Source organism: Rattus norvegicus, chromosome 2 (genome assembly GCF_036323735.1).
Source record: "Rattus norvegicus strain BN/NHsdMcwi chromosome 2, GRCr8, whole genome shotgun sequence".
In the NCBI taxonomy this organism is placed as follows: domain Eukaryota; kingdom Metazoa; phylum Chordata; class Mammalia; order Rodentia; family Muridae; genus Rattus; species Rattus norvegicus.
In genome coordinates this window covers 186,675,658-186,799,875 of record NC_086020.1, presented here as the reverse complement: position 1 = coordinate 186,799,875, position 124,218 = coordinate 186,675,658, and the positions used below count along the sequence as shown (strand labels likewise).

Here is a 124,218-nt window from a genome sequence, read left to right as displayed (position 1 = left end):
TCTTAAAGGCCTCGTTTAAATGTAGTAGCAAGTGTTGGGCTAGAAGCCCGGCTGAGAAAACGGAGATGGGAACAGGAATAGAAACGAACATTCCAGAGTTATTGAGCAATTTGTGATGATTGATGTGTTTCCTTTTCTAGCTCTCGGAGGTGAGGGGAGGGTGGGGCCAGGAGATTTGTCCCTGGGGTTTCCCACAGTTATTCGGCCAGCCAGTGACTGTAGCTAGGGAGGGAACAGCAGAACACAAAGATCCTGAACGCTCTTTTTTTTTCTTTCTGTTGTCGTTTCCCACTATTTCCCTTTCACACACTGTGGAGGAGAGACACCATCCTAACCCTCCTCACTTAAATCCACGTCTATGCTGAAAGACACTGCCACTGGCTACCTCCTCCGGAATGTCATTTTTTTTTTATTACACTTCATTTATTTGACCAGGGGTATACAAAATAGCTTGTGCGGGGAGCCCAAAGTTCAGTTTGCAGGAGTCAGTACTCTCCTGCTGCCGTATGAGTCTGGGGTCTCATGTTCAAGTTATCAGGCTTGGAGGCAGGTACAGTCTAAGCCATCACACATCCCTGAGAACTACTTAATGGGGACAAAGGTCCCTACTGAAGGTGATTAAGAAGGGCAGGAAACTAATCCCTCAGGGTCTGTCCACACTCTGTCTCTTCACCTCCCTTTTCCCATGGCACAGGAGAAAGGAGGACAAAGGTTGGAATGACCACTTGGGATCAGTCATTCTATCTCAAAGACAAAGTGTCATAAACATCAGGCCATTCTTGGACTCTGCTCTGCCTAGACTTCTGCCTTCCCTGGCAGGTGACCTGGTTGGACAAAGCCAGAGACACGAGACCCAGCAGCGAGCGTCCCCAGAGTCCTAAGTGTTTCCAGGCATGAGCTAAACTATCTCCACTGACCTTTCCCCAACTTCCCACAAGCACTACCAAACAGGCAGAGGCTGGAGCCTAGGTCCAGCAGACAGGGGCAAAGGAGAGGCAGGCAGCGTAACAGTTGAGGCCTTACCTACAAATTTACATCAGACCCAGGCAGTGTTTGCCAGTCAGGTACATACTACCCATTAGGGCATTTTATTGTCTAAATTGCTCCCACGCCTGGGCTACAGACTAGGCTTTACAGCAGGAAAACCACTCTCCCTGACCCATGCTCCACACCTACCCTCCCCGGCCTTGCCTACTTGGGCAGGACGTGTGGAATGGGGAGCCTGTGAACAGGTGCAAGGACTCTGGTTTGAGGACCAAATAGAGATCTGGGTTGCAATATGCAGTTAGGTTGAGAGTGGAGGACAAAAGAAACTGGAAGGCCAGAAGGCAGGTGGACGGGACCCGTGGTTTGGTAAGGAAAGGGTATTTGGTTTCTGCAACTATTTTTATGGTTGCTTGAACTTTGAATGTAAAGAAGGGTGTAGGCTGGTCAAGAATGAACAGGGTGTGGAGAATTGGGGGTGACGCTCAGAAGATAGAGCACTTGCCTGGCATACACAAAGTCCTATACCTAACACCATATGACTGAACATAAAGGCATATATATACCTATGGCCCTTGGCTGTATGGAAAATTTGAGGCCAAGTTGGGGCACAGGAGACACTGTCTCAAAAGAAATAAAAGGAAAAAAATCAAGATGCTAAGTCAAGGGGACCAGTTGTCATCTCAGATAGGCAAAGCATTGTCTCATGGCTTTGGTTTCCTTACTTGTATCTTTGGAAAGTTGTGTCAAGACTCCATGCTCAGTTTCTTCCTGTCTGATACACAAAGTTGGACGAGACCCCTACTCCACAGTCAGGTTGGTGTAGACCCACTTGTAAAGGTACGAATGGTACTGGGACTCCAGGCATTGGCTTAGCCCAACAAGGTCACCTGCCGGTAAAAGCAGGAGTCCAGGCAGGGCAGGGTTCAAATATGACTTGATTTGTATGACATTTTGTCTTTGAGGTAGTACAACTGATCCCAATTGGTCACTTCAACCTTTGTCCTCCAAATGGAGGGACATGTCCCTATTTTGCCAAGCTGTTGATTCAGTCCCCTTGATCCTTACCACCTTATTTTAGGCTGGGCAAGCTAAAGTTACCTCAGGCACTTTGCCAGTTGTTTCCAAGAACCTCTGCAGCCAGGGCAGCTGGGGACCAGAGATTCCTGCAACTGGTAAGAAAACAGAGAAGCTTTGTCACCAAGAGTTCAAGGTTACAACCTGCAAGTCAGGAGTCACATCAAGGACCCCATAGAGATTTCTGACCAAAGAGTCGGCCACAGATACAGGTCCTCCTATCTGTCCTAAAACACGTCTGGCCAGAAGGTGAGGAGATAAATGGGCTAGACAGGAATAGTACGGTTGGGTAATCTGACCAGGCTGCCACAACCTTTTCTCCACTGACCTTTCCCCTACTGAGACCCATATTCCCCCAAGGAAATCACAAACATAGAAAACATAGAAATTTGAAATCCCAAAGCAGAATTCTAGTTTCTAGAATTCACGGAGAACACTTTGCCTAATCCAAAAGGATTTAATGTCTCTTCTGTCAGCTGCCTAACTATAGCTACCCCAGTGGGAGTTAGTAGGCACACCCTGGCCTCACCCCAGCTATGGGACCAGAGGGGTTAAGGTTTCCATGACCACAGAGTCTGTGACTCTTCTATTCAGACCGCCTGTATCCCAGGATTTTCAGCAATGAACTGTGCTCCTTACAGCTCAGCTGGCTTCCCTCCTTATGTGGACACACAGTCCTATGGTTCTATTTCTCTGGATTTATGGTAAAGAGAGAAAACAAATTTAGCCTGTCCCCAGCACCCAGCGTTATCAGTGCCTGCCAGGAGGGGCTCAGTTAAACCCATGTTTGCGTTTGGCTTTGTTCATTCCTGATAGGGTCTTGGGTAACTCAGGCTGGCCTTAAACTTAATCATAAAACACTTGAATTCCTAATCCTTCTGCCTCCACCTCCCAAGTGCTGAGATTCCAGGCACACACCATTATTTCCAGTTTGCTTTTGTGTTATTTTATTTAAGCCTGGGATTCACTGTGGAGTGCAGGCTAATCTCAGACCCAGAATAATCCTTCTGCCTCAACTTCCAAAGTGCTGGGATAGCCAGGCACAGTAGCTGATGCCTTTAATCCCAGTACTTGGAAGGCAGAGGCAGGTGGATCTCTGAGTGAGTTCAGGGTCAGTTTGGTCTACAGAGTGGGTTCCAGGACCACTAGAGCTACGTAGTGAGACCCTTTGTTGAAAAAAACAAACAAAAACAACCAAGCCTCCCCAAAACAACCCCCCCATCAAAGTGCTGTGATTATAGGTGTGTGTCACCACACTTGATGTAAGTTTTCCATTTGTTCCCGTTCATATGTGTGTGCTCGTGCACGTCTGTAAATAGGATGTAGAAAGCAGCCTAAAGTGCTGTTCTTCGTTTATGGTCCTACCTTATATGTGTTTGAAGTCGGCTAGGATGGCTGGAATTGGCCACAGCAACCCACCGTGTCCATGTCCCCAGTGCTCACATTACAGGGAGTAGACACCACTTAGGTCTTCAAATGTGCACAACAAGCACCTTCCTGACCTCACCAACCCCCAAGCAAGCACCTTCCTGACTGAACCACCTCCCAGCCTTCTTCATGACTCTTTTGAGACAGGATCTCTAGTTGGTCTCAAACTTGAGGGCCTTCTGGCTCCTGGGTGCTGGAGTTAGGATTACGTGTTTGTGCTACCACACCCAGCAACTAAAGCCTGTCCTCGTCTTAACAGGGCAGGGAATTGTGAGGTAGAGACAGGGCAAGGGACAAGGAGTTCAAGATCTCTTAGCTACTTCGTGAGTTTGAGGCCAGTCTGGGCTATAAGAGACCCTGTCTCAAAACACAGAAACCAAAACCAAACAAACAAAAGAAGGAGAGAAGAAGGCTGTCTAAATCAGACGTCTTTCTTATCGTGGAGATGCCTCCCACAGTCCCCTCTGGACAGGAAAGAGGCCTGTTGTTCTTTTTCCTTTTGCCCTGCTGTGGCCTCAGACGCAACCATTTTGAGAGGAAACTCTCCTCGAGTGAATGCTTCTGCCAGGCAGGGTGGTGAAAGGAAGTAAGCGAAGATGGGCGCTCTGTGGGAGAAAGAAACAGCCCTTTGCTAAGTTCATTTCCTTCCCCCAGGCCTCTCTCCTGGCACCCAGATAACCTTTTCCTGCCTGACCATACTTGGATCTGGCTGCTCTCAGCTCCTCACCTCTCCCTTACTTGGCCTGGATTCTGTTTTGAGTCTTGCTTTTCCAGCCCAAGCCACCACTCTCACACCTACCCAGGGTGTCAGTGGTGTCTACAAACCTCCCAGGAGATGTTGGGGGCCTGGTCAGGAGAGGCAGCTGTACAAAGAGATCTTTAGACTTATCCCTGAAGTCTTCAGGGTGTGTCACATAATTTTCCTCTTGTATGTATGAACACATATGTATGTATTATGCATGCAGCATGTATGTGTATGTAATATGTATGTATGTGACAGACAAGGTCTTTTTTTATTATTATTCATTTATTATATATAAGTACACTGTAGCTGTCTTCAGACACACCAGAAGAGGGCATCAGATCTCTTTACAGATGGTTGTGAGCCACCATGTGGTTGCTGGGAATTGAACTCATGACCTCTGGAAGAGCAGTCGGTGCTCTTAACCTCTGAGCCAACTCTCCAGCCCAACAGACAAGGTCTTATGTAACCCAGGCTGACCTGGAACTTGCTATACAGCTGAGAATAGCTTTGAACTCCTGGTCCTCCTGCCTCAGCTTCCCTAGTGCTGGAATTTTCCCCCCTTGGATTTTGAGGTGTAGTGTAAATGCTGGCACATGTGTGCTATAGTGTACATGTGGAGCTCAGAGGACAACTGTACACTCTGGTGACTCCTCCCATCTTTACATGGATTCCTGGTATTGAACTCAGGTCATCAGACTCAGGTGGCAAGTGTCTTTACTTCTAAATTGTCTCAACTCTCTCTCTCTCTCTCTCTCTCTCTCTCTCTCTCTCTCCTTTTTTTCCTTTCTTCCTCCCTCCCTTCCTCTCTTTCAACATTGTCTCGGAGCAGCCTGTTATATTTCCAGTTGTGGCCTGTAACTATTAATCATCAAGCTTCCGAATGCTGGGATTTCAGGAATGCAATGCCACACCAGGCCCCTAAAATGTAGTAATGTAGTTTCTTAATGTTCACAACCAATTCAAACTCTGAGGAAGAAATTGAATGGGCTCCTAAATATCTGCAGGCTGCTTTGGCTAATGTCCTGCCTCTGGCTTAGCGTTTCCTTTGTGGTGCCCCGTTCTGTCAACCTCAGCTAAAATGAACAGACAGGAAAAGAAACACGAATCACAGCCTGTTTGAGCTGGATTCTATGGCAAACTAAAGTTCATCTTCCTGCAGGCTTCCCAGCAACTCCAGTACCGGTGTTAAGGATTCCTTCCTTTACCACGAAACAGGATATAAAGTATCAGAAGAGATGCTGAGACCCAGAAAGAGATAAAGGGAGAGGAGGACCAAGTCTTTGGGGATGGCAGGGTGGGGGATTTAAAAAGAAGACCAAGATGCGGGGTAGTGGTGGCGCATGCCTATAATCACAGTACTCAGAAGGCAAAGACAGGTGAGAGGTGTGTCCATGAGTTCGAGGCCAGCCTTGTCTATAGAGTGAGTTTCAGGACAGCCAGGTCTACGCAGGAGAAACCCTGTCTCAACACACACACACACACAGACACACACACACACAGACACACACACACACAGACACACACACACAAACACACAGACACATACACACACACACACAGACACACACACAGACACACACGCACACAAGACCAAAAGAAAATGAAGCCCATTTGAGAATTCCCATAATTTTTCTTTTCCCTGCTCACCTCCATGCCTGTTTCCAGGACCCCTCCTCCCATAGTCAACAGGCTTTCCTAAGCATTCTGTTGATTCACTGCTCCCCCAGCCCCTCCCCTCTCTCCAATGACCTAGCTTTCTAGGCAGCCATGTCTATATGCCACCATTTTCAATCTCTGATCTCCACAAGCAAACAGCTCTTCTATGTTCCCAAGATGTACAAAGCCCAAACTTGGGTTTCTGAGTCTTAGATTCTGAGTCTCAGGATAGGGACAGTAGAGTTCATGAGGTTTTGGGAGAATTTGTGACCCTCTTACAGACCAATCAGGAAGGCAGCATGCTACTGGCAGGGCCACATCTTTCTCCCTGAGGAGAAAAGGACACGTCCACTGATCTATGGAGGTTTGCAAGGGGAAATTCTGAGTGTGGAACAGGAAGCTAAGCTTCTGCCCTGGAAGGTGAGGCAAGTATGAAAGACCATGGGTGCAGACCGAAGGAGCAGGACACCGATCCTTGGCCGTGAGTCTGTGCAGCAGCAAGAGGAGGATTTCGGCAGTTTTCATCCATAGAGCGGTATAAAGGGAGCCCCTTTGTCTGCCCTCCTATCCCAGCAACTGGAACCCTTCCTCTCTCCATCTATCCAGGAGGTTAAAAATACCCCTGACAATCACCCAGTCAGACTTTTCCAAGAACCTGTTTACCGACTGCTTGGTTGACTGGAAGATGTCTACTCAGCAGTTCCATCACGCAAAGAAAGGCAGAGAATGGACCTCACTTGACATCCTGAGATGCAGGTCACATGGGATTCACAATGCCGTCCCCACGTTCTGTCCCTCTCCTTCCGTCACACCGTTGCCTGGAGATGACCGAGCAGCGGGGAACACAGAAACACCCCAGGGCACTGAGTTCGCTCATTCTTTTCTCTTTATGTAACAGGCTAAGGAAAGAATAGAAAGCCAACAAGCTCCATGAACCGTCAGGTCAGGACAAGAACAATCCGGGTCAACTGACCTGAGCCTCATAGGGTGGCTCAGACCTATGTCCCTTACTCTCCCCAGCTAGGCTGTCTCTGGGAAAAGAGCAAAATACCTTAGGAGGGAATTCTAAGACTGGAGTGAGGGCTCACAGGGAGAGCGTCTGAATTAGACGGAGGACCAGGTTCTGGTCTCAGCACTCATAAGGTGACTCACAGCCATCTGTAACTCCAGTTCCAGGCCCTTTTTGACCCCTGCAGGTACCAGTCATACAAGTAGTACACATACATACATATATACATACATACAGACAAACTCTTTTTTTTTTTTTTTTTTTTTGGTTCTTTTTTTTCGGAGCTGGGGACCGAACCCAGGGCCTTGCGCTTCCTAGGCAAGCGCTCTACCACTGAGCTAAATCCCCAACCCACAGGCAAACTCTTATATACAAAAGAATTCGAAAGAAATGGAAAGAAACAAAGAAACAAAGAAACAAAGAGAAAGAAGAGACTTCTTTATTACGTTGTATGTCTGTGTTCTCAGGCCCTCGGTTTACCACACTAAATGGTAGAAAGTTTTCCCATAATTGTGTAAACCAAAGAATTTAGAAGATTCCATTACAGTACACGTGCAGAGGTAAAAAGAAGAGTCTGTGGGCGGAGGCTCTCCTCCGGACAGAGCTGTGCGCTTGCCCAGCCTGCTCTTACTTTGAATAGCAAGCATGCTCTTGTGCTAACAGCACCCAGATGCATTCTTCCCTTACTACACTTTATCTTTTTAAAAAGTCTGTTCCTTTTTTTCTTTTAGTTTATGGGTCTGTGTCTGTGAATACCTCATGTTTATGGGTGGGTGCTCAAGGAAACCAGAAGAGGGCTTCAGATCTCTCGGAGCTGGAGTTTATGAGCTGCCTGGTGTGTGTGCTGGGAACTAAACCTGGTCCTCTGAAAAGCAGCAAGTATTCTTAGCCACTGAGCCATTTCTCCAGCCCCTACATCAATGTGTGTGCGAATGCGCACTTATGTACATGTGAGTGCATATGTGCGTGTGAGCGCACGTGCCTGCGTGTATAGGCACTGTGGTATGCCCGTAGAAGTCAGAGGGCACCTTCTGGGGAGTTGGCTCTCTCCTTCCCTGTAAGTCGTGGGGAGAGGTTTGGTGGTCGATATCCTTTCCCACTCCCCACTATGTATTTCTAATCTTTCCAACAGCTGTGGGGCAGTTCTACCATTGGCTTTCACTTCACAAGTGAACAGTCAGAACTATGGGTGGCAGTGTGTCTGTCTACAAACCCAACACTTGAGAGGCAAGAAGATTGTGAGTTTTAGGTCCGTGTGGGTTATCTCGAGACTCGTTCTCCTAATAAAACACACACATACACACACAACCTGGAAATGTGGTTCGCACCTGTGATTCCAGTGCTCAGGAACCTGAGACAAGAGGATTGAGATAAGTGTGAAGCCAGCCTGGTTTACATCATGACATCCTGACTCAAAGATATAGAAACAAATAAGTAAGTAAGTCAAGGGGGTTGGTAAAGCGCTTGCCATTCAAACACATAAAAAGACAGATGGGCCGGTGTCTGACTGCACTTCCTCTGCAGGGAGGTTGACAGGGGATCCCCAAGGCTTGCTGGCCAGTCAGTGTCGCCAATCTGTGAGCTCCAGGCTTTCAGTGAAAGGCTGTGTCCCAAAAACTAAGATGGGAATTGTCAGAGGAAGACATCTGACTGACTTTGTCCTCTGTGCATATACAAGCTTCTCTGAACTTTTTGTGTTTGAGCGCATGTCCGCATGCACACGCATGTGTGTTTGTATGTGCACACGCGCTCATGTGTCTAGGAAGTCAGAGATTCATATTGGTGGTTTTCCTGATTTGCTCTCCGCCTTATTTAGAAAGATAAACGGTGAGGCAGCAGTTGAAAGCACTTAACCCAGCTTGGACCCAGTACCAGTGTGAGCTCACAACCATTTATAGCTCCCGTTCCAGGAGATCCAGTGCTCCCCTCTAGCTCCCCAAGGCACCAGGAAGGCACTCAGAGCACAGACATACATGCAGACCAAGACATATACACACAATAAAATACATAGAACTTTACAACACAGCAGTATTGAATCAACAGCCTATAGTGTGGAGAGTTTAAACAAGCTGCCCAGCATACATGCTGGCAGGTGTCACAGGAGGTGTAGAAGTTAGTTTGGTTTCAGGATCTGCATTCTTAATAACTAGTTCTCCTAAGTACCCGTGGGGGCTAGTGTTTTGTTAACTTAACCCCCAACTAAAGTCATCTGGGAGGAGAGAGCCTTAACTGAGGAGATGGCTCCATCACATTGGTCTGTGGGGGCATTTTGATTAATGATTGATGTGGGAGGGCCCAGCCCTCGGTGGGTGGTGCCATCTCTGGGCAGGTGTTCCTGAGCTGTTTATGAAAGCAGGCTGAACAAACTATGGGGAGCAAACCAGTAAGCAGCACCCCTCCATGGCTTCTGCACCAGCTCCTGCCTCCAGGTTCCTGCCCTTGGCTTCCCTCACTGATGGACGGTGGTCTGGACATGTAAGCAGAATAAAACCTTTTCTCCCTGAGTTGCTTTTGGTCACGGTGCTTATCATAGCAATAAAGAGAAACCAAGGCAGAACTATACCTGCAGGCTAATCATTGAACTTTTCCCAGGTTCTAAAGCCATCACCCACTGGGCCAAGACCTGCCACCCTGGATCTATGGCTCTCTGGAAGGTTGTTTCAACCTCAAAAGTACTGTGGATAGAAGGCCTTCTTCTTCTCAGGGTGCTTAGAACAGGAGGGCCAGTTAAATATATTCTTTATCTCCCTTCTGTGTTCACCTAGAGGTGATTCAAGAAAAAAAAAACAAAAAAAACAAAAAACAAAACAAAAAAAAAAAAAAAAAAAAACTCTAGCAGGACTCGGTGGTTCGCTCGAAAAATTAGTCAGAGGTAGGCTGGGAGCTGTAACATGTTTGCCACACAAGAAAGAGGGTCTAAGTAGAAACCAAACCTATGCGGAACTCAGCAACTAATATTTATAATCCCAGTGGTGGAGAAGTACAGACAAGGGGGCCCCTGGGGTTGCCTGGCTGGCCAGGGTAGTGTGATTAGGGAACTTCAAACTTGTGAGACATCCTATCTCAAAACAAACAAAAATGTGGACAAGGTCAGAGCAATGACACCCAAAGTTGTGCTCTGGCTTCTGTGCTCAAGAGCACACACACACACACACACACACACACACACACACACAGAGAGAGAGAGAGAGAGAGAGAGAGAGAGAGAGAGAGAGAGACAGAGACAGACAGAGACAGAGAGACAGAGACATAGAGACAGGGAGAGAGAATCAAAGGTCTTCCTTCCAGTGTGATTATTTCTTACTGGCCATATGCTTAGTTTCACTCTTTCTCCGCAGTTTTCTCTCTCAATGCCTCAACTCTAGTCGGATCCTTGCATTTTCTTTATGTTCAGAGAAGGGCCTTGTTTCCTTGTTTGTTGGTTTTTGTCTGTCTGTTTTTAAGTGATTTCCTGTAGCTGTTGTTTGGAGCCCAGCCTGGCTTCAACGTCTCTGCTGCGTAGCTGAGGGTGGCCTGGATTGCCTGATCTCCTGTCTGTTTTTTTGAAACAGGTCTCATATGTCCCAGGCTGGTCTCAGACTCACTATATAGATGTATATGGCATGAACGTGTGAACCTCCGTGATCTTCCTGCCTCTGCCTCCCAAGTTCGGGGATGACTGGTGCTTACCACCAGGCATTTCTTTCCTGTGCTGCTGAAGATCTAATTCAAGGCTTTGGCCTTGCATTTTCAGACAAGCACTCCACCAACTGTGCTGTGTCTTCTTTGTTTTGTTTTTGTTTGTTTGTGTAGCCCTGGCTGTCCTAGAACTCACTCAGTAGACCAGCCTGACCTCTAACTCACAGAGATTCTCCTGCCTCTGCCTCTGCCTCTGCCTCTGCCTCTGCCTCTGGAGCACTGGATTAAAGGCCTGTGCCACCACTGCCCAGCTGCATCACTAGTTTTAAAAACAAAAGCTTGCTGTGCACCCCAAGCTAGCTTGAGCTCTTGGGCCGTTTGCCTTAGTCTCCCATGTGATGGGTGACAGGCCACCAGGCCCTTCTATTAATTTATTTTCTTCAGGGTGTTTCCCCCACTTCTCTCTTTTTCTTTTTGACTTTTCTCAGATCTTCCAGTACTAGACTGGACCTAGTAAGTAAATAAATAAATACTCAGAACTAGATCTCTACTAATGGCGGTACCTTGAGGTTCTAGCTCTTTAAATATTGAAAGCCACTTGAGAAGATCATGGGAAAATGAGACCCAGTGTTAAGTGGGGAAACAGCTGCAGGGCCATGGGGAAGTGGCAGAAAATGAGCCTTCAGGCAGAAAATGTCCCAGGGTGAGGCAGAAATTGTGTAGAGAACGCAAAAGGAAGTGGAGTGCAGCCTACTGTGCTCTCAGGAGGGATGAGTTTCCTCTCGGGGAGCAGATCTGGCGACTTCCTTCCTCAGAGTTAGCTGTGCCCTTGATAGGGCAATGACTTGCGACACAAGGCTATTTAAGTCTAAATTAATTAAACAGAATTAAAAATGCCACCTTTTCAGTCCCAGTTTGATGGCTCCACAGCACCCGGTGCAGACAGCATGTCCACTGTCACAGAACACTCCTTAGGTCCGGGCTACACCTACAAGCTCAGAGCGTGAGGCAGTAGGATTGCCAGCCTGTGCATAGTGAGTCCCAGGCTAGCTTGGGTGACAGACAGAGATCGATCTCAGAAAGAAAAATAAAATCTTGTAGACAATGCTAGATGTGGTGGGAGTGGGGCTGGGGTATCAGGAGAGGGGGCACTCGTTCTGCCTTTTGCAGGATCAAATCTCTTGAGTGGCCTTGGGTGTAGTTATCTGTCCTCTCCTGGCCACTCAGTTCTCATAACAAGTCTTTGTACACAAATACAGAGACCTTCCTGGTCTCTCCATCCGTTAGCCTGGCCCTCTTTCTCATTCTTGTCCCTGCTCCAACCCTCAAGTCCCTGGAAACCAAGCTGCATAAAAAAACTTTTCCATCAACTTTGACCTAGTTTCCTGATCACAAAATTAAAGGGGAGGAGCCACTGAATGTTTGAACAGGTGAGAAGTGGGGGAGGAGTTCAGGTGAGAGTCTTTACAGCAATGGGGAGAACTAGATACCAGCACACTGTAAATACTCAAAAGGAGCAGGAAGAATCTGTGATGCACATCAGTTGGCAAAGTATTTGCCCGGCAGGCGTAGATGGAGCCCGATTTCAGTCTCCAGCAGTAGATAAAGTGAGCATGGAAACACACACACGTGCCTAGGACCCCAGTACTAGGAAGGTGAAGCAAGAGGATCAGAAATTCAAGGTCACCCTGAAGACACAGCCAGTATCAAAAGAAGGAAAATATGTTTTCTGGCTTGGATAAAGGCACTTGCTGTGTGAGCTTGTTGACCTGTGTTTGATGGGTCCCTGGGATCATATAGAGATGGAAGGGTCCATGGTTATCCTCTGACCTCCCTATGCACTGTGGCCCACACCCATGCTACCCATCTACATTCACACATGGTCGTTCCCTTTTACGTGAGGCAGGAAAGTAAGCGGATGTGCTATAGTGAATGAATGATAAAGATCACTAGTGCAGGGAAAGATTTCTTTTTCTTTTTTTTTTTTCAATTTCAATTTCTGTTCAATTCTGTGTTCACATGCTCTTTGTGGTTTTGTGGTTTGTTTTGGGGGATACGAGTCCTTGCTTTGTAGCCCTGGCAGACCTGGTGGTACTTGTGGCCAAGGCGGTCTTGAATTCTTGGCAATCTTTCTACCTCTGCCTCGGCCTCCGCCCCTCCGCCCCGAGGCCTCGGACTCCGCGCCTCCTCCTCCGCCTCTGCCCACAGCAAGCTCCCCCTTGGTTTCTAATACAGTGCTTGGTAAAGTGGACTGGTGTAGAAAGAGTTATAGAAAACCCATTTTTGAAGAAAACATTTAGATGAACCAAACCCCAGGAAGAACTGTACGATGTATTCTGCCTCTCCGTTTCTCACGTGTGTAGCTTTTTCCTGAACAGAATAACTTGTTAGCGGTGAAATGGTTTATCAGTCATCAATACCCTTGTAAGAAATAGAAGATTCCAAAACAGGTCCCGAGGAATAAGGGTAGACATTGAATTCTAATTATATGCTAAGAACTGAAAAGAGCCAGGCAGCGGTGGTATACTCTAATCCCAGCATTCGGGGACAGAGGACGGTGGATCTGAGTTTGAAGTCAGCCTGGTCTGTAGACCAGGACTACACAGAGAAATCCTGTCTCAAAAAGTAACTATAAAGATAGAAAACTGCTTCTAAAACATCTAATCTCTGTAACTAAAGCTCTTAAGTCTGAAATAGTTCCTCTTTTCAGTATATAAACCAGGTTTATATTGAGGGAAATTCTCAATAAAAACCAAGTGATGAATGAGACCGTGGTATTCTGACCCCAGTGCCCAGGAGGCTGAGATGATTGCTTCTGAATCAGGGAACTTGTATCAAACAAAACAAAACCCAAAACTCCATCCCCATCAGCCATCCTGACCTTGGGCTAGGGTGGACTGACCATTCTCACTCTGGACAGCCTGCTGAGCTTTAGGGACACCAGGAGATCACAGGAGCACACCAAGCTTCCTGCTTCCCAGCTGAACACACACTTGTTTAATTTCCCTCTCACATCCCTTCTCCCCAGATCCTCCCTGCCTTTGTATATACAAAAGCTGCCCATTGGGATTAAAAAATAAAAAGGAATCTCACCCTGTCCCTTCCAAATCCCCTCAAACAGCTATTTTTAAAGAATTCATAAAACTGAGTGCAGAGAACCCTCGAGATGGCTCAGGGTGTAAAGATGATTTCTGCCTCAGGGTCCCACAAAGTGGAACTCGCTCTTCCATGGTGGGTCCTAAGCACCACACTCCCACCTGCATTCACACACAAACTAAAAAACAACCCCAAACCCTGAGCATGGTATTTATTACCTACTCTTAATCCCCACACCCCAGGCAGAGCCAACATGACCAAAGTTCAAGGTTATCCTTAGCTACAAGAGCAAGCCTGATCCCTGAAGACTTTGGGGACTACAGATGTGGTTACTTAGCTTCTATCACCAGACCCCATTCATTCTTCAGTCTGAATGGAGACCAAACCAGTCATTCTATCACTCAGGGTTGAGCGACTGCTCTCCATGGGTTTTCAGCATTGTGAGGCAGAGGAAAACTGAAGATACCTACTTTCTAGTAACTTCTCTAGTAACTAATGTATGTCATAGACAGGAAAAGAACATTTATTTTTGCCATTAAAAAACTTTATTTTGATTTTTTTTTTTTTTTACAAAGGATAGCCCCACTTTGGGGTGAAAATATATTTGGTTAAGTACAAAATATAGTTTTTAATCATACAAAAAGATACACAAAATACAAAAACAACAAAGACGACACCTCCATCAGCTCACACTTTCTGGCTGCACAGTTCTCGGGTGGAGTGCTTAGAGTGGAGCTTGGAGCTCTGACACAGGACACGGAACAAAGTGCTAAGGCGGAGTAAGTTTTGGAGTGCTAGAGGCCACGGCGAGAGCAGAACTTTCTCCTAACACTGGACAGGAAATGGGTCTGGGAGCTTCCATGGAAACCTGCAGTTCTCACTGTGCCTCCATCAGTGTTAGGGCATCTCAATGTAAGAGTGTCACCAGGGTCCAGCTGTCAGCAGCAACCCTTCATAGGAGTAGTGTCAGAATCACAGAAGTCTGTGTGTTGGGGGAAAGCCTCCAAAAGTAATAACCAAGCTGGGCCTTTAATCTCAGCAGTTAGGAAGGAGAGGCAGGTGGATCTTTGAGGCCAGCCTGGTCTATGGAGTTCTGGGATAGAGGCCCTACCCCCACCCTCCCAAAGTAATAACTCCTTTTCCCTGTCACTGGGCTTAACCCTTAAGAGCCTCCATCTATAACCCAGACTAAAAATTGACAAGCTAAAGTGCCAAGAACATCACCTTAGAATCAATTCTAAGGAGTCACACGGAAATAACGGGTTCTCCCATCCGATTGCAAGAGAACGCAGTGCACCTGGCTGCTGGTGTGTGCGGCCACTACCGCTCCCACGGTTAGTCAACTTGGAGCAGCTGCCCGTACTTCACAGGCTGCACGGTCACCAGCCGTGGAAGGTCTTTTTTCTTTGTAAAGATATAAAAAGGGAACACTGATTTTAAAAAACAAAAACACTCCTCGCTTTCAAAATATTGGCCATGATTTCTCTTTTTCTAGTATGTGACATTGGCTCTGTTGCCCCATGGCACAGAAGTTCATGGTCTGTTCTTTTAATTCCCTTCAAAACAAAACACCTTGGAAAGACCATGCCTGAAGGTCACTTAGACCCCGACTCAAAAAAATAACAACTTCTTCATTTCCAACATCTGGGAAAGTGGGCCAGGTCTGAATGTTTTGAGCGTTCCGACATTCACCCAGCAAACACTCCTATATCACGGTGCGGGCACTGGTCTGCACCCCTTGAGGCTGGAGACTTGCCTACTGATTGCCACCCATCTGTGGAGTCAGAGGCGGGGGTGTACCCACTCCCCACTGGAGAGACTGAGTCTCTGAAACATTGGAGTTCAAGCAGAGAGGCAGAAAGCGTTGAGTAGTACAGATGAGTCGTCCCTGAAGGCTCACTGCACGTTGTTGTTGTTGTTGTTAAGGACGCAGGGATCCACCTAGGGGGAAGAGCGAGGAGACTTTCAGATTTTTTAGGTAAGTAGAAAACCCACACGAATCCCTTCCCTCAGAAGGCCTAGGACAAAATCTTGACCCTTAAAAAAAAGTAGTGACTCTCACCTCAGTGTAAGTGGGCGGAGGCATGAACTGGAACTCGGGGGCGTACATAAAGATAGGGCTGTCTTGAGAATCATCCACATCATCTAGCAGGGGGGTGGTGGGGCTCTCCAGTCTGTGATCTTCAGGAATCACGTCCATATAGCAAGGTGGAGCTGAAAAAGAGAAAACGGGGTCAGAAGTCCAGCTAAGAAACTCCCAGGCCACCCCAACTCCACAAGCCCAAGCAGGTCAAAACGAAGAGTTTATTAGCTGAAGCTTACCTTCTGGGGTGTCTGGGATGTTTAGGTCTATCCAGCTCATTTCAGAGCTTGTCCGGCTAGCCATGCTGGATGTCCGGCTGCTTAGGCCCGACCTGCTGCCAATCACTAGGGGCAGATCGAGGATGACTTTCTTGGAGCCAGGGACACTAACATAGATCTAGGAAGGAAGGTGGGAGTTTGTTAGATGGGTTGTGTTAGAGGAGGCACTGACTTTGCACCCAAGCAACTATTTCTCTTCCCTCCTCACTCACCAGCAAGGAGTATTCAACTCTGAGGATGTTGCAGCCCAGAATGGACGGTCTGATCTTCTGCACTCGGAGACTCTTGCCACGCCATGATGCGCAAGTCCCTGAGATAATGTGATTGCCTCTGACTGAGGACAGCTTCTGAGTGAGCACTTTGGTCTGGCCATTGGCAAGGTAAGTGTGCCGGGCCACAATAGCTGCTTTGGGGACCACGATTCGGGAACATGTGTTCTCAAAGTCAGCGTGGATGGAAATGTCATCACCTAGAGTTGAAGAGGAGGAAGGAAGAATATCCATTAAATTTAACAGCATTTCCTCCGCCTTTATCCCACAACCCCCTCCAAACCCCACAGCTGTGGCTATCCTATCTGGTATTATAAGCACTGGGCTTTTACCTTCACAGAATCCTTTTCTGTCGATTCGAGCGGAGACTGACACGCGTCCATCAGGAATGAACATGCAGGAAACTTTCTTCTCCTTTTTGGCAGACACTGGTGCCTGTGAAGAAGGAAATAATGTTTTGAGCTATTTCAATGCCTCATGCATCTAATTCATTATCTCTGACCAAGGAGAATAAAACCTTAAAGAAAATAAAAGAAAAAAGCCTCACCATTAAGTCAGGAGTATTGACGTCCACTAGATCCATCACTTCAAAGTTTTTCTTTGCCTCTTGAGTTGGCTGGCTGGGACGATCGAGAAAAGCCTTCACCCAGTAGTCTACACAGCCATATTTCCCTTTGAAGGATGTTCCCAGGGGCCTGTGTCAAAACAATGAACAAAAATTAATGCTAAGAAATGTGAAATATCAATGGAGGGGGAAGACTTAGAAATAAAGAGTCCATGGTGCGGTCGGTGATGCCTACCCTTGAGGAAGCTCAAAGCCGAACTTGTACTCATATTTGTTTCCTGGTCTCATGATCACCATCTCGTTCTCACCTGCGGGGAAACAAAGGCAAGGGGCCATTAGACTTCTTGTTACATTCCAAATGCAGCATCAGTGAGGAGTGCCTGGGCAGCAGACTGTCTTACTTCCACACTTTCATCTCTCACACTAAGGAATAAGATTCCCCGGGACAGAAAGTTGCACAACCCACGAATACATTAATCTTTACGTAGCTAAGGCAACACCTTCAGGAAACAGCACCCCAGAAACTGTTCCAATTACTATGGGGGGTGGAGGAGGGTAGCGGAATAACTTGCAAATTAAAAGGTAAAAATATAGGGGCCAACAGCTCAAACCATTCAAACGATCGACTCGAAACATTTAGTGGAGGCCCCACCCCCAGCCCCATAAGTCACTATCCGTCCTGCCAAGAGCTGTACCTGTAGGCTGGTCTTCTAGGAGAAGGGTGTCTTCATAGCGCAAGTAGTCCAAGGTCTGTTTGCACTGCTGAGACCCTTGCATCCACAGGACCTTGGCCACACCGCAAGCCAGGATCCTGACGGCTTTGACTCGGGTAACTTCACACACTTCCACTGTCACCCGGCCGGCCACCTTCTCCCCGCTGCCATACACCTTCTCAGGGTCGTTGAAGACCACCTCAAAAGACTTGATCTTCTTGAACATCACCATGATTGAGCCGAGTGGGTTCAAGAAAAACGGAAGCCGGAGAGGAAAAACTCTTCAGAATCCTTCTCAGCAAACTAAGAACTTAAGTCTCTCCGTGAGGCAGAGAGGGCTTAAAAACCCAAAGAAAGCCTCAAACAAAACCTTAACAACTTCTCTAAAAGGTGCCTGAAAGTTTCAACCAGCTGGTTGTGCCAAAAGCTTTCAGGAGAAAAATAACAGCTGTTTTCTCGCAACTGGAGGAACTCTGGATATCCAAAGACCAGAAGAGGAGAGTGTCAAGCGGGAGCCGGAAACGGCATTATATAGCCGCCTGGCTTGACGCTCCACGCGAGTGCTGGCCCGGAGGCTCGTGCATCCCTCGTGCACAGTTCTCCCATTGGCTACTTGGTCCTTGTTTACCAGGCCTCTAACCAATCAGCGAGGCCGCAGAGGCGCGTGGACACAGTGTGCTCTTAGCGGGGAAAATGGTTGTTGTTCGGGTGCGCAGCCTTGCCAGGGAGGAGGGGCGGGGCCTGGGGCAGCGGGTGGCTCCCTCGGGAGTCTGGGACCCCGAGACCCTGAACCTCATCCAGGGTACTCCTCTCGGGAGCTGGGTTGTTTGGGTGTGTGCTTTGTTGGTTTTTTTCCCCTTCTTTTTTTAGGTAAAAGAAAAATGTGCTTAGGAGAGGATTTCATGCCTGTCTTAGCCAGCGCAATTCATTTCGACGTGACCATTTATTCCTGGCTCACAAGTTCGCAAGTCTGTGAAAAACAATCCCCAAGGATACTTCAGGATGGAGCGGAGGGCGAGAGTGCAGTTGTGTTAGTGAGAAAGAGCCTACCCGATGTGCTCCCATTACACTTCTATTGAATAAAACGCTTCCATCTCCCGGGGGCGGGGGACTTGTCAGATATTTTAAGTCTGGCTTAAAGTCCTTATTGGTACATGGTCTGGTGTGTACCCCTTCGTTCCATGCCCTATGTGCTGCTATTGTTCCTCGCCCATTACGTTCTATTCTGTTCTGTTCTCTGGAACGGAAGCAGTAAGGGAGTGTCCACATCCTGTTGCTTATCCCCTCATCTCTTCAGTGTACCTGTGAGGTTGGGGAACATTTTGTATATGTTCCCTTATTTACCTCACTGTAGCTTTAGTGAGGTGTGTACCTTTACACTGATCTCTCCCTTCGTCCCTGCTCCTCCAGGAAACAAGGGGTGGGTACAAACAAACAAACAGGGGGGAAGAAAAAGGAAGAAAACGATCTGTCACTCCTTACTTTGTTCCCGAGTTCCTGTCACTCTTTTTTTTTTTCCCCATTTGTCCTCTCATCAAAATCACTAAATGAAATGCATACCCCTCAGCCTGTTTCAGTCTCCCCAGGGCTGAAGCTGTATTGGTTTCACTTGGCTATTTGGCAAACCTTGCTGAGAAATGCTTCAGGAGCTGACTAGAGAAATAACTTGAGTGCAAAGAAACTCTTGTATGTTGAAGGACTACCCACCACTCCCTGACACCCCAGGGCCCCTACCCTATTCCTCACCCACCTCCTCCCACCTCCACCCCGCCAGAGCCTTGTCATTGAGTCCTAGCCTCCTTCCATATTTGGGCAGAATTATTAGGCGTTTATCTATCGCCTTTTTCCTTGCCCTGGAATATAAAGACAGTAGCCCCGAGATTAAGATGGAGAAGCAAAGGGTTGGGGATTTAGCTCAGTGGTAGAGCGCTTGCCTAGGAAGCGCAAGGCCCTGGGTTCAGTCCCCAGCTCTGAAAAAAAGAACCAAAAAAAAAAAAAAAAAAAAAAGATGGAGAAGCAAAAAGCTTTTGCATGCAGTTAGAATCCTGTTCACTGCTGTTTGGAAACAACCCTCCCTCCCCTTGCTCACATGCCTTAACTGAGTTGAATCCCTAAGGCTAACAAAGTTACAACTCAACCTTAATCTTAAGCAAGCTCAGAGACGAACAGCATCACATGGTTGAAAAACATACACAACACCAAAGCCTAGGAACACCTTGATCCCTTGCCTAGGGTGTGCGTGTTTGTTCCAGAAAGTGAACTAACTGGGCTCGAGGTGTTTTCCGATGATAAACAGTATTTATCAAGGACAAGGGAGGTAGGACTCTCACTAACTTTAGTTTCTCAGTGCCTGTAGCAGGCATCTGAGAAAATCCTAGCTTGATGGTATGAAATATCAAAATATTTACCGAAAGTGCATATATTCATATTGTTAAATAGTGTGGTATGTAGCAACATAAGATTTAAAATTTTGTATGTATAGGGTTGGGTTTTTTTTTTCGTTGTCGTTTTTGCCACACGTGTGCCTGCTGCAGGTAGAGGCCAGAAGAGGGTGTCAGATGCCTTAGAACTGGAGTCAAGAGTTGTAAGCTGCCATTTTGGTTCTCGGACTGAAACTCGTTCCTCTGATACTAACCACCAAGCCATCTCTTCAGCCCCAGCTACATAAGATTTGAGGAGAACCAGAGATGGTGCCAGGCCTGACAACCTGAGTTCAATAGCAGAACCCACACAGTAGAAAAAGAACCAGTTCGGACCTCCCCTGTGCCCCCAGTACTCACTCCAGAGACACCCGAAATAACCTCTTTAGATGTAAAAAGTTACTATTGTTTTTAAATCTTGAGATCTGAAAGGAAGAGAGGAGGCCGCTAAGGGTCAGAGGGTGTTGACTTGGGATGTCTCAGAGGAGGCAATGCTGATATTTATTTGGGGTTGTCTATGGAGTAATTGAATTTTTAATTAAGAAAAGCCCCGTGGACAGTTCTGTGTCTTGTTCCCTGCACAGCTATTGTTTCTTTTTAATTTGCAGCGCTCAGCTCAGACCACTTGTTTGTTCTGTGTTAGGCCAAAAATCTGTTTAACTTTGGCAGTGGCAGCTGCTTCCTGGGCCTATAGCCAAGGCGTATTCTGAATTGGCTGCCTCCTGGAGAGGGTTGTTTATAACCTTTCACCTGGTATTCTGATAACAATCTGTCCCTCTTCACACACACACACACACACACACACACACACACACACACACACACACACACGCTTACACTCACACACGCATGTCCCCGTCTCAGTTCTTGGATGGAAGAAAGAAAAAAAGTCTTATAAACTCCCGCCCTACAAAACCAGCACAAAGGCTGTGGGTACAGAGAGACAAGGACAGAAGTGCCCAGGAGGAGCGTAGGTTTGCAAGTTAAGTCACAGCACCTGTAGGAAACCAATGGGGTTTGCCCTGTGTTTATTTTACTCTAAGACAACCAGGTAGTCAAAGCCTTCAGCCTTGTGGACAGGAAGTAAAGCCAGGGCTGTATTTCATTATTCTGTCACCTCTGGCCTTGCAGAGATTTCGAGCTGGGAATGCAAAACAGTTTGTTTTCGTAAGTCACTGTAAAATTTGTCTTTTCCTCCATCCCTCCACTTCTTTCTTGTTTTTCCCCCAAGAAAGTTAGCTCAGGGGTGGGGGCGTGTGAAACGAGTCTGTGGGATTTGAGACTGCCCAGTTGGATACATGACTCCAAGTCCTAGATAGCTAAGTACAGCTAAATAATATATCTTTTTTTTCTTTTTTTTTTTCTTTTTTTCGGAGCTGGGGACCGAACCCAGGGCCTTGCACTTGCTATGCAAGCGCTCTACCACTGAGCTAAATCCCCAACCCCTAAATAATATATCTTAAGAATTCAAAGAGACTTTTTTTTTGACAAGGTTGTGTGTATGCCAGGCTGGTATGCAGCCAAGGATGACCTTAGATCTTTTTTTTTTTTAAAGACAGGACTTCACAGAACGATGTCTGGCAGGCTTCAAGCTCACAGAGATCCACCTGTCTCTGCCTCCCTAGTGCTGGAACTAAATGAGAGTCCCGGCCCTCTCCCAGCTGAAATTCATCAGCACATGTATGTCGATGCTTTATTTGTAAAGTCCTCTACCTTCTCGTTTTAAACAGGATCTAAAGTTGGATTGTTTCATTTGATTCCCACAGTAACCCAGTGGCTCACAGAAAGGAGCAACAGTGATTCGCCCGAGGTCACAGTTTTTGTAAGTCCATCCAGAATTTCAACCTGGGACTATCTGTTCTGTGCAGGCAGCTGACTCACTCGTGTAACCCCAGTCCTGGGAGAGTAAGGCAGAAGAGGGATTGCCACTGCTCTAAGACTAGCCTGGGCTACATAGTAAGACATTTAATATTATTTACAAAAGAACGATATTCAGATGGACAGAACGAAAAGCAACCAAAGAAGAGGCTCAATGGGTTGGAGAGTCGGCTCAGTGATGAGGAGAAATTGCTGTTGCCAAGGACCCAGGTTTGGTTTCCCAGCACCCACACGGAGTGCCATACGTCCGCAGGCACCAGGCACAGGGGTGAGACCATGCCTCTTGGTGCTTTGACACGTTCCTTGCTTGATCTTTGTAATGGCATTGTACAGGACACAGGGCAAGCAAGACTCTCAGAGTTTTAGACTTAAAGGGGACTCTAAACAGTTCCCTTATTTTGGTTCCCAGACACGCCCTCAGATAACCAGCTAATATCTGGTTGGAGCCATTCCTGAACTCGCTCTGATGATTGTGGTGCCTGTTTTCAAGGTTTCATCACAGGCACCTAGAACAAAGGCCGATAAGAAGGGACTCCTGTGTAAAATACTCCTCTGGAACCCCATGGTTCCCGCTGATGAGGGGCCGAAGTCCCAGAGCTCAGCTGATCTTCCTGCCTCTGCCTCTTGTGTGCCAGGATGGCCACTGCACCAGGCTGGCTTGAGACTTGAGAAAGATTCTCGTAAGTCAGCTTTATCGGTTTGGCTTCACTCTCCGTCCTTTCCTGAGAAGGCGGTGGTTCTCAGCCTTCCTAATGCTTGACCCTTTAATACAATCCCTCATTCCGTTATCTCGTTGCTACTTCCTAACTGTAATTTTGCTATTGTTGTGAATTGTAAATATCCGATATGGGTTGGGGATTTAGCTCAGTGGTAGAGCGCTTGCCTAGCAAGTGCAAGGCCCTGGGTTCGGTCCCCAGCTCCGAAAAAAAAAAGAAAAAGAAAAAGTAAATATCTGATATATAGGCTATCGATGTAGGACCCTGGGGTGGGGGGAGGCCCACAAGTTGAGAAACACTGCTCTGGTCGGTTTTCTTCAATGTTTCTAGAAGACATCAAAGTGAGGTTTCTTTAACAGCTATGTACATTAAAACCATCATTTAGAGAACTGGACATTCGTCTGGACTTTTGGTCTTTATTCTTTTCTTCTTTGCTAGCAATTCTGTCTTGTTTCTTTTCTTTTCTCTCGGAGCTTTTCCCAAGGATGTTTGCCTTGGTGATCTCCCTGTCTCTCTTTAATTTTTAGGCTTGTTTTTAGTGTTTTGTGTGTGTGAGTGTTTTGCCTGCATGTACGTCTGTGCACTACATTCGTGCCTGGTGCTGGGAAAGTGTCAAACCTCCATCAGGGTGCTGGAAAACCAAACCTGGGTCCTTTGCAGCAACAACAACAATTTCCCCCAACCACTGAGCCGACTCTCCAACCCACCCGGCCTCTTCTGTGTTTGCTTTTCATTCTCATCTGTATATTAATCTTTTGTAAATAATATTAAACCAGTGGGTGACAGAGAGATGGCTTCGTGGTTAAGAGTCCGTATTGCTTTTCCAGAGGACCTAGTAGAAGAGACCAGGCTCCATTCCTAGCACCCACATGGTACCTCACAACCTCTGTAACTCCAGGTCCAGAGGATCGGCACACACATAGTACACAGGCATACATACAGGCGAAGCAACACGTACACATAAAATAAAAATAATAAATCTAAAAACAAACAAAACAACAACAACAACAACAAAAACCTCCACAAAACCCACAAAACCAGGACCCGGGGCTGTAATTCCAGCCTAGCATGCATGAAGCCCTAGGCTTGATCAGCATTCAAGAGGCATAGAAAGAAGAATCACACCAGGTGGTGGTGGTGGTGGCTGCTGTGGCAAGCTGATTTCTGAGTGCAAGGCTAGCCTGGTCTACAGAGTGAGTTCCAGGACAGTCAGGGCTACACAGAGAAACTATCTCCAAAAACAAACAAACAAACAAACAAACAAACAAACAAACAAACCAAACAAAACTCAGAAGTTCAAAGTGAGTTTGAGTCCAAAAAGTGTTATACTGTGTAACTAGCCTATCTCCAGCATTCTAGTCGCATCTCAAATTCAACTTATCAAGTAATAGTATGTGTCTGCCCCCACAACCCCTATACACTAGCATGTTTCCTTTTTTTTAAAAAGTGGGGGAGATAGAAGGATATAGGGCCTTTAGCTCTGATCTTTTGATCTTCCTGTGTACATGTTCCAATATATTCACACCCACCTTAGACTTCTTAACAGTTTTTTAAAGCTAATCTCCCCACTGTAATCTATAGATTACAGCTAGATTAATACAACATCCCCCTGCCCCCGCCAGCCCCTGTGATTATCCAAAGTCCTGTGCTTACTGAATGTCATCCAAATGTCCATCCTGCATTTAAAAGTCTTTACAATGTGGTCTCAGCTAAACGTGCCTGCTTCATTTCCTACTGCTTCCTGATCTACGTTTCCTGCTCTTCAGCCAAGCCTGGTACTCAGTGTTCTCCTACTATCCCCTTCTTCCTTTGTGAAGTCCTTGCTTACGCTTCTCTCTCTACCTGGAACTCCCTCCCTCCTCAGCCCCAGCATTTGAAACCCCAGGCCCCACCCTCCCAGTAGATAGTCAAATGGTATTCCTTTCTGAAATCTGGGTGCCAAGTGTTCTCAGGTTTTTATTTTTTTTTTATATCCTCCCCAACATGTTGTTCATGCTTCCCAGGTCAGTTGTTCCCCCCCCCCCAAGGATAACAAATTTCTAGAGAGCAGGACTATGTCCTTTTCTTAGCTTTGCATTCTTCCTAGCCCCTGTTGGAACACAGCTCCAAGTGTAAGTAGAGAGGGAGCTGGTGGGTTGGAGGACCTGTGAAGGAGAATAGGCTAACACTTAGACCACTGTTTCACGACCATGCAGACTTGTGGTCTTTCTTCCTTTTGTGGTTAATGTCAAGTTTTACACTTTAATTCCAGTTCTTCCCTCCTCAGAATCTAGGACGGATCAGTTGTATATCAGTGGACGGGGTGAAGGCGGTGAGGGAGGATGGTGTAGTTTTCAACAAGGCTGTGTTGACGTAATCGCTCCTGGGAGATGGGACAGTTCGTCCTTAGCCTTTTCCGAAAACTTGTCCTTTTCCAAGAAATTCTTTCTTCAATAATTCAGGAACCCAGTTGGCTCAGCCCTGCCACCCAGTGGTTTAGTTAAATACATTAACAAGATCCTCCATCGAAGAATTACCACAAACACAGGAGCCTTTGTGGTGACCTGACTCCTGACCTAGAACACTCCGACAAATGGCAAAGATGAGTCTTGTTTTTAAAGATTTATTTATTATATATAAGTACACTGCAGCTGTCTTCAGACACACCAGAAGAGGGCATCAGATCTCATTGTTGATGGTTGTGAGCCACTGCATGGTGGGATTTGAACTCAGGACCTCTGAAGAACAGTCAGTGCTCTTAATCACTGAGCCTGATTGTGAGAAAAAGAAACTAAATATACAGCAGTCTCCGTCTCTTGCCTGGTTGGCAATGAGCAGTATTTCCTATCTTAGCTTGTGTTTGAAAGGAAGAAAGAGAGAGAGAGAGAGAGAGAGAGAGAGAGAGAGAGAGAGAGAGAGAGAGAGAGAGATTGATTGACAGCTCACGGGTTAAAAGCACTGACTGCTCTTCTGGAGAAACCGTTTAATTTCCAGCTTCCACATGGCAGCTCACAACGGTCTATAGCCCAGCTCCAAGTGACCTGACACCTCACACAGACACACACACAGGCAAAACAACAATGCGCATAGAAGAAAAATTCTTTTTAAAAAGTTGCAAGCTGGGGATCGGGGCACAGGACTTTAATTCCAATACTCTAAAGGCAGAGGGAGGTGGGTGTCTGTAAGCTCTAGGCCAGCCTGGTCTACATAACGAGACTGTCTTAAGACAAAAATTTCAAGACAGCTGATTCTTATCAGAGGCCGGCAGATGATGCGTCTGAGAAAGAACACAGTAATCGGCAGGATGTAACTGTGGTCACTCACAGCTTGCCCCCACACCATCTGACATATGCCTTATGTATCTGTCCACAGTGCCCCTCTGGTCCTTCAGACACTATACCACATCCTTTGCACTTTTCTATGATTCCTCCAAACAGACTCAACTGGAACCTTGGTGTCATAGTGGCATGCTAAGCACCTCCAATGCATATGAATTTTTTTTTTTTTTTTTACCAACTCGGTAGTGCCTGTCTCTTGTCCCTAAACAGAGCTCCTCCAAGGTGTGAACCATATTATCACATGATCCAACAGTTTAGGGAATTCAGAAATCTTAAAGAATGAGTATGATCCCTGTCCTGGGAGGCTGAGGCAGGAGAATTGCTAGAAGTTCCAGGCCAGTTTGGGACAGGGCAAATCCCTGTTTTAAAACAGGAAACCAAAAGAAGGCTCACAGACAGAGAGGCAGCATCTCAGTTTGTACAGCACTGCCTAGCATGCACAAAGTCCTGATCTCCAGCACCAAAGTGGGCCTGTTGGCACGGGTCTGTAATCCTGGGTAGGGAGATGGGAAGCCAAGAATCAGAAGCTCAAGGGCATCCTCTGAGTTCTAGGGCAGCCTGGACTACAAAAGATCCCATCTCAAAAAAAAAAAAAAAAAGGGTGGGGTAGGATTAAAATAAAATACATCCACATTTTAGTTTCTAGATTCTAGCCTAGTCAACCAATGTCACCTAGGTTGGCTTTGAGAAAGTAGTAATTCCACCTGCCTCTACCTCCCGGCCACCTCAGTAACAAATATAAGGCACTTTTTATTGGATCTTTTTATTTATATTTCAAACATTATCCCCTTTCCCGGTTTCCCATCCATAAACCCCCACATTTTTTTTTTTTAAATATGGCAGTGGTTCTCAACCTTCCTAATGCTGCAACCCTTTAATACAGTTCCTCATGTTGTGGTGAACCCCAACCATAATATTATTTTTGTTGCTACTTCATATCTGTAATTTTGCTACTGTTACGAGTTATAACGTAAATGTCTGTGTTTTCGTGGTCTTAGGCGACCCCTGTGACAGGGTCATTCAATACCCAAAGGGTCGGGACTCACAGGTTGAGAACCACTGGTCTGTAGCCCACTGTGCACCCTGCTGATTGTCTGTAGAGTTGGCTGTCACAGAAGTAGGGCTATGCGTTTGCTCACGAAGAAAAACCAAACCCCTGACACAGCCTCTTTCTGTTTCAGGTGATTTAATTTTAGCACAGGGCGTTCAGATCTCATCTAGAGTGGGGTGAAGCGGAAGAGAGAACGGAGACTGATTAACTTAATTTTTTAAAAAATATACAGAATTGTCTTCATTTCAATGTGTATGAATACTTTTGCCTGCATGTATGCAATGTACCATGTGCACGATTGGTGCCTAAAGAGACCTTATTGTTTGTCTGCTACTAAAAGTTATACACAACAACAAAAGAAATGGACTGGCTGTGGCGTGAATTGGATCACCTTTAGTCCCAGCACTCAGGAGGCAGAGGCAGGTGGATCTCTGTGAGCTTGAGGTCCAGGACAGCCAGGGCCACGCAGAGGGACCCTGTCTCAAAGGAACAAGTCTGTGATGGTGGCCTTTACATGCAGTCACAGAGGTCGGGAGGTGGAGGCACAAGATCAACACTTGTCGGCAGCTCACCTGAGCTAAACTTCAGAGTCAGCTCCAGGCTGCTCCGGGCTGCAGTGTAAGACCTTGTTTAGAACGAACAGACCAATATGTACAAATGACTTAGGTAAATGCTTGAAGGCAGGAGATGCACTATATAAAAGACAAGTGCATGAAACTCTTGGTCTTAAAAACACTGGTTCTATGAGCTAATCACAGAAAAATGTCCTGAAGGCAGCCTCGATGTGCGTCAACAATGGCATATTGAGGCCGATTTAATTAATATCGGATTGAGGCTGGCTTTAATTATCTACCCTTCCTCTGTTTTCTTGCTTTCTCAGAGCCTATCCTCCATACACACACACACACACACACACACACACACACACACACACACACACACACGTGTGTCTGCCTGCCTGCTGTTTGGTTTTGCTTGTTTGTTTGAAAAAAAAGAAAAAAGGTCTCTTCCTCCACAGGTTCCCCTTCACTTGCTGCATAGTAGAGGCTGGCCTTGAACTCCTGACCCTTCTGCCTCCTAAGCATTAGGATATTAGGAACGTAAGTGTTCTCCATCACACTGATCTGGTTGTTCATTTGCTTGCTTATTCTGTTTTTTCTTTTTTTAAGATTTATTCATTTATTATATGTAAGTACACTCTCGCTGTCTTCAGACACACCAGAAGAGGGCATTGGATCCCATTACAGATGGTTGTGAGCCACCATGTGGTTGCTGGGATTTGAACTCAGGACCTCTGGAAGAGCAGTCAGTGGTCTTAACCGCTGAGCCATCTCTCCAGCACCGCTTGTTTATTCTGAGTGGCGTATAAACAGTAGGTTTCATGATGGCATTGGTATAACAAGCTCTAACACATATCTTGTATCCCCACTACTCTTCCCTGTCTTGGCTCCTCTTTTTCTTCCACACAGGCCCTTCTGCTTTCATCTCACTCACACACATGCATACACACACGCACGCACACACATGTACATATTTACATTGAGATTGAGTGAGAAAATATGTGATTATTTTTCTCTTTCCCCTTCCTTTCCATAATATAGTTCCTCCAATTTCTCTCTCTCTCTTTCTCTCTCTTTCTCTCTCTCTCTCTCTCTCTCTCTCTCTCTCTCTCTCTCTCTCACACACACACACACACACACACACACACACACACACACACACTGTACATGCAAGAGACCATACACGAGTTTCAGCGCCATGTGATGTTCATGAATATTTTGTCCTGAAAATGGGCAGGAACTGAGCAGTCTTGCCTTCCAAAGCTCCGCCTCCTCCCTCTTTAATGTTGCTGCTGGGTTGGACACTGATTTTGAGAACAGCTGTGGATATGATCTTTTCTCCTTGAAATGGAGGAGGAAACCTGCTAAATTGAATGGATGGGTGGAGTCGGGAGGGAGATGTTGCAGGTTGATCTGTGAAGCAATTAAAGCCTCAAGTTTCAAGGGTCGAGTGTGTGTGTGTGTGGGGGGGGTTGCACATTTTTTTTTTTTTTTTTGGTTCTTTTTTTCGGAGCTGGGGACTGAACCCAGGGCCTTGTGCTGCCTAGGTAAGCGCTGTACCACTGAGCTAAATCCCCAGCCCCGGGTTTGCACATTTTTAATCCCAGCACTCAGGAGGCAGAGGTAGGAGAAGCTGTGAGTTCTAGGCCAGCCTTGGCCGCAGTGTAAGCACCTGTCTTTAGAACAGATGTGGCGGTGACTGGGGAGGACTGGGGATGCGTTCGGCTCTACAGAACTGCAGGGGATACCCAGCTGTCTGAAGCTAAGGCCCTGGTTCATCCCAGCACCGCTGAAGATGGGAAGTATGTGTTCAAGCCAAGGTAGAAATGTCTCACTCCAAAATGAAATGTAATGAAGTTAAGAATTACGTTACACGGTGTTGGAGAGGTGGTTCGGGGATTAAGAGCGCAGATTGCTGCTCAGGCAGAAGATTGGAGCTGAGTACCCAGACTGCAGGCAACTGTATTGTTCCAGCATCCAACCAGTGCCCTCTGCTGGCCGCCAACTGAATTACATTCACACCCATAAACACACTCAAGACGTCCACAAAATTTAAAAAAGATAATTTAAAATTCTTTTTAAAATGAATATAAATATAAAAATGCTTAAAATAAAAATATTTTTAAAATTACTCTGTTACGTGCGTTCAGAAAGCAGCCTTCCTCAGGCCCCTCTCCTGAATGGCTCTTAGCTCTTGATGCTTTCATCCGGTGTTCTAGTGGGCTTTCTGTTGCTGGGATAAGCACCTTGACCAAAAGCAACTTGGGAAGGAAAGGGTTTATTTCAGTTTACATTTATAGTCCATCACTGAGGGAGCTCAGGGCAGGGAAGGACTCAAACGAAGCCATGGAGGAGCAGTGCTGACTGGCTTGCTCAGTGTGTTTGCTTTTTTTTTTTAAGTGTACTTATTTTTTTTATTGGACATTTTCTTTATTTACATTTCAAATGTTATCCCCTTTCCAGGTTTCCCCTCTGGAACCCCCCATTCCATCTCCCCTCTCCCTGCTTCTATAAGGGTGCTCCCCAACCACCCACCCACTCCCTCCTGCCTCTCGACCCTGGCATTCCCCTACACTGGGGCATCGAGCCTTCTCAGGTCCAAGGGCCTCTCCTTCCATTGATGCCCGACAAGGCCATTCTCTGCCACATATGCGGCTGGAGTCATGGGTCCCTCCATGTGTTTTCTCTTTTGTTGGTGGTTTAGTTCCTGGGAGCTCTGGGGGATGTGGTTGGTTGATATTGTTGTTCTTCCTATGGGGTTGCAAACCCCTTCAGTCACTCCATTGGGGACCCTGTTCTCAGCCCAATGGTTGGCTGGGAGCATACACCTCTGTATTTGTCAGGCTCTGGCAAAGCCTCTCAGGAGACAACTATACCAGGCTCCTGTCAGCCTGCCTTCTTATACCACCCAAGGCCACATGCCCAGGGCTGGCACCACCCACAGTGGGCCAAGCCCTCCCACATAAATTATTAACCAAGAAAATGTCCCACTGACTTGCATACAGGCCAATTCCATGGAGACGTTTTCTCAATTGAGGTTCATCCTTCCCTTTTGACTCTGAATTATGTCAAGTTGACAAGAACTGACTACCATGTCTGTTTGCTTTGGTTTTTTTTATTTTTTATTTTTTCTTTGCTGATGCTAGGAATGGACTGAAATATCTCTGTCCATCTCTTGATATTTCCCATTTAATGAGTTTTGTTTGTTTGTTTGAGATAGGGTCTCACTATGTGGCCCAGGCTAGCCTGAAACTTTAAATTCTGACTTCCGAAGAAGAAATGGAACTATATATGCACATACACAAAATAAAACACATTAATTCAGGACCCTGTGTCACCACACAGGGCCTTTAATCCCAGGAGGAGGCAGAAGCTCTCTGTGCAGCCCTGGCTGTCCTGGAACTCACTCTGTAGACCAGGCTGTCCTTGAACTCACAGAGATTCATCTGCCTCTGCCTCTCTGGGGCTGGGATCAAAGACACACAGTTTGCTCCTTTTCAATGAGGTCATTTCTAAGTGTCAGGGGGAACTCATTTATGGGTTGATGTGGTCATGAGTTCTAAAAGGGGGTGCTTTACTCAGCTGGATGTGTTCAGTGATTGGAGAATCTACAGGTAACCCTTAAGGTGAGCATTATTTTCTGCATTTTTAAGTATCTGCAGCACAAATTTAGCAATGGTTCCAGCTACCGACTGAGCAGGCCTCAAGTCCAACCAGAAAACAGTGGCAACCCCCTAAATGGCCACTGTGCTATTGTAGTAGTGGCTGCATCTCACTTAGGTCAGTGCCGTAGACTCGGGGTCCAGCACGAGACCTTTGATGTCTCTCCTTCCACAGCGGCCTGCCTAGTACCTTCTGGCACTATTGAAGATAGAAAAGTTTCCTGCTCAGTCCTAGCTTGATTTCTCCATGCTCTGCAACCCAAATGTACGATGTCTTCAGTACGCTGTGTGACCAAGAGCAACGACAGCGGCTGATTACTGCGGTGGGTGGAGGCCCAGACCCTCTTTAGAAATTGATTTTTCTCACCAGGTGGTGGTGGTGCACACTTAGTCCCAGCACTTGGGAGGTAGAGGCAGGTGGATCTCCGAGTTCCAGCCTGGTCTACACAGTGAATTCCATAGCAGCCACAAAAGCTGTCAGAAAGGAAAGAAGGAAGGAAGAGATTGATTTTCCTCTTTGGGCAGAGTTGCCCGGCTTCTTTGAATAACTTTTTAGTCATTAGCGCCACCTGCTGGCAATTTGTCAAAGTGGAAAGTCACAGAAAAAAAAATATTTGTTTTAAAAAACCGTAGACCCTTTTACTGGATATGACTTTGAAAATGACGCTCTGGAGAAAAGAAAATGGACCTTGTGGTAACAGTAAAGTAGCAAATATATCCAGGCAGTGGTGATGCACACCTTCAAACGCAGCACGCAGGAGGCAAAGGCAGGCTGAGTTCAAGGCCAGCCCGGTCTAGAGAGTGAGTTCCAGGACAGCCAGGGCTACAGAGAGAAACCATGTCTTGAAAAAGCCACATAAAATAATATGAAATAACAGGATATTCTATTTTCTTTCCCTGCCATTCTTTGATTTTCTTGTTTGCTTGAATGCCCCATTTTTTTTCCTCTTGAATTCATGAAAGGAAGAGTAAAACACGGACCACCATTCTGTTTGTTTTTGTTTTTGTTTTTGTTTTTGTTTTTGTTTTGTGTCAGGATTCCTCTGTGTAGCCCAGGCTGTCCTGGAACTCAGCCTCTAGACCAAACTGACCTGTTTCTCAAAGAGATCCGTCTTCCTCTGCCTCCTGAGTGCTGGGATCAAATGTGTGGGCCACCATGCTGGGGTTTCCCCACCTCCTTTAAATTGCAAGTTTATTTAGGTGTACGTGATTTACAATGAGTTGAATACATTGATAGGGTATAACTTCATGAGTTTTAATATATATGTCCATCAACCAGGCATGGTCTCTGAGTTCAAGGCTAGGCTGCCTTACAGAGTAAGTTCTAGAACAAGCCAGAGCTACATAGTGAGACCCTGCCTCCAAAAAAACAACAAAAATGTATATATGTGCACATACATGTCTATGAATTGATTGGCCCAACAGGGTAATTCGTATGCTGCCACTCCCAAATGTCTCTCACCTTCACCTCTCTCTGGCCATCTCCAAGGATTCAATTGATCATTTCTAACTATATGTCACTTTGCATCTTCTCCTTTTATATAAATGGAAGAAAATAGTAATAGGGTAGTAATACCCCTCCCCATGTCTCTATGTTAATCAACCAGCTACTAACGGATGTATGATCCTCCCAGATGCTGCAATTCTAGACCTTAGGCAGCTTGACAGGTCCTCCTTAATTAATTAACTTATTTATTCAGTTTAAGTTTCCAATGTTGACCTTGAACTTTTTTGAGAGCCTCCTGCTTCAGCCCCAACTATCTGCCCTGGTTTGGGTGCAATCTGTCCCTTGGGTGAAGGTCCTTATGGTGTTGGTCTTGAAGTGGTGGGACTTGTAAGGGACAGACCATAGTGGATAGACAGCTTTCGGTCAGTGAGGAGCTCTGCTCTTAGGAGAGATTGAGGTAGTATCCAGGGACCACAGGGTAGTTTTCACTAGAGTGACTTGCTGTAAGAGAGATCCCACCCTAGAATTTGAACTTTTCTAGCCTCCTGTCCCTCCATGTCTCTCTCTCACACACTGTAGTAGTTCCATCTACCATGGCTTCCTCACCAGAGCCAAGTCATTGCTGGTGCTCAGATAAGTAAACCTCTTTTCTTCGTGGCATTACCCAGTCTCAGGCACTTCGTTATAGCAGCAGAAAGCAAGGCTGTTGCAGGTTTCCTTCACTTTGCACCATCACACTGAGATGTCGCCACGTGGTCCCAGAGTTTATCATCTCACGCTACTGCCAAGCCATCATCTGGTCCTGCATAGTAAGCACAGACGGTCTGCCCCTTACTTGTTGGTGGCTGTGTGTAAGCAATTTCCTCCTAACGGAAACATTCCCTTCTGGAGGAGGTGGGAGGCTCTAGAAACTAATGAAAGGTATGGGGTTTCAGTTCAGAAGTTTCCAGATGCACAGGGCCCCCTCCTGAGTATTGACAGTTGCTAGGGAGGGAGGCTTGCAGAAGTGCCTGCAGGTTGTTCCGTAAGATCCAGGTGTGAGGTTTTCACAAGTCATCACCCATTTAGGGCATGGCTTTCCAGGGATGTGACAACATTTGAGTCACCCATGCTCCTGTCTGTGACCCCATTAAATTCACCATTTCATCCATTAGGTTCACTCCGTCACGGGTGTCCTATCTGGAGAGAACAGACATTTGTTTACCCAAGAAGTCACACGTCACAAGCATTTGGCAGTCACAAAGACAACTTTTCTGCAAGTTTTGGGTGGATATATCATTTCTTTTGAATCAGTTCCTGGAGTGGAATGTCTAGATTTGTGGCAAATGTATACTATTACTGTTCCTCCATTTAAAGAAATTATTTAATTTCATGAGCATAAGTGTTTTATCTACATGTACATGTGTACTGCACAAGTACAAGGTACCCACAGAGGTCAGAAGAGGTGTCGGACCTCCTGGAACTGGAGTTACTGACAGTTGTATGCTGTCATTTGGGTGCTAGGATCCAACCCAGGTACTTTGGGTAAGCAGCCAGTCCTCAGTGAGCCCTCTCTCCAGCCCTGTCTTCATTTCTTTTGTAACAGGATCTCACTTAGCCCAGGCTGGCCCCCTGCCTATGTAGCTGAGGATAACTTTGAACTTCTGATCCTTCTGCCTCCAGCTCTTGAGTGGTGGGCTTAGTGGATCTCATCACCATGGCCTTTTATACAGTGCTAGGAATGGAACTTAGGACTTCCTGCGTGCTAACAGGCATTCCACCAAGTGACCTACATCCCCCAACTCCCATGTCTGTCTGTCTGTCTGCGTCTGTCTGTCTGTATGTCTGTGCCTATCTTTCTTTCCGTCTCTATCTCTATCTTTTCCTCCCTCTCCCTTACCCTCTTCCTTCTCTTTTAAGATTCTTACTATATATACCCTTGGCTGGTCCACGAATATCTATGTGGATAGACTAGTCAGTCCTGGAGCCTCATGCCTCTCCTGCCTAAGAATTGTAGTCAGATTCCATGATGCCAAGAGTGTCTACATGACTTTTAAAATACCTGCCAAGGTGCTGAGAGCTTAGCTGATAAAATGCTGTGTGAGCAGGAGCTCCTCAATTTTGATTCCCCCAAATCTTCATTTAAAAAGCTGGGCATAGGGGTTGGGGATTTAGCTCAGTGGTAGAGCGTTTGCCTAGCAAGTGTAAGGCCCTGGGTTCAGTCCCCAGCTCCGAAAAAAAGAAAAAGAAAGAAAAGAAAAAAAAAGCTGGGCTTAGAGTTAAAGAGCACTTGCTATTCCTATTTTCTTCTTCCTTTCTTTCTTTTTTTAAGATTTTTATTTTTGGATGTATGTAAGTGCACCGTTGCTGTTTTCAGACACACCAGAAGAGGTCATCGGATCCCATTCCAGATGGCTGTGAGCCCCCAAGTGGTTTGATTTCTAGCATCCACAAGGCAGCGTTGTGGGTTGCCCTGGTACTGTTTATATTTTGATATTAATTCTGCTTCCTCTAGAGAAGTACTCAAGGTGATCTCACTGAACCTTCTCCCCATTCTGACTGGGCAAATGAAGGCTAGAGCTGATGATTGGGCAGTGGAAGGGAAAGGTGGGAAGGGTGGTCTCAGAGATGGGGAGGAGAGAGACTAATGGAGAAGAGGAGGTAGAAGGAAGATGGAACAGAACCACAGGGCCTGGAGAAGCTGCAAATCGCAAGGGGTCTTATAGCTGGGGGATAAATTAGTACAGTGATAGATCTGCCGAATCCAGATATGTAGCTTATAAATATAATAACTAGTTGTGTGTTTTATAGGGCTTATTGGAGTAAGAAATTATGCAACATTTGGCACGCCAATGTATCGCTTAGAACCCAACTAAGTTGAGATAAAAGTTCACACCATCACCACTACTACCTGCCCCAATATACGGCTGGGGCTGAGATCTAGGGCTGCAGCAGTGTATGGACTGAAAGCTGAGTGGGTCTGAGGGGCCTACAGAGAGCGGCTGAGAAGCTCACTCCTCAAGCCCCAGGCAGACCGCAACTGCCAGGGGCAGCACCGCAGTCCGAGCTGGGACTTGGGCAACCCAGGTGTCTAATATGTTTAGGGGTTCCCGGTGCCTAAAAGAAGGGCCAAGGGAGGACTCTGGGGTGCAATTGCCTAGGGAAAGGACTTCACAACCAAGATTAGACAGTTGGGGAAAAAAAAACGGTAAATAACCTTCTAAAGCTTTCTCACAGGCAAAGCGGGCTGATCTGCCCAGGGAGACTTCTCGTGCTCGCTTACCCCTGTATTCCCCAAGTCTAAACAGGACGCAGACCAGGCCGCCGGGCTCTATACCAACTGAGACTGAGGTTAGCGGGCTATCGCCACAGGCTCCTAAACAAAAGCAGGACAGTCCAGAAGTGAACTGCAGTGTCCCGATGAGAACAGCAGAGGGAGACAAAGGTACAACACGCTCCCGATCAGGTAACAAGATAAGGTTTAGATAAAGATGAGAAACACAGTAAATACTTTTGGATTTTATGGGATGGTATTTTGGACGGTGTGACAGGGTTGGATTTAAAGGAAATTGATGCCTTGTCAGTTATAATTATTACAATACTGAGTAGCTTGATTTACTATGTCTTCTCAAGAGACAGGGCCCTAGATAAAGAATTAGGAGCCTTAGAAAAAGGGTTGGAGGAAACACTGGAAAAGATGCAGATTTTCAAAGATCAGACTGAGCAGCAAAGGGGTAGCAATAAAGTTTGGAAGCAGAGTCTAGAGGATAATTTACTAAAACTAGGAAGTCAAAATAAGACAGAGGCTACAATATCAGAATTCCAACAAAAAGAGAAGCTAAAGTCATGGAAGCAGGGCCTAGCACAGAAGATACAGGAATACACAGAGCAACATGAACAGCAGAGAGAGACATTTAAGACTCGGCAACGTGGCCTAGAGGGAACATTGGAACTGAAGATACAGGGATTTATAGGTCAAGATAAGTGACAGAGAGAAGAAAACAAAGGCTGCAGACAGAAGCTGGAAAAGATACTAGAACAAAAGATGCTCACGGAACAGACTCAGCGGCAGAGAGAAAATAATGAGCCCCTAGCAAAATTATAATTATGAAGTAGCAATGAAATAATTTTATGGTTGGAGAGGGGTCACCATACCATGAGGAACTGTATTAAAGGGTCACAGCATTAGGAAGGTTGAGAACCACAGGGCTATAGTGTATAGAGACTGGGGAAGACTTGGGAAGACTGCACGTTAACCTCATAAGTTATCTGTGCTCTGTAAGGAAGTCCAACAGATTCACTGGCTCCCCAGAGCGAACTTCTGCAGAACCAGGCCTTGGTTTGTTTGTCAGTGGAACCTTAGGAGAAAGGGGTAACCTGCACTTAATCTCCCCTTTAAGGAATTTTAGAAGCACAGGCTTTCCCATCACATTTATAGGGGCCATTGGACATCTCACTGGCCCTCCACCTTATTTTTTAAGACTGGGTGCCTCGGGGCTGGGGATTTAGCTCAGTGGTAGAGCGCTTGCCTAGCAAGCACAAGGCCCTGGGTTCAGTCCCCAGCTCCGAAAACAAGAAAAAAGGAAAAAAAAAAAAAAAAAAAAAGACTGGGTGCCTCACTGAGCCTGTAAGTTACCATTTCTGCGACATTGGTTGACCAGGGATCTGCCTGCCTCAGTCCGCCAGACTGAAGGAAGTTTCAGATATGCATCGCTGTGTACAACTTTTAGTTGGGTGCTGGGGACCTGAGCTCGGATCCTCGTGTGACAAACACTTTACCCACTGAGCATCTCCCAGCCTTTCTCATCACAGTTTTAGTTTGAATTGCATCTCATTATTTTTCTTTTAAACATTTATTTATTTCTCCAGCTGGTTCAGAGCTTAAGAGTACTGACTGCTCTTCTAGATGTCCTGAGTTCAAATCCCAGCAACCACATAGTGGCTCACAATCATCTGTGATGGGACCTGATGCCCTTTTCTGGTGTCTAATAAATAAATAAAAAAATAAAATAAATAAATAAATAAATAAATAAATCTTTAAAAAAAATAATGCTGGCTGCCTTTTCTTGTGTTCATCTGAGCTACTCATTTTTAAATATCCCATAGGGGAAAGGGTTGAGCCCTGAGTCTCGGCAAAGGAAGAGTTCTATGACTGTTACCATAAAACAAGGCCATCAGCCGGCTAGTTCTGAAGTTCTCCTTTGAAAGTCCCATGTCTGAGAAATAAAGCTGCTCTTTAGATGCGGCTTGATTGACACTGTGCTTGTGTAGAACGTGTGAAGCCTGCAGTTCAGTCCCTAGTGCTGGATAAATTGCACAGTGGTGCAGGCCAATCCCAAAACTTGGAAAATGGAAGCAGAAGCATCAGCCTTTTTTTACAGTAGCAAGTTCAGGCCCAGCTCAGCCTACATAGACCCTGTAAAAACCAAAACTGAACAAATGCCAGTAAAGTGCCCATAGTGTCCATAAGTTAAGGTAGAGCAGAGGATACAGTACACACACAGACACACAGACACAGATACACACCCACACACACATACACAGACACACACACAGATACGAAGACACACACAGACACACACACACACAGACACACACACAGACACACAGACACACACAGACACACATACACATACAGATACACACACACAGACACACATACACATAACAGATACACACACACACAGATACACAGACACAGATACACACACACATACACACACACACACACGAGACACACACAGACAGACACACACACATACACACAGACACAGACACAGATACACACCCACACACACATACACATACACATACACACAAACAGACACACACACAGATACGCAGACACACACAGACACACACACAGACAAACAGACACACACAGACACACATACACATACAGATACACACACACAGACACACATACACATACAGATACACACACACAGACACACATACACATACAGATACACACACACAGACACACACACACATACAGATACACACACACAGACACACATACACATACAGATACACACACACAGACACACAGACACAGATACACACACACATACACATACACACACACACACGAGACACACACAGACAGACACACATACACATACACAGACACAGATACACACACAGACACAGATACACACACATACACACAGACACACACACATACATACACATATACACACACACACACACAGACACACACACACTTTCCCATTGGAATGGATTCCTAGATGAGCCAAAGGTTGCTTCAGAATGGTCAGAGTTGCTAGAAAGGCGTCAAAGAAGAGCTGAGAACTGCAGGGGAGCAGGCCTGGGTGCCTGCAGGAGAGGCTGAGACACTCCGTGTGGAACCATCCTCCTTGCCGTTTGGTTCGGAGCTGTGCTTATGTAGAACACCCCACATAGCACACCCCTGACCTTAGTCTTTTCCTCTGCACACTGGCTTGCTTTGGGCTTGTTCCCTTTCCCAACACTTGCTCTCTGGCTTCACATGAGAAGAGGAGAGCTTTCAGAGTGCCATCCATCGTCTCAATCCCTCTCCTCTGCAGCTCCATAATCACAATCCCTGTCGCTCTCTCTCCTCAGGGGTATGCCGGCTGGAAAGAGTTACATTCTCAGATCCAAACGTGTCCGTTCAGTCTCTGACTCTGCTGCTTACGAGCTGTATGATGGTGGGAAAGTTGCCCAATTTCCTTGTAGTAGAAATAGAGGTATACGCTAAGGTACAGACAGCACACACAGGCCCAGGTGCATTCCCAACGCACAGAACACCCCCAACGCCACCAACATAAAGATAAGGGGTGTGTGTGGACAGACACACAGACATAAATGATAGGTACAATTAAGAGAAGACGACCCTTCTTAGAAAGTTTATGAATAATTATCATTACTTAGTTTAGTTTGAAGAAGAAAGATTGAAACAGAATTTCATGTAGCCCAGGCTAGCCTATATATATAGCTAAAGATGATCTTGAACTCCTGATCCTTTTGTTTCTACTTTCTGAGTGCTAGGATTACCGTAGTGTGTCACCACACCAAGCTAAAAGAATTATTAGCATAATTGTCATTATTATTATTATTATTATTATTATTATTATTAAATTGCAGTACTGTTGATCAAACTCAGGGTCCCTGTATATGCTGGGCCAATGCTCTGTCACTGAGCTACATGGCTAACTCTTTTTTTTTTCTTTTCTTTTTTTTGGAGCTGGGGACCGAACTCAGGGCCTTGCGCTTGCCCAAGCGCTCTACCACTGAGTTAAATCCCCAACCCCTATGGCTAACTCTTAATGCATGCATACACATATATTATTTTTAAATTTAAAAATATATATAAATATATATTAAAATTTTATGTGTATGTGTGTTCAGTGTTGGAGATTGGTTCTAATGCTGTGATTCAACTGGGAATCTCTGTGTCCAAATGCTAAAGGTTCTTGTCCCCAATTGTTTTTCTGATCGATCAATAAAGATACTAACAGCCGAGGGCTGGACACAGGGCAGGACCCTTAGTTGTTCTGGTGAGGACACAGAGAGGGAGTACCACCATGACTTAGGGAAGACCGATGGTATGCAGGTAGTGGCAGAAGATAAAGCCAACCGACCATGTGAGATTTAGGGTAAGTGCCCACGGGCCAAGTCCCCAACTGGGCCTGGGGTACCAGGGGAAGGTTTAGCCTTTGAGGTAGCCAAAGCATCTTAAAAATAAGCTTGTGTGTGTGTGTGTGTGTGTGTGTGTGTGTGTGTGTCTGTGTGTCTGTGTGTGTGTGTGTTCTGCATGAATTTATGTGCAGTATGTGCCAGAGGAGACCCGAAGCTATGTCAGATTCCCTAGAACTAGAATTGCAGGCCATTGTTAGCGCTGGGAACCGAACCTGAGTACTCTGGAAGAGCAGTCAGTGCTCTTAACTGCTGAGCCATCTCTCCAGCTCCGTGCATTTTCAATGTGTTTAGAACATTACATATTTTAAGCTTTGGTAACACTGTCTGGCAGATTTTAAGCACTAAGTAAGTGTTCGTGATGAGATCTGAACTCCTTAGTCCCACCTCAAGGCGCTGTGTAATTCCTTCGGCCTATCTGTCTCACAACTCCTTGTTACATAGAGAGTCCCTCTGGTTCCCTCACTAACCATGACTGCGGATAACTCCCGATGGTCTTCACTTCCTAGAAAGCCCTGAACTCTTCCCATCCTGCCATCTGCAGTGTCATCTCTGTGTCTTCTATTACTTCTCATTACTCTGGTTCTCAACCCTCATCTTCCCACAGGAATTCAAACGCCATAGAATCCAGTGAAGAATTACACATTCCCCCACCCACCTCCACTCCAGGGCTTGAGGAGTAGACACAGTTGGACCAGCAATGCAAGGCCACCTGGGGCCACATGAGGCTCCACCGAAAATAAAAATCAAATGTAATAATAACACTCATGACTCCTTCCCGTGAACTGGTGTTTTTTCTCTGCAACAGCCTGTAGACTCCAAGAGGGACAAGACAATAACTGATAACTCTCAGGCCTTTCAGTGGAGTGAACACAGAGCCTCTACTCCATGCCACAGATCTGTAAAGCAATTCAACACAGGCAAGAGAGGACAGGATGGGGAATTCGTCACTTTAATAACAGAGTAGGAAGGGTGGAGATGTTGGTGCCAGTCTCCAAAAGCTGACTTCCTCTGCCAGACAATGCCCACTTCATTTCTGAACCAAAAAGCTTGCCTTAATTAGTTTTTTCTCTTTTGATTTTTTTTTTCTTTTTTAGGAGCTGGGGACCGAACCCAGGGCCTTGCGCTTGCTAGGCAAGTGCTCTACCACTGAGCTAAATTCCCAAACCCCTCTTTTGATTTTCTTATAGATAATCATGGTTTCCCCTTTTCTAGTTTCTGCCTTTAAGATATCTCAGCCCTTTAATGTTTTGCTGGCCCTTAGCGCTCTCACAATCTCTAGCCTTGCAGGAGTGATATCAGGTGTACAGAGAGTAGAATTTCACTACAAGTGGGAAATCACTAATGGGGAAATTCATGGGGAGCCCATACCAAGGTCTGGAGTGCAAAACCCTGTCTCAGAATCTTTATTCTAGGGTCATTTCAGCCCTGGACTGCAACCTCGTGTGATTGAGTAAGGTCGTTGTCTCCTGTCCCCACTGTTTCCTTTGGCACATCTTTGTGTTTTCTCACATCAACCTCTCTCCTCAAACCGTTTCCAAACTAGTCACGGGTTGCTGGCCTACTTACTGAATGCAAAACCACAGAACAAAGAGGACCGAAAGAAGCCGGACTAGGCAGGTGGCTGGAGAGAGGGGAGGCCCCGCATCTACTGGGAAAAGGTGCAAGTTCTCCAAATCGGTCAAGAAGACTCGGGCATCGTCCAGAGCTGACTGAGCTGCCACAGTAAAGTTGGGGTCACCGGAGACTGAAACATCAAAGACGCAGGATTGGAAGTAGGCATCTTCAACCGGAAGCCCTTCCTTACACAACCTTCTGGCAGTATCTATGGCTATCGCCCCACGGCGATTGCGCTCTGAGCGAGAGAGTCGCTGGCTCGGAGGGCATCCCCCAACACACAGCTGTAGATCCTGCTCAGCAGAGAAGGCCCGTGCCACATCCTCCGCTACCCTGATGGAGAAGGAGAGCTGTCCAGCTGTCTGACGAACGATTATAGTTGTTCCAATGTAGGCAGCTCGAATCTCCACGTGGCTCCCAAGGTTAGCAGTTTGAATGGACAAACTCGAGCCCCCAGGTCGGTCGCCCCCATTGACAGAACCATCTTCAAAGGCTGCAGGAAGATTGTCTACCTCAGCCTGGTAGACTTTCTGGTCAATGCATTCCTGCATGTTTTTAAATATGATAGTGATCTGAGGACAAGAGAGAAAATTAGTTAATTAGGGCTCAAAGCATCCGCACACCAATCAAGCTGCACAGAGAGTCAGGGATCTGATCCCAGCAGAGATGCAGAGATTCTTCCTGGTCCTCGGTCCTTGATCCTATTGTGTCCTGACCCCTGCTCAACCTCCTAATCTCAATCTGTCTCTGTGTCTGTCTGTCTCTATCTATATATCTCAGCAACTTCCAAAAGAAATGAAGTGCGCGCGCTCTCTCGCTCTCTCTCTCTGCCCCAGCTCTGCCAGTCCCAGTTCTCAGCCTCCTCTTTAGTGTTACCTGCATTTGAATGAAATTCCCATCAAGAGGAATCACATTTACAAGAGCAAACGTTTGATGGAAGGAAGCCATTCAAGATGGAAGGGAATGTTTGGGAAAGACAAGGAACAGGGAGCTGGGTGGCTGAGGACTAGTGGGAAAAAGGAGTGGTATGGCGGATGGAGCTTGAGAAGACTCAAGAAGGTAGGTTGGAAATTGAATCTCTGACCTTCCGGATGGTGGTAGCGTTGGCTCCCGATGCTACCGGGGAGCTGGTGGCTTGGACAAAGAGGAAGTCGTTATCTAGTAGGGGCCAAGCTCCTTGGACGCGGCATGTGTGAAAGTGATTGTGGAAGCTGCGCACATGGGGGTCTCCAAAGGAAGCACAATGCAAGAAACCCGGGGTTCGACCGTGCAGCCTGGAAAACCGGGCTTCATAGTCACAGGGATCTGGGGTCAGGGGCGCTGGGCCGGCCCCGGGCAGGGCAGGACCCCGGGCCGGGGGCGAGGCCGTGGGACCCTGGCGTGAGCAGTTGTGCTGGATCATCAGGTCCTCTATGCCATGCACCGCGGAGTGGAAAGCGAGGTCCCCGCGGCAGGTGCGGGCGGTGCGCCGCGTGCAGAGAGCGTAGGAGCGCAGGGCGCGACACAAGCCACCTGAGGCCGGCCCACCACGGCCGCCTCCATGTGGCGTGTCCGGTGAGCCCCCTCCCCGAAGGCTCAGAGTGGACGAGACGTACTCGGCATTGCAGCGGAGGATCTTGCACTGGGAGTGAGCTGGGGATGGAAGGGAGAGGACAGTGAAGTGAGACTCAGGTTCTATCCAAGTCCAGTACTCGCCTAACTGCCAAAAGGCATCCGCCATCCCACCGTTCCTCCCACTCAGCGTGGGCACTTTCCCAACCCCAACCTTCAGCCTCCTTATTCTCCTATTTCTCGCCTCCTTCCTTCCTCTCCTCTACTAAAAACATGTAAAGCAGTCAGACTTCTTTTCCCTGGGGACGCCATCTGTGTCCTTCCTCAAGTTAAATGGGAAACAAGACAGGCCTCTTTCAGAGTTGGCAGGTGACTGGGACATAGCACCCATCCCTCTGTGCTCACTCCTACCTAACCTCTAGACATGCCCAACCCGCCCCTGGCCCTTCCTTACCCTGTCCACAGAGGAGCAGCAGGAGAGTGAGGGTGCTTAGAGTTGGAGGACTGCCATGGGGGGACCGGAGACTAGGGGACCGGCCTCGATCCCCCATACCTATCCAGCCAGGTCCCCCCAGGCACCGGTTCTTCCCAGATGAGGAGCCTCCTACCTAGTGAATTTCGCCGAGTACTACTTCTGCGATCGGAAGAAGAAATTTGGCTGCGTGTGGGGAAAGAGAAGGGTTGAAGATTAGTCAAGATGGTGGGTAGAGAATCTGAGGAGATGAAGACAAAAAGTAAGCAGACTGGATCTTGGAAAGAAGGAGGCTTCCAGCCGGTGAGCGGTGAGTGTGGCTGGTGAGCCTTTGTGCCCTGCTCCTGTGGCCACCTTAGGATCCCTTGTGCAATATGCCTACGGGGGCGGGGTGGTGGTGGTGGAGGGAAGGTTGAGTGACCTCAGTGGACAGAGTCCACTTTATTGCCCCATCCTGAAATAGCAGATGGGTCAAAAAATGGAAGCTCCCTGGGGAAAGTGGGTCCTAATTAGACCAGTGGGTCCCAGTAATGCTGGGACCTGATCATGCTTAAGACCGCACTTCTTATTCGTCCCTCCCATCCAGAAGCCACCCACCATTTTGTTTTCTTCACTGTGATAGAAGGGCACAAAGGGTAGCATGGTAGGCAGATGCCCGTCTAGGATGGCATCTTCCCAGTGAAAAGGGAGCCAGGCGATCTCTCAGCCTCTCCAGAGGGCTGACGTGATCCCGCTCTCACAGGATGGGGTACAAATCAAGCTTTCAAATTAATATTTGCTTCTGCCTAGTCAACGGTTCGTCTGTTTTTCCAGACCCAACTGAAAAACACAATCCAGATGCTCCTGGTCTTTTGAGGGGAACAGATATTGGGAGGGGTCTGTCTCCCTTTCTCCTGTCAAAACCCTTCTTTGGAATAAGTGTATGAGCAGGCGGTCCAAAAGTGAAGATTGGGGTATCTGGTAAGGAGAGATCTTAGTTTTCAGAACAGATGTCTGTAACTTTATGAAATTCTAGCCTCGACCCAAAAGCTTATCAAAGCAACCGCCATTTCATCTAGACTTACTGTTTCCCGAGGTCAAGCATTACTCTGATACCCGGTTCTCCAGCCATAGTTGCCTATTCTGTTGGTCTGCTCCAGCCAGGGGGTCCTCCATCTCCTTCTCCATGTCTGTCCCCGATCCCCCGGACTGGCTGCAATCTCACCGAGGTCAGAGAGCCAGAGGAGCTTTGGTGTGGGGGGAGGGGGCAGGGAGAGTATATGGTTGGCCCAAGCACTGGACAGCTGAGAGGAGGAGGGAGGTGCCTCCTGAGTTGACAGTTTTAAAAATAGCTAGGTCCAAAATTCCAGGAACGTTGGTGGCAGTAGGGTGTGGGAGCTAAGGCAGCAGGAATGATGAGCAAAATAAAGAGGGAATATGGGAATGCTGGGTACCAAGTGAGGGACTGCCTAAAGAGAGAACGATGGCCAAGTCCCATGTCCAACTGCAGCTTGTATGACCTGCCACTCAGGTCCTTTAGCGTTCTCAGTAATGAGCTCCCGGCCTGTAAGACGGCTGGTGGTGATTTGTGTGACGCCTGTCACTCACCGTTCTCATCCTCTCTTTACTGAGGATGCCACTGAGTTTCCACACATGGTACGTAGAGGTAGCTGGCTTTGAAGATGGATGGCAGGCGTAGTTCAGAGACCCTCCCCCATCTCCGCCAACTATTTCAGAAGCCGAAAGGCCAGCTGTCTGGAGAAGAAACCCGAGAGCAGAATTGTTTCGGAGGAGGGTTTATTCTGTCTGTCCGGATCAGATCTCTGCAGCTGTCTATTCTATCTCCACCTTTTCCATTACGCTAGTGTGTGCAACAATCCCTCCTCCTCGTCAATACAAACACAAAAAACAGAAGCTTCCGGGTTTCGGGGGTGGTGGGGGCAGTGGGAAGCTGAACTGGTTTTGAAGATGACCGATCCACAGAGAAGTGGGGCCAGATAGGTGAATGGGGAAAGAAGAGATTCGGGACTATGCTTTCATAGAAAGACTGTTCAAGACTCTATTATAACCAAGGATTTAGCCATGTCCCGTCTTTTCACCTGGCGGCACTTCTGGGACAAGGGAAAGCAGCATAGGACCGATTACAAAGTGTGTCACCAAAGCTTCCAGCCCTGTCAGCTCGACATCCAGCTCACAGCCTACAGGTCCACATGGTCCTCACACACACACACACACACACACACACACACACACACACACAAACACACACACACACTCTCGTGCACGCACACATGCACACACACAGTCCACAAAAGAGAAGAGTGGGAACATGCAGGGTTTTTTTTTTATATGAATTTAGTTTTTTCTGAACTATACATGACCATATTACAATAATATTCTTTTATATTAAGTTACTTAGAGTATGTCTGTCTCTCTGTGTGTCTGTGTGTACCACTGTGGATGTCAAAAATTTTACAGAGTCCGCTCTCTCCTCCCACCATGTGGGTGCTAGGGACCAAATGTCACAATTGGTAGCTAGTGAGTGCCTCTACCTGCTCAGCCATTTCACCAGCCACATCCCAAGAACTTTTATTCCGTAAAATTCCCCCAGCTAAACTAATCAAGTGACTTTAAGACATACTAAGTTGTCTATAATATACAAAGTGGCATATACTCTGAAACCAAAAATATGTGCGAAAAAAATAATTTCTTGAGGCTGGAGGGATAGTTTAGTGGTTAAAGCACGTGCTGCTCTGACAGAGGATTCCGGTTCCATAACCCACATGGCAGCTCATTTCTAACTGTAACTCCACTCCAGGGGCCCCAATGCCCTCAGCTGACCTCTGATGGCCTCTGCACACATGTGTTGCACATACATACATACACTCAGGCATACACACATGCACATAAAATTTTTAAAAAATAAGTATTTTTAAGGAAGTTGTTGTTTTGAAACAGGGTGTTGTATGTGTAGTCCCAACTGGTCTAGAACTCGTTATGATTGAGACAGTTGTCCTGATGGTGACAGGTGACATGCAGGGGCCACTGTGCCCAACTAGTACACAGTATTTTACAGTCCTCATTATCATTGACAGTGGTGTTGGTATTATCCTGGAACTATTGTGAGTATGTTGTGGGCTTTAAAAAAATTAGCGAAGGCTGGAGGGATAAAGTCACAGTTGAGAGCATGTATTGGTTTTATAAGGGACCTGTCTTAGTCAGGGTTTCTATTCCTGCACAAACATCAGGACCAAGAAGCAAGTTGGGGAGGAAGGGGTTTATTCAGCTTACACTTCCACATTGCTGTTCATCACCAAAGGAAGTCAGGACTGGAACTCAAGCAGGTCAGGAAGCAGGAGCTGATGCAGAGGCCATGGAGGGATGTTTCTTACTGGCTTGCTTCCCCTGGCTTGCTGAGCTTGCTCTCTTGTAGAACCCAAGACCACCAACCCGGGAACTGCACCACCCACAATGGGCTGGGCCATTCCCTTGATCACTAATTGAGAAAATGCCTTACAGCTGGGTCGCATGGAGGCATTTCCTCAACTGAGGCTCCTTTCTCTGTGATAACTCCAGCTTGTGTCAAGTTGACACACAAAACCAGTCAGTACAGGACTTGAGTTTGGTTTCTAGCATCCACATGAGGGGGCTCCAGGGGAGTCAGTGCTCTCTTCTGGTCTCTTTGGGAACCACTCAACCCACACACAGATACACATTCAAAAAAAAAATCTTGTTTTTAAGTTAAGTAATAATGGTGGGTTTTTGGTTTGGTTTGGTTTGGTTTGAAACAAAGTCTCACCATATAGCCTAGGCTGGCCTGAAACTTGCAATCCTCCTGCCTCAACTTCCTGAGTGCTATAATTACAGGTGGCTAATACTGGGTTTTTTGAGAACCATGATCTTTGATGTGGGATAGAAATGCTGACTCATGTTGATGAAGTTAAGTAAAAACTCTGTAATTCTAAACCACTCCAAGGGACCTGGAGCCCCCTTCTGGTCTCCTTGGGCATTGCATGAAGATGCACAGAGACATACATGCAGGTAAAACAAACACCCTTACACATTAAAAAAAATAAATTTAAATGCAAAGATGACTGTGTGTTCATTACATTTTGCCTTTAAGTGTTCCTAATTTATTATGAAAATACCTAAAAGCAGGGAGCACGTGTTAGCGAACACTCCTAGTGTCCAGGTTGTGGAACACGAGTATGATTTCCCACTCCAAGAAACCAGAAAAATAACTTATTCCCATTTGGAGCCAGGAATTATCCAAAATAAACAAGGAAGCTTTAAAATGCTGTATCAGGCTGGGCATTTATTCTCAGCACTTAGGAGGCAGAGAAAGATGGACCTCCATGAGTTTCAGGCTAACCTGGCCTACATAAGGAGTTCCAGGCTAGCCAAGGCTACATAGTGAGTGAGGTCCTGTCTCAAACCAAGCAAGCAAACTAAAAGAAAATAGTTGCCCCTTGCCAAAGACAGGACAAATTAGTTATCAAAATAGAAACTGAATATATTGGATTGACACACCAAACATTTTAAGCCTAAGTTCACAATTATACTTAAAAGTTAAACGTGACTGGCTATTATTGGAGAAAGCACGTCCGTTTTGAGAACCGCTGGCAAATGGAAAAAACCAAATAGTTAACTGTTTTTGATTTGTTTTAAAATTTTCCTTCCTTTTATTTATGTACTTGTGGGTGGAGGGAGTAGGTGTGTGTGTCACAGCATAGGTGTGGAAGTCACAGGACAATTTGCAGGACCTGGTTCTCCTTCCACTGTGTGGGTCCAGGGGATTCAACAAAGGTTGTCAGGCCTAGTGGCACTATGCCCACCCAACCATCTCACCAGCCCCCTTTGTTTTCTGCATCTTCGAAGACAAAGTTTCAAAGGTTAGCTTCTGCAATGGCCATTCCCAGTAGTCAACGTGACTATATCTGGAATGAACTACAATTGGAAGGCTCACCTGTGATCCTGATCTTGAGGCTGGGAGACACAAGTTTTTGACCTGGATCTTGGCATGGAGATCTTGAGGCAAAGTGGCTATGAATCCCAGGAGACTAAGGCAAAGAGATCTCTGAGGTCAAGGTCATCTGGGACAAAGCAAGCCCCAGATCCAGGCTTGGTGGTCCACACCTTTAATCTGGGCCACACCTTCTGCTGGAGACCTACATAAGGACACTGGAAGAAGGAAGATTCACTCTTCTTCACCTGCCTGCCTTGCGGGACTGGGCAACTACTAGATCCTTGGACTTCCATTCGAAGCTGCCATTGTTAGGGAGTTGGACTACAGACTGTAAGTTATCATAACAAATTCCCTTACTATAGAGACACCCATCAGTTCTGTGACTCTAGAGACCCTAATAGAGCTTCCAATCCAAAATGTAGCCTAGGATGATCCCCCTGCCTCCACCTCCCACACGCTTGAGTTCCAGGTGTGAGCCACCATTCCTAGCTTTATTCTGACTTCTTTATGAAAACTATCCTAAAATGATGGGAAAATTCTAGAAATATTCAGTAAATAAATGAAGATATTGCACTGCATGGAGAGGTCCCATACTTGGGAGGCTGGAGAGGTCCACGCAGGCCTAGGCTACTAGGACACTAGACACAGAAACAGATTTCGGCAAATCTAAGTATTTACTGTTAAAATATTATTTTGAGACCATATCTCAAAAATAAATAAAGGAAACATGACAATCATAATGCTGGCATTTTATAACTCCTAGTGAGTTAATGTATCTAGGCAAAAAATAATTCATCGCTAAAGAGAAAAAAAAATATGTTCTTCTAATTGTAGTTAGGTATACAAGGCTACTTTGCCTTCCAAAAAAACCAATGAAAGCTGGGTTCACGGTGGTATATAACGTGATGATCAGCAAGAGACAAGAGGGTCAGAAGTTCAAGGTCAGCCTGGGCTTCAGAGGAAAAACCCTGTTACAAACAAAAAGCAAACAATAAAACACTTCAATCCTAGTCGGCTGTGGTGGTGCACACCGCACACTGCTAACTTAATTCCACCCCTCCAGAGACAGAGGTAGATGGATCTCTGAGTTCCAGAACAGCCAAGACTATACTGAGAAACCCTGTCTTAAACAACAAACCACAAACATTGCTTGTGGTGGTGATTAGGGTGATACTTGACCCCATAGGCTCATATATGTGGGTGTGTAATCGCCAGTTGGTAGTCTGTTTGGGAAGGATTAGGAGGTGTGGCATAGTTGTGGTTTTGTTGGAAGAAGCCCATCTCTGGGGTTTTGAGGTTTTAAATGCCTATGCCAGGGTCCGTGTCTGTCTCTGCTGCCTGCGGCTTAAGATGTAGCAGTCTCAGTTACTTCTTCGGCACCAAGCCTGCCGGCCTGACAGAGAAGGACTCCTCCTCTAAACTGTAAGCCCCCAATTAGACGCTTTCTTGTATGAGTGGCCTTGGTCATGGTGTCTCTTCACAGCAATAGAACAGCGAGTAAGACATTGTTTAAGAAGAATAGACCCAGAGTCTGGTAGCACACACCTTCAATTCCAGCACTTGAGAGACAGAGGCAGAAAGATCTTTGAGTTCAAGGCCTGCCTGATCTACTGAGCAAGTTCCAGGGTCAGCCAGGACTATAAAGAGAAACCTTATCTTGAAAAGCTAAAGAAGCAGTCAAAATTGTTTAGTTTTGTGCTTTGTTTGGGTTTGAGACAGGGTCTGTCTATGTAGCCATGGCTGGCTTCGGACTTAGAGAGTCAGCCTGTCTCTGCCTCTTGATGGCTGGAATTAAAGGCATGTTCCATCATGCCTGGTTTATTGTTATATTATTCTTTTCCCATACAGGGCTTCTCTGTGTAGCCCAGGCTGTCCTCCTTTGTAGACCAGGCTGGTCTCAGACTCAGAGACCTGCCTATCTCTGACCTCCCAAGTGCTGGAATTAAAGGTGTGTACAGCCACTGCCTGCATTTTAATGATTGTTTATGTGCATATTATAAGCACATCCATTAAAATAATAGGAAAACATAATTTTTAATTAAAAGAAGAGTATAGAAAGTAAAACAAAAAAATTTAATTTAATATAAAAGACTGGGGGAGGCATATGATCAAAATACAAAATATAAATTCACAAAAAAAATTAAAATACCAGAAAGCAGAATGACAGAAAAGTGACAACTAAAATTCAAAGTATTATCATGGTCTAAATCTTAAAAATGAGGTTTTGAAGAGGAGAAAGAAAATTGCACTGGCTGTGGCCAGGAAAATGATGTCATCAGGAGACAGATTTTAGAGGTAAATGCTATAGGACTTACTATGTGTCTTAGGGTTTTTTTTTTGTTTGTTTGTTTTGTTTTGTTTTGTTTTGTTTTTGTTTTCTTTTCTTTTTTTCAGAGCTGGGGACCAAACCCAGGGCCTTGTGCTTGCTAGGCAAGCGCTCTACCACTGAGCTAAATTCCCAACCCCTGTCTTAGGGTTTTACTGCTTTGAACAGACACCATGACCAATGCAAGTCTTATAAAAGACAATATTTAATTGGGGCTGGCTTACAGGTTCAGAGGTTCAGTCCATTATCATCAAGGTGGGAACATGGCAGCATCCAGGCAGGCCTGGTGCAGGAGGAGCTGAGTTCTATCTTCATCTGAAGGCTGCTGGCAGAACACTTGCTTCCAGGCAGCTAGGAAGAGGGTCTTAAAGTCCAAGCCCACAGTGACACACCCAGTCCAACAAGGCCACACCTCCTAATAGTGCCACTCCCTGGGTCAAGCATATACAAACCATCACACCATGCTTAGACATTGTTTGAAGATAATTTTTACTACTTATTTAAAAAGGCAATAAAGAAGCTTCAGCTAGGAAAGACTACAAAATAATCATAGTGCCTGAGTTTAACCTGGAGAGTTTTTAGTGGGATAGAATACTCTGTGGGTGTTAGGGTAAGGCCACATTTGAAAGCACAGAAAGGCTCAGACAAGGTTAACTGAACACTTGTTTAGAAGATACATTGACTGTCAGTACAGAAAGAAATCCTGATGGCCCAGGGAGGCAGTCCTGAGACACCCAGAGCAGACTACCCCAAGAGTAGGCATAAAATAGAGGCTTCTGTTTGTAGACACCAGTGTCAGAGCCATGCTGAGTGTTCAGAATGAGTGTCTTCAAACCTTAAGCTCTAAGGTAGCTCACAGTCTTTGCTTCAGAGGAGCTCAGACTTGGGAGGCTTCATTGTAACTTTGTTATAAATATGAGTAGTGGCACACCCTATTCAAATCCAGATTTAGCTGGCCTAGAAGTCAACACTTTGTATCACTGTGGCTACAGTAGATTCTCCAGGGGCTGTGTTTAGGTAGAAATAAACAGGAAAGATACACAAGACTTAGACTCTGAGGCGGAGAGAACAGAGGAGGCAATCTCTGGATTACAGTACTGGCTAAGTAGCAGAGAGACAGACACACACACACACACACAGAGACAGAGACAGAGACAGAGACAGAGAGACAGAGACAGAGACGAGGTCTTTAGCCTCCAGAATGTGTTTAGCCAGGAAGCTAAACAGAGTTCTGAGACCTGCCTACACTTTACATTCCTGAACCTTTCACTTCTTGCACAAGCAGAAGAGAACCCATCTGATACTTTATTTTGTGTCAAATGATTTTTAAAAAATACCAGCACTTAAGAGGCTGAAGGTAGGATGATCACTATGAGTTGGTAACCAGTTTGGGCAATGAAGTGACATACTGTCTCTAAATAATTATTTTTTAAAAAACCAAAACTTTTTTTTAGGGGATGGGAGAGATGGCTCAGTGGTTAAGAGCACTGGCCACTCTTCCAGAGGTCCTGCTTTCAATTCCCAGCATCCACATGGTGGCTCACAACCATTTGTAATGGAGTCTGACACTCTCTTCTGGCACACAGGTGTACATGCAGATAGAGCACTCATGGATAAAAATTTTTAAATGTTAAAAATTTTAAAGAAAAAGTGACATGGGAAAAATATACTTCTTTAAAGTTCATTTTGGGTCTGGAGAGACGGCTCAGCATTTAAGAGCACTGGCTGATCTTCCAGAAGACTTGGGTTCAATTCCCAGCACCCGCATGGTAGCTCACAACTGTGTGTGATTCCAGTTTCAGGGGATCTGACACCTTCACATAGACATACAAGCAGGTGAAACATCAAAGCACATAAAATAAAAATAAATATTAGACAACAACAGGTCCCACTGCGTAGCCTTGGCTGGCCCAGAACACACACCCATTCATTCAATCATTCCTACCCTCTCCCCTCCACTCCTCTCCCCTCCCCTCCTCTCCCCTCTCCTCCCCTTCCCTCCTTCCCTCTCCCTCATGTTTTTTGAGACAGGGTTTCTCTGTGTTAGCCCTGGCTGTCCTGAAACGTGCTCTGTATACCAGGCTTGGCCTCCTGAGTGCTGGGATCAAAAGTATGTTACACCCAACCTAATTTTTTTTAATCAATTACTTATTCTTTTAGCCTCTGTGTGTGTGTGTGTGTGTGTGTGTGTGTGTGTGTGTGTGTATGGAGGGACTGAAGGAGGGAGGGAGGGAGGGAGGGAGGGAGAGAGAGAGAGAGAGAGAGAGAGAGAGAGAGAGAGAGCTCATGAGCAAGCAAACATATTTTAGAGGTCGGTTCCCTCCTTGAACTATGTGGGGCCAGAGGATCAGACTCAAGCTATCGGTCCAGCTTACCCTGACCTGAAAGAACCTACATTCAGCCGGGCCATTCCACCGGCCCATGACACAGTGTTACAATGCTGTATATAAAATAACCAAGTCAGACTGACAGAATTTACCACAAGAAACTGATGCCCTTGGGTTGATAACTCAAGTCTTGGGTGGTGTTGTTTCTTGTCCCCAAGCACTTACTGCAAATCATGTAATGACTTTTTTTTTGGGGGGGGGGGCTAGGTTTCTGCTTCAGCCACTGCTCTTACTTAGAGTCTTGTATTCTCATTAAATGTTAGACCAAATGGCTGCCATGACGGAGCTTGCCTTTAATCCCAGAACTCAGGACACTGGCAGGGAGACTTCTGTGAGTTCGAGTTCGAGGCCAGCCTGATCTAGAGAGCACGTTCCAGGCTTTACAGAGAAACTGTCTCAAAAACCAAACAAAACAAAAACAAGACAAAAGCCAAAAACAACACCCACAAAACAACAACAAAAAACAAACAAACAAAAAAACCCCCCACACATTCACACAGAACCTTGTTTCACCTCAGCTTTGAATTGCGTTAATTATCCTAAATTAAACTCGAATCTCAGCACAACACAGGAACTTGTTCAGCTCATTGGCCTGGATGAAGTCTTCAAATACTGGCCAAGCACATGAAAGAAGCTGGAAATACGTAGCCGTTAAGGCCCTCTAGGCTAGCGTGCTCTTGCCCATGTATGAGTTTCAGCGGAATGTAAGGTAGCAGTACAGTATCCCGGGGACACACGCCCTCTGGTCCTGAAATAGCAGCAGCCGGAAAGCCTGAGTGAGCACAGCAGCCAGCTGGGGAGCTTTGCAGGTGTGATCGATCGATCCTCAGACCACACCCAAACCCCACACCCCACCCAGCATCTCTGGGGAGGACTCAGATTTGAGCATTAAAAGCCATCCCAGTGGCTGAGTCACTGGCCCAGAGGATTGTACATGAACAACAACTGTCCTTCTCTCAGGCAGCACCAGTCCCATCAGAACCACGTCTACCTACCATGCTCCCTAGTTCTGGTCCCGGCCTGCTCTGTGGAGTGCTGCAGCCTTCGAGGGTTGGGGCCATCTCTCCCACTCTCATGAGCCCAGGATCCAGCCTTTAAAAAGCAAACAAAACAAAACAAAACAAAAAAAAAAAAAAAAAAAAAAAAAAAACCAGACAGATGGACGAACAAAAACCCTTTTCTACTTTGCCAGGTATGGCTCATGACATTAATCCAAGCACTTGGGAGGCAGGTCAAATAGATCTCTGTGAGTTCAAGGCCAGCCTTGTGTACAAAGTGAGTTCCAGGACAACCTAGGGCTACATGGAGAAGCCCGGTCTTGAAAAGTAAAAAAGAAAGAAACCATTTTTTAAACAAGTTCTTGAGCACTAGCATCTCTGTGTAGTTCAGGCTGGCCTCAAACACAAGATCTTGAGTCAACCACAGTGGCTCATGCCTGTAATCCCAGCTCCTGGAGGTGGAGGCAGGAGGACCAGGAGCTAACGGTGATGACCTGGCCACATTGTCAGGTTATGGCCAGTCTGGGCCACAAGAAACTCTGTCTCAAGCACAAAAAACAAACAAAACAAACACGAAAGCGAAACCAAACGAGCTAGCACATAAAACCAGCGTATTTGATACAGTGCAGATACCGTGCAGCCGTCCCCATGTCTAGCTCGATATTTTCACTACCCAAAAGGAAAGGAAACCCTGAACCCATTGACCAGTCATTCCACAACCTCAGACAACTACCAGTTTCTGTCTCTACAAACTTATCTACTCTGTACATGTGAACTACAGGAAGTCATCCAGTATGTGACTTTGCAGTCCCGCTTCTAGGTGGCCTTGGTTTGGTGAGATTTCTTTGTTTTGCTTGTAGTGTAGCTAGAGCCTAGGACCTATCTAGACCAAGGACTATGTGGAGCAGGCTGGCCTTGAACTCATAGACCTCTGCTGCCTCTGCTTTAAGTGTTAGGATTACAGGTAGCTGGTTTGAGGATTTTTGAACCGGAGTGTCAAGTAGCCCCGGCTGCCCTTGAACTCCTGATGCCTTTCCTTTATTACTCAGTGCTGGGATTTCAGGCATAAACCACCAAGTCCAGCATAAGAGCAAGGCTTTTGAGTTTCATCCAATTTGTAGCATGATTCAGTATTTCGTTCCTTTTTATGGGCAAGTGGTGGTTTCGTGTATCAGTAGACTGAAAGGTTACGTTCTGAACTAGAATACGTACAGTTCTCTCTCGCTTGAAAAGAGGGTTTTCTGTTTTCAATGTTAAAGACTGAATCCATGACTTCCATATGCTGGGCAATCCCTCTGCCGCTCATCTACAGCCGCATACCCTCTCAGGTTCCATTTGATCTCTTCATTTGCTGAAGAGCATCTGTGAACTGTTTCTACATTTATGGAGATCTAAAGGTAGGCATGTCCAACAGTGTCCCAGTGAGCATGCATAAACAAGTATTTATTTACTTGTTTATAGCTCTTTGAGGTTTATTCCCAGGCATGGAATTGCTGAGTCAGCACGTTCTATATTTGCCTCATGGAGGAGCTGCCAAACTTTCCCACAGCAGCTGCACATCAAACACTCCCTATCTGGAGGCTCCAATGGTCCGGTTGCTTATCCTCAGTGGTGCTCTTCCCTTTCTGTTTAATTTATAGCCATCTAAGCCATCTACATGGTGGTTTGAACGAAAATGGCCCCCATAGGCTCATAGAGAGTAGAGTGGCACTATTTCAAATGATTAGGACACGTGACCTTGTTGCAGTAGGTGTGGCCTTGTTAGAGGAAGTGTGTCACTGGAGGTGGGCTTTGAGGTTTCAGACACTCAAACTAGGCCCAGCGGCTCGTTCTCTCTTCCTGCTGCCTGCCAATCCGGATGTAGAGTTCCTGGCTCCTTCTCCAGCATCGTGTTTGCCTGTGTACTACCCTGTTTCCCACCATGATGATCATGGACTAAACCTCTGAAACTGTAAGCCGGCCCCAATCAAATGTCCTTTAAGAGTTGCCATGGTCATGTTGTCTCTTCACAGCAATGAAACCCAAAGATACCGTTCATGTTTTTGTTTTGTGTGTAGGCCAGGCTGGTCTGGTACTTAGTATGAAGTGGGCCCTGGCCTGCTCCTCCTGTCTCTACATCCTGAGGGCTGGGATTACAGGTGTTTGCCACCACATCAAGATTTATGAAGCAGCAGGGATTGGAGTGTGTGCAAAGCAAGCACTCTACCATGAACAACTACATCTCTAGCACTTGTTGAAGTCATTTTATTTGTGTTTTGTTTTGCTCTGAGACAGGGTCTCTCTACATAGCTTTGGCCATTCTATAGACCAGGTTGGCCCTGAATTCAGAGGTCTGACTGTATCTGCTTTCCCAAGTACTGGGATCAAAGGCGTACACCACCACTTATAGGCTTGGTTTTTGTTTGTTTCAATTTATTTTAAAAGTTACAGTACACTGTAGCTGACTTCAAAGACACCAGAAGAGGGCACTGGATCCTATTACTGATGGCTGTGAGGACAATGGTTGCTGGGAATTGAACTCTGGACAATTAGTGGTCTCAACCACTGAGCCATCTCTCCACCCCCTTTGGTTTGTCTTTTGGTGTTTTGTTTCCTCCCTCTCTCTCTCTCTCTCTCTCTCTCTCTCTCTCTCTCTCTGAAACAGAATAGTTCACTATGCAGTCCTAACTGACCTAGAACTCACTATGGAGACCAGGGTAGCATTAAACTCCTAGAGATTCCCCCGTCTCCCAAGTTAGTGTGACTATCTTAATATATTAGAGTCCGGCACACCAGTGTGTACCTGGAGTTCCGGCTACTTTGGAGGCTGGGGTAGGGGAATCATAACCCTAGGAATCTGAAACAGTCTAGGCAGCCAAGTCAGAGTCTGTCTTAAGAGCAGGTAGGGCCAGGGAGATGGTTCAGGAATACAGGAATACAGCGTTTGCCTGGCATGTACAAACCCTGTTGAATCTTTAGCATTTCAAAGCAACAACAGTGCCTCAGACTCATGATTGTGCCATCTAGATGTTGCCTAAGGTATGATAAATGGTTTTTGGTTGAAACTTACACATTCGGAGGAATTATGCTTTAAGACTTTGAATCTTAAACTTCTTAACTTTCTGTTTCTGTTGGTGAAGAGAGAAGAGGGAGAGAAAGAGAAAGGGAGAGAGGAAGAGGGAAAGAGAGGGGGGGGAAGGGAGAGAGAGAGAGAGAGAGAGAGAGAGAGAGAGAGAGAACACCTGCCCTGTCACACAGCCAGACAAACACAGGAGTCTAGGTCCCCTGTAGGCCTTTGTGAACAGCAATGATCTAAAAACCTGAGAAGATCTGAGAGGATCAGGGTTCAAAAGCTCAGTAACATCTTCAGTCGGCTTCCCGCCGACTTCCTTGCAGCTCCTAACAGATCCACACACCAACCTCGCTGCTATTTACAACTTTGAGACTTCAGGGGAACAGATCTGCAGATGGAATCTTCACCTCAAAGTTCCCTTTTCTACTTGACAAAAGTTTCAAGCCACCCGGTGCCTTGGCACACAGTCCCCAATCCCTCAGAGAGACTGACATCTTCATTGTTCTAATTAAAGGGCTACCTACCTATCTACCTACCTACCTGGTTTTTCAAGACACAGTCTCTTCTGTATGGTTCTGGCCACCCTGTAACTAACTATGTAGTTCATGGTGGCCTTAAACTCAGAGATCCTCCTATATCTGTCTCCCGAGTCCTGGGGTTAAAGGTAAGCACCACAGCACCACCAATGCCTGCAACTGGCCTGAACCCATTTCCAGTAGCAGCTCCTTATCTCTCCCAGATGGCCCATGGTGACCTGGGACACGAGTTGCTTTGTTATCACTGAATTTTGGTGAAACTCAAACGCTTTAAGTTTTCTCTGGTGCTATCCAGTCGGGATGACCATCTTTTCTGAGGCCAGTTGAGGGCAGAAGTCTGGTCACCCACTGCAGCCTTTGAGTAAACCAGAGCTTTCTCCTGTGCTGTTGGGACACAGCCATTATTATCTGACGCTTTGTCTTATGAGGTTGCCTCTCTCCTGGTCCTTTGGTTGGACACAATAGGCTTTTGTTCAATTCATATATTCATTCATATATAATTTACACATAAACCTGTGTAATCTAGGCTGGCCTTGAACTTCTGGCCTACTTCCCCAGATCTAGGATTTAGGGGTATGTGGTGCCACATGCTGTTTAGGGATTCCCCCCCCCCCCCCCCCCCGGAGCTGGGGACCGAACCCAGGGCCTTGCAAGAGCGCTCTACCACTGAGCTAAATCCCCAGCCCTGTTTAGGGATTTTTAATGCTTATTTATGTTTTGTTTTTGAAGACAGGGTCTTATGTGGTCAGGCTGGTTTTAAACTCCCTTTGAAATGACTTTGACCTAATACTCCTGCCTCCAAGCCTTTTTAGGCTCCAAATCTGCACTATGTGGGTGCCTAGGGAGCCCAGAAAAGTCCCCACTTCTGTCTGGGTTGCTTCCTTCTCCTCACCATTCAGTCTCCTCTTTATACATAATGTCCAGGGATTTTACTCATATTAGGAGGAGTTAGAGAAATGCCTGGCTTAATCTTACTTTGTGTACTTGTGTACACTCAGATGTAGTAATGTTTTTTTCTTTCACCAGGTGGGGGCAGTTTAAATAAATTTCTTTTTATCGCTGCTCTGTATTCAGGCCTATTTGTACATGTTTGACAAAACAAAAATGAAACCTCTTATCCTATCCACTCTTAGATTGGTGGAGGAGGAGTCAGAACCCTGCTCTGGTGCTTTAATGTTGAGACAGATGGTTGGAAAATGTGAAGAAAATGAAGGGCCTTTTCTACCAAAGAGAGAAATAAGGCAACACTTCCTAAAAACAATCAAAAAACATGAGGAAATGGTTTGACAGAAATTCGAGTTCCTCCAGGGCCAGCACTTGTTGAAACAAAAATATGCGCTCTAGGTTGTACCTGTTGCTCTGTTTATCAACTGCACTTTAAATTAGCCAATGGGCTAAGTTGGAGAGGCACAGGAATCCCTTTGTGTTAGGGAAAAAACCTAGGAGGATCCTCGCTGCCAGTGTTTGCCTGCTTGATTTGTTTGTCGTTGGTCCGCTCCTTCTACGAAAGGAAAACTATTTGCCTTGACGATACTTTGAACTGTGTGGTCATTTTCATGGGACCCCAGAGCCATTTTCTAACAAGTGGCAGGTTCCCATCCCAGAGCACAAACGCTTTCCTAGGTTCTCCTGTGTTGTCCTAAATCTCCAGCAGGTGGCAGAATAATCGACGAAAAGGCACTGACGACCAAAAGGAGGCAGGCTGAACTCATTCCCCTTCATTTTTGAAGAGCTGCATATGCTGTTTTTTTATTTTAAAAATTTTCATATAGTTCGATCATCTTTACCCTCCAAATGCTTATGTTTCTTTTGAATTTATGATTTCTTGCGTTGTTTGACTTTTCTTGAGGGTACTGAACGTTCGTCTGTTCACTTCGGATAAGGATGGGGGATAAACCAGAGAAGTAATTCCACCCAAGACTATTTTGCTGCCCCAGAGTTTGAGTTACTTACAGGAACTCGGGTTTCTTGGCATAACTGAAAAGTCTTAGCCTGGGTGATTTAGCCACTGGAGTCCCCTTTACAATTTGCAGGCAGTGCCACAAAGTGTCTTCTCCCTGGTTATTGTTTACTAAGTATATAACCGCTGGAAGTGATCTTTTGAGTTTTTTGAGCCTCTCCCTTTCTCTTTAGCAGGAAATGTTGCAATCCAAAGAAAATAGCTGCAAGTCCGGAGAAATAGGTTTGCTTCCTTTCACCTATTCCAAGATATTGCCCTGAGGGTTTTGATACTGTCACAGATATCAGTTCAGTGAAAACATCTGGAGTTAAAGAGCTAGAGAGCTAGAAGGTTACTACTTAACATTTTAGCATACTCTTCAAAAACAAATCAAAGCAACCAGAAAGATACCCGGTCTCTAAACATCCCCATATCCTCCTACCTTTCCCCCCTTAGTCCCTGTTGTTATACACACAACGTTAATGACTCCGTTTTTTAATTGCTTCTTTATAATTCATTATCAAAAGTGCAGTTTATTCACTGTAGGTAGGGGTTTGACGACAAGCCAAAGAATAATTCCATCCAAGTATAGGTAGGTACTTTCTATTCTATTAGAACTGATCTGTGCATTTAATCTCTTCATGGTTAGTTCACACGCATGCCCTCCTCCCCCAACAACAAACAAGGACCAATAGCGGCTCTTGATTGCTTAAATTTTGTTTTAAACAATTTCAAACCTACAGCAAAAATGAACAAAGGGTATAGCAAACGTTCTGTCCGTTGCCTTGTTGCCAACATTTTGCTATGTTTGTTTTCTCTCTGTGTCTGTCTCTGTCTTCCTCACGTTCAGCGCTATACCTTGATTGGGGGTTGGAGGGGCAGGAATAGGACTTTACAAGGTTCCTTTATATGGGAATCCACACCAATTTTCTTTCTTCAAACTCTTTCGTACTTCCCCCACCCCACCCCCACCCCCACCCCCCTTTTTTTTAAAGCTGGGAGACGCCCTAGGGAGTTAAACTGAGGTTCAACCAGTCTCGCGCAACCTGTTTGTGGCAGGAGTTTCAGCTAGCGCTGCTCTACCCAGTGGCTACCACGGGCCTAGGTCAGTTTAGCGTTCCTTCCGCGATGCTTATTATATCCTCTAAGAAAAATGCTTGGGTCTTTTGCCAAAGCCCCTGTTAGTTCCGGCGATTTGACTTTCTATAGATGAGTTGTCTGCAGAGGTTTGTCTCTGGTCTTGAGAGTGTGATCCTGTATATGGAATTCTTTCCAGGGCTTAAGGGCTAGGCTTGAGAACTCTATCGCTTGTTTTTTATTTAAAAGAGGCCTGTTGGAAAAGTAGTTTCGATACAAAGAAAGTCTTACGTATAATTTTAAACTTCAACAGACGAAAGAGGAAATGGAATCGCACACTTGGAGTCATATGAGCTTAATGGGAGGTAGCAACCAGCTTCCCTGGTGGTCTAGTGGTTAGGATTCGGCGCTCTCACCGCCGCGGCCCGGGTTCGATTCCCGGTCAGGGAAATACTGTTTTTGTCTCAACCTTCTAGAGAAATAAAAAAAATAATCATTTGAAATATGGAAATGGAGAGTGCGATCGTTTCTACATTTGTGGTAAAGGACGTCAGGGAAAAAAAGAAAAAAAGGAAACCTATATCAGAATTTTCTTTAAACTCGGCAATCAATACAGGACGAATCTTAGATTGTCAACTCTCTTCTAAGTTTTTTCCCTCTCTTCTGTTCTGATTTTTCTTCAATATGAACAAGTTTGCAAGATAAAAAGAAAAATCAAAACAAAACTTCTTGTTGAGCCTTCATAAGAAAACCAAGCAAGTGGCTTGTTAGCCTGCGTTGGTGGTATAGTGGTGAGCATAGCTGCCTTCCAAGCAGTTGACCCGGGTTCGATTCCCGGCCAACGCATAGGGTTGCCTTTTTGTGTACTTGGTTCAGATCCGAAGATCCCTGACCCCTGTGATCAAACCCTGCCGTACTTCCTCTCAAGCGTTTGGATCTGCTTGGTACAACGAATGGCGTCACAGACGTATACGACTATCCTTTTGGAATTGTTTAGGGAAGTATCTAAAATGGAGGGTGATTCTCCTCTGGGACTGCCTTCGGGTCGGGAGGTATCGCTTTGTGAGTGGAGCCAGGAAACACCGCTCTGGAGAAAGGCTCTTTCATCAGCTCTGCTCCCTTTTCTGGTTGCACCATTCTGGTAACAAAACCTTTGATTCCAGAACAGAGGGTGGAGACGTAAATGGTAATGTCGTTTGGGAATGTCTAAAGAATGGCTTGTTTCTTTGGAGAGAAACTACATAGGTGGGCCGGTGCGGCGGGCGGCCGTTTCTCATCCCAAGTCAGGGAAATCCGGGAAGCGAGGAATTGATGCTCGCGATAGTATCGCGGAAGCATCAGGGGGTTACAGAGCCAGAGTTGACATTGCGGCCATATAAATTACACTAAATCAACGCTAGAAAGCTAGTCTCATTCAAAGGCCAATAAATTGAGGCCGCAACCCGCTGCTTGCCCGGTGGCTCGCCGTGATCGTATAGTGGTTAGTACTCTGCGTTGTGGCCGCAGCAACCTCGGTTCGAATCCGAGTCACGGCATTTGGTAGTACCGTCCCACTGCAGCTGTTTTTATTAAGTGAAGCAAAATTCTGATTTTTGTCTTTGCGGTAAAACCGAGTCACCTAAATAATTCCACGCGACTTCTCCAAGGCGAGGATCCTAAACTCTTGGCAAGAGCCAGATCTGCAAAGGAGGCTCTTCTTGCCTCCCCTATTGCAAGGGGGAGGGGGTAGCCCGGCACCTCCCTATCGATCGGACGAGAACCAAACACTTGGAGCCTGTCTCTGCAGCAAATGCTATACCTGAGTGTGTCTGTCGATTCCTCAACAGATGGCCTTGTTACTCGGGCGTCACAAACTTGGTTTTAAAAACAAATTTCTGCCGAAGAAGAGTATCTATTTTCCCAGTAAGGGTCCCTCACACCCTGTGCCATCATCACTGAGGTCTAGATCGAAAAAGACACCAAGGTAGAAGAACCAACTTCCAGGAATACAAGTCTCCGCGCATCCGTTCCGCACTATCCGGTTGCCACAAGGACTGTCCTCCACGTCCGCGCGCTAGGTCGGCTGCTCCTCAGTGCCATGCGCCCTAGAAACCCAGCTCTCGGGGTAATTCTATTCAGAAAGAGCCGGAGGAAGCAGAGACCCACCTGTCTTTGTGCATGAAGAGTTATCTGACAAAGGGCACTAAATCATAGATTCTGGAACGTTGCTAATACCGAATAAAAACAAATGGAACGCTTACGCCATTATACACACATACTATAAACACCTAGGAAGAGCCAGACCTACAGAGCCCGGCTAGCTCAGTCGGTAGAGCATGAGACTCTTAATCTCAGGGTCGTGGGTTCGAGCCCCACGTTGGGCGCTTCCCTTTTACTATTTTTTTTTTTTTTTTAAAAACCCTACCCTTTGTAGTTTTGATTCTCTCAGTTGGGAACAGAATCATGAGCATCTAAATTTTTATTTACACCACTGTTGTTTTAAATTTCAGTAAACTGGTCTTAGGAGGTGAAGGCACAAGGTAATCAGCCTGGGTTAAATGAATCCTTGACTGAAAAAAAATAACAAAATAAAAATCCCTCCAACAATACAATAACAATTAATAATGATAACAATGAAAAAACAAACCTGCAAATGACTCCAAAACTTTACCCCATTTATGCCAAACTCTGGATTTACAAATAATCCAGCCAGGGGTTTCAGAGTCGTGGGAGACCTGGGTCCCTGTTCCATGCCAACCCATCCCTTCACATCATCCAGAACTCTGCTGTAAGAAGGCCTTTAGCTGGACACAACTTGTTCTTTGATGCTTGGGAAATTAAATTATTCATTCATACATATAAAATTAAGTGAAACTTTCAAGAACGAGGACTACTTAAAATAGGCAATTATTTCTATCAAAAGATTGATGACTTTTGTAAGAAAACACATCTTAGTACATACACAAGCACATTAGGAATGATATCCAAGCAATTCAAATTCTTACAACGAAAGGGCCCACTGCAGGCTCTGAGTAATAGGTAAAACTAAGAAATTTAACTTCAAAAGAGTAGGGGCAAACAAGAGTGTGTGGACTTCTGTGAAGGGAGATGAGTGAACAAATAATGAAGGATCGGAACAGCATCTGTCTTTCCATGATGTTGACACATTTAGCCTGTAACCAAGTCTGCCCTCAGGCCGTGTTGGTTTCTGGGTTCACTGGAACCAAATAGCATCCTTAGAAAAACCGCAGCAATTTCTACCCAGGCCAGCACGTTATTAATGGAGTTATTTTGTGCACTGGAGATCAAATCCAGGACTTTTGAGTTCATTATGTAAACTGCTCTCTCATTCAGCTAAGTCCTCAACCCCACCAAACCCTTTTTACTTTTTATTGGAGACAAAAGTCCCACCTATTTGCCCAGGCTGGACCGGAACTCATTTTGCAGCCCAGTCTAGCCCTAGAGATACGGTGCTTCTGTGTCAGCCTCCTATGTTGGAAATCTTTATTTTCTATCTAGAGGGTGAGAGGAATGAGCAAAGCTAAAAAAACATAATAGGTTAAGAAGTTAAAATCGCTATTAGAATTAACAGTGGTGGTGTTTGTCACACTTGTGACTAGGACTAGGACGGTGCTCTATTTCTGCTCAGATGTGTGTGTGTGTGTGTGTGTGTGTGTGTGTGTGTGGCTCTATTTCTGCTCAGATGTGTGTGTGTGTGTGTGTGTGTGTGTGTGTGTGAGAGAGAGAGAGAGAGATAGAGAGAGAGAGAGAGAGAGAGAGAGAGAGAGAGGAGAGACAGACAGACAGACAGACAGACAGACAGAGACAGAGACAGAGACAGAGAGACAGAGATGTTGGGACCTACTTTGGTGTTTCCCTTCTCCCTCGCTGAGCCTTTTAGCCTGCTATAGCAATAAGTTTTTTACACCCTTGGGAGCTGCTCTTAGCCCCTGATTTGGGGCTGGGATTTTCCATGGCACCCTTCCTCCCCCCCTAGCCTGTTTAAGAAGTTGTTTATGCCCCTGATTGGGCTCGGGACTTTCTACCACACAGACCTTTCTTGTTTTCCTGGTTGGGGATTTTCACCTGCCTTGTTTTCCACGGCTTTTGCCTCAGGTATATAAGGAGATCTCAGTAAAGCCTTGGTGGTACTCGCTGGAAACGGGTGACCCGTGTACGTGTTTTTCTTTTTAATACACAGGCCCTCGCCGACTCGGGGTAACAGGTTAGCTATGCAGGCGTAGCTGACACAGAGAGAGAGACAGAGAGACAGAGACAGAACTATGCACATGCATATGTGCATTCTTAGAGAGGGTCTTGATACGTCTCCCTAAGGTCCTCTGATCTCAGCCTCCCAACTACAGATTTTTCACCTCTCTTCCCCTTGGAGACAAGGTCTCTCTCTGTAGAGCAGGCTGCCCTTGAACTCACAGAGACCTGCCCGCCTCTGCCTTCTGAGTGCTGGGATTACAGGGATGCGATACTATGCCCAGCAAATTTCTTGATTTGAAGGGGATAGCTCAGCCTGAGGTGTTTTAATCAGATCACCTCTACCCTGGCAGCAGTCAATGACACTCTGCTGTTTTATTTTCAAAAACTAGGGAGAAATGTAACATGCCAGAAGGTTGTCAGGCCTGGTAGTGCAGGTTTATAATCCCAGCTACCTCCAGAAGCAGAGGTGCAAGGGCCACAAGTCAAGGTCTTACACATTTAGAATGGCAGGCTTGGCCATTCACAAAACTCCGTCTCAAAACTGAGAGTGGACAATACCCCCACCACCACCACCACCCCAAAAAAAAGAAAAGGAAAGAAAGAGTCTAAAGTAGGTGAATAAATTTAATCCCACCTCTCCTCCTTTAAAAGAGAGGGGAAAGGGAATGAAGCTGAGATATGCATCCTGCAACTGAAAAGAACTACTATTGTAGCTAATATTTAATCAACATTCATGTACTCCAATGTTTCAGAGCGTTTTTCATCAAATGTGGGGTGACATTTGCAAAGGAAGTTTTCCTACTAACCTTTTTTCTACAGTTGGGAAATTGGGTAATTTCTTCAAAGTCATATTCTGAGGGAAGTGGGAGAGGGCTGGATGGGGGACCAGCATGCAATAACGTCATTACATGTGTGAAGCAGAGAAATAGATATTTCGAGGTTCTGGAGTACATTCTGAGACCCCAAACATGGACTATAGAAAAGCTTTTATAGTAGCAGGTTAGAAGCTTTCGTGGAGTGTGTGTCTTCCGGGTATTATTTAAGGACGCTTAATGGCCAGAGAAGAGAATTTTAACTAGGCAAAAGGCACCGTCCCTGGGTGGGCTCGAACCACCAACCTTTCGGTTAACAGCCGAACGCGCTAACCGATTGCGCCACAGAGACATGCAGGGTAAGGGCTGTAAATCCTTTTGCTAGTCTTAGAATATATTTTTGACTTCCGGTCTTTTTAACTATTTCCCGCTTTTGTGGCTTGTCCAACTCGCACTATTCTAGAAACTGAATCCCGACACTGAGAACAGTAGCGGTCTTCAGCAAATTTGCATATTAATCCTGTGGAACTCGGCTCGTGCCCCAGACCTCCTCCCAACACGGAGTTCCAGTTTCTCAGTCTCAACAGTCGCCTGCCCTCTACTGGTCACCACCGCCGCTCACTTGCCCACTCAGGTCGCGTCCCCGCCGCTTGCCCTGCAGCTTCACCTTTCCCAGAGCACGCGGAGCACCTAGGGACACAGCCGCACATGCACACGGAGAGAAAGATTCCACCATATGGCTTCAAAAGAAAAAAATGTCCTAGAGGCCTTTTAGTCCTACGAGGACTACAGAATGAGAAAAAGCAAACCTGTTTTTTGGAGGAGTTTTCTACCTTTCTGAGTTGTTAGAATCTGGCAAGGGTCCTCACTTGGGAACTCCATGTGCACTAAAACCAAACCCATTTCCCCGCCTCTCAAGGTCAAGTGGCCTAGTCCTTGGGTCTCCTCCAGTGGCTTGTGTGAACTATGGGGTGTTGAAAACAAAAAGCCTCGCCTATTATCCAGGCTTATAATCCACAGACTCTGGTGGGCTGAGGCAAGAGGGTCACAAACGCAAGTCCAGCCTGGACTACATTCACCTTGTGCAATTTAGTAACAACTCACCACAAAAATCAAAGGTTAAAAAGGATTGCAGACAGCTCAATGGAAGAGCGCCCACAACCTAATCAAGGACGCAATTAAACCTCGGAACTGGGCCACTCCAAGGGAGTAAGCACGGTTAACTGGTCAGTTTTAAAGTTCTGGGCAGAGATAACGGAAAGGTGGAGAAGCCTTGTCAGTTTTAAGGGGAGCAGATACTGCAGGGGAGAGAAGTGTGCAAGTCAAACCAGCCTGGAACTGGATGTTACAGGTGTGTGGTAATGGGGACATAGGAGCCTGGGAAGTGTGGGGACTTCGATGAGGGTTTATATACGGAACTAAATGCCCGGCTGTTGGAGGTGTTGGTTGTAAGTACAGATAAGGGGAGTTTTTTGTTTTGTTTTGTTTTGTTTTGCTTGTTTGGTTTAGGTGTTTGACACAGGCCTGCAGATAAGGAATGTCCTTACAGACACCGGTAGTATAGATTCTATCGAAAGTACTGAGAGAAATAATAGTAGAAAGATGGCAGAATTGGGCTATCTCTGGAAAATACGATGCTTAGTATAGGACGTTGGTGAACATCGATGCCAGGAAGAAGAGGGATGTGAGAACACTGGGGACAGAGGCAGCCACATCTGACATGAAATTTCAACCTCGAGATTTGAAACTAGGGTAGCATGGCTCCTAAAAAACATCCTCAAAACCTCCTTGCCGCTTTACCACTGCAAAGAAAGTCCACTGTGTATTTGTTTAAAACCAGAGGAGAGATCATGTAACAGGCATAAGACCGGCCCGAATGCCCTCATGATCTGCTGGCCACCCCATAATGTTGTCTTACATCTGCCTCCAAATAGCCCTCTTGGAGCAAAGCGGATCACAAGGGTGGCGACCCATGCCTTGAATCTCAGCACAGAGGCAGGTGGCTCTCTGTGAGTTTGAGGCTGTCCTGGTCTACAAATCCAGGTCAAGGCCAGTCAGGGCTATTGCCTAGAGAAACCCTGTCTCAAAAATCAAAACCCCAAAGCCAAAGACAACAATAACAAAAACGAAAACAAACAATGAATCACCCAAAATGACCAGAACAAAACCCTTCTGAGCTTCAATCCCAGTCCTGGGGTGCAGAGGCAGGTGGATGGACCACAGAGGGTTCTAGGCCATCTTGAACTACTTTGTGTGCAACAAAAAACTAAACAATAAAACCGTTTTTTATCACATTTGCCTCTATCTTCAGTGCATATACCTGCAAATATCCACCTTCACCAACACTGTTTTCTAAACCTGGGATTTTCTTCCTCTCATACATTGCTTTCACCCCACATCACTTCAACAGCCTGTTCTTAAAAGATAGGTCATAAACAGATTGAATTTAAAAACTCAGTATGAACCAGAGATGGTTACCTGGTTAAGAAGTAACACCTGTAAGATCCGCTCTGAGGATCTCACCAGACTACTGATCTCCGAGAACACCCAAACCTCCTACACAGAGACACAACAGAATTAAAAATATCTTTAAAACATTAAAAAACTTAACAGAAAATATAAAAGAGACCTTAAGGAACCGTCCATACTGCCATCACTTGAAAGTACGTTATAGATTATAATGTGTTAAAATAACCGTCATCTTTTGCAGTTGACGCCAATCAGGAAAGGCATAAACGTGGCAAGGTTTTTCTCTGTAGCGCCTCACGTTGAGAAATGGCTTTTCTTAGCAGGTGGCCATTGTCGCGGTCATTTTTGATTGGTATCTCCACAGAGAGAGAAGGAAGAACGCAAGGCAAGTTCAGTTGGTTTGTGGAGAAAGAAGCCGAGGAGGCCAGTCACCCTCCAGGATGAGCGTTATTTGGAGGGAGAATCCCGAGCCCACGGGTGCCGTGAGCCTTGATCCGGGAGAGCAATCGTTCGGGGCGTTAGGAGAGAACCAGCTTCAAGTGAGGGAGCTGGAGAGGGACAAAGGGAAGGCGACTCGTGTGTGTATATGTGTGTGTGTGTGTGTGTGTGTGAACGGTATTCCCTGCCCCAGCCCCCAAGATCTGTGCTCCGAGTAGGAGGAGCTACCAGTTCACTTGTCTCAGGGGACAAAGAAACTACAGGTTGAGGGGCCCAGGCCTGACTTCTGGCAAAAGCAAAGTCGCGGCCGAGCTTTCAAGTTAAGAAAGACTGGTGTGGGTGGGCTTTGCTTGGCCTCAGTCCTCACAGCCAACAGGCCCAACTAACACAGAGAAAGATCCAGAGGCCAGCTTCAGGATTCACAGTTTAAAGCTAGAGAAGAAGGTAGCAGGAGAGGGTGCAACAGCATGAAGGGATAAGATACAGGAAATAAAAAGAGTGCGGGTTAGTTCTTTCTTTTATACCAGAAATGCCAGGGGAGAGCGCGAACGCAGTCCCCCACTACCACAAATTATGCAGTCGAGTTTCCCGCATTTGGGGAAATCGCAGGGGTCAGCACATCCGGAGTGCAATGGATAAGCCTCGCCCTGGGAAAACCACCTTCGTGATCATGGTATCTCCCCTGCCAGGTAAGTATGCTTTCCCACCGCACAGCCCCGACTCACGGACGCCGCCACTCCACTCTTAACGCACGGTCACTTCGCGCCGCCCGATCGCGGCCTCCCCCCGGGCGTATAAGTCTTCCTGGCGCTCCGCTCGCACCTGGGGACCCGCCCTCCCTCCCACGCCGCGCGCGAAATCCCTCGCTTTCCGCGGCGGGTGCGGACCCGACAGCCCCTGCGCGACCCTTATCTGCATAGACCACGCCCACACACTGACATCAAGGATGACGTCCCAGTCATTCCGGCTTCCCTTCTGGACCAGGCGAGGTCACCCTGTCCTGCTCTATTCTGCGCCTCACCTGTGTAGAATTATTTTATTAGTACACCGGCGTTGTTCTTTTCTAATAGTTGTTACCCAAGACACCTGTCCATTTTGCAGATTTATATTTTTTCTTCTAAGAGTGCAGGGCATGCTAATAGCAACCATGACATAATCGTTGTGACCCAGAGCCTAACCTAGCCCTAAAAGCTGCTTCTAAGTCGGGGTTGTCTCCTTTTATTATAGAAATGGAGGGCAATCGTTGACATATTTTTAAAACGTATCTTAATAGAGGTACTTAAATTAAACGCTATAACATTTCTTTTAGCCCACCACCCACCAGACATAATGGAATGAAAAGGTTAATAGGGTAAAAGAGAATGTGGACCTCTTTTAGAAATCGTTCGGGAGGGGCAATTTCAATCTTCCTTGTCGGGATAGAAGTTTAGTTTACACGAATCTGCAGCGGCAGCTTGATCCACGTGCAAGCACCGTTTGTGAATCAGCAGCCACAGCCCTACCCAGAAGTAACCGCAAATTTCTTACTCGGTCCGAGTCCAAGTAAGCCACGAAAAGCCACCGGAACACCACCCCAGGTATTTTGGAATGACTTCTCCCCATGAAGTCATGACAAATGTTCCATTTCCTGTGATACACCTTTTTTTTTTCTTTTTCTTAAACGCAGCAATTCTCAGTTCCTACGTACCGAAAACAGTTACAAAGATGTTAGGACAGAGAGGTGGGCAACGAGGGACTATTTAAGGATTTAAGATAATTCAAGCTGATTTGTGTCTAGAGCACCTTGAATACGCAAACTCCCCGCAGTCAAGACAGTTCAACAAGCCAAAGGGGCGAAGGGGAGGGGCGTGGCGTGTCTCCTGGGATGGAGCGTGGTCTGTACAGAATAGGGCAGGACAGGGTGACCTCGCCTGGTCCAGAAGGGAAGCCGGAATGACTGGGACGTCATCCTTGATGTCAGTGTGTGGGCGTGGTCTATGCAGATAAGGGTCGCGCAGGGGCTGTCGGGTCCGCACCCGCCGCGGAAAGCGAGGGATTTCGCGCGCGGCGTGGGAGGGAGGGCGGGTCCCCAGGTGCGAGCGGAGCGCCAGGAAGACTTATACGCCCGGGGGGAGGCCGCGATCGGGCGGCGCGAAGTGACCGTGCGTTAAGAGTGGAGTGGCGGCGTCCGTGAGTCGGGGCTGTGCGGTGGGAAAGCATACTTACCTGGCAGGGGAGATACCATGATCACGAAGGTGGTTTTCCCAGGGCGAGGCTTATCCATTGCACTCCGGATGTGCTGACCCCTGCGATTTCCCCAAATGCGGGAAACTCGACTGCATAATTTGTGGTAGTGGGGGACTGCGTTCGCGCTCTCCCCTGGCATTTCTGGTATAAAAGGAAGAACTAACCCGCACTCTTTCTATTTCCTGTATCTTATCCCTTCATGCTGTTGCACCCTCTCCTGCTACCTTCTTCTCTAGCTTTAAACTGTGAATCCTGAAGCTGGCCTCTGGATCTTTCTCTGTGTTAGTTGGGCCTGTTGGCTGTGAGGACTGAGGCCAAGCAAAGCCCACCCACACCAGTCTTTCTTAACTTGAAAGCTCGGCCGCGACTTTGCTTTTGCCAGAAGTCAGGCCTGGGCCCCTCAACCTGTAGTTTCTTTGTCCCCTGAGACAAGTGAACTGGTAGCTCCTCCTACTCGGAGCACAGATCTTGGGGGCTGGGGCAGGGAATACCGTTCACACACACACACACACACACACACACACACACACACACACACATATACACACACGAGTCGCCTTCCCTTTGTCCCTCTCCAGCTCCCTCACTTGAAGCTGGTTCTCTCCTAACGCCCCGAACGATTGCTCTCCCGGATCAAGGCTCACGGCACCCGTGGGCTCGGGATTCTCCCTCCAAATAACGCTCATCCTGGAGGGTGACTGGCCTCCTCGGCTTCTTTCTCCACAAACCAACTGAACTTGCCTTGCGTTCTTCCCTCTCTCTCTGTGGAGATACCAATCAAAAATGACCGCGACAATGGCCACCTGCTAAGAAAAGCCATTTCTCAACGTGAGGCGCTACAGCTTGCCACGTTTATGCCTTTCCTGATTGGCGTCAACTGCACTCGATACATGCCTATACTTCTGCAAAAGACGACGGTTATTTTAACACACATTATAATCTATAATGTACTTTTAAGTGATGGGAGTATGGACGGTTCCTTATCGTCTCTTTTTTGTATAAGGTGCATTTAATAAGGCCAGTATACAATGAGCTTATAATGAAGATATTTGTGACAAGTTTTCACCTGTTTTTCTTGTTTGGTTTTGAGCAAATTCAGTTAATATTTCTTAGTGTGGTATGGAGACACAGTGATTTTGGACTTTTTTTTTTTCAGGGGCTAGGCTCCCTTTGCCTGGTAAGACAAACTTGGAGGATCTGGTCTGATTTCTGGGAGACAGGCAGAGGCAGCCAGATGAGGTGTGTCTGTGTAGTCTAGGAGCTAACTGCAATCCATTTATTTGGCAAACAAGGGAAGAGTCTCAGACAGGTCAAACCTTGTTAGAAGATCAGAAGGCCATTTTCTTTGGGCACCGCCAGGAACAGCCCCGCCATCACTGAATCTGCTTCTACAGCACTGCACTGTTTGGACTGCCTTTGATTCCAGTTCCCTTTCAAATCCCATGGTTACACTGCCTTTGGCTTGCTGGAGCTTTCCCACATCCCTGTCTCTCAGTTACTGTGACTAAGGCAGTCCCCCAAGTTGCATGGTTTGAGGATTCAAATTCTCCTGTCCTGGCACTACCCAGGTCTGACTCTGCTCAGCTGCCTTGGGGGTGACAGGGTGGTATAGTCATAGACTAGAAAGAAAATTCTATTTTTAAGAACTTTTAAAATTATTTATTCACTCAGTATATGTGGAGTTTAGAAGACAAGATAGTCAGGCCAAGTGGCCTTTACTTACTGAGATATCTCTCTGGTTCCAAATTCTACCTAAGTTGTTCCTCTGGTAGATATAGACCCTAAGGGCACCCTTGTGCTGCTAGTAAAGCGTTCTTCCACAGAGCTCCAGCTCTTTTCATCTTTTATTTGGTGGAAGGGCATTGCTGAATTGCCAGGACTGGCTGAGAATTCTCTCTGTAGTGTACACAGGTCTTGAACATTTGGTCCTCTTTGGTGATGAAAACAATGTGGAAGTGTAAGCTGAATAAACCCATTCCTCCCCAACTTGCTTCTTGGTCATGGTGTTTTGTGTAGGAACAGAAACCCTGACTGAGACAGGCATCCTCATCTTCTTCTCTTCCTAATTACAGATCTGGAACTGCTGTATCAAAGCCCGAAACCTGGGAATACACTGTAGATACAATTCCCTGTTGTTTTCAAAGGGGGGGAGGGGGGGAGTCTTACTATGTAACTGGGCTGGCCTTGAACTCACAAAGTTCTGATTGCCACTCCCTCCTGAGTGGTGGGATTAAGAGTGTGTACTACGATAAAAGCCTTATTTTTTTTTTAATGTTTTCTTATGTGCAACTGAGTGTTTTGCCTGCATGTATGAATGTACGTGTGGCACATAGTTTTTTGGTGTCTAAAAAATGTAGGTGTTCTGAAAATGCAGTTACAGATGGTTGTCAGCAACCAAGTAGGTACTAGACACCACACCCACCCAGGTCCTCTGCAACAGCAACGCTCCTGAGCTAATTCTCCAGCCCCTTCTGCTTTTTTTTGTTTTTGAGACAGGGTTTCAAGGAGCACAAGCTATTCCTGCTGATGTCCCTGACTTTCAAGAACTTCCTAAGTGTTTAGATTATGAAAACAGGCCACACACTGGCCTCCACTGTTTAATTATTTACTGTGAATGGTGTGTATCTTCGCTGCCACTTCATACAAGAAATCTCAAGAGGGGACCCAACCCAGAACCAGTACCCATGCTATACAGGCCTGTGTCCCTTAGGACAGTTTTTCTTTACTAGGAGGTTTTTCTGTGTAAAGGGGTACCTATGCAGAGAAAGGCCAGAGGACAGCGGTCTTAGAAACGAATTCCAGGCAGGTGAGACTGCAAGCAGGCAGTTTCCCCTCCTTTCCCAAGACTCTAGCTCTTTCTTGGTCTCCCTGGCTCCTGCCTTCTGAGTTTCTATCTACCCTACACCAGACCTTAAGGTTCCTGTCCCCCATTTTTTGGGCCCCTTTCTCATTCTCTTAGTGTCTGCTTGCCACTCTGTGAGTCGGCTGCCTACCCTGCCTCTGCAGAGCCCAGGCTGAAGATCATTGGTTGGTTCCAGCACAGACTGTGGGAAAGGAGGAAAACAGAGAGAAGACTCGGGATGAAGATCTCAAAGAATTCAGTGGCCAGAAAGCCTGAAGCCCCTACCCACGAGGGGTGCACATGAGAGACAGACAGGACATGAGAAAGTACGGAGCACAAATGCAGAGGAAGGGAAACTACATGAATCGCACATTGAAGCCATGACTCTCACAGCCCTTTCCCAGCCCCGTCACCCACTGAGAAGTGCTCTGAATGAATGTTCTTTGTTGCTTCCTATGCATGGGTTTCTGCTACAGCTCCTTTTTCTGGTCCACAATGACCTGGAAATCCCAGCAGATGCTCTCTGGTCTCCTAATTCACAGGTATAACAAGACCCTGCTCACTCACCACTTAGGACCACAAGCACCCAAAGGCTGAGAACAAAATGGGGACAGTCTGTCAAGAACCAGATATACCCGCTCTGCCCCTATTGGGTCTCCATCTCCCCCAGTCTCTCTCTGCCCTCTTTGGCTTCACTCCTGTGTTCCTCTTCTGTGTACCCAACAGTGGGAGCCATGGCTTCCTGTCTCCCCACGGACACCTGCCCTTTCTGTCCATCCTCATCCTCTTTCTTCCCATCATTTCCTTTGGGCTCTGTCCCCTTTCCAACGTCACTGCTGCTGTCCTGTATGGATCCCTGCTCTCTGCCCACATCTCTCCATGCATCTCTGTGACTCTCAGGATTCCCTCCTGGCCACACACCTGCCCTCCACATTGGCTTCCTCAGCTTTCCTGCATCTCATCTCCTCCACTCTCTCAGCCTTTGCTATCTCTACTGTGAGGTGTGTCTCTGGGCCTGTCTCTCCTTGTCCCTCTCACAGTCAACGAAGCAGGCTGGCATGACACAGACCTGTGCTAAGGAACAAACGAATGATGGACGAACACACAACTCTTCAGTGGTGGCTGCACCCGGCACACTGCCTGGACCCACTGAATGGGAGCTTTCCTGTTTGGGGCACAACGCCTCAGAGACAAGACATTATAAAACCGATTGTATTTAGGTTACATCTCAGCACTTATTCATGCTGCAGACCCTGTGACACAGAGGACACTTGTCTTCTCTGTGCAGCAGCCATTCCTGGGCTGGGGGATCCCAGAACCTGAGTTCCCAGCAGCCCTGCTCCTCAGGACCTTCAGAGAACCTGCTACAGCCTTCAGTCTTCCGCCTGCTCTTCAGTGACGAGCTTTCTCTTTCCCTAGGTGGTGCAGAGGCCAGATTGGACCAGATTGCAATAGATAAAGGCAGGTTGGTAAGGAGGCAGCTCTCGGTGGGTTCACCGACCTCACAGGTGGAGGTCAGTGAAGTTGCACATCCAGGCTAAAGCAAGGGGTCTTTATGGGTCATTGGTGCGGGATGCTGATGTGTATCTGGGAGCTGGAATGTGTCCATACACGGTCACAAACTGAGCCCCAGGGTGGGCACTCCTGGGTGGGTTTCTGGAAACTCAGAGGAGTGATGACACGTTAGCTAGGAGTTTTCTCCAAGCATTCGGGGGAGTTTTCTCTTTGTGGGTGGGGTAGGGGGAAAGGAGGCAGATGGGGTTTCCTAGCTTGGGAGGGAGGCAGGGAATGATCAGGCTTCCAACCTAACATCAAGTTCATTTTCAGGACAGGAGAGCCTCCGTCTCAGGGAGGAAGCAGGTAAACCAGAGGATTCAGACATGGGCTCTGATGAAGAGCAGGCTATACAGAAGCAACGCTAGGGCCAGAGGTCCGGGGCGCACTGCTAACACTCAGGGAAACCCAGCCAACCCAGCCAGGCCTCCTGTCCACACCCCCACCCCCCAACTCCCCACCCCACCCCTGTGTTCCTGTCTCCAGTGATAAGGATGCTCCTCCCTCTCTGAATCTTAGTGAAAGCCCCTCCTGTTGACAGAACTATTAGAGCAGTGGTCCTCAACCTGTGGGTCGCAACCCCTTTGAAGTCACATATGTGACATCTTGCACATCATACATTTACATTACAATTCATAACAGTAGCAGAATTACAGTTATGAAGTAGCCACAAACCAATTCTATGTTTGGGAATCTCTACAACTTGAGGAAATGTATTAAAGGGTAGTAGCCTTAGGATGGTTGAGAACCACTGTCTTAGAGAGCTGTAAACTCACGTCCACACAGGAAATCATCTCAGATAGGGGACAGAGAACAAACCGAAGTGGGAAACCACCAAGGCCATACCCTAGCCAGCAAATTTGGTGGGGTTACTTACAGAAGCAGAAACAACTCAAGGACAGCTCATCATCAAAGCCCTTCACAGCATGGATGGCAGTTCACAAAAGCTGGGAGCCTGGAGTGCACTGCACAACCTGCAGGCAGCTCAACAGGTAGGGCAGTGTGCTTGCCAGGCAGCTCAGGTGGTCTGAAAGTCTCTCTGCAGTCTTCACAGCTTATGTATACCGTTGTGGAGGGAGGGCCCTAGAGAAGGTCAGTTTCAGGGACTTCCTGAAGTTATTGAGTTGTTTATTGCTTGAGCATCCTTGCAGGATACACTGTTTCACTTCATTTCCTTTTTAAAAAGCATCCTGTGGGGTTGGGGATTTAGCTCAGTGGTAGAGCGCTTGCCTAGCAAACGCTAAGGCCCTGGGTTCGGTCCCCAGCTCCGGAAAAAAAAAAAAAAAGCATCCTGTGTCTGAACTCCCCGTTAGAACAACTGTTGTTTACTTCCCCTTTAAATCTGTCTCTTAGACAGAGAACCTCCAATATGGAAGGCCTTAGTCTCCTACGAACTGCTCAACAGCAACACCTCTCCCATGAGAGTCTTTGGCACCTGCTTCCAGGGAGAAAGGTGGAGGAGGAGTGAGTGCCCTTCCAGCTTCTGTGTAACATGATTAATGTACCAAGGTGCCATGTTTAGGGCCAGTGTGTCCCAAACCCATCACATCTAAGATGCAAACCCCAGAGTTCAAAATAGTGATACAAGTGACTGTGAAGGTTAACCTCAAATGCTTACTTACAGCTATACAAAGGAATGTGAGTTTGTATACACTTTTTCTCTCAAGTTTATGTGTCCAATGTTTATTATAAAAACCACTTCTTTTTACATTTCAATGTGTCCCCTAAGAAATGCCATTATCCATGAATGCAGTCAGCATGGTGTGTGGTACATATCTTATCTCTGATAACTATTGCTTTTCCTTGGTTTCCCAGTCTCTGCACAAGGCTTTGAGAAAGACCTGCAGAGGCAACTTGGAACTTGTGGGGTTCCTCCTTAGGCCATGCCAGAGACGCCAGCAAGGAGGCTGCTCCTCAGAGACCTCTGTCCATCTCCCTGAGCCTAGACCAAAGCCTTTGCTGCAGGATGAAGATGCGCTCTAGCTGGGAAGGCTTCTGCCTGGGGCTCCCGATGTCAGCAAACACAAAATGTAGGAAGGGAACTTCCCTGCCGCATCTGATCCAGCCTACACCCAGCCTATACCGACAAACTCGCTCACAAGCACGCAAACTTCCTGGTACAGTTTACTAGTGCAGGAGACAGCGGTTATTTGTTGAGTTTGGGGTCCAGTGATTGGCTGAGGACCTGGAGGCAGGTTGGTAATATGCGGCAACTTTGCTCTCTATAGTCTGCACTGACTCATGTGGGACTGTCCTATTCCCAGTCTCATACCTCAAACACAGGGTTGAAAAGTCTAAGTTTAATGAAAGAAAACAACCTTCTTTTGAGTAAACAGAAAGGTCCCACCGAGATTTGAACTCAGATCGCTGGATTCAGAGTCCAGAGTGCTAACCATTACACCATGGAACCCATACACTGTTTCTCCCCTCTATATGCTTACTCCTAGAACTGTGGAATTGACTACCATCTAACTTTTCTTGCCTGTCCTAATAGGTTTCTCCTGCACATATGAAAACAAGATCAATTTTACTCAAGTTAGAGCTGGTTTGCATGTCTTACAATAAATATTAATTTTAAATGAAAAGCAATAATATGGGCCTGCTCCTTTAATTCCAAAGCTTGAGACACAGAGGCAGGTATATATAGCTCTTTAACTTCCAGGCTTCCAGCTCTGTAACTACCAGGGCTACATAATGAGAGACCAGGTCTCAAAGAACAAAAGCATGGGGTTGGGCCAGGTGAGAGTGTAGGAGTGACTGGAAATACATATTAAAATACAAATGTTTTAAAGAAATAAATATTTCTTGAAGCACTTTGCAGTACTGGACTCATCCCGCATGCGGGTTTAGCCCTACTGGCAGAGCAACAGAGGAAACTCCCAGAGCAGCAAAACAAATAGATACAAGATGGGTTAAGGTGGGAGGTAGCTGGCTGGAGATTAGTCCTTTCCTTACTGGTGAAGCGACTAATTTTGCTACTGTGTTTACACTGGGCTATCCTTTGCTAAGTAGTAATATTCTCAGCCTGATAACATCTCCAGGAGAAAATTTTCTTTATTTTTAAAAATGACACTTATAGTAGTGGGAGGGGCACCTTTAATACATCAGAGGCAAAGACAGGCGGATCACTGAATCGGAGGCTAGCCTGGTCTACAGATGAGTTCCAGGACAGAGAGAACTACACAGAGAGAGCCTGACTTGACACCACCCTTCAAAAATAACACTTGTCTGTGGGGAAAATGACTAAAATTTGTGCCTTATCACCATTCCCGGTCCCCACTGTGGCTGCTTTGTTTGAGAGTGAGCAAGCAACTCTTTTTTTTTTTTTTTTTTTGGTTCTTTTTTTCGGAGCTGGGGACCGAACCCAGGGCGTTGCGCTTCCTAGGCAAGCGCTCTACCACTGAGCTAAATCCCCAGCCCCAAACAAGCAACTCTTAAATCGCCCACATCAGACTAATTAAACATCTATTTTTCCCAGGTATGGTAGTGCACTCCAGCAGAGACAGGTGGATCTCTGTGAATTCAAGGCCAACATGGTGTACAGTTACAAAAGAGCAGAAAACATTAAAACAAAAAACTTTTGCTATTAAGTTTGTCACAGCTTTCTTTCCGCTTCATGGGACCTCCCAGCTCCATTGACGCTTTGTGTAGAAGGTGAAGGTTGTATGAGGCTATAATGAATTTGTGACAGACATGGGATCATCTGATACTGATATATCTCAAGAAGGGAATCTAAAGGCAGAGGGGTTGCTGCTCACCCTTAATCTCAGCACTCAGGAGGCAAAGGTGAGGCCAGCTGGTCTATAGAGTAAGTTCTAGGACAGCCAGACAGTGACAGTAAAACTCCGTCCTGAGAGGCAGTGAGGGAATTTAGAATGTAAACCAATATGGAAAGAAACACAGGAATGCCTGAAGCCTTCCTCAGTTTCTTTCTTTCTTTTCTTTTATTGTTAGGGTGGGGTGGGGTGTGGTTAGGGGAGTTTCAGACAGGGCTTCTCTATGTAACGGAGCCCTAACTGCCCTGGACTTGATGTATAGACCAGGCTGACATCCAACTTTAAGAGATCCACTTGCCTTCGCCGAGTGCTGGTATTAAAGGAATGCACCACCACACCTGGCCCTCTTCAATTTCTAAAATATAGGTCCATGCCTCAGATGTCAGATATTTTCTGTAGACATACAACATTGTGTTTTATATAACCTTGAACATTGCTGCCTGGGAATTGAGCTTCTCTGTTGAACTGCTATCAAACTGGCTACAAGAATACAACTGAAGGGTTAAAATTTCTAAAAGTTAGTCATGAACAAAGTCCAGACATGCCTGAGAGAATTTGAGATAGGGCTCACTGGCCCGACTATCAACTCCCAAGGACACTGGCCATCTGGAGCCACCCCCTCCCCTTCCTTCACTCCCTGAGGATGGGTCATCCCCCTGCTGCAGTGAGATGAGTTGCCCTGCCCACATTGCTGAGATGCTAGATTACACGTATGCTTTGTTGATGTAACTCCGTGCCAAAAGTAACTGTGCACCCTTTGTATTAGCCAATTATGTGTATTCACACGAAACCCCTGGTTTTCCCTATATAAGCTCCTGCCTAGAGAGGCTCGGGGCTTGACTCAATCTCCTGTGTGAGATACGTGTCAGCCCGAGATCTCGTAAATAAAACTGCCTCTTGTTGATTACATCAAGACCGGCTTCTCGTGTTTCCTGGGGGTACCTCAACCCGTGACTGGAGCGAGAGTCTCCCCAAGTCTGGGGGTCTTTCACAACGGAGCCCAGAGATGCAGTTCACGCTCATGTGCTCTTTTGCCTGCAGTCCCCTGGTTTTGTGGTCCAGTTCTTGGGGCATCAGTAAAGAGAGGCGAACTGGCCTTGGCTGGCCTCTTACAGCCTTGAACTGAACCACCTACCTGTGTCTCTCAACTGCTGGGATTACAGGAGCTCGAAGTTTTGCCTTGCTTGCTTGATTGGAGTTATCATGCTGTGTTGTTTTGTTTTGAGACTAAATCTTAGTAGATACTGTCAAGGCAAAACCCACAAACATAGTTTATTTTGGACTCACTTTAAGTGACCTGGCCAGGAACACAGATTTAGGCTACTCCAAATTCCAAGTTCCAACAGGGAAGTAGTTTCATGAAGTTTTAGAGCTTTACAGAACAAACTAAGGCACAAATCAAAAACACTGGTGGGTCCATCAGAGAGGCAGTCACAGCAAGATGTGGGGAAGATCTTCTCTAGCTTCAAATGTTGATGATGGTCTCAGCTAGATCAGACTGGCCTGTGAGCACGTCTATGGGGATTATCTGGATTAGCTTAATTGAGATTCGAAGTCCTGCCCTCTGTGGGCGGCATCATTCTTTAGGCAGAATACCCTGAACTTAACGAGAGAGGAGAGAGTTCTAGCATCTCATCATTGATTGGTTCCTCTGTTTCTTTACCAAGGACACAGAGTGACCAGCTGCCTCAAGTTACAACCACTGTGACTTCCACAAAATGATGGACTGTAACCTGGATCTGTGAACTAAAATTAACCGTTTCTCCCTTAAATGGGCTTCTCCAGGGTATTTTACCACAATAGGAAAGGGAAAAGGGCAATTCTTTGTGTCAAACTCGCCAGTAAAGCACCAGCTACTCATACAATTCTGTTCACTTTACTGTAAAAAAATTAGCTGGACGTGTCATCGTGTTGACTTCTTTCTGGAATGTTCTAGAGGGAGGGGCAGGATTCACTTTGTATCCCAGGCTGTCTTGGAACTCCAGTAAGCTCATGCCTCAGCCCCCACAAGTGTTGGAATTACAGGTATTAGCCACAATGTCCGGCTTAGTTTTATTACATTTATTAAGTATTATTCAAAATACTCAATTGAGGTAGAAAGTCTCATCTCATCTGTGGTTTGTCTTAAGAAGGAAGACTCCGTATTTAAAAATATCCAAGGCAGAAAAGAACAACGTTAGGCTGCAAAGCAAGACGTCAGTAAGGATGACTGCAAGGCAGTTTCTCCCTTCTCGGTTCTTACACTTGGCTCAAAAAAGTCAACGAGTTTGCCTCAATGTCTCAAACGTCTTTTCAATTCGGCCGCATGCATGCACTGTGGTCTTAGTAAGAGCGGGGTGGTGAGAAGAGGGAACGGAGGAAGGACTGTTTAACCATGCTACAGAAATGACTCACTTGGCTTGGACTCGAATCCACATTACTGTGGCCACAACGCGGCAAACTAACTAGCAACTGGGCGATCACCGCGAGCTACCGAAACACACACAAAGACGCGGCTTCTTTGCGGTGAGTCAAACGTTAAGTGTAACAGTCGGTGGCGGCCTTTAAAAATTCAGACAGGTAAAGGTCATCGCTCCTTCCCCTGCAGACTCCTCTGCCCTCCTCTTCCTCGCGTTCTGCGCCCCATAAAAACCCATTCCTTCACCCCCTATAGCGGCACCTTGCACGCGGCAGTCTCCGCAGCTCTGGGCTCCAGGCTCCTGCGCTGCCCTGTCCACCGCATCCCGCTACCCATCCCTCCCGTGCGGCCTCCCTGAGCTCTGGCGCCACGCTCTCAGCTTCTCCCACGCGGACCGCGCCGAGGCTCCAGCACAGGCCGGGGATGACCAGCTCCTCGCACGTCCGTGCTCGGGCTCTGCAATGGACCCGACCCTAAAGCGCACTTGGACTCCTTCGCAGAGCCCTGCTGGGCGCCCGGGCAGCCAGGGACCTCCAGGTGGCGGCGGGACGCTGGGGGTTCCTTCCGTTCCCTCCAGCTCGAGAAGTGGACTCGGGGCATGGGGACGCAGGGCCAGGGGCTCCGAAGCTTCCCGCGCTGGCTGCGGGTCCTGCGGTCATCCCAGATGTGGAACCCTGGTGACGCCTGGCTCATCAACGGGCAGCTCGGTGTCTCTGTCACTGTCTCGGTGGCAAAATCGGTTAGCGCATCACGCGTGGTGGGATTCGAAAAATTTACATTCCTTTAGAGCAGCTACCCGCGGTGCTTCCGTTTTTCCTGCAGCCGGTGGCACATTATTTGTACAAAGACGGCACTCAAAAATCCCGGGCACAGTGGCTCATGCCTTTGTTTTTAATTAAGATTTACTTATTTATTATATATACAGTGTTCTGACTGCGTGTGTGCCTACAGGCCAGAAAAGGGCATCAGATTACATTACAGAGGTTATGAGCCACCGTGTGATTGCTGGGAATTGAACTCAGGACCACTGGAAGAATATTCGGGAGTCAGGGACAAGCGAGCTTCTGTGAGGTCCAGGCCAGCGGAGGCTGCATAGATAGTGAGACCCTGTCTAACAATAACAACAACAAAGTTCCTGAGATACAGAAAAAACCTGTAGCCTCAGGCCAGAAAAATTGAGTGATTTTTCTAGCACTGTTTTCACACGGGGGGAATCATCAGTATAAACATCGAGGGTTGATTGTCAAGTTAGTCTTGATCTCAAAATCCTTCTGTTTCTGCCCATAGAGCTCTGAAGCTATAAACACTGTCTTTCTATTATGTTTGGGGAGAAAATATTTTTTTATTAAAATATGAATTATTCAGGTTCCCTTTTCCTGGTTTCTGGTTACAAGCCACACTGCTGCAGTCTTTTCCAGCACCGTCTTTAGTGACTCATACAAGTGTTTGCTTCAGTAGTAGTGAGATGGGTGTACCACTGTCACACGATGGCGATGCTGACCCAGGGCAGGGCTACTTGCCAGGCTTGGCTCAAGAGGAGGTGCCTCAGAGGACCACAGTGCACAGGCACGCAGACTCAATTTTGTATATTTAGACAGAAACTCCCAAGATGCTTCCAAGTCCTTCAATAACTGTTTGTTTGCTTTGGTGTCGCACTTACTCAGACCCTGAGAGGACTAGTCCTGGGAAGGGGTTGACAGCAGGGGTGGAGTATCAGATATATCAGATATTTACATAACCATTCATAACAGTAGCAAAATTACAGTTATGAAATAGCAACAATATGACTTTATGGTTGAGGTCATTGCAGCATGACAGACTGTAATTGAAAGGTCCCAGCAGCCCTTGAAATAGATTGAGAGGGCTGGAATGGTCAAGAGCACTGACTGCCCTTCCAGAAGTCCTGAGTTCAATTCCCACCAACCACATGGTGACTCACAACCATCTGTAATGAGAACCAGTCAGGCATAGTGGAATACACATTTAATCACAGCATTTGGGAAGAAAGGAGAGGTCTATCTCTGAGTTACAGGCCAGGCTGGTTTACAAAGCAAGTTCCAGGACAGCCAGGGCTACACAGAGGAGAAGGGGGGTGGAGAGGTGGAGGTGGAGGAGGAGGAGGAGGAGGAGGAGGAGGAGGAGGAGGAGGAGGAGAAGAAGAAGAAGAAGAAGAAGAAGAAGAAGAAGAAGAAGAAGAAGAAGAAGAAGAAGAAGAAGAAGAAGAAGAGGAGGAGGAGGAGGAGGAGGAGGAGGAGGAGGAGGAAGAGGAGGAGGAAGAAGAGGAGGAGGAGGAGGAAGAGGAGGAGGAGGAAAGGGTTGAGAACCACTGTCTTAGCTAGCTTCCTGACAAACTGTGCTTGTCTGGGGGAAGATTATCCTGATGTTTTTTTTTCTTCTTTGCCTTTCCTCCTTTCTTTACAAACTTTTGGTTCCTTTTAGTGGCTGCTGTTTGCTCCCACATGGTAGAGAACAGTGTAGCAGTGGCCACACTCAGACTTATTTGCTTGTTTTATACATATAAGTGTTTCGCCTACATGTATATGTATACACAGGTACCATGTGAATGCCTGATGTCCTTGGAGGCCAAAAGAGTTATATCCTGTGGTGGTTTGAATGAGAATAGCTCCCATGGGTGCATAAATTTGAATGCTCAGCGACCAGGAAGTGGCACTATTTGAGAAGGATTAGAAGGATTAGGAGAGGTGCCCTTTTTGGAGTGGTGCACAATTCCTGCAGATCAGGATGTAGCTTTCAGCTACTGCTCCGGCGCCATGTTCCCTGCCATGATGACGATGGACTAAGCCTCTGCAACTGTAAGCCAGCTCTCAACTAAATTTTTAGTTTTTAAATAAGTTTAAATAGTTTTTAAATAAGAGTTTTTAAATAAGAGTTGCCTTGGTCATGGTGTCTCTTCACAGCACTAGAACCGCAACCTAGACATTGCCTGGAACTGGAATTGCAAATGGTTGTGAGCCACCTTGTGGGTGCTGGGAACCAAACCCAGGTTCCCCTACAAGAACAAGTGCTCTACACTGCTGAGCCATCGCTCCAGCCCTTGGCTGTTGTATTAATCAGGATCCTCTAGATTCATGGAATTTACAGAATAACTCTATATGTTAAGGGAAGATATAAGAATGATTTGCACTTTGCAGTCCAACTAACTCAACAACCAGCAGCTGTCTTAGTTGGGGTTTTACTGCTGTGAACAGACACCATGACCAAGGCAAGTCTTATAAAGGACAACACATGTGGGGCTGGCTCACAGGTTCAGCGGTTCAGTCCATTATCATCAAGGCAGGAGCATGACAGCATTTAGGCAGGCATGGTGCTGGCAGAACTGAGAGTTCTACATCATCTGAAAGCTGCTAGTGGAAGATTGACTTTCATGCAGCTAGGGTGAGGGTCTTATAGCCCACACCCACAGTGACACACCCACTCCAACAGGGCCACACCTTCTAATAGTGTCATTCCCTGAGCCGAACATATAGGAACTGTCACAGCAGCTATGAATGGGAAGTCCAAGAATCTAGTGGTTCCTTAGTCCCATGAGGCCAGGTATTTCAGCTGCTTTTCTGCATAAGCTGGAATCCTGAAGAGGTAGGTTCCAACAGATGTGCTGGCAAGAAAGTGCAAGCAGACAAAGAACGAACACTTCCTTTTTCCGCTGTCGTTTATGTATGCCTCCAGCTGAAGGCACAGTCTAGATTAAAGGTGTGCTCTGTCCTAGGCTGTCCTTGAACTCAGATCGTCTTGCCTCTCTCTCCTGGAATTAAAGGCATGCACTACTTTGCTTGGGCCTAAGCTTTTCACGGCCATTATGCCTCAAGATCTGGATCACAGGTGAGCCCTCCATTTCTGGATTGTGGTTCATTCCAGAGGTAGTCAAGCTGACAACCATGAAGAGCCAACATAGCTCTGTTATTTCACGGCAGGTTGTTTGCAGGGTTGTCCTTAGAAACCCACGAGACACTGTGGGAGCCATTGGACATCTGTAACAGATGTTCGAGTGTCAGCCTTGCCTTTAGACAGCAGTGAGGCTGCAGAACAGCTGTGGTTTTCCTCCTCTGGCATCTGTTTCACCCTCAGTGGTGGTCAGTGAGCTTCTGGTCCTGTAAGGTAGGCTTCTGAGTATGGAGGCTGACATTGATGTGTGCCCTCTTTGTTTTTAATTGCTTACTATTCTGAAGCACCTTGTGTTTTCTGTTGAGAGTGCAGGAGTAAGAAAAGCTTCCCCGGGGTTGGGGATTTAGCTCAGTGGTAGAGCGCTTGCCTAGGAAGCGCAAGGCCCTGGGTTCGGTCCCCAGCTCGGGGGGGGGGGGGGGGGGGGAGCTTCCCCTCCTTCTAGCATTTGGTAAAAATGCCTTGGGCCCGGTGGCTGTTGTCTTCTGCAACTGGAACAGATCTAGAGAAAAGATGGACACACGAAGGTGTCCTCTGTTCCGAATGAATTCAGTTTTTGTAAACTTCTAGAGCTACTGTACTGGCTGGTTTTGTGTATCAACTTGACACAAGCTGGAGTTATCACAGAGAAAGGAGCCTCCCTTGAGGAAATGCCTCCATGAGACCCAACTGTAAGGCATTTTCTCAACTAGTGATCAAGAAGGGAGGGAGCCCATTGTGGGTGGTGCCATCCCTGGGCTGGTGGTCTTGGGTTCTATAAGAGAACAAGCTAAGCAAGCCAGGGGAAGCAAGCCAGTAAGTAACATCCCTCCATGGCCTCTGCATCAGCTCCTGCTTCTGGACCTTCTTGAGTTCCAGTCCTGACTTCCTTTGGTGATGAACAGCAATGTGGAAGTGTAAGCTGAATAAACCCTTTCCTCCCCAACTTGCTTCTTGGTCCTGATGTTTGTGCAGGAATAGAAACCCTGACTAAGACAGCTAAGGTGTCTTAGGGAAGGAGAACTTGCATGTAAGAGACAATTTGACCAAATTGGTACGAAGAGCCCTTCTGGATATAAATCTTCATTCCTGAAGGAAATATATAGAAGTCATTCATTTTTTAGGTTACCACATAGATTATTGGGGTTTACTATGGCATTTTTATTCACCTGTGTGCTGCTTGCTATAGGGTGGGAGCAGAAGACTTAGCCAGGGTGCATCATTGTGTCAGAAACAGACAAAACTGCTTGTATCTTTCCACAATGCCAGAATTTACTGAATAACAAAAAATTCACAAGGTTCAACAGTTTCAGTGATGGCAAATTGTAAAAAACAAAAGCAAAACCCCACCTACCTGGGTAGTTTGGTTGAGTCTAATGCAAGCTCTTTATCCCGATAATAATTACTAATATTAACTCATCACGCAGCTTGCATTAACCTCTATATATGTATTGCGCAATCTGTATTTCTATAGCTATATGGTTTACAGAATGAGTACAAGTTTAAGAGGCTTCAGAAGTAGGCTGAGAGAGACTCTGCTTTGATAAGATACCTAAGCAGACCAGTGTGAGAGGGAGCGGCCAAGTAAGGTCTGATTGTGAAACTGCAGAATCAAACTGCAAAGTCTGAACCAGAACTGAAGCGGGAAACCGGCTGGGTGCAGGAAATGGGTCAGGTTCACACAGGGAACCGGCAGACTGGCAAGCAGACAGGTAGGCTGAGTGGATAGCAGGGGACCAAGCCAAGTCAGAGTCCCGAATCCTTGAAACACCAGGAATCAGATGATGGGCTCTGCTGTGGGGCCACCCCATCGTAGCTTTAGCTGTGTCCATCACTCTGTGGGATCCAGGAGAGGGAAATATGCTCTTTGCTGATCTGGGATCAGCAATATTCTCTTCCTGTTCCGAAGGGGCTGCTCGACAGGAAATAAGGTGAGCCCATTCCAGTTGGTCTTCTCTGGGCCTGCGCAAAGCCCAAGGACTTGGTTATCACCTTTGAAAGCTTCCCAGACACCTTGGAGCTCCAGCTGCCCAGCCGAGACAACACAGCCCACCCAGGTTCTATCTGCCGTCTTTCCTTTATACCGCCTGCTTCTTCCACCAGGAAGACGTGGCTCCCTCACGGGTATTTCAGGTGGACGGATATAACAAATGCTGTGCCGGAAAGACTATGGACAGAAGAAAAGTTTGGAAAAGCACATTAGAACACTGATGGTCACTTGTCTCACTGAAGTACTTCCAGCTAGCTTGAAGCACAGAAACCTGATTTAATCTCCTGTATGAATTCTCCCTTCCCCATGCAGGACAAGAAGCAGACAAAAACCATGAGATCCAGATTTCCAGACCCTGGGAATCAGGTAAGCCCTGGGAAGAGAGAAGGAACAAGGCAGTCCTGCCATGGACTAGCTCATGGCCTCCAGGTAGCATCCACTCACCAAAGGGCATCTGAGGCCAAATCCCAGGATAAAGGGAAGGCGAGTATCTCTGCAGAATGCGTGGGGCTACCATAATAACCAGTGGAGAAAAACTTCACAATGTCTGTGTACAACTAAGGAATATCAAGTGTGCTAGGCTGATTTATGTCAACACAAGCTAAAGTTATCTGAGAGGGAGGGAACCTTAATAAAGAAAATGCCTCCAAAAAGAGGATAAAAATAGAAGAAAAGAAAAATGCCTCCAAGCCTGTAGGACTTTTTTTTTTTTTTTTTCATTAGTGATTGATGGCAAAGACCTGACACAGATCATTCCTGGGCTACGGTCCTGGGTTCTATAAGAAAACAGGCTAAGCAAGACTTGAGGAGCAAGCCAGTAAACAGCACCTCTCCATGGCCTCCATCAACTCCTGCCTCCAGATTCCCGCCTTGTGTGAGTTCCTGTCCTGATGTCCTTTAGTGATGAGCAGTGACATGGAAGGCTAAGCCAAGTGAACCCTTTCCTCCCCAAGTTACTTAAAAATTACTTTGGTCATTATGGGGGTTTGAATAGGTACCTACAGACTCATGTGTTTGAATGCTTGACCCATAGCAAATGGCACTATTAGGAGGTGTGGCCTTGTTAGAGGAAGTTACTGTGGGGGTGGCTTTGAGGTCTTCTACTTAAATTACTCCCAGCGTGGGCTACGCCTAGTGTGGCACAGTCTCTCTTTTTTTTTTTTTTCCGGAGCTGGGGACCGAACCCAGGGCCTTGCGCTTGCTAGGCAAGCGCTCTACCACTGAGCTAAGTCCCCAGCCCCACAGTCTCTCTTTGATGGGTAGTACTCTTAGCTTCTCTCCAGCACTGCGTCTGCCTGGGCGCTGCCATGCTCCCCGCTGTGCTGATAATGGACTAAACCTTTGAAGTTATAAGCCAGCCCCAATGTTTTGTTTTTTTGTTTTTTTTTTTAAAGATTTCTTTTATGTGAGCACACTGTAGCTGTCCTCAGACACACCAGAAGAGGGCATCAGACTCATTACGGATGGTTGTGAGCCACCATGTGGTTGCTGGGATTTGAACTCAGGAAGAGCTGCCAGTGTTCTCCAGCCCCAATTTTAAGTGTTCTCCGTTATAGGAGTTGCCACAGTCATGGTGTCTCTTCACAGCAGTAAAACTTAAAGTAAGACAGTCATGGAGCTTTAACCCTAAATAAGACATCGGGCATGGCAAGGTACGGTCGCCATGACCCATGAGTAGAAAATCCATCATTGAAACAGAAGCAGATGTGACATTATGTTAGAATTAGAATAGCCAGGCATGATGGCACATGCCTTTAATCCTAGAACTAAGAAAGCCAAGGCAGGCAGGTCTCTATTTGAGGCCAGCCTGATCTACAGAGTGAGTTCCAGGCCAGCCAGAGCAACATAGTAGACCCTGTCTCAAAAGAAGATAGAGGACTTTTTTTTTTCCTGAGATAGGGTCTTACTGTGTAGCCCTGGCTGTCCTGGCACTAACTAGTTAGACTAGGCCTAGCACTCCCGGAGCTCTGCCTGCCTGCGTCTGCTCCCAAGTGCTGGGATTAAAAGCATGTGTGCCCAGCAGGAGAGGGGACATCTGCCTGTGCTCCATAGGCCAAACTGTAAGGATGTGCAATATGGAAACCTTTTTCCAAATTGTATTGTGTTTTAAATCTGCTGACAGTGAACTGCCTGACTCTCTGAAGTCAGATGGAGGTTGATGAAGTCAATCTGAACCTGGTTTTAATTCTTACCTTTCCAAGCGGTTGTTTTCCCCACCTTCCTCATTTACCAGGCTCTGATCCTGTTAGTCCAACATTGGCTGTCTACCATTGGAGGTCCAATAATCAGTTGTTCACTCCACAAGGCTGGATGTCTCAGCTGGTCTGCAGTGGATGCCAGCATTGGAAAGAGTAGGCTTTAATGCCAGTGAAGGAATAGACTTGTTTTCAAGAGTGAGAGCAAGCGGGCAGAGAGAACAAGTTTCCTTTTTTCATGCCCCTTGAATAGCTTGCCAGCAGATGGAGTGGCTCAGATTAGGGGTGAATCATCCCACCTCAAAAGATCTGGCTTAGGGCTGGAGAGATGGCTTAGTGGTAAAGAGCACTAACTGCTCTTCCAGAGATACTGAGTTCAATCCCCAGAAACCACATGGTGGCCATTTGGGTTTTAGGACTAGACACACACACACACACACACACACACACACACACACACACACACACACCAAGCAACAGCAGCAACAACAAAACCAGTAAAACAAAAGTACATAAGGACATATAAATACCTTGAGAATTCATAACCAGCCAGGAGCAGTGACCCACACGTTTATTTCTTGCATTTGGGAAGCAGATCTCTAGGAGTTCAGGGCTAGCTTGGTCTACATAGAGAGTTCCAGGACAGCCAGAGCTGTAGAGAACCCACCTCCAAACAAAATAACAAACTGTGAAGGTTGGCATATGCTTGGCCCAGGGAGTGGCACTATTAGAAGGTCTGGCCTTATTGGAGGACGTGTGTCACTGTGGGGCGGGCTTGGAGACCCTCCTCCGAGCTGCCTGAGGGTGCTCAGTCTGTTCCTGGCTTCCTTCGGGTGAAGATGTAGAACTCTCAGCTCCTCCTGCACCATGCCTGCCTGGATGCTGCCATACTCCTGCCTTGATGATAATGGACTGAACCTCTGAACCGGTAAGCCAGCCCCAATTAATTGTTGTCTTTTTTTTTTTTTTTTTTGGTTCTTTTTTTCCGGAGCTGGGGACCGAACCCAGGGCCTTGCGCTTCCTAGGTAAGCGCTCTACCACTGAGCTAAATCCCCAGCCCCAATTGTTGTCTTTTATAAAACTTGCATTGATCATGGTGTCTGTTCACAGCAATAAAAACCTGACACAAACAAACAAACAAACAAACAAAATCGTAACCAGTGGATACCACCCCACGCACCGAAGTAAGAGGGAGTCCTATAAGCACAAAAGAAGGAAGAATATCAGATATGGTGAAGATATCACTTATGTTGATATTGCCATGTCTTTTAGAAACATTTGACACTTAGACAAAAGTAATAACCTGGAGTGTGGGATCCACAACATGGGAAGAAGCAAAAATACTTAACAGTAGATTAGAAGCCAGAAACGGAAGAATAATACCCAAACACAGGCTGTGGGGACCCAAAGGCATATGTCTCACACCCTAAAATGATAAACGTTATAGACAATAAATCTCCAAAGCAGAGAAAACGAAAAGGGTTTTAATCTAACTCGGAGACACGATTATAGGCTAGCTATTCTACCTCACAGAAACATACCACTGGTTATAGAAATTCGTACAAGAAGAGTGACTGCAGCATAATTCTCAGTCAGAAAATTCCAGAGCCAATTTAATGTACAGAGTATATGGAAAAAGTAAAATAAATCACAGGAACAAAGAGTTGGCCCTGTGGTAAGGAATCCGGGGACTGGCAGTGGTGGTTTTGCTCTCTGAAGGTTTGTTTCTGTGGACTGCTGGTTTGCTCTGAGCTCTTTGAAAAGACCCTACGGGGTTTACCCACTCCGGAGATGCTCCAGCCACAGCTCAGAGAACGGTGATGGAGGTCTAGTCTATCACCCTGGAGAAACTAGCACAAGAATGGGATAGGCCCACAGACTTCTCAACAGCGGCTCTCACCATTCAACTAACTCGAGAAATCTCAGCACTAGCCACTGCGGCCGCCTTCTGTACTACAGGCCTCTGGGAAGCAAGGAGACCAGCATAGACCAGGAAACGCCCCCAGTTCCGGTAGACCCTCAGGCCGCTGGCTTGGAAGTAACCAGCGCAGGCGCTCAGCAGGAAGCAAAGGGGCAGAAGGCCGAGGTCCGGGCAGGATACTAACAGACTAGAGGTCCGGGCAGGATACTAACAGACTTCAGCTCCCAGCGGGTATATAGAACTGCTAGGGACCATGGGCCACGACCGTTTAGTGTTTAGTATTCTATATGGTGACCCTGTCGCTGGGCGTGTGGCTTGCCGTGACCGTATAGTGGTTAGTACTCTGCATTGTGGCTGCAGCAACCTCGGTTCGAATCCGAGTCTCGGCACTATCGTCCTTCTGCCCAGCGATCTTTTGTTTCTCTAGACGAACGCAAAAGGCCCTCACTTCATCAAATTTGCCACATCTCAACTGCTTTGGGGCACACGATTTCAGGATGACCTTTCCCACAGTTTCTAATGCTAACATACAATTATTAAAGCTTATTTCACTTAAAATAAAATACACAACTCCTTACATATTGAAAAAAGTGGTCCATACTCAGGATCTTCAGTAAATTGCTTTCTCCCCTGGATATATATCTGGATATATTTTCTCTTTTATACCTACAATTAAAAACCTTCCTCCTAACCATACCATGGAGAGGTCGTCATGCCAGTTTCTTTACTGTGACCCTGCCTCTGCAACCGGACTCTTGCCCCAACCTCTGGAGTGCTTAAAGACCCATTCCATTCTGTCCAACCTAAGTCTGTATTTAGTGGTAACATGAATGAATGTATGTATGCCTTCCTTCTGCCCCTCTCCCTCCTGCCACATCACTTTCATGCATTTTAAGTCGGTTCCTGGCGCTGTGGTTATTAGTCCTTCATTTGCTGCCCTTGTGGTGTGCTTGTGTGGGCCTGTGTGCCTGTGTGTGTATTCGTGCACACACACACACACACACACACACACACACACACACACACACATTTGTAAGCACACTGAGCAGCTCTCCTAATGCCCAGGACTCATGGAGCACCTGCTCTATCTTTGAGCGATGGCCTCACTCCCGATTTTGGTCTTGACCACAGTGTAAGAACGATACACTTCAGCTAACACAGCAGTGAGTGTTGTGCTGTGTGCCATGTGGGGAGAGGATGGAAGAACCACTCTCTCTCTACCCCCACTGGAACAGATCAGACAGGTCTTGGAGCCGGGAAGACTACCTCACCTACAGATGGACAGTCCTCACAACTAGCACTGCACGGGTCACTGATTTCCTTTGCCCAGGATCGTAGCCCAGGCTATCTTCGGATCGTTGTGTGACACAGCACTGAGGTTGCTGTGATCCTCCTGCCTCAGTCTCCCAACGGTCAGGATTGCACACATGAGCTGCCACATCCAGCTGACTTCAGCCTGCTTGCTGAGACCAGGGCAAGGAGAATGCTTCCAGAGAGAAAGGGCCCAAGACTCGAAGCCACAGAGGGGCTCACAGAGCAGGAAGCACGCTGTCTCCGGTGAGCGGTGAGCTACTCGGCAAGCAACAGAATTGGTCCACTCCCCCACCCAATTCTTCCTGTTTTTCCAGCTGTTGTGAGAAAGGGGATCCTTCTGTGCTCCTTGGGGGCCTCACCTCCTGTTTTTCCCAGATATCAGTGAGAGAGAGAGAGAGAGAGAGAGAGAGAGAGAGAGAGAGAGAATATATTCTGCGACCAGGCTACATACAATAAAGAACATGGGCGAGGAGAATCCATGATACAGAAAGGGAAGAAGAAGATGCTATGTAAATGACGGAGAAGGGGCCAGAGCCGGGGTCCTCTGCCTTTCCTTTCTCGGTGAACGTGTCTCAGTTCTAGTGATAGCCCGTGCCCCTAGTGCACTTTGTTTTCCCGAAACACGAACATCTAGAAACTGGGGCCGGAGCACTCGGGACTCAGACCTCCACCCGTAGCAGCTGAGCGCCCAGATAGGAGATAATTACAACACGCTGCCGAACTCTTCTCTCTTCCTTGGGAGATCTGAGGAGACCTCTCCCTCTGCCCTTCCCTTCCATGCCTTAGATGGCCAGGGATTGAGAGTGTGCCCAGACCATCCCTCTCTCTCCTCCACCTTGGCATCCTTCAGAACGCTAGACTGAAAACCGGGAGCCAGGGTACAGCTTTTCCTTGTTTGTTTGTTCTTCGAGACAGGGTCTCACTATATGCATCTGGCGGGGTCTCACTATGTAGACCAGGCAGGCCTCGGACTCACAGAGCTCCACCTGCCTCTGCCTCCCAGGTAGGGGATCTCATCTCATTTTATTTTTTTTTAATGTTTGTCTAGTAGTCAAAAGAATGAAACCCAAACACAAAGGTGGTCGATGAGAGCAACTTCTGCAGCGGACATAGCCCCAGACGGCCCGGCTGCCAACTGGTACCATCCGAGCACCAGCACTCCAGGATCACAGGGATCCCGGCCAGCACTCAGCCTTGTTCCTCAGTTCCCCTGGCTGGAGAAGCATCAAGAACACAGAGCGGTGCAGACAGAGACAAGGGGCTGATGGGTCAGAGAGGAAGTTCAGCTGCTGGCGCCTACACCAGGCAGCCCACAATCACCCATAATTCCAGCTCCAGGGGACCTCAGGCCTCTGGCCTCAGGAGGCATTTGCATTGGTGTAAACATGCTACCAACCACCGGTAATAGTACCACACACACACACACACACACACACGTGTCAAAGAAATCAGTGTTTTGTTTTTAAGGAGGGAAGAAGCAGCAGATGAGAGAAAGGATACTGTAATCAACCAAAAATTTTATTTAGTTTTAAAACCCCACTGAGTGTATTTCTTCTGGCCAGCCTGGAACTAACTATAGAGACCAGGCTGGCCTCAAACTCGTCACGCACAGCCACTTGCCTCTCTGTTAATGACTTTCTCCACCGGACTGTCCCAGTGTTATGTTGAATCTTAGTGTGAGGAGTAAGGACAAAGTCACATTACAGATGAAATCGCATAACAATAGAGTTTCATTTTGTTCCGTATTGTTTTTAGAACTTTTTGAGACAGGGTCTGTCACTTTGTAGGCCTGGCCAGCCTGGAACTCACTGTGTAGACCAGGCTGGCCTCAAAGTCCCAGAAATCCACTTGCCTCTGCTTCCCATTCTCAATGGCCCATGCTGGCCACAACTGCACCACATACATGCAGGAGCCTGAGGCGGTCCAGAGAGGGGACCAGGAACCCAGACTTGGGTGACCCCACGGACCACGTCCCAACTCAGTGTCAGTTTCGCGATGTTTCTGAAGAAGAGAACACAGAAAACCACAGGTAAGTAAACCAAGAGCCTTCTAAACTACAGCGGCGGAGACAGGAGTCAGGCAGGTTGGAGCAGCAGCGCGGGGAGACCTCTGCGGAGGGGCTGGCTGCTGTGCTGCCTGACGACCTTCTCCGACTTGGAGAAGACGGGCGACGGTCCGTCCATACCCAACACGATCGATCAGTCACAAGGATGCTGGGACCTAGAGGTGGGCAACCAGTTAGCGGTAAGAGAGGATGCAAGATGATTCGTCTCTGGTCCTTCAACGCTCCAGCACCGCGCAAACGAGAAAGTTCGACAGGCCCCCCGAGCGGGCGGCGAGAGGTAGGGACGTGATGTCACCGTTGGGCGCTTGTGGGGGCGTGGTTTATGCAGATGAGGGTCGCGCAGAGGCCGCCGCGCCCTCAGCCACAGGGGGAAACGCGAGGGATTTCGCCGCGCAGTGGGAGAGAGCACGGGTTCCCAGGTGTGAGCGGAGCGCGGGAACCGAGTGTGGGACGCGGGAGGCCGGCGATCGGACGGCGCGAAGTGACCGTGCGTTAAGAGTGGAGTGGCGGCGTCCGTGAGTCGGGGCTGTGCGGTGGGAAAGCATACTTACCTGGCAGGGGAGATACCATGATCACGAAGGTGGTTTTCCCAGGGCGAGGCTTATCCATTGCACTCCGGATGTGCTGACCCCTGCGATTTCCCCAAATGCGGGAAACTCGACTGCATAATTTGTGGTAGTGGGGGAGCTGCGTTCGCGCGCTCCCCTGGTTTTTCCTGTAACTAAGAGTAGATAATCTCCGTCGCTGCCTTAGTGGACCTCTTTCTCAGCTTTAAGGTAGCTCCCTACCTTAAAGTGTTCCATACTTAGGTTTAAGTAGACCCTTAGACCTTTTTCACTCTTCCCCTGCCAAGCCTCCAGGTGATCCTTCCTTGGAAAGTATGCAGAAGGGGCTGGCCGTTTGTTGGTCGAGAAAATTAAGAACGTGACCTTAACTGCACGCAACAGGCCTGCACACCACTTTTCAATACGTGTTTTTAATTTGATAATTGAGTCACCGGTGCCTCATGGTCTTCTAGGTGAAGCAATTTTCTTCCTTTGCCCATTGCTTTTTGCCTTTTTTTTTTTTTTTTTTAAATACAACCTCCTGAGTTTGTAGCCTTCCTAACATAATTGGCTTCAAGCTGCACCAGCTCGGTTCCAAACGCTCGAATCTCTCATTAGCCAACGTTCTTTGGATATGCTTCGGAGGCGGGGGCGCCTCCTCTGGTACCCCGCGGTGGGTACCCTCACCTCCGCCCTCCGCTCCCCGCCGGTCGCCGGTGCCTCTCCACTCCCGATCGTGTCCCTCCATCTCCCGGAGCACCCGCACGGCACCCGACGCGGACCGCGCGGGGGCTCTAACACACGCCCTGGGGTGACCAGCCCCTCGCGCGTCCGTGCCACGCCAGCGTGGGATCCCCATGGGACCCCGATCCCCGGGTGGCGGCGGAATCCCAGCGTCCGGGAGGCGCCGGCTGCACGGGGCCACGGGGCCCGCGGTCCTCGCACGTGTGGCCGCCGCGGTGACGCCCGCCTGAACAAGGAACCGACGTTGAGACCTTCAACACCGTCTCTGTGGCGCAATCGGTTAGCGCGTTCGGCTGTTAACCGAAAGGTTGGTGGTTCGAGCCCACCCAGGGACGACGGCGCCTGAGCCTTAGGCTTTTAACAGCCTTCTTAGTAAAGTGACTCGGAAACCTGGAAGATTCACATTCCCTACTCCCTACTCAGTCCCGAAAACCCATGGGACTTTAAGCGAGCAAGGACTTGGCTCTACCTTGCGACACTGTCGGTCAGCTTTTTTGCGGCCTTACCCTAGCAGGCGAGGAGAAAGCCCCACTTTTTGTTGTTTGTTTTGCAAGGAGAAGAACCTTCCAAAGGAAGGAACAACAAACCCCGCCTGCTGTCTGTCCTTGGCGTATTTGGGAGTGGGTAGAGTGGCACTCCTTTCTTAATAAAAGAAAAGTATCGACAAGTCGCCAGGTTTTATTGAAACACGGGTAAACGCTCTAGTGGGACCGTTGCTCCATCCTGCAGCAACTTTACACACTGGCTTGCTCCGTGGACCGCTGGTTTGACCCCCAGCTCCTTGGCAGGACCCCGTAGCAGTTCACCCCCTCCCGAGGTGCCCCCGGCGGAGAGGAGGGCGATGGAGGCCTATCGCGGGCTTGGGGAAAACAGCTAAAGGGCTCCTACTGCGCCTGCGAGAATGGCCTCGACCCACGGACTTCACCCTCACCGTCCAACTGAGGCACTGGCACGTGCACTCGGCGCCGCTCCCAACGCAGCCGGCACCAAAGACTCGTGCGGGACGACAGGCGGGTCTGAAGCGGGCAGAGACTGGCCTGCGCTCCGCCCGGGCGGGCTGGCGGGCCGGCTGGTGGGCCGGCTGGCGGGCCGGCTGGCGGGCGGGCGGGCCCGCAGCTCAGTCCCGGCGTCGGCGCCCAGCGGTGAGGGGACGCCCAGGGCAGCGCAGGACCTGGCGGGACTGGGCTGAAGCTCGGCCAAAAGCGCCAGCACTGTGAGAGAGCAGACCGCGCACCGCCGGGCGCGTGGCTCGCCGTGATCGTATAGTGGTTAGTACTCTGCGTTGTGGCCGCAGCAACCTCGGTTCGAATCCGAGTCACGGCACGTCGTTCTTCTTGCTCCATGTACTGCTTTCTTGCCTCCTGTTTGTAGGAACCCTGCATTCCCTGCTTGCCCTACACCTAATTAACGTCCTTGCCACAGACTCCAAGCTCCCTTCTTCAAGGACCCTCTACAGCTGACTTGGAGGAACCCAAGAAAAAGCAGGGTTGGTGCTGTTCCCTTTGAGGAACATCCCAACCCCCATCACCTTAGAATATTATGCTAATATTTCTATGTGGTGTTTTCTCTTAGAAATACACTTGGTTTATAAGGTCTTATTGTCCTCCCCTCCCTCTTCCTCATCATCCTCCCCCTCTCTTTATCTTTTTTCAACTTTTTATTGATTTTCGTGAATTTCGAATCATACACCCGAATCCCACTCATGTCACAGTGGGACCTCATGTGTCCTGAGTTCAGAAATCTTTACTTGCAAATGTGCTTTGCAATGAGTCATAGGTCTAATTCCTGGAGCTCTCATTTGAGGCCTTTGTCTTCTGTCACAGCTCATTGGGACTCCTCCGAGCTATCTTGTTTAATTGAAATGCTGCAGTTTTATTTCGAAAGAACCTCCCCTTTCATGTTCTCCAAGAGTTCAGTGATGATGTAGTTTGGTGTGGGCCAACTCCGTGGAATCATATATTTGGGTAGTAGCTGAGGTGGTCCATCCGCAGGCCCTCCAGCATCTGCACCACCACAGTTAGCTCTCCATCACTGCTCAGAGTAGGCCACTCAGTGCTACCACCCGGAGAAGGCAGGGTCATCTCTCCTGCACTCAAGCCCTTGGGACCAGCTTTCTGGGCCACCCATGCCTCCAAAGTCAGCTTCATTGTGTTGCCCAGTTCTTCAGCCCATTTGTGTCCACTCTCCCAAGTGCTGCAGCAGGCAAAAGGCTGGAGCCTGGCTCAACTGTGTCTTCACCATCAGGGCAAATTCCATGTGTTGCCAGGTCAGGTGCGGGGCAGCTATCTGGAGAGCTGCAGTCAGTAACCGGCAGGACTACTACTAACTTGCTCTGATGACCTCGGATCGAGTTCTGAATACTGCACGTGGCACGTGGTGGTGAAAGAATAAAGATTTTAAACTATCCCCCACTGACCCTGCTGTGAGGACAAGTGCACCTCACAGCAAAGAATAACATAACACATTTTGGGGATATAGCCTGGCTATAGCCACCACAAACCATCTGGCCTCGATAAGGCCTGACTCAACAGTCCTGAGAAAAACGAGAATTAGGGTCAGCTTGCCCCAGAAGGAGGGTGGCCTAGAGTTGAACTGAGCCCAAGTTACAAACCAATGAAATTGCTTTGTGTGACTGTTGCCAACTGCCTATGTAATTTTCCCTATAAATCCCTTCCCCTAATTGGGCTCGGGGTCGACTCCTCTGTCTCCTGTGTGAGATACGTGTCCCCAGAGCTCTGGTTCCTCAAATACACCTCTTGTTTATTACATCAAGATCGGTTTCTCCTGAGTTCTTGGGGGTTGCGTCGTCTCGAGATCTGAGTGGGGGTCTCCCCACTCCGGTGGTCTTTCAGTGAGAGTTGTTTTTCGTTCTTTTTGTTTAATTTTTTTAAGAGTAAAATTTTTATTGTCTACATGCTGAAGTCACTAGAAATCAAAATCCATTTTAATTAAGCAATAAGATTACAATTTTTATATAATATTGTCTAATCTAATCAACAAAAGAAAATAAGAATATTTCCCCTCAAATATATACCATTGTATATATTATATAAATGTATATTAAAAATATATATGTATTTTTTTTCCTGGTCAAAAAGCTCTGAAAAGCATGGGCCCCAACCTCCCATGATCCATTCTTCGGAGTGAGAGGAAGACACACTTAACAATGGCTTCTTCTCATTAGCGTGCAAGATGGCAGGACTGAGACTAATTATATCTAGAAGTAGATGATGACTCTACTTGAAACATTTTTATTAGTTGAGTTACAGAATAAATAATAATTGACAGGCGATTTGACAGACTCATTTAAAAGTGGTGGAATAATCCCACAGTATAAAGGACAGGAGTTGAAGAGCCTGCTTTACAGACATGCAGAAAACCGACTTGCTAGTCAATGACTTTTTAAAAGATTTATTTATTTATTTATTTATTTATTTATTTAATGTATGTGAATACACTGTCTCTTTCTACAGACAAACCCGAAAAGGACATCGGATCCCACTAAAGATGGTTGTGAACCACCATGTGGTTGCTGGAAATTGAACTCAAGACCTTTGGAAGACGGGTCAGTGCCTCTGTTTCCTAGTGGTAGGATTAAGTCATAATTGAGAAACAAATTTTAAAAGTTAGTTTTTAGAAGACTTTGTATTTGTTTCATTAAAGACCCAAAAATATAAAACCACATAGAGGAAACTCACCTCCAATTGCAGCGATGAAGACCAAGACTGGGGACACTAGTGTTGCTTTTTTTTTTTTTTTCTTTTGGTTCTTTTTTTTTTTTTTTCGGAGCTGGGGACCGAACCCAGGGTCTTGCGCTTCCTAGGCAAGCGCTCTACCACTGAGCTAAATCCCCAACCCCGACACTAGTGTTGCTTAAGAAGAAAGGGGGCTTAGTATGCCCTAGGTCTTAGGTACTCGAAAAGCCCTGACCGAGAAAACAAGAAAAGCAGACTGGCAAAATTTAAGTACATAAGGGGCAGCATGGCTGGCTGACGATGAAGAGTCGGAGCTGCAAAGTGTAATAACAAGAATAGCATCAACAACAGGAACAGCACCAACCCTGCTTTTTCTTGGGTTCCTCCAAGTCAGCTGTAGAGGGTCCTTGAAGAAGGGAGCTTGGAGTCTGTGGCAAGGACGTTAATTAGGTGTAGGGCAAGCAGGGAATGCAGGGTTCCTACAAACAGGAGGCAAGAAAGCAGTACATGGAGCAAGAAGAACGACGTGCCGTGACTCGGATTCGAACCGAGGTTGCTGCGGCCACAACGCAGAGTACTAACCACTATACGATCACGGCGAGCCACGCGCCCGGCGGTGCGCGGTCTGCTCTCTCACAGTGCTGGCGCTTTTGGCCGAGCTTCAGCCCAGTCCCGCCAGGTCCTGCGCTGCCCTGGGCGTCCCCTCACCGCTGGGCGCCGACGCCGGGACTGAGCTGCGGGCCCGCCCGCCCGCCAGCCGGCCCGCCAGCCGGCCCACCAGCCGGCCCGCCAGCCCGCCCGGGCGGAGCGCAGGCCAGTCTCTGCCCGCTTCAGACCCGCCTGTCGTCCCGCACGAGTCTTTGGTGCCGGCTGCGTTGGGAGCGGCGCCGAGTGCACGTGCCAGTGCCTCAGTTGGACGGTGAGGGTGAAGTCCGTGGGTCGAGGCCATTCTCGCAGGCGCAGTAGGAGCCCTTTAGCTGTTTTCCCCAAGCCCGCGATAGGCCTCCATCGCCCTCCTCTCCGCCGGGGGCACCTCGGGAGGGGGTGAACTGCTACGGGGTCCTGCCAAGGAGCTGGGGGTCAAACCAGCGGTCCACGGAGCAAGCCAGTGTGTAAAGTTGCTGCAGGATGGAGCAACGGTCCCACTAGAGCGTTTACCCGTGTTTCAATAAAACCTGGCGACTTGTCGATACTTTTCTTTTATTAAGAAAGGAGTGCCACTCTACCCACTCCCAAATACGCCAAGGACAGACAGCAGGCGGGGTTTGTTGTTCCTTCCTTTGGAAGGTTCTTCTCCTTGCAAAACAAACAACAAAAAGTGGGGCTTTCTCCTCGCCTGCTAGGGTAAGGCCGCAAAAAAGCTGACCGACAGTGTCGCAAGGTAGAGCCAAGTCCTTGCTCGCTTAAAGTCCCATGGGTTTTCGGGACTGAGTAGGGAGTAGGGAATGTGAATCTTCCAGGTTTCCGAGTCACTTTACTAAGAAGGCTGTTAAAAGCCTAAGGCTCAGGCGCCGTCGTCCCTGGGTGGGCTCGAACCACCAACCTTTCGGTTAACAGCCGAACGCGCTAACCGATTGCGCCACAGAGACGGTGTTGAAGGTCTCAACGTCGGTTCCTTGTTCAGGCGGGCGTCACCGCGGCGGCCACACGTGCGAGGACCGCGGGCCCCGTGGCCCCGTGCAGCCGGCGCCTCCCGGACGCTGGGATTCCGCCGCCACCCGGGGATCGGGGTCCCATGGGGATCCCACGCTGGCGTGGCACGGACGCGCGAGGGGCTGGTCACCCCAGGGCGTGTGTTAGAGCCCCCGCGCGGTCCGCGTCGGGTGCCGTGCGGGTGCTCCGGGAGATGGAGGGACACGATCGGGAGTGGAGAGGCACCGGCGACCGGCGGGGAGCGGAGGGCGGAGGTGAGGGTACCCACCGCGGGGTACCAGAGGAGGCGCCCCCGCCTCCGAAGCATATCCAAAGAACGTTGGCTAATGAGAGATTCGAGCGTTTGGAACCGAGCTGGTGCAGCTTGAAGCCAATTATGTTAGGAAGGCTACAAACTCAGGAGGTTGTATTTAAAAAAAAAAAAAAAAAAGGCAAAAAGCAATGGGCAAAGGAAGAAAATTGCTTCACCTAGAAGACCATGAGGCACCGGTGACTCAATTATCAAATTAAAAACACGTATTGAAAAGTGGTGTGCAGGCCTGTTGCGTGCAGTTAAGGTCACGTTCTTAATTTTCTCGACCAACAAACGGCCAGCCCCTTCTGCATACTTTCCAAGGAAGGATCACCTGGAGGCTTGGCAGGGGAAGAGTGAAAAAGGTCTAAGGGTCTACTTAAACCTAAGTATGGAACACTTTAAGGTAGGGAGCTACCTTAAAGCTGAGAAAGAGGTCCACTAAGGCAGCGACGGAGATTATCTACTCTTAGTTACAGGAAAAACCAGGGGAGCGCGCGAACGCAGCTCCCCCACTACCACAAATTATGCAGTCGAGTTTCCCGCATTTGGGGAAATCGCAGGGGTCAGCACATCCGGAGTGCAATGGATAAGCCTCGCCCTGGGAAAACCACCTTCGTGATCATGGTATCTCCCCTGCCAGGTAAGTATGCTTTCCCACCGCACAGCCCCGACTCACGGACGCCGCCACTCCACTCTTAACGCACGGTCACTTCGCGCCGTCCGATCGCCGGCCTCCCGCGTCCCACACTCGGTTCCCGCGCTCCGCTCACACCTGGGAACCCGTGCTCTCTCCCACTGCGCGGCGAAATCCCTCGCGTTTCCCCCTGTGGCTGAGGGCGCGGCGGCCTCTGCGCGACCCTCATCTGCATAAACCACGCCCCCACAAGCGCCCAACGGTGACATCACGTCCCTACCTCTCGCCGCCCGCTCGGGGGGCCTGTCGAACTTTCTCGTTTGCGCGGTGCTGGAGCGTTGAAGGACCAGAGACGAATCATCTTGCATCCTCTCTTACCGCTAACTGGTTGCCCACCTCTAGGTCCCAGCATCCTTGTGACTGATCGATCGTGTTGGGTATGGACGGACCGTCGCCCGTCTTCTCCAAGTCGGAGAAGGTCGTCAGGCAGCACAGCAGCCAGCCCCTCCGCAGAGGTCTCCCCGCGCTGCTGCTCCAACCTGCCTGACTCCTGTCTCCGCCGCTGTAGTTTAGAAGGCTCTTGGTTTACTTACCTGTGGTTTTCTGTGTTCTCTTCTTCAGAAACATCGCGAAACTGACACTGAGTTGGGACGTGGTCCGTGGGGTCACCCAAGTCTGGGTTCCTGGTCCCCTCTCTGGACCGCCTCAGGCTCCTGCATGTATGTGGTGCAGTTGTGGCCAGCATGGGCCATTGAGAATGGGAAGCAGAGGCAAGTGGATTTCTGGGACTTTGAGGCCAGCCTGGTCTACACAGTGAGTTCCAGGCTGGCCAGGCCTACAAAGTGACAGACCCTGTCTCAAAAAGTTCTAAAAACAATACGGAACAAAATGAAACTCTATTGTTATGCGATTTCATCTGTAATGTGACTTTGTCCTTACTCCTCACACTAAGATTCAACATAACACTGGGACAGTCCGGTGGAGAAAGTCATTAACAGAGAGGCAAGTGGCTGTGCGTGACGAGTTTGAGGCCAGCCTGGTCTCTATAGTTAGTTCCAGGCTGGCCAGAAGAAATACACTCAGTGGGGTTTTAAAACTAAATAAAATTTTTGGTTGATTACAGTATCCTTTCTCTCATCTGCTGCTTCTTCCCTCCTTAAAAACAAAACACTGATTTCTTTGACACGTGTGTGTGTGTGTGTGTGTGTGTGGTACTATTACCGGTGGTTGGTAGCATGTTTACACCAATGCAAATGCCTCCTGAGGCCAGAGGCCTGAGGTCCCCTGGAGCTGGAATTATGGGTGATTGTGGGCTGCCTGGTGTAGGCGCCAGCAGCTGAACTTCCTCTCTGACCCATCAGCCCCTTGTCTCTGTCTGCACCGCTCTGTGTTCTTGATGCTTCTCCAGCCAGGGGAACTGAGGAACAAGGCTGAGTGCTGGCCGGGATCCCTGTGATCCTGGAGTGCTGGTGCTCGGATGGTACCAGTTGGCAGCCGGGCCGTCTGGGGCTATGTCCGCTGCAGAAGTTGCTCTCATCGACCACCTTTGTGTTTGGGTTTCATTCTTTTGACTACTAGACAAACATTAAAAAAAAATAAAATGAGATGAGATCCCCTACCTGGGAGGCAGAGGCAGGTGGAGCTCTGTGAGTCCGAGGCCTGCCTGGTCTACATAGTGAGACCCCGCCAGATGCATATAGTGAGACCCTGTCTCGAAGAACAAACAAACAAGGAAAAGCTGTACCCTGGCTCCCGGTTTTCAGTCTAGCGTTCTGAAGGATGCCAAGGTGGAGGAGAGAGAGGGATGGTCTGGGCACACTCTCAATCCCTGGCCATCTAAGGCATGGAAGGGAAGGGCAGAGGGAGAGGTCTCCTCAGATCTCCCAAGGAAGAGAGAAGAGTTCGGCAGCGTGTTGTAATTATCTCCTATCTGGGCGCTCAGCTGCTACGGGTGGAGGTCTGAGTCCCGAGTGCTCCGGCCCCAGTTTCTAGATGTTCGTGTTTCGGGAAAACAAAGTGCACTAGGGGCACGGGCTATCACTAGAACTGAGACACGTTCACCGAGAAAGGAAAGGCAGAGGACCCCGGCTCTGGCCCCTTCTCCGTCATTTACATAGCATCTTCTTCTTCCCTTTCTGTATCATGGATTCTCCTCGCCCATGTTCTTTATTGTATGTAGCCTGGTCGCAGAATATATTTTCTCTCTCTCTCTCTCTCTCTCTCTCACTGATATCTGGGAAAAACAGGAGGTGAGGCCCCCAAGGAGCACAGAAGGATCCCCTTTCTCACAACAGCTGGAAAAACAGGAAGAATTGGGTGGGGGAGTGGACCAATTCTGTTGCTTGCCAAGTAGCTCACCGCTCACCGGAGACAGCGTGCTTCCTGCTCTGTGAGCCCCTCTGTGGCTTCGAGTCTCGGGCCCTTTCTCTCTGGAAGCATTCTCCTTGCCCTGGTCTCAGCAAGCAGGCTGAAGTCAGCTGGATGTGGCAGCTCATGTGTGCAATCCTGACCGTTGGGAGACTGAGGCAGGAGGATCACAGCAACCTCAGTGCTGTGTCACACAACGATCCGAAGAGAGCCTGGGCTACGATCCTGGGCAAAGGAAATCAGTGACCCGTGCAGTGCTAGTTGTGAGGACTGTCCATCTGTAGGTGAGGTAGTCTTCCCGGCTCCAAGACCTGTCTGATCTGTTCCAGTGGGGGTAGAGAGAGAGTGGTTCTTCCATCCTCTCCCCACATGGCACACAGCACAACACTCACTGCTGTGTTAGCTGAAGTGTATCGTTCTTACACTGTGGTCAAGACCAAAATCGGGAGTGAGGCCATCGCTCAAAGATAGAGCAGGTGCTCCATGAGTCCTGGGCATTAGGAGAGCTGCCCAGTGTGCTTACAAGAGAGTGGGTGTACACACATACACACAGGCATGCATACCACACACACATGCACACACAACACACACACATGCATATACAACACACACACATGCACACACATGCACACCACAAAAGCACCAAATGAAGGACTGATAACCACAGCAACAGGAATTGATTTAAAATGCATGAAAGTGATGTGGCAGGAGGGAGAGGGGCAGAAAGAGGGCATACATATATTCATTCATGTTACCACTAAATAAAGACTTAGGTTGGACAGAATGGCATGGGCCTTTAAGCACTCCAGAGGTTGAAGTAAGAGGCCGGAGGCAGAGGCAGGCACATATCTGTGAGTTGTGAATGCAAAGGGGCACAGTAAAGAAACTGGCATGACGACCTCTCCATGGTATGGTTAGGAGGAAGGTTTTTATTGTAGGTAAAAAAGAGAAAATAGGGTGGTTTTCGATTTTTGGCATTCAGTAGTCGAGGTTGGTGGGCAACAACTGAGCTAAGATGCTGCGGAATCTGCTGGCCTTCGTCAGACTGCCCAGAGGACCATCAGCACCACTTCCCAAAGGCATTTTGAAAACAAAGGTCCAGAGAAACAAAAGCTGTTTCAGGAGGATAATGGGATGCCAGTTCATCTGAAAGGCAGGGCATCTGATGCCCTCCTCTACCGAGCCACAATGGCTCTGACAGTTGGTGGAACAGGGTGTGTCATCTATGTGTTAGCTATGGCTGCATTCCCCAAGAAGCAGAACTGATGTCGTCGTCCCAGTCTCCACATGGTTCAGTTTCATTCACTGCACGATGGGCCAGGAACGATGAGTAACTGAACTCTTCTTTAGGGATCAATATTTACTGATGTGTATTAACTGCCACCAATAAAGCAGTCCTTAACCGAGAGAGAGAGAGAGAGGAGAGAGAGAGAGAGAGAGAGAGAGAGAGAGAGAGAGAGAGAGAGAATATCCAGATATATATGCAGGGGTGAAAGCAATTTACTGTAAGATCCTGAGTGTGGACCACTTTTTTTCAATATCTAAACAGTTAAACAGTTATGTATTTTACTTTCAGTGAAATAAGCTTTAATAGTTGTATGCTAGCATAGAAACTATGGGAAAGGGCTGGAGAGATGGCTCAGTCGTTAAGAGCACTGACTGCTCTTCCAGGGGTCCTGAGTTCAATTCCCAGCAACCACATGGTGGCTCACAACCATCTGTAATGGGATCCGATACCCTCTTCTGGTGTGTCTGAAGACAGCTACAGTGTACTGATATATAAAAAACAAACAAACAAACAAACAAACAAACAAATAAATAAATAAATACTTTAAAAAAAACTGTGGGAAAGGTCATCCTGACACCGTGTGCCCCAAAAGTGCTAAGATGAGAGTCTCAAAGGATGTATTTTGGGACACACCTGAGACTGGACAACGGGCTGCCTCACCCTATGTCATGATTTAAAAGAGCAGCCCCTGGTGGCTTCTTGATGTCCTTTTTGTAGGAGATAAGATGTTGTCAGGGGTGAGAGGGTGGGCTGTTATACATCATTAGAATGATCCAGAGGAAGGAAAGGAACGTGGCTATTGTTACGTGAATGGATTGTGAGCAGTTTACATCAGAGCTAAGAAACGGGAACTTCTCTTTATTTTCACATAATAGTTTATTAATTATTTGACAATCTCATGTTATATACTCCTATCCCCCTTACCTCCCTGTCCTCCCATGTCTGCTCTCCACCCCTGTAAAACCCCCCCCAAATGATAGGAAAAGAAAAAAGAGTCCATTTTATATTGTCCATGTGCTCACTGGAACCTGGTCAGAGTCCTAGTGGCCAAGCCTTGCCTCCCAAGGGAAGCTGAGTTCTCTACCTGCACCCGAGTCAGAAGCCATCGACCCTGAAGTGCTATAATTTGGACCCCCACCCACCCAATCACAATTTTAAAAAAATCTCCTTGATGGCCTCCTGTCTAGGCTGTTACCTTTGAGGTGGGGTGTAGGTAGGGGCTGTCACAGAAGCCTTTCATGTCCTTTGTCTACTGTGAATCTGTGGTCATCCATACCATTGCAAATGTAGCTTCTTTGACTTTCACAGTCAGCAGAAGCATGGATCCTAGGCTTCCCCATGGCTTCTGGCAACAGCACAGACCATGAACATCCACTTGGTCTCTGGCATCAGCATGTGCCAAGGACCTCTGCCTGGTGTCCAGTAGCAGTTATAGCCCACAGGCATCAATATGGTCCTCTGCCCAAGCTTGGGGCACTGACCAGCACGGCCTCTGGGAGGAGCATGCGCTGTGGAGGTCTTTTGAGGAGGTCCAATCCAGTAGACGGACCATTCTTCATCTCCAAAATCCCGTAGTTGTTCGGAGTCAGGGCAACTGTACGGCTGGGCAGCTTCTGCAGGGGCTGAGTCTGAGAAAGTTCCAGGCTTCTGCACACGATCCTGCTGACACACTGAACAACGACCTGCCCCTCTACCAACCGCTGCCTTGTCTCTCACCCGTCACAGCCGTCATGTTCCAGTTCTGCTGTGTACGCACCACTCTGCAGGCTTAGATTTTTCAAGCCCTACTTTAGGGTTCTTTAATGCTTCACTGGCCAAAGGGAGGGGAACAAGATGGTTAATAGGCCAGAGGGACTTGGGGACCTGTTTAGAAGTAGTTCTCCGGGGGCGACCCCAATCTTTGTTATCAGGATATCAACAGTCCAGTCCAATAGCAAGCACCAAACACGAGTCGGTAGCAGCTACTTGATCTAGCAGAAACCGCAAGGTTCTGCCAAATTGGCACGAGTCACCGGAAGCAGCGAGAAGCAGTGGGAATACTGTGAGAAGTTCTTCGGCGAGTTTCTCTCTGCGAAGTCCCAACACAAAGCATTGCCGGGCAAATCAACGCAAGAGTCGTCACTGTCTGCTGGGTTCTATTTTACCCTCTTTTCAAACATCGTGCGTCCTCTCAAGTGTCTGCCTCAGCAAAACATCCTCCCATAAGACAAGTTTCCAGGAAAACCTCACAGGGCACAACTGATTCTCCAAAGAAACCAGACATTTCCACATCCCTACTTAGCTCTTCCCAGTGGGCCAACTCAAGGCCCTGAATCTGGGCTTGAGTGACAACTGAGTTGGCCAGTCCTGGCCTCCACTGGGCGCCCACACCACAGAGCCCGCCTACGGTTAGTGGTGGTGCCATGGGAGCTTATTCTCAGTTACAAATAGAAGCCTTACTTTCAAGGACTTAACACGGGGCAAACAGGAACTTCTTAATTACAAATGAAAACCTTTACTTGCCAAACAACTTAGGGCGAGCAGGACCCTTATTCTTAACTCTTCTTAACTCTCTTGGTTGCAAACAGAAGCCTTACCCTGCAAGGTATATTACTCCTGTTTTGGTCTCACAGCCGAGCTCTCTCTTCCACAGTAAAGCCTCCCTGTACTGCCGAGTGCTAATGTTATGACTTCTGCCTTTCTGCCTCCTGAGTGCTGGGATGAGAGGCACATGCACCCTGCCAGCTATGGTAAGGTGTGGTAGTTTGATGTTTTTGAACACTTGGTCCCACCATGTGGGGAAGTCATGGGACCATTGAGATATGGAATTTTGCTGGCAGAGGTCAGCCACTGGGGCGTGGACTTTAAGAGTTTATAGCTCCTCCCCCCCCACCCCCTCTCTACCCACCACCCCTCTCTCCTCTCTCTGCTTCTTGTGTTTGCTAGAGGTGTGCTTTCAGCCTCTGTCATTGGCCACCTTTGGCCATGCCTGCCTCACTGTTGCGGACTCTCACTCTAGAACCATTAGCCAGAGTAATCCTTTCTTTCATAATTTGCTCTTGGACATGGTATTTTATCACAGCAACAGAAGAAATGTAAGTGGGGCAGTAGCCATCAAAGGTGTTGAGAAATGGGGTTGGGGATTTAGCTCAGTGGTAGAGTGCTTGCCTAGCAAGCGCAAGGCCCTGGGTTCGGTCCCCAGCTCCGAAAAAAAGAAAAGAGAAAAAAAAAAAAAAAGGTGTTGAGAAAGAAGCAGAGCCTGTGTTGGAACCAGCAACAGGATGGAAACAGGAGCTAGCTGTTGGTGAAGATGCTGGTGAAGGGAGCCATGGCACCTATGGGAGAGTGTAGGCAGAAGAGTTGGGAAGAGAAGGACAGGGAGAGATTCAGGCGTAGAGCAGGGCAACTCTGTCCCCCTTTTGTTCTTGATATTGTGGTACATGAAACAGGTCCCCAGTTGGAAGGAGGATGTTAGGGAGTCCAGTTGGTGACCCGGACTCTGAAGAGGGTCAGGTGAGAGCAATGGTCAGATAGAGAGGCAGTGTCTGGCTCCAGGAGTGGCTGGGGGATGGGGGTAAGGGGCGACACGACCTAAGAGGAAGGGGGAAGAGACCGGACACCGGAGGGGGAGAGAGAGCCATAAGAAGTGAATGAGACCTGGGGTGGGAATGGAAACCCAGAGGGGAGAATGATGAACCAAAAGGGAGCTGAAGATTTTGAGGTGGGGACTCTCAGGACTACCTGCCTGTAGTCTCCCCGGCCTACCCAGCACTATTTTCCAAGGCCCCTTCCCACTCACTGGCCATCTCTGCTACATCAGTTTTTCTGAGTGGGTGCTTCCTTCTGATCTTCTGCGAGCCTCTGACAAGTGCATAGCACAAGTGTCCTGCCTGTCCCTGGGCACATCTTTGCTAAGGGGAGGCTTCCCATTTCTGCTTGAGCTGAAGGCCTTGGAGTGTGAGATACACACAGAAACCTACTCCTTAGAGGAGGAATGTTCTGGTCTCACTCAGATAACAGCACTGGGGAGCCGAAGAGGGGTGGTAGCTCCATTTGGGGACTTTTTTGTGTGGGCGAAGTGGCAGGGAGGCCCACATGCATTTGTGCATGCCTGGAGACAGATATTAAGGAATGAATGAGGATTCAGAGCTGCAGCCTGGCCTGTGGGGTTTCCTGGATTTGATGCGGGGCTTCAGTTAAACCAGATGTCGCCATGGGGGGTGAGGACAGGGACTCTGTTCTGTATTGAATCTATATTTAACAAAACAAAACAAAATGCAGAGATACCTGACTGTTCAGGTCTATGATCCCAGCTGCTGTGGAGGCTGCAGCAAGTGGTTCAAGGCCTACGTGGGCAACGCAGTGAGTTCTAGGCCACCCCGGCCCCTTATTGACACCATGTGTAAAGTGAAAAGTGACAAATGTGGTAGGATAGCTCAGTGGTGGAGGGCACACAGCCCTCAGTTCCATTCCTAGTACTGAGTAACAGAACATACTTCTCTCCCAAACAAAACAAGCCAAACATAACAACCAAAGTCCCCAACCCCTTTATAAACACAGGCCTTGCAAACCCCAGGGTGCCTGGGGTGGCAAACATGGGTAAGGAGACACAGACGTGAGGGCAACCTTTGGTTCGGGGTCAGCCTATGAATGTGGATAAGAAAGATGGAGCTCAAAGCTAGCCATCCTGGCTTCTAAGAACACGCTGAGGACCACGGTGGGCATCCTGCTCATGACGGCCACACCAATGCTAAGTATCTTTTACAGAAATGTGCAGCTTTCTGACTGGATAGCACAGCACCAAGTATGCCGAACTTTCCTAAAACTCACTGAACTTTCTGAAAGAACTGGGCAAGCACCAGCTCCACGAAGTGACAGCACAGGAAAGGTAAGGACTAGTGTCCTTGTGACAGGGAACCTACACCAGCTGACTAAGCATATTTTCCAGAGGGAAATAAAAGCATATGTTCAGAAGATCATGCTCAGAGCCTGACTATAGAGCTAAGAGAACTCTGAACACTGGCTGTTAAGAGATACAAACAGTTTGAACTCGGAGATGACAAGAAGAGAAAGGGCCAAGTGACCAGTTCTAAGTTGATTTTTTTTTCCACAAAAACAATAAGGTCATAAGGTTGTATTTTAAGAACAAAAAGCTAACAGTGTCTGTCCGTAGAGAAAACAAAGGAATAGTCTCCTAGCAACTCTTTTTCCCTGCTCTTCCAATTGCCAATGGCTCGTTTCAGAACACCGAGGAGCATTGTGCTGGCAACTACACCCAGGCTTGGTGCAAGACTTAAAAAAGCAGAGGCCAAGGAAGGAAGAAATTCAAATCAAAATTTTAGTTACTCACCTATAAGTGTTCTCTATGCTCCTAAGAAACAACATCAAAACAAAAACTGCAGACTTCAAATCTTAGGGGTTTTCTCATTCATTTACAACTGATTAAGCTGTCATTTCAAAGAACTAAAGACTTGACAAATAGACCACTCGCGCGTCAGATGACAGAGAGGGGAGACAATGGGTTTACGGGTTTTGTACCTAGCATTGGAAAAGCAAAAACAACAAACGCTGCATGTTCCGGAATCCAATCCTTAATTGTGGCAAAGGAACTTCTTTGAGAACATTCCACTAACAGTTTTTCAGTGTTCTAAGTTATGCAAATAAACCAGTAAACAAAACTATAGGAAACTAAACTAAACATGCATGCATTATATCTGTTAGAAACAGCCACTAAGCTACAACGCATACACCAACGGGGAACAAAACCCGACGTTTCCAGAGGAAAATAAATACAGGTTTTGAAGTCTGTGAACAACCTCAGATATGAACGTTTGGGGAAATCGCAGGGGTCAGCACACCCCAAGTTCAGTGCGGGAGCCTTGCATGGAAAAGTCACCTTCCTGACCATGGACTCCCCGATGTCAGATGCTTTCCATACCAGCAGCAGGGACACAGCCCCACGAGAAAGGTGGGACTGGAGGTGTTGGAGAGTGGAGGTAGGTGAAGAGAGAGGGGAAGGGAAGGAGAAAGGATGGAGGAAGAGGTGGAAGCCAATATGGAGCTGCAAGTAGCAAGGGGTCTCATAGCTAGGGAATAAATTAGTGTAATGATAAATCTGCCCAATCTAGACATATAGCTTATAAATATAATAACTGGGTTTTGTGTGTTTTATAGGGCTTATTGGTAAGAAATTACTGCAACATTTGGCACACCCTACGTCGGGCTTAGAACCTAAGGAGCTTGAAATAAGAGACCCCCCCCCCAATATATAAACAGCTAGGGCTACGATCGAAAGCTGCGGCACTGTGTAAATCAAACGCTGAGTGGGTCTGAAGGGTTTACAGAGAGCTACTGAGACGCTCCCTCCCCAAACCTTAACCAAATCACAGCAACCAGAGACAGCGCCCCAGCCTGCGCTGGGATTTAGGCAGCGCCTAAAAATTCAAGTTGGGGTTCCCTGAGCTTAAAGAAGGACCAAGGACCCAGGGGTGCGACTGCCTGTGAAATAGCCTTCTCAAGGGCACAGAGGGCATCTCAGCCCGAGCAGCCTTCCCCGCTCGCTTCCGGGTATCCCCAGGTATAAACAGGAGACAGGACCTGCTCTACCAGAGATTGATGACGGCAGGACCACACAGAAGCGAACAGCAGTGCCCCGAGTCGAACAGCAGAGGGAGACAGAGGTACAAGAAGCTCCGGATCAGGATCTAAGAATTATAATTGCTATTTTGAATGGTTCGACACGTTGTCAATTATAATTATGGCAATAGTTACTATCTTGGTTTATCGCGTCTTCTCAAAAGACAGGGCCCTAAATTACAAAAAATTACCAGCGTTAGGAAAGGGATTAGAGAAACTGAAGGTACAGGATTTTATCGATCAAGATAGGCTACAGAGAGTAGAAAATGAAGGTTGCAGACAGGAACTGGAAGAGACGCTAGAACAAAAGATGCAGAAATTCATAGATCAGACTGAACAACAAGGAGATAGAGATAAAATTAGAGGATAATTTACTAAAGCTAGCAAATCAAAGTAAGGCAGAGGCTACAATATCAGAATTCCAACAAAAAGAAAAGCTAAGATCACGGAAGCAGGGCCTAGAACAGAAGACACAGGGATACACAGAGCACCATAAACAACAGAGAGAGAAATGTAAGGCATGGAACATGGCCTAGAGGGAACACTAGGATTAAAGTCACAGGCATTTATAGGTGAAGATAAGTGACGGAGAGAAGAAAATGAAGGTTGGGGACTGGAGCTGGAAAAGACGCTAGAACAAAAGGTGCAGCGCCTCACAGAGCAGACTCAGCGGCAGAGAGAAAATAACGAGGATTGGAAGCAAGACCTGGAAAATAACCCTTTAAAAACAATCAATCAAAATGAAATAAATAGCAGAATATCAGAGTTATAATATAAAGAAAAGACAAATGTGGAGGCAGAACCTGGGACAGAGAATACAGGAACTCAGGGACCAGGAGGGGCGACAAGAGAGAGAGATGAAGCATGGACACAGACCTTAGGGAGCAACTCAAAACATCAGTTAGTGGAATACTCAGGTAGAGACAGAAGATAAAATTGGAGAAAACCACAGGTTGTTTTTTTTTTTTAAGATTTATTTATTTATTATATATAAGTACACTGTAGCTGTCTTCAGACACACCAGAAGAGGGCATCGGATCTCTTTACAGATGGTTGTGAGCCACCATGTGGTTGCTGGGAATTGAACTCATGACCTCTGGAAGAGCAGTCGGGTGCTCTCAACCGCTGAGCCATCTCTCCAGCCCCTAAACCACAGGTTGTTAAAAGTCAAACTTCAGTGTATCCGGTTATCATACAACTCAGACCTCCAGACGATGATCATCCACAGAATGGCCAGGGATTCGGATGGCAACCCGTGAATGTGTTAGAACGGAGGAAATGTCACTAATTTTGGGATACTCACCATTTGTAAAACAAATCCTGACCTCTTGGGCTATTCAAAATAAAACAATCTCCAAGACTGGAAGTATATGGCAAAGGCAGGATTGGAACCTGCGTCAGATCTACAATGTTTCTCATGGTGGAGAGAAGAGGAGGAGATAGCACGACAAAAGAGAGCTAGGGGGGTTGGGGATTTAGCTCAGTGGCAGAGCGCTTGCCTAACAAGCGCAAGGCTCTGGGTTCGGTCCCCAGCTCTGAAAAAAAAGAAAAAAAGAAAAAAAAAAAAAAGAGAGAGCTAGGATTAGAGAGATTTCCACAGATCAGCTGCTTGGTGAAGGCAGCTTTGCTGAGATGGAGGTGCAGCTGTATATGATGAGGAAAGTCTGGCATTTTGTCGCTTAGCAGCCTTTAATGCCTGGGACAAAGTCACAGAATCAGGGAAATATTTGAACCATTTTCTCAGGTCGTGCAAGGTCCAAAGGAAACCTTCCCTGACTTTTTGCAAAGGGTGACCTCAGTTGGGGAAAGGAGTGAATCAGATCCAGCAGCAAGAAAGGCAATAATTGGGTCTTTGGCTTTTGAAAATGTGAGTGCTGGATGTAAGGAGATGAGTGGATGAGATACAGCCAATATTAGACCTCATTTGCCTGATATGACCTTAATAGGAGAAGCCTCCACTAGAGGCTTTGAACAACCCAAGCTTTCACATGATTTCATTGTGGCGAGCAGGGAAAACCAAATTAATCCCAGAAGGGAGCCAATGCCCTCTGTAATATGTAAAAAAAAAAAAAAAATGTGGCAAAGGCTGACATTTGGATGGGCAGCAGTTACTACAGATAAACGGGGCAACACTTTACCCAAAAAACTCCCAAGAGTGGGCCCTCTTGCAGGCTCCAATGCCAGGCAGGGAGAACACTCTTCCTCAGGGAATTAAACACCACTCCTCTGAAAACACATACTGTGAAACCAGTTAACAAGGTTGAGGCAACTTCTATGAACAATTTTAAAAACCCAAAAAGGGGCTAAAACCAAATATTTTAGCAAACTTCTATAGAGAATCAAAGACCCAAACTCAGAATAGTAGTAAACAATACTGAGATTGAAGGAATGGTCAACACTGGAGCAGACGTCACCATTATCTCTCCAAAATCTTGGCCGATAGATTGGCCACTTCAAGAAATAGTGTTGGTTATTCTGTCTAAGCTCCACCCCCACAGCTACCTGGCAGCAGCCAGGTATGCTCCGCCCCACAGTTGCCTGGCAACAGCCAGCTATAAAAGGAGCTGCTTGCCCCCTCCTCTCCCTCTTGCTCTCTCTGGCTCTTCCTCTTGTGCCCTCTTTGTCCCTGTCCCTTCTCTCCTCTCCCCCCCTTCCCTCCTCGTGCCCATGGGTGGCCTTCTTTACTTATCACCTCTGCTACTCTTCTCTCATTAAACCTCTCCTTGTGGAACCATGTTCTTTGGTCTGTTATGTCTGGATGTGGGCTGAGATTTAAACCCCAGCAAGTAGACATCCAGTTTGAAGGAGCTGGGACTTATCCCAAATAAAGCAAAGAGCCAGATGGCTTAAATGTACAGGGCCTGAGGGTCAGATAAGAGAGTCAAGGCCATAGTGTCTGATATAGTCATAAACTTATGGGGAAGAGATCTGTAACAGCAGTGGAAAACACTTCCGTTTCAGAGGCTGGCCATGAAACCGATCAGGCTCCTAATAAAAAAATTAAATTAGTCAAGGAACGATATCAAAGGCAGTCACAGACTGCCCAGGTTGTCCGTAAACAAGACACAGTGGGGGCTGACAAGTCAGCGTTACATCAGGGAGCCACTGCTGACAAGACACAGCAGCCTCACCACTAAGGTGGGTGACTGACCAACCCATTTGGATTGATCAATGGTCTATGACAAAAGAAAAGTTAGGGGCGTGAGAACAGCTATTCCAGGAGCAGCTGGAGGCTCAGCTTATAGGAGTCCACCAGCCCTTGGAATTCTCCAGTAATTGTCATTTTAAAAAGCTCTGGCAAATGGAAGATGTTGACAGATCTCAAAGAGAATAATTCGATTATTTGGCCAATGTGTTCCCTGCAACCTGGAATCCCATTGCCTTGTTGTCTAAGAGATGGCCTATCATAGTGATTGATCTAAAAGATGGGGTTTTCACAGTTCCTCTACAGGAACACGATAAGGGAAGGTTTGCTTTCTCAGTGCCTACCTTCAATAGAAGTCGCCCTCTAAAAAGCTATCATTGGAAAGTCCTGCCACAAGGAATGTTAAATAGCCCCACCTTGTGTCAATATTTTGTACAACAGCCATTGGAGATGATCCACAAACAATTTCCCCAATTCATTGTTTATCATTATCTGGATAATATCCTATTGGCTGATTCAGATACAAATATCCTGGAAAGAATGTTTGATGAAGTAAAGAAAAAGAAGTGCCTTGCTGAGGATTGCAAATCAACCCTGAAAAAATACAAAGAGGGGACTCTACTAACTGTCTACTAACTGTCTACTAACTGTCTACTAACTGTCTAGGACATAGAATAACTCTGCACAAGGTGCAGACCAGAGGAGGCCAATTAAGGACTCTTAATGACTCAGAAGCTACTGGGAGATGTGAACTGGCTGTGGCCTGCGATTGGCTTGGACGCTCGAGAGCTAAGCAATTTATTTCAAATCTTACAAGGTGATAAAGATTTAAATGGCCCAAGAAGATTATCAGCGGAAGCTGACAAAGAGTTAGCTCTGGTAGAAAGGAAATTGCAGGATACACATCTAGATTGTACGGATCCAAAGATGGCCTGCATCTTAGTCATTTTAGATGCACCTTGGGTCCCTGTCCCTCCTCCCTCTCTACCCCCTCCCCTCACAGGGGGATGTGGAAAATTTACAGTAATTTGGTCCAGATGTTGACTTTTCAAAACCATTTTATTGTAAGATGCTTCAGTAATTTTATTGCTATATGTACACAAATATGAAGAAGGCGAATGCTGACTGTTGACAGCCCGCTGCAGCAGGATGGGTTCGAAGACATTAAAGGTTCATTCCCAGTTCCTGCAAAATAACCTCACTGATACTGGAAACAACCCGGCTATTGTGAGCAGGGCAGTGGCTTGGAGCCAGTAGGTGACAAATACAATCACAGAGTTTGGGAGAGAGCCAGTGTTTGCACTCCCCACGCTCCCTGGGGGCTGATGAGCGGAAGCAGGTAGATCTGTGGCTAAGAGTTCAGAGAGAGAGAGTGGAGCAAAAAAAAAAAAAAAAAAAAAAATCACCGGTCATGCCGTGACTCGGATTCGAACCGAGGTTGCTGCGGCCACAACGCAGAGTACTAACCACTATACGATCACGGCGAACCACACGTAGCACGGGAAAGCACTCCCTCTCCCGCTGTTAGCTGAGCCTCAATCCCCTTCCGCCTGTCCCTGATAATCCGTGTCTGCTTTCTGCAAGCAGCCTGTGCAGTTAACTCGGCCACGGACCGCTCGGGAATGAAAGTGAGCATGACGCGGAGCAATCTGACGTTAATTTCCGAGGTTTCTGAGAGGACTATGACTCAGTAGGCTGTGGCTGCAGTTGGCGCTGAGGTAGGGACTTGTTCCTGCTGTGATTTGATAAGCGACTTATGCTTTCTTCTATGGTTCACCTGGATAGTGAGGTTGTTTTATAATGGGAAGGTTCAAAGTTCTATTCCCTGCTTTACATTCCAGTTCTTTGCACATGTGTGTCTTGCTTTTGTTTGCTTGTTTCCCTGCCACCATCCTTTTCTCACTTTTGCTAGACAGCGTGACCCTTTGATTGCCGTCCAAGTCTTGGCTATGGCTGGTGTCCTTCGAGAGGCTGTGAATGGTGGTTCCCGCCAGCCTGTTTTACACAGTGAGTTCAGCCAGAACTATGCAGTGAGACCCTACTCAAAACAGCAATAATAATAAAATAAAATAAGGAAAATAAATGTTAAAAGTCGTTCCCTGGGATCCTTTCATAGAGTTAGGGAAGAAACAGAGACTTTCAAATAACAAAACGGTCACCATCAATCTCTGGATTCCTCACCATACAGGTAGTTTTGCCATTTTCCTGCATCAGTGATTTATGTTGGTATTAACATCTTGAATTAAATTGGTTCTAGAATTTTCTGATTACATACTATACATGAAATCTGATATGAGCTTCGGTCTCCCTCCTTGTCCCTGTATCTTTGAAAATGATCTATGTTTTCCTTCGGGAAGTGTTGTGGTTTGCCCTGGAGTTATCTGTATTTTGATGCTAATTCCACTGCCCCAAGGACAGCTGCCTAGTCACTACTCAGGACTCAGGTGACTTCACCAGAACCTTCTCCCCATATTTGTAAAATACTGGTGAGGGGCAGGTACAGGATAGAAGGAGGCCTGTCATTGGATGAGAAGGAAGGATGGGCGGGAGACAAGTTTGAAGGAGGAGGAGGAGACAGGAGGGAAAGGGCGATAAGCCAGGGCAGGTGATGATTCTGCTCTGTGTATTTACAGGTTGTTATTAATGTTCTTAAGGGATGGATGGTACTGGGCTTTGTATGTTTAGGTGGGCAATTATATCTTATCAATTGGGTCTAAGATTATTGTGTTGTGTGTTGTTTCATGTGTAGATTTAAGTGTAATGGAGTGTGGGGTGGCTGGTCTGGGTCGCCATGGAATTGGAATGTGTGCTTCTGACAAGATATCCAGCAGTGCCGGATCTACTGGGGATAAAAGACAACCATACTTTTTTTATTTTTTATATTTTTACAACAACAGGGGAGTCTAATTGCCCTGTTATTTGTGTATTTCATTTTTTTTTAACATTTTCCAATATTTCCCCTCTCCTTTGGTGGCTTATTTTCTAAAACTCTGTAGTGCTTGCTTTAGGGTTTCTAACCTTTGCCTTGTGCTTTCCAAGACTGAACTGGCTGGTTTTCTGTGTCAAGTTGACACAAGCTGGAGTCATCACACAAAAAGGAGCCCCAGTTGAGGAAATGCCTCCATGAGACCCAGCTGTAAGGCATTTTCTCAACCAGCGATCAAGGGGGTAGGATCCAGCCCATTGTGGGTGGTGCTGTCCCTGGACTGGTGGTCTTGGGCTCTATAAGAGAGCAAGCTGAGCAAGCCAGGGGAAGCAAGGCAGTAAGTAACATCCCTCCATGGCCTCTGCATCAGCGCCTGCTTCCTGCCCTGCTTGAGTTCCAGTCCTGACTTCCTTTGGTGATGAATAAATCCTTTCCTCCCCAACTTACTTCTTGGTTGTGATGTTTGTGCAGGAATAGAAACCCTGAGTAAGACAAAGACTCATGTTTAAAAGACTTTTTTTCCTTCTTGATGCTATTCTTGATATGTTTTCTTCTTGTTGTGTTATGGACTCATAATCTAGGTTATTGCATTTATTTGAGTGTTTAAAAATTCCATTTATTAAAAGTTTTTGTTAGTTATTACTAAGAAAATAAGTGACATTTACACCCATCTGTGAGGTTTGTCTGTGGTGTATGTTCTCTACATGGAGGACTCCTGTGTGGTGTGTCATCTATCAGTGAATTATTCCCACATTTTAGATGACTTGTTTAGACGACTTTTTAATTTAAACTAGAATCCTATGTAGCCCAGGCCAGCCTCCAGTTTCCTAAGTGGTACAACACGGCAGACCTTGAACTCCCCATCCTCCTGCCTCAGCTTTTCCAGTACTGCATTTCAAGTCTCTGCCGTCAAGGCTGGCTCCATTTTTAGAGGATAAATAACATGGCATAGGCTTTTCTTGCCACCAGTGTTTTTTAAAAATTACCTTAGCTGTGTTGTCACGCGACTTCGGATAGTCTTGGAAATTGCAGAAAGAAATTTGACATGAGCTCTGTCTTCGTGCAACATCACCCTCACTGGAGTTGACTACAACCTCTCTGGGGCTTATTTTGCACCATGAGTCTTGGATTGGGTTCCTCGGCTCTTTGAATCTCTTCCTTTAATTGAAACAGGTCCCCAGACCTCACCAGGCTCTCAGACCTTAACACCACTGCCACCATTCAGTCCACACAACTCAGCATATAGACAGGTAGACAGCACCATCTGCCAATATGGAAAGGAAGACCTAACCCACCGGAATCAATAGCTCTGGGATAACTAACTTCGCTTTTTGGCTTCTGTAGTTCTGCTTCTGGCTAACTGTTCTTGCTACCTGACCTATGTAACCCTCCATATGTTTTTTGGGCCTAAGAGCTCACCTTGAGAAAGGTTCAGGGCCTCCTCGGGATCCCCAGTGTACTCTCTGCCAGTTGACTAATAACGACGTTCTTTTTTGTTTCTGTTTTGTGAAACAGGTTTTTCTGTATAACAGCTGTTTTAGAACTCACTCTGTAGACCAGGCTAGCCTGGAACTCATAGAGGTCCACCTGTCTCTGCCTCCTGAGTGCTGGGGCTAAATGTGTGGTTACCATGCCTAGAACTGACTTTCTTCTATCGGCATAAATGTGAGTGTTCTTCTCTGGTGGATACCCAACAACACGATAATCTTTGTTATGGGTGGGGAAATTTCAGCTATTGTTTCTGCAAACACTTCCTTCTCCACCCACAGTTTTCACGAAGCCCAGTTGTCACGTATTAGGCAATTTAAGTGTGTCTTAATTGTACATTTTTAAACTTCTTTCAGTTTAAGTTTCAGTATTTTCGTTTTTAAATGTTTATTTGCTTGTTTATTTGTGTGTTTGTTTGTATGTGAATGAAGGTTTTGCCAGCATGTATATATTCACCACACTTGTGTTCCCGGTGCCCTGGGAGGCCAAAAGAGGGTATCAGATCCCCTGAGACTGGACTTATAGACAGGGGCTTCCGGGCGGGTGCTGAGAATTGAACGTGGGTCCTTTGGAAGAGCAGCCTGTGCTCTTAACTGCTACGCCATTTCTCCAGCTCCTGTTTGGATATTTTCAATTGCTTATGGATATGTTTCCCTGATCGTGTATCCTGCGATGTGTAACTTGCTGCTAATCCCTCAGGGAAGCTGCCCTCTCTGACATCTTACTTTGAATCTCTAATAGTTCATTTGACAGCTTTTAAATATTCTGAATCTCTTTGTAAAGATTTGGGCCTATGAGATTCAGGCATAGTAACCAAAAGTCTTCATTCCGAATTCTGACACCCAGACACATCGGATTCTGTTTCACTGGTGGATTTTTCTCCTTGCTATGGGTCATGGCCGCCTGTGCCTTGGCATGCCTGATATCCCTTGGTTGTATACAGACATTGTGAAAGACTTCTCCACTGGTTATTATGACATTGACTCTCCCCTTAATCCTGGGAGTTGGCCTTAGACCCCCTTCGTGTGTGGGCACAATCTGAAGGCAGTGAACTGGTCCATGGCAGGACCAACCACCTTGTTCCTTCTTACCTCCCAGGGTTTGCCTGATTCCTGGAGTCTGACAACTTGGGGTCTTGTGGGTTTTGTCTGCTTCTTGTCCAGAGTGGGGAAGAAAGATTTCAGACAGAAGATTACGTCAGGTTTCTGTACTTCCCCTGAAAGGACAACATATACCCCATTTGTCTCCATTTAAGGACCGGGATTGATTTAGAAAAGAAGGCCATAGGCACCAGCTCCAGGGACAGAGGATAAAATCCAGAGCAACGTTTTAAAACCCCCTCCCAAAGAACAGCCCTCGGAATTCCACAGAATGGGGAAATGCCTTATCTCAGGATGGGCCATCTGTGCTGGGAAGCCCTGTCCCATTTTATGGAGAAACATTCATGACATAGGAATGCAGACCACTGACCACATGTGACCCCTAGAACCCGCCAGTGAAACTTTAGATTGCCTAATCCTTCTAAAATTCCCTAATTCCCTTTAAGAAGGCACCTTTGTCTAGTGTTGCCATTTTAAGGAATGATTGACTCCCGGATGCTGGTTGTTTCTGCAGAATAAATGCTCTTTGTCTTTGCATTCTAAGTCTGGGGTCATCCTTCAGCTATTCCGGGCCCGGCCCATACTCCCCTTAGCCAGAGGCAGGAGGCTTCTCTGTTCTTCATTTCACTTCAGTGGGACATGTGACCATCAGTGTTCTAATGTGCTTTTCCAAACTTTTCTTCTGTCCATAGTCTTTCCGGCACAGCATTCGTTATATCCGTCCACCTGAAATACCCGTGAGGGAGCCACGTCTTCCTGGTGGAAGAAGCAGGCGGTATAAAGGAAAGACGGCAGATAGAACCTGGGTGGGCTGTGTTGTCTCGGCTGGGCAGCTGGAGCTCCAAGGTGTCTGGGAAGCTTTCAAAGGTGATAACCTTGTGAGTCCTTGAATGCTTTTCCCTCCCCCGATTCCCCTCCCCCTCCCTCTCTCTCTCTAGTGGAAGTGTCTAGCTGTGTCCTGTGAGGTTTTGCTGATGCAGACCCCTTCAAGGACGTATGATGTTTGGAGAGAGGATGAGTCAGAGCTGCCAGACAGTGAGGCGCGCTTGCCCTGCTTGCTGTACAACGCTTCATTAGTCTTTGCTGATCTTTGCTTCGTTGAGAGAGGCATGGCGGAGAACTTCTCCGGCGTCCCAAGCTGGTTCTGGTTGCTGCCACAGAAACCTGGCTGTTTCTGCTGGGTCATGCCACCACTGCTGATCCTTGTTCAGTGACACTTTTAAAATGGACTGCTGGTGTCCTAACAATGGAGATTGGAATCGCCCCAAAGAACTACCTCTAAACAGGTCCACGTTCCCTTGTCCTCTTTAGCATCTTTCTCCCTTACCTTTGGCCGGTGAACTAAAAGGTGGGTTGGGTCGAAGCATTTGAGAACCCTATTAAAGTAGCTGTTTGAACAATCTAAGTCCTTTCAACCCCTCCAGACTCTGGCCCTGGCTGTCCTGGAACTCATTATGTGGACCAGTCTGGCCTTGAACTCACAGAGATCTGCTGACCTCTGCATCCCAAATGCAGGAATTAAATGTGTAACCCCCTAATTAATCTGTCAGCAATCAAAATTAAACACTTCATCCTAACACAGGCTCTCCCTTTCTCCCTTATAAATAGGGCCATTTGCAGTGGACCACATCTGTCTCCTCAAAATACCCTTTTCCCCTCTCCCTTGTTCCCTTCCCACTTCTCCCCTGTCCTCTGCTTCCTGTCTTTGTCTCTTGTTTTCTGCCCTTTGCCTCTCTGGAACAAATAAATCTCCTTTGTGGGAGAACTTGGTCTTGGAGTCCCTTTCAGTATTACCAGCTGGGAAGCAATGATTCAGACCCTTTAGCCTCAGGGAGACATTTCATATTCCTAGATCTGAGGAAAAACATTTCCATGAGTGTGTGATGCACAGGGGACTGGCCAGACCACTGCCTCACCCACCCTAAGTCGGGACTTCAGAGAACGGCCCCTCACTGGTGTCTGGGGTCACTTTTATGGGGAAGGAAGGGTTGGGGTTAATAGAAAACAGCTGTTGAGATAATTGGCCATTGGCACCTGAACCAAAGGGTGGGGGACTTGAGGCTCAAGGCTTCTTATGGGGTAGATATTGTAAGAATACTCATGTGGACGGGAAGCTATCAAGGTATCTGGGAAGACATAATTTCATAAGGCAAAAGGGAAACCATACATCCCAGACTCAAGAGTTTAGCAAGACAAAGGAAGGGACAAACGTCATGGATTTACAAGTCAGGGTAGGTTGAAAAAGATGGTTTGAGGTACATTTGGCTTAGGAAACAGAACTTACTCGTGTAAGGTCTGGAGACTTAGTAACAATGTGGGACAATGTGGCTCATTGGTGTCACAGTTACCTCTCTAGAGCCCCAAGGAACCTGGGAGAATGGAGGCTTAAAATGAAGAGAACTGAAGTCTCACGCAACAACCAACTTTATTTAGAGAATCAGACAATTTATATTCTAAGGGTGAGGCAAAGTCGTATGAACAAATTCCACATGAGTTCAGGCTGTCTACAATCACAAGGCCAA

At 47.2% G+C, this 124,218-nt stretch overlaps 2 protein-coding genes, 2 long non-coding RNA genes, 15 other non-coding genes and 1 pseudogene across 20 annotated transcripts; 11 read left to right on the top strand and 9 right to left on the bottom strand.

Annotated features, from left to right (window-relative positions):
- Positions 1 to 14,139: 14,139 nt before the first annotated feature.
- Positions 14,140 to 17,943, bottom strand: Txnip (thioredoxin interacting protein). Its single transcript, NM_001008767.2, has 8 exons — positions 17,504 to 17,943; positions 17,044 to 17,116; positions 16,791 to 16,938; positions 16,576 to 16,678; positions 16,187 to 16,443; positions 15,936 to 16,092; positions 15,676 to 15,827; positions 14,140 to 15,554 (listed from the first exon to the last, which is right to left on the bottom strand). Exons 1-8 carry the CDS (start codon positions 17,751 to 17,753, stop codon positions 15,510 to 15,512), a joined length of 1,185 nt encoding a protein of 394 aa, NP_001008767.1. The 5' UTR covers positions 17,754 to 17,943; the 3' UTR covers positions 14,140 to 15,509.
- A 944-nt stretch (positions 17,944 to 18,887) lies between these two features.
- On the top strand, positions 18,888 to 28,246 carry LOC103691645 (uncharacterized). 2 transcript variants are annotated; one of them, XR_005501131.2, is made up of 3 exons: positions 18,888 to 21,108; positions 21,501 to 21,621; positions 21,708 to 28,246. It is a non-coding gene; the product is annotated as an uncharacterized LOC103691645 (long non-coding RNA). The 2 variants fall into 2 exon arrangements; XR_591224.4 differs by having other exon boundaries at positions 21,497 to 21,621.
- Positions 28,247 to 41,167: 12,921 nt separating this feature from the next.
- Hjv (hemojuvelin BMP co-receptor) lies at positions 41,168 to 45,075 on the bottom strand. The gene is made up of 4 exons (NM_001012080.2): positions 44,936 to 45,075; positions 43,854 to 44,057; positions 42,933 to 43,480; positions 41,168 to 42,420 (listed from the first exon to the last, which is right to left on the bottom strand). Exons 2-4 carry the CDS (start codon positions 43,948 to 43,950, stop codon positions 41,797 to 41,799), a joined length of 1,269 nt encoding a protein of 422 aa, NP_001012080.1. The 5' UTR covers positions 43,951 to 44,057; positions 44,936 to 45,075; the 3' UTR covers positions 41,168 to 41,796.
- Positions 44,045 to 68,426, top strand: LOC134485659 (uncharacterized). Its single transcript, XR_010063886.1, has 2 exons — positions 44,045 to 44,181; positions 62,958 to 68,426. It is a non-coding gene; the product is annotated as an uncharacterized LOC134485659 (long non-coding RNA).
- Positions 61,510 to 61,581, top strand: Trnae-cuc2 (transfer RNA glutamic acid (anticodon CUC) 2). Its single transcript has one exon. It is a non-coding gene; the product is annotated as a tRNA-Glu (tRNA).
- Trnag-ucc1 (transfer RNA glycine (anticodon UCC) 1) lies at positions 61,906 to 61,977 on the top strand. Its single transcript has one exon. It is a non-coding gene; the product is annotated as a tRNA-Gly (tRNA).
- Trnah-gug5 (transfer RNA histidine (anticodon GUG) 5) lies at positions 62,595 to 62,666 on the top strand. The gene has a single exon. It is a non-coding gene; the product is annotated as a tRNA-His (tRNA).
- On the top strand, positions 63,422 to 63,494 carry Trnak-cuu7 (transfer RNA lysine (anticodon CUU) 7). Its single transcript has one exon. It is a non-coding gene; the product is annotated as a tRNA-Lys (tRNA).
- Trnan-guu6 (transfer RNA asparagine (anticodon GUU) 6) lies at positions 66,413 to 66,486 on the bottom strand. Its single transcript has one exon. It is a non-coding gene; the product is annotated as a tRNA-Asn (tRNA).
- Positions 68,427 to 69,574: 1,148 nt separating the features above from the next.
- Positions 69,575 to 69,738, bottom strand: LOC120101299 (U1 spliceosomal RNA). Its single transcript, XR_005501674.1, has one exon. It is a non-coding gene; the product is annotated as a U1 spliceosomal RNA (small nuclear RNA).
- A 1,500-nt stretch (positions 69,739 to 71,238) lies between these two features.
- Positions 71,239 to 71,402, top strand: LOC120101288 (U1 spliceosomal RNA). The gene has a single exon (XR_005501663.1). It is a non-coding gene; the product is annotated as a U1 spliceosomal RNA (small nuclear RNA).
- Positions 71,403 to 78,001: 6,599 nt separating this feature from the next.
- Positions 78,002 to 78,073, bottom strand: Trnaq-cug3 (transfer RNA glutamine (anticodon CUG) 3). Its single transcript has one exon. It is a non-coding gene; the product is annotated as a tRNA-Gln (tRNA).
- A 17,671-nt stretch (positions 78,074 to 95,744) lies between these two features.
- LOC120101333 (U1 spliceosomal RNA) lies at positions 95,745 to 95,909 on the top strand. Its single transcript, XR_005501701.1, has one exon. It is a non-coding gene; the product is annotated as a U1 spliceosomal RNA (small nuclear RNA).
- Positions 95,910 to 96,751: 842 nt separating this feature from the next.
- On the top strand, positions 96,752 to 96,825 carry Trnan-guu5 (transfer RNA asparagine (anticodon GUU) 5). Its single transcript has one exon. It is a non-coding gene; the product is annotated as a tRNA-Asn (tRNA).
- A 916-nt stretch (positions 96,826 to 97,741) lies between these two features.
- Positions 97,742 to 97,813, top strand: Trnah-gug4 (transfer RNA histidine (anticodon GUG) 4). The gene has a single exon. It is a non-coding gene; the product is annotated as a tRNA-His (tRNA).
- A 2,899-nt stretch (positions 97,814 to 100,712) lies between these two features.
- Trnah-gug (transfer RNA histidin (anticodon GUG)) lies at positions 100,713 to 100,784 on the bottom strand. The gene has a single exon. It is a non-coding gene; the product is annotated as a tRNA-His (tRNA).
- Positions 100,785 to 101,700: 916 nt separating this feature from the next.
- Trnan-guu (transfer RNA asparagine (anticodon GUU)) lies at positions 101,701 to 101,774 on the bottom strand. The gene has a single exon. It is a non-coding gene; the product is annotated as a tRNA-Asn (tRNA).
- Positions 101,775 to 102,616: 842 nt separating this feature from the next.
- Positions 102,617 to 102,781, bottom strand: LOC120101322 (U1 spliceosomal RNA). Its single transcript, XR_005501694.1, has one exon. It is a non-coding gene; the product is annotated as a U1 spliceosomal RNA (small nuclear RNA).
- A 3,368-nt stretch (positions 102,782 to 106,149) lies between these two features.
- On the top strand, positions 106,150 to 106,550 carry Cox7a2-ps1 (cytochrome c oxidase subunit 7A2, pseudogene 1; annotated as a pseudogene).
- An 11,044-nt stretch (positions 106,551 to 117,594) lies between these two features.
- Positions 117,595 to 117,666, bottom strand: Trnah-gug2 (transfer RNA histidine (anticodon GUG) 2). The gene has a single exon. It is a non-coding gene; the product is annotated as a tRNA-His (tRNA).
- Positions 117,667 to 124,218: the final 6,552 nt, after the last annotated feature.

Excerpts from the sequence above, each read along its gene's own strand:
- Txnip (NM_001008767.2), bottom strand. The coding sequence starts at position 17,753 with ATGGTGATGTTCAAGAAGATCAAGTCTTTTGAGGTGGTCTTCAACGAC. Across the intron at positions 16,444-16,575 it reads CAGAAAAGGATTCTGTGAAG|GTGATGACATTTCCATCCAC; the intron begins GTAAAAGCCCAG and ends CTTCAACTCTAG. Across the intron at positions 16,093-16,186 it reads GAGTTGAATACTCCTTGCTG|ATCTATGTTAGTGTCCCTGG; the intron begins GTGAGTGAGGAG and ends CTTCCTTCCTAG.
- Hjv (NM_001012080.2), bottom strand. The coding sequence starts at position 43,950 with ATGGGGGATCGAGGCCGGTCCCCTAGTCTCCGGTCCCCCCATGGCAGT. Across the intron at positions 43,481-43,853 it reads GCTGCTCCTCTGTGGACAGG|CTCACTCCCAGTGCAAGATC; the intron begins GTAAGGAAGGGC and ends TTCCATCCCCAG. Across the intron at positions 42,421-42,932 it reads ACGCTACCACCATCCGGAAG|ATCACTATCATATTTAAAAA; the intron begins GTCAGAGATTCA and ends TCTTGTCCTCAG.